The following is a 144,179-nucleotide window of genomic DNA, read 5'->3' on the forward strand; positions in this document are numbered from 1 at the left end:
AGGGCACAGTTTTGGGTGCTTTGAGGAACCTCCTCTCATTCATCACATAAATCTCGCACTCCCTCCCCCTTACTCTGCTGCAGCCACTCTGGCCTTGTTTCCATTTCTTGGTGTTGGCATGTTCTTTCTTGCCTCAGAGCCTTTGCAGTTTCATTTCCTTTACATGGAGCCCTCCCTCTCTTGCTTACATAACTCCTAGTCATCTTTTAAATCTCAGTTCAAGAGTCAATTTTTTGGAGAAGGCTAATATGATCTCTCAGCCTAGGGCAGGCCCCAATCATATCCTCTCACAGCCCCTGTAATGAAGACATTACTTGTGTAAATAGTTGTTTAACATCTGTCTTTCCCACTTGAATGTGAATTCCAAGAGGGCTTGATAAATATATATTTGTAGAAAGACAGAATAAGTGAACTTTCCCAATAAGCTCCTGAGGACTTTGACGTGCCAAGCAGATAGTAGGTACTCAATAAATATTTGTGGAATTGACATGAAATTGAAGGCAGAAGCCATGCCTATGAATCTCTGGATTCACTATGTGGCTTAGCACATAGTAGGATTTCAGTAAATGTCTGTTACCTAAGTGTTTTGAATAACCTCATCAGAGTTGACCCAAATAATGGAGAATTGGCTGGAATGCAGTTCTGACCTGTGCCTTATGGACATTCCTCAACGTCAGCTGAAGAGTTGCTCTGTTGTCTTTGTCAAGCTAGGCCTTTCATCAGCTGACTTCATATTCCGTAGTCCAGGAGGAGCATGACTGTGGGAGGGGGGCATAGATAATGTGACCTTAGATCCAAAGAATGATTTCTAATAACTTGTCCCTTTGTTCCCTTTAGTACACTTGTACCTCTATCAGCCCAACCAATCCAATTCTTCGTTCCCCAAACAGGGTCCACCATATGCGCCTTCAACCTAACTTGCAGGGAGACTTGTTTTGTTAGTCACAATCAGTTGCAGGTGCAAAGACTGAGGGCACAACTAACTGTATCTGGAATCACCTCCTCACATAAGAAATTAAACACTTGCACACTCAGAATTAGGTTCAAGTGGCTAATTGCACCCGGAAGTAGGTAATTGCAGGTGCAATTAGCTGCAAGTGCAATTTTTCACCCGAGACTAATTGCTCCCAAAGTAAGGAGATAGGGATTGGAAATTCAGCACTGAATGGATGTGTGGTTATTACAACCACCTGTGATTTTAATAGTTCTCCCCCTCTCGACTTAGAGTGTGGTGGCCTCCCTTTGGTCTTTATGAACAGGTTGCTTAACCCCTTCTGTATATTCGTTCTGTGGCATTCTCTTCTCTGGTTGGGTCTTCTTTCCTTGCCTAGACTCTCTTTCTTCAGGAGTTCTGGCATCCTTGGCTTTTTAAAAGACATATGTCCCTCCACCGTTCATCTGCACCTAAAACCTCTCAGAATATAAGAAATGGTCGGTAACTTGGACAGCTCAGTGGGTGGTAACTTCCAATCGGATCTTGAACACAGCTCTTTGGGGATTGTCATTTGAACATGAGGGATGAAAACTCTTCTCCCCACCCCAGGTGGGGAGAGATGGACCATCCATCAAAGTACCCAGAAACCTCTGTTCACTACCGGGTTCCACTTGACACATCTTTTCCCACTGGCTTTTCTCCTATATCAGTACGAGTCCAACCAGGAAAACAGAAACTGCCATCATTTTTTAAAAATGATTATAAAATTAAAGCATAATTGGAAAAAAATTCAATAAATTTTAATTTAAATTGAATACAGTAACACTAAGGAAACCAAAACTGTTAATATCACCCCAGAAAGCCCTTTGATCATATGAGCATTATTTAGGTAAGGAGTTGATCACCCTAGTTATTTTAACAGAGAGGATTTAATACAGGTGATTAATTAAACTGGTGTTAGCAGACCTAAAGGACAAAAAGTATCTCAGAGATAATAGCTGCAGGAAGCAGCTACCACCCAAGGCCTGAGGAAACAGGGGCCAGAAGCTGGGGTGATTAGCAACTAGAAGCTTGGAGAAGAGAACACACGAAGCTGGGACCCAGCACTCTGAGGAGAGGCACTGCCAGCTGGTTCTGGTGCCTCAGGAGCTTGGAGGAGAGACCTGCAGTGCTCTGAGTAGGGCTGCTGCCCAGCGGGGGTAACTGTGGGTAACCAGCTAAACACATTTATAAGGTGGAAAAAAATGCTACAGGGTGTGCCACAGAGCCTGGGGCTTGTGGTCTTGGGTTGAATCAGACCAGAATGGAGCTTGTTTTGATATAAGGAGGGGAAGTAGCAGCTGCAGAAAAGAATTTCTGAAGAAGTCACGAAGGAAGTGACGTCGTACAGGGTATGTGCTTTCTTGCATGCCTTCTTTTCTCTATGTCCAGCATTTTCCTTCACATGGCTTTATCCATGTTATCATGGAGAAAATGTGTGTGTGTGAGATAGAGAGAGAGACAGGGACAGAGAGAGACAGAGAGACAGAGACAGAGAGAGAGAGGGAAAGAGAGCAGGAATATGACTGACAGAGTGACTGTAAGCTGGTGGTGGTCTTAAGATGGTGGTCTTAGCAGATGTCCACAGCCAACCCTGCCCAGCCATCTGTAGCAGATCCCATGTCTTCACAGCTCACCTGGCAGGTCAATACCCTCTTTCCTTTCTGCTGCGAGAGCTCAGGGCCCCGGTGTGCAGGGACTGGCCACCAAGCTGGGGTGAGGACGCGGGAGAGATGACAGCTGAGGCGACAGGAGGAGGACGAGGCCATTGGCTTGGCCGGGGGCCCTGGCCCCCGGCAGACCTGCCTCCAAGGCTGGGCTGTGGGGTTGTGAGGTCTGGGGCTGCCCCGCAGGAAGGCAGTGTTTACCGGCCACAGGGCCAGCTCCTAATGGATTGCTTTGGCCAAGCACTTCCACTTGGAATGGGGAGCAAACTTTCCTTTGTCCTCATCATCCTGCTTGGTGGCAACTTAGGCCTCTGGAGAGGGGACATAAATATTAGGGGAAGTTGGGTCACCTACCAGTTGTTTGGGCTAAGAAAAAAATGTTTGCCTTCTCAGGAAAATGAATAAAACCACATGAAGAAAAAAGCTGGAAATAAATAGAGAAAAGAAAACAACAGCTTTTAAAAATCTGACTAACCCACAACAGTCACTGGAGGCATTTGAGGGTTTTTCCCACCCCTCCCCTATGCAAATCATGGGTTCGTTCCTTCCTTCATTCCATAGGTATTAGTTGAGTGCCTGCTATTGCCAGTGCCTGGATATAGGACCCTGACCAAGACAGATAAAAATTCGAGCCCCTAGGGAACTGATATTCTGGGGGGAGGAGGGTCAAGTATCTTGTACCAACAATTTCTTATCTTGTTTTCACTTGTCGCTCTATCTCAGAGCACTTCCCTTGTCACTGAGTCCTCATATCCACCATGCTGACGACTGCTGACTTTTCCAAGTGAAGGGATCCGAGTTTATTTAACCTTTTCTCTGCTGTCAGGTATGAGCTCTCTTTCCCATCTTCACAGTTTTAAATAATGCTGTGATAAATATATTTGTGTAGGCAGATTTTTTTTTTTAAATGTATTTTGAGTAACTTCCTCCCTCGCTGTATCTTGCACAGTATCAGGCAGGACTCTTAGTTACAAACTACAGACCCAAAATCTGGTTAAGTAGGAAAGGAATGTATTGGAAGGCCATCCATCCACTACCTTATAGAATTGACAGAAGGTTGGAGAACAAGCTCCGAAAAGCAGCAGGAACTCGCGGTCGAGGCAGCAAAGGTGCAGCCCAGGTCCACCTCCAGAAACAGTCAGCCAGGACCCTGCAGGTCCTCTCCTCCAGTCACAGCCTCAGTGCCTCCTCTCTCGGCTCTACCAACATCACGGGGAATCTCCATACTCCTTCAAACTTTGTCTCATGCCCTCCCTTGGGATTTCAAGTTCAGGGTGAGAGACTTGGCTGGGCTGGTGGGCCGCCTGCCTGCTCCTCCATTTCTTGGGAGTGAGAGGAGGGAATAGCCATCCTTCCTGGGCTGTCCTGCTGGAAGACGGGTTTCTGCCCCGCTTCCCCAGGCAGGGAGAGTGTTGGATCCTGGATAGGAAAAAGGGAAAATATCCACGACAAACACATTTTTTTTACTTATTATATGTCTGTTTATTATATGTGGGGGGCTGGAGCGGTGCGGCATAGTTAAAATTTTAGGGGAGGGGAGAGGGAGGGTACTCAGCAGTGCTGGGGTACCGTCCAGGGGTGTTCAGCACCCCCACCAGCCCTGGGACACTCAGCACTGGGGACTGGGGAAACGTGGGTGAAATTCACAGTGATTAGCTCCATTTCATGGATAAGGAAACCAGGGTTGGAAAGGATCTGTGACTTATACTGGATCACATAACCAGGAAAGCTGAGCCAGCCAAGACTTGAGTATCAGTCTTCTGAAACACCGGAGGGTTAGAGGGTTACTTGGACTTGTCCTGCTACCCAGCACCGCGCTGGTGACTGGTATGAGGGGTGCTGGGGCAGTCCAGGCAAAGGCCCTTTCAGCAATGAGGCCTTTGTAACAAGTCTGTCTTTGTTTTGGCCACCAGACTTCCCTGGAGTAATTAAGGCCTGTAGTCCTTAGATATAAGGCTGGCTGACACTGCTTGACAGGAATACAGCCATCTGAGCTTAGGTGCCAATGCTGTGTTTGAAACGCATGAGCCATGGCAGCCCTTCTCCCAAACACCTGGGCACGAGTCCCTGAGGACAGCCCTGCCTCTCCTGCCTGTCCTGTTGGTAGGACCACACCCGCTGGTTCTATGGGATGGGGTGCTAGTCGCCCTCTCGTGGGCAGTGCCAGGCTAGAAGGCTGGCCTGCAGACCCCGCTACTGTGGCTGCATCTTTGGGATCTGCGGATGGCCTTCAGGCCCGCTGCTGCCTGGAGGAGAAAGGTCACAGCTTTCTGAGGGTCCTTGGGTATCAGGCAATGCACACCTGCGTTCATTCTGCCAGTGCACAGTGCCATCCTGGGGTGGTGAGTAACTGCTCTCCTTTTTGTCTAGGGAGATATTCTCCCCTCCATTCCCACGGGGTCTCGGGAGCCAGCGTTAAAATCAGTTTGTGTTTTTATCCATCCTTTGCGAGTCTGTATCTTTATGTTAAAGGTCCCTCATTCACAGGAGAAAAGATAAAATTGACTCTCCCAGAACTAGGAAATTAGCTTTTCGTAAGACTTGTACTGCTGGGGACCATGAGGGTCACTGGACAGAAACTCTGTCTCTGCCCTCAAAGCACTTTTGATGCCTTTCGGGTCAGCTACCACTTGGAGGGGGAGTGAGAGAAGGTGCTTTCATTAAAGACAGCACCTGAGTCGTGGCCTTGCACAGTGGTTGTGCCTCTGCTGGAAGCCTTTGCTCTCCCCATCCCTAAACACACCGGTGTACGGCTCATCTGCCTGGCAAATCAAAGACTGTCAGGGTTTAGACAGAATTGGAATTTTGGCACTGGTAGAGTTAACGTTTATGGATTCAACTATTTGTGTGTGCCCTCAAGGGCTCATGACATGAAGTGACTTTTAATTGTGCTGAAGCACACATTTCCATCACACTGGGGTGGGTGAGTCACTTCACTACTGAGAACCCAGCACCCGTGTTTCAACAGAGCTTCGGGTTCTCGGTTCCTCTTCACCAAAGGCAATGAGTGAGGGGATCTCTATGCTTCAGTGATAGCTGAGAGCCAGGGGAGTCATGAGGGTCTCAGGCTGAGCTCGTGGGCATAGCTGGTGAAGGCCCTGGGGTCTCAGGCTCACCCTTCAGCACTTCCCCTCACGCCCCATGTCCCTCTGGGAGCCCTCAAGCCTGGGACCCGTCCGGCTCTTTCAGGCTTACCCTGCCCAGGTGCCTCCGGGGCAGTGGCACCTCCGCTGGTGGTGGGAGCAGTCTTCCTGGCTGGCGCACCCAGTGCGGGGATGTGATGTCTGCTGAGAATTTAAAACCAATAATAAAATCGACTGTAAGTCAGTCTGCTTTTTATTATCCCCATGCTGGCAATTCTAAACAACGTCAGTGATAAAATACTCCTTCCCCACGTCTTTTGTTGGTCCATGTTCTAAACAATCGCTGTGGTGACTGTTGAATTTTAATTGTATACATTTATATATATGTGTATATATATAGTACATATACTTCAAATTAGCACATTTTATTATTTATCCTTTAATAAATATTATATCCCACATGAAAGTTAATTGGGAGCATTCCCAATAAGAACAGTGGGAGATGGTTTGAGCTGGCTTTGGGCACAGTTCGTGTCTCCAGCCCCCGTGGTACTAGGTATTCCTGCATTTAAACAACAGACAAATGATGACAGCACAGTGATGGCAAAGCCAAGGAACAAAACCTGAGTTAATTCAATCCTGTTCTTCTTTGTGACTACTTGGCATTTTAATTTGTGTTTAAAATTTAGTAAATGCAAATTTTCATTCATTCACAAAGTATTTGACTGAATTCAAATAATATTTTTAAAATAGAAATTTATTCTTCTTAAAGGATTATTTTAAACTAATGAACTAATAAGAATAATAATAATTACTGATGATTATGATTATCACTGAAAATGATTTTGCCACATAGAGGAGGGTGTTAAAAAAATGATCCACTTTGGGTGTTAGACACGCTAGGTCCACCACTGTCTGTGCTAATTCAGATGACAGAAATCACTCTAGCTAGTTGAAACGGGGAATTAATAATCAGGTCTTAAGTGGCCTACAAACACTTTGAAGGATTGGACAAGCAGGCTCTCATCAGAGCTCCCAGAAAGAATTCCAGCTGGCAGAATTACTCTACTCTGTGAGGTATGGCTGGGGAAGGCTGCGCTCCCACCTGCCCACAGCAGAGCCCCCAGCCTCTGCCGAGATCAGGGCCAACCAAGTAAAGACCTTGGCTCTCATCCCATCTAACTGGGCTCTAAATTGAGGTCTGGTGCCGGTGCATCTGATTGGCAGAACCTAATCCCATCTAGACCCCAACTTGCAAAGGGGGACGAGAAACTTAGTTTTTTTTTAAGGTGGCCGCAGTATAGGATGATCCCCTGGAGAAGCTTGCAATGGAGGTTGAGCAAGCCAGTGCACAGCATCCTCCACGTCTACCCATTTGGGTCTCTGCAGGTCACCTTCTTTCGGTCTCTGGAGGGGTAAGGACCTGTCCTGTTTGCCAGCCAGGTCCTGTTCCATGCTGGCTGCTGGGTAAATGGTGGGCTCAGTGGTCCAGCATTTCCACCTGAGGCTTTTTGTGTGGCGCCTCTCTCCTCCCTCTGCAGGGACCTTCTCTGCGTGGGCTCTTCGACGTGGCTCTCCTGGCAGGTGCACTGATCTTCTCTTCATTAACTCACAGACATCTACTGGGTACGAGTGGCTCCCACACACCCACAGCTCTCCATGATGCCACCCCTAAACTCCACCCCTCTGAAGTACACGTGTTTTATCATCATTATTATTCTTTTATAATCACTTTCAGGTATTCTTCTCAATACACATTTGCAGATTAAACGCAACATTTGTCCTCGAGGCGTTTTCACTATCATTCTCAGAACAGTAAAAATACTCTAATTTGCATCTACATTTGGGCCCTGAAACCTCAGCTCTCCTGTCCCTTGTGGGAGCAGTGGGTGTTTGTGGGTGATGTTTGACTGAGGAGCAGGTTCCACGATGACTGCCTGGAGGGTGACACTGCAGAGAGTGGCAGGATGAGACCTTGCATGAGAGTGCCAGGTGAGGCCCAGCCTCGCACAGGAGGCTTGAACCCGGTGTCCATCCTGTAGCCCCAGAGGCATGGCCTGCGAGGCAGTCACAAACGCTGAGGGACACTCTGCTCACAAGACTGGGAGGAATGAGCCTGCGGCAATCTGCGACTGAAGAGGCTAGGTTTCCTTCTGTTGCCACCTCTTAATACCTGTGACCGTAGACCGTAACCTCTCAGGGAAGGGATGTTACTTATGACAATAGTGTTTCTTACTTCTGGTGAAGTGAGACTGGCAAAGGAAGTGGCACAGAGGGAAGCAGGAAGCAGGATTGGTGGCATTGTGAGTATTTCCTTCTGAATCCCCTCTGGAGGAAATTCCTGAGACAGCACAGATGATCGGCATGGCAGGTTGGATCTGTGCATTACCCCTCCCTGCCCCAGCCACCATCAGGACACACAGAAACGTGCCCACAGTCCCGAGCTCCAATGTGGAGTGCACACAAGGAAAGGAAGTGGCCCTGCAATGTCTTGGTTTCCTTTCCCTGCCCACTGACTCACATAGTTCACACCCGTCTTCAGAAGCCTTTCCTCTTTCTTCCCTGCAGCTTCCTAGTAGCCTGAACTCCATTTTACTTCTAATAATGGGGACGGAGTATTTGACCTATTACTGTTACCTTCACTGAGCACAGGAAGTCTCATTTCCCCACTTCTTATTATTTTATTTTTTAAAACAAAAATTGTATATATTTAAGGTGTACAATATGATGATTCTGTATACATAGTGAAGTGATTACTACAGTTGTTATGGAACATGGATTTTTTTTCCCAGAATATCCATGTTCTCTTCAAAGCATGGTTTCCCAGTGTTTTGCAAGGACATGACATGCCACATGTTCAGTTTTATATATAAAACATATATGTTCAATTCATGTATATATGTATTTGTATATATACACATACCTGTATATATGTGTGTGTGTGTGCACGCACTTCCGTTTACCAGAGTGACAAGGCATCTTGCTGATGCCTCCAACCAACTAAGAAGTCTCTCCAAAGGAAGACATAGCCAAGATCAGGCTCTTATCCAAAGATACAACTAATTCCAACCAGCACATTAAGATTCTAAAGTTGGGAGCACATTGTGAAATGTGAATCGATGTGACACTGTCAAACAAAATGATCTGTGGGCTTGGGAGGTTGGCGCTTGTAGGAAGAGGCCGAAGTGTGCATCTTAATCTTGATTCCCTTTGGGAATATTTCCTCCATTGTGTTCCTGACTCTGATTATGTTCTTGTGCAATCAAAGTAGCTCTAGTCTCTTGGGCTGGACAATTCTTTTTCTTTCTTTATTTTCTTAAACATAGGACAAGTTGTTGTTGTTGTTTTGTTTTCCTTTATTTTTTGATCAGCAATAGCTGTTTGGTTTTTGCCCTGGAAGTCAACATGTGTGCAAATAATCCCATCCCATTGGGAGGAAAAGGATTGGATTTAAAGTCCTGCTTGGTGTGTAAATTATTTAATGCACAGGGATCTCAAATGTTCAACCAGAAAACCAAAGTTCAGCATTCAGAGTTCGACCTCAAAACAGCACGAACAATCCAGTAGGTAAGCACAGATTTCTTCCTTTCTATCCATATCTCAGGATATTATGAAGCCTTTAGCCTTAAGAAAAGTTCAGTTGGAATTTGTATTTACCATCGAGCTTATCTTTTGCTTGGTTTTAAATGTATAGTAAGACTGGGTAAGCTGGGTACTAACAGAGGTTCTGAATTCTAATATAGGGCTTGTCTCCCCATCTCTTTTTCCCTGTAAGTACTACATGATTTGGAAACAACCCTACTGCATATTGTCATAGCTATTTTTTTGGATCTTGAACCAAAGCATAGTGTTTAGAGGATCCATCCATCCCCATATCTGGACTTCACGCAGACCCTCCCTGAGCTCTCTTTCAATTTCTTTAGCTATGTACTTCAGTGACCTGCAAACAAACAAATCGTTTTCCTGATGGTGATAAGGCAGTAATAGACTTGACTTCATTGCCTAGTGCCCTTCAGATATGCTTTCTACACAACTCCCCAGCAGAACAAATAGAGTTACAGAATTTGGTTACTGGTACACAATGAAATAATAGCTAAATAACATAGTTACATGGTTATAATATAGTTAAATCATGCAGCAAGTTGCACACCATAGAAAATGCAGTTAGGCAGAGAGAATGAAATTAAGGGTTAGAGGTAAAAGAGAGGATGTATCTTTAGATGTGATTTGAAATGAAAAGCAGACACCCTCTAAAGGACATAGAAAGATGTCACCAGATGATGCCTGCGGAAGTGGCTTCTCTTGTCAACTAAGGCAAGACGGGGGAAGGACAGTGGGAAGGGCATGTTCAACTGGCTATATATCTTATCTCATGTAGCCCTTCCTTTCCCCTTCCACTGCGGTCATCCTGATTTAGTCCTTTTACCACTTTCCTGGTGTTTACAATCACTAAGTAGCTGATCTTCCAGTTCTCTAATTTATCCCACAAAGTGTTGCCAAATCAATTGTCCTTTAACACCATTCTGATTATATCATTCTTCTGTCCCCAGTCCTCCAGGGCTTCTTATTACTTGCCGAAGTAGAGTAGGTACCAATTTCTTAGCTTGGTGTTCAAAGCTTTGACATGCTGTTTGTTCTAGCCCTGCAATTCAAAGTGTGTACCAGCACATCAGCATCACTGGGGAACTTGCTAAAGATGCAGCACCTCAGGCCTCACCTCAGACATATTGAATAGGAACCCGTATTTTAACAAGATCCTCAGGTGGTTCACATGCACAGAAAGTTCGAGAAGCACTGTTCTAGCCAAACTAAGATACTCACAAATATACTCCCTACTTTCCCATTTTTGTCTTTTGTCTATGGAATTACCTCCACTTTTACTCCATCTTTGCCTATCCATACATGGGATCCTATTATGATCATCTCAAATGTTATCTCCTCCATGGAACCTGTCTCAGTTATCCCATGGACCAGGCAGATCAACCTTCAGAATGCCTGCCAAGCCCTTTGTAACTGGACTGCCCCTTCTGAAGGGACAGCTTTATTTATACCCCATAATATGGTCCTTTTGTCCATAGAGAATTGGTCATGGTTGGGTAACCAGCAGTAGAGCAGTCCATCTAGAGGATGGCCAGTAACCCAGAGTGTGGCCACATGAAATGCGAGTAGGCACGATTAAATTCTTTCTCTCCTTTTTAGAAATTTGAATAAGGCAGTTAGTAGTGATTGCTAAAACTAAACACCAAGAGATAGAGTCAAGGTCATGAGCAGTCATGTGCAAACCACGGTTATGAGGAAACAGAAACTTGGAGTAAGCCAAGTCAGTAGAGACAGGAGAATGGAGCAGACATACAGACGTGGTAGAGATGCCATAAGAGAAAGAGAGAGATGGAGAGAATAATGGGTCCCTAGACCTGCCCAAGTTCCTGATGGCTTCCCGGTACCAGGTCTTGTGTTCTTATAATAACACCTAACCCCATGACTTGAGAAGACTTACGCAACTTGAAACTGAAATAGCTACTTTGGACCCTCCAAATGGAGCTGCTGGCTCCATCCCTCAGCTTCTCTTCGAGACTGTGTTCCTCATTCTTGTTGGCTGTTTCCCAGCTTTGCACTATAACACCTGCGATGCTATAAACAGCAGCTATTAGCAACTTGTGATAAGATTGTGCCATCTCATTTTTGAGCATCTAGCAAGGTGCATACTGAAAGTAACAGTAAGATTGACTAAAATTGAATTCCAGGGAAGCAAAAGCGTTATAGTGAAGAGATCTAAGAAGGAAGGCAATAGGATTTATCATTAATAAGGGCAACTGAACTGTAGGGTAGCCAACATTTAGTTGAAGTCTTTGGGACATTGTACCAACCAAGCCAAAGAGCCACAAGCCAGCATGTATTTTTAATACAAGCTGTTTAGTGTCATAGCAGCAAAATTAGTAATTCCCATCTCTCAGGAATCTAATCTCAGCTGATGCTATTTTATCCGTAAAGTAATTTCTCGTAGTGAGCTGGATGTACCAAACACGTTTCCAGCTGGTCAGCAATCTTCCCCCTTAACCTTTAATCTGCTCCAGGCTGTTCTTACAGATTACAGGACAAATGATGTTCAGAGAATGATGATTCTCTGCAGATTGAAGGAGGCAGCTTCATTGTTTATATTTGGAGGGTTGCCTCCCACTGAGGGTCAGTGTGGATCTCTTATGTATGTGCATAGTGGTATATGCAAAGGAGCTATGTGTGCCAAGAGAAATGGTTCTGTGTGTGTGTTTCTTTTAGTGTGGGAGATCAAGCTGAATCTGAAAAGTGTCATTATGGTTGTTTGGAAGGAAGGCAGAGGGGGGCCCTGATTTTACAAGTAGATGGGGATTTCTTTCCCCTCTCTCAACTCCCTCTTGGAGAACATCACCCTCCAAATCTGGAGGTTTCATCTGCTTTTAAGCTGGAAGCTTCTTCTTTAATGGCTTTGTGACTCACAGGGCCTGGGTGATGGTTGCTTTTTCTGTGTATAGAGCTATAATCCTTCTCAATTATCAAAGACATAAATTACTATTATTTCCTTACCAGATCGAACATCTCACTTAAATACATGAAAGAAAAATTGTTGGTTGTCTGGTGAATTTTCCTCTTGGAAAAACTGCCTATTCTTAATCTACAAGTTCAATGAAAGTTCAAAAGTTTATCAGTGCAAACTATATTGTAATAATTCATCAACCAGCTTCTACCTCTACATTAGAAGGCTCTAGGTTGAGATGCTTTTGTCTTCTCTCACATAAAAGTAATCAACAAGCACATTTCCTGGGCATGTTGCAAATACCTATTGATCATCATCAGAGCACAGATGGTATGAGAGAGCTTGGCTGACATGCAGGCCCTCATGTCAATCACAGGAACAAATTGATTTTGACTGCCCAGCCATGATTCTCCTACCCCAGCAGAATTCCATTCAGTGCTGTTGTTCGAAGAATTTTGAGCAGACAGCATTTCTGAAGGAGTGTCATAGTCCAAAGTTATTGTGGAGGTAAACTTGATTACTGAGAAAATGGTGACTTTAATGTACTTCATAGTTACCTTTACCACAAGAAGGTCAGTACCTTTCTCTGGTGTTGAAAGAGCTCTCATCAATTTAAAATTTATCCTGATTTATGTCTGCTAATTAGGGAAAAGGAAAATCCCCATTTGCATTTTTCCATGACAGTATGAAGTGTCATTAATACTCTTCTTCAACTGGAATTTGTTTTCTTACTCACTTTTTTAATTAATAATTTTCTTTGACAAAATTAAAGAGCTTACACTTATGCCATCAATCTTTCCCTTATGACTTGGGTGTGCTGGAGAATAGTATAGGAAGAGAGGGTTAATACCCCCAAATACTGTTATAAGCATTAAAATCCTCTGCAAGAGCCAGATAAGAAAGGACCTTCTTCGATACTATCCATTACTGTCCATTACTTTACTGCTTCATACATCAAGGCTGCCAGGACAAGTTCAAATAGGAAATGGGTCTGATTCTTTCAGGGAAGGGTTTGGAATATGAATGAAGAATGACTTGAGGACCAAGCTGTTCTGTCCTTTTCCCAGTCCCCAGCTCTAGGCTGGCATGTTTTCCACATGGTCCTTCTTTCTTGTCATTTAGCCATCCTAAACCTTTTCTCTTGAATTGCTCCCCGTCTATGCTGTCTCACTGATGGCGGAGGGGGACAACTAGATGACTATGCTTTTATGTTACTTTTCGTTAAACATCTAAGCCTATTCTCCAGGCATACTTGATTGTATTGAGTGGATATTTGACTCAAGGGGAACCAATCCATAGACTGGTCTGATCCAACCAGACACCTTCTCTCCAGAATTCAAGTTAAAAGGTACACAGTCTGTAACCAGACGATGGATGCGTGGAATCAAAGGCATATGGACCATTTAGGAATCAAAGGCCATGGGGACCTGGGGCAGCCATTTTCAGCCGTATATACTCTGATGAGTCAGCAGAGAAAGCTTGTCTATTAAGACAAGCCAGAGATCAAAGCTGACACAGAGAAGAGAGACCTCAGGCCCCTATCAGGGACAGAGGGGGTAACCCTGGCTCTGGGGTTTGCAGTGTCAGACTTGTCAAACTTCTTGTGACCCAGATCCCCTACCTCTTGTCCTGGAATGCCCTTATGCTTGCCTGTTGTGCTTCTGAATAGGTCCTTGTTTTTCTTAAACTGGCTTGAATGAGTTTCTGTTCTTTTTTTTTTTTTTTTTTTGGTGAGGAAGATTAGCCCTGAGCTAACATCCGTTGCCAATCCTCCTCTTTTGCTGAGGAAGATTGGCCCTGGGCTAACATCCGTGCCCATCTTCCTCTACTTTATTTGTGGGATGCCTGCCACAGCATGGCTTGACAAGCGGTGTGTGGGTGTGCGAAACTGCAAACCCCAGGCGCCAGAGTGGAGTGCGCATGCTTAACCACTATGCCACTGGGCCGGCCCCGAGTTTCTGTTCTTTACAACCAAATATACTCTGACCAGAAAGTATCCCGTTAGAGACATTCAGAAGGGGAATTTCAGTCTCCTTTGCTTACCTAGTCCAATGCTTGCTAACTCTAGAAAATCCTGGTGCTCTCTTTCGTCTAGCTAAGTGCAGTTCCACAAGAAAGGATGTGCCAGGAGAGAAGATGTTATCCTCTAAACATTCAAATCTCTTAGAGATTCACCTTCAAAGCCCACCACACACATCCTCTGCCTCTTGCTCTGACAGTTGCTCCTGCTCTTGGGCATTGACCATTTATTTATATCATTCTCCTTTATTCATTGCTCCTTATGGTAGATTAGAGTTGGCCACACCTTTGTAGTGATTTTTCCCATTGAGAGATGGAGTCTAATTCCCATTCCCTTGAATATGGGCTGGACTTTGTGACCTGCTTGACCAAATAGAATGTGGTGGAAATGATGTCTGGGTCTTCCAAGGTTAGGTCATAAAAAGCCTTGCAACTTCTGACTGTGCCCCTGGGAGCACTCTCTTGGAACCCTACATTGCCTTCTAAGAAGTCCTATTATTCTGAGGCTGCCACGCTGTGAGAAGCTCAAGCCATGATGAAGAAGATGGTAGGGAGAGAGAGACAGGCAGGCCAAACTTATGCATGAAGACACCATCTTGGAAATTGATCCTCTAGTCCCAACTGATGCCATGTATATCAGAGATAAACCACCCAGCTGAGCCCTTCCTGAATTATGGAGACACAAAAATTGTGAGCAAAATAAAATGTTTGTTTTAGACTGCTAAGTTTTGAGGTAATTTGTTACACACCAACGGGTAACCAGAATATTCTGAGTCATCTCAGGGCTACTCCAACCTCCTTGCCTTTCCTTATGTTTTTTCCTAGCCCAAGGACACCCTCATCCTTCCCCCCATCTCTATATCCTTTGGTTATCAGGACAAGTATCTCCCTTTTGGAGAGGCCTTCTCTGATTATTCATCTTTTCTGTAGCAAGTTTGGCCAAAGCCCCTCTTAGAACCCTTTGCTTATGCAGTCCTATATGCCTCTTTGATGCTCTGTGCCTCCGTCATGTCCTAACTCCCCAAGGGCAGAGCCTACTCCTTGCTCCTTTTTTGATCCCTCTGCCCCTCAACAGAGTCCTGGACAGAAGGCATTCAACACATGTTGAGATTCCTAAATGTTCTCATCTTGACAATGTATAGCCCTAATCACCTTAAACCAAATTTATATTGGTCCTAATCCAAGGTACGTCTTCCATTACACACTTCCGATTAGGTGTTGAGATTTAGAGGTACTTCCTACCGTCTATTCCCAGACTGCATGTAGACTTTAAATTTTTGGTGTGGTTGCGAGAAAACCTCACGGCCAACGAAAGAAAGCCCATGTAGCACAAATAACGAGCAGAATCAAGTGACATACTGTAAATTTGTTTGCTTGTCAACACACGTCTGTATCATTTATGGGAGGTCAGGTCAAACTCGACATTTATAGTTCTGTTCTAGCCAGGGTGAGTATCTTTTAACCACATCACCTCTTTCTAAAACCTATTTTGTTTGGATTTCTCCCAGACCACCAAAATGAACTTTCCCATGTTCCCAGGACAGTTTTCCATTTCCATGTACCCTTTGTTTCCCTTTTACATGCAACATTCTTCTTCGCAGTGTTCAGAAAACTCATTAGCGTCCAACCTCCTCAATTAGGCAGAGTAAACATGCACTACTCTGAATTGCCCCCACTGCAGTGGGTATACACAGAATTCAAGCAAAGTGTTGGCCTAGCACCCAAGGATTTGACCACTGAAGTTTACTTCTCTTTAATCAAATTCAGGTCACATCTTCCTGTAGTTTTCTATGTAAGTAATTAAGCCCTATCTTCAATTTTCAAAGGATCACTGTTTCCTTTTCTGCATAAGTCTATTTCCTCTTTAATTCATGGCGTGTGCTTGTGTATTATTGTATGTGTACCTAAATCAACAACATGATAGCAGGAGCAATAAATCGACACACAGAAATCGTTTTTAATTGTGCAAAAGAAAAAGAAAGGGCACGTTTAAAATGTTATGCTTCTTTAAAGAGTTTTGTTTTAAAAAACCCTGTGAAGTTCTTGCACTTCTTCCTAGAAATTGCAACTGTATAAATGCTAACTTTTCTCAGCGCTCAGGCACACGGGATATGAGGAAACGTCAGCCGTATTCTATTTATGTTCATAGGTCGTGACTAAGATAAATAGATTTTCGAGAAATATCGATGTGGGTGTACTCCAAGTGGGAGGAATCTCATGTTCCAGTCTCCCTGATGAACACCTAGAATATTAGAGACTCTGGGAAGTTTGTGCTTAACTCCTTTTAAAGCAGAATGTGACTCAGGTCACGGTGTGATAAATCTCTGACACGACAGTGTGAAGGAACAGGGATCTGAACAGAGAGGAGCAAAACAAGCTGAAGTGAAAAGTTCAAATGCATGAGTGATATTCGTACAAGTAAGAGGCAACTGAGGGTTATTAAAGAGTAGCTTTCACAGAGGAGGTGGCTAATCACCCACATTTCAAACAGGAGGCATTTGTGCTTTCTCTCTCTCTCTCTCTCCTATTGTTAGTTATAACACTGCGCATGCGCCACACACACTGCTTATTTATACTTAATATCCAACTGTTGAAAAATATTTACTCTTCTTCATCAGAAAGCTGAATTGTGGCATATATCTTCAGTTCCTTAGCAACAAACTGTCATGTCACCCTTGTGAAATTCTGGTCAGCTGAGAGGAAAGGGAACACTGAATTATGATGGAGAAAATCCTTATTTTAATCACACATGTGTATGAGCACTGGAAAGACAATATGAAAAGGCAGGTCAAGGAAGCTGCGTTTGAACAAGCGTTTTTGATTAAGGTTTGTGTCAGCCCAGAAGTCCCCTTTAAGTTCCTTTTTATTGAGTAATTTCCCTTTGATCCTCGAGTAACTAAAAGAAAACCCAGCGCTTGACATTAACCTGGGACTTAGAGCCCTGTTGTAGGATTCCTTGCCTGACTGCCATCAGGGGCTCCACCAAAGGAGAGTCCAGCCCAGTGCAGTGTGAGCTGTTCACTCTATTTCCCAGCTCTGCTTTTCCTTTCCCTCTCTTGTGGGTGGGTGTGCAGGGCACCCAGCTGAAGCAGTCATTCTACATGTGCTTATTTCTTTGCTTGTTTTTGACTTCAAAGATGCTAGTCCAGAGACACTGATGACAATGTAAGAAGAGGTCGATTATCTCAAGAAAGTGGCCCTGGAGAAAGGGCAGAGATCACCAGACACTGGGGATGTTGAGAATTCCATCTCATCTTCTTTCCTTGTTCTATTTGTTAGAATTATGCAAAAGTAATTTTTTATTTTTGGCTTTGTGGATACAACCAAATCATTGAACAACATTAAAATCAAACCAAATGGGAACAAAATAAATAGGAAAAAATTGCAGAATCTTTTTAAAAAGAGAGAGAAAGACCCAAGGAAGCAAAGATTATTTAAACAATTCTGAGCATGTTTTCAAAAACCATATCAGTGCAATTTACCAGAATTCCCAGTTTTCGTATTTAAATGTCTGATCAGTCATTCAATTCCAATACAGACATGATGTTTGAAGGCCACTTTGTAATGGTTTTACCCTGGTTCAGATTATTTGCAATCCAGGGGGAAAATGTGCATTCTGTGCAAAAGCAAATAGAAAACATATCTGAGTACAAATCAAAAGAATGATTACTGCACTCTACGCTGTGTACCCATTAGCGGGTCCCCAAGGCTCTCGTTCTGTTTGTCTTGGCACTTTTTCTTTAGCTGCATTTGGTTGGACTGGGTGGGAAAAACAACCACTACCACCCACAAAACCCTCAGCAGAGAATGAGGGCAGTGGAAATGGATAACCTGCAAAGATGTGACATCCTTCAAGGGCTTGGCGCTCCAAACTTCACTGTGGGGGAAGCTGCCTAGGGAGATGTCCTGGGGCTCCCACAGACGTCTTTGCTGCGTGTGTGTCAGGAAGTGCCTGACCGTCTGTGGGAGGGGTTCTCATTTCAGTCTCTAGCAAGCTCCCACTCAGTGGGTAATGAAAAATGGCATTTGCACAAAGTGGAGAGAAAAGGCATTGTTTCTATAACACATTACGCTTTGCATGGCTCAGGAGACAACATTTCATATCCTATAAAAAGAATTATCTATATAACTTACTGTGCATGGCAGAAAAGTTGCAATGTGTCCTTAAAAGAGCTGTCTCCACACTGTAAGAAACACCTTGTCTCTCCCACTCCCCACTGACAGAATAGCCTGTGTTTATAGGCAAATCAACTCAACCCCTTAATGATGACCTAGAATAAACATCTGACATACACTAGCTTTCAAGCTCTCCTGTGTTTAGGCATGAATTGTTCATTTCTAGGCGTTTTGTATCCAGTCTGAAGGAAAGACAAATGATACAAGGGATGATTTACATTATCAACGGAGGCAGAGGTTATGCCTGTGTTTATCTGATCCTCTTTTATTGTATAACACACAGTGAGATAACCAGCCTGGTGCACAAAGACCATTCAGTTTGAGCCACCCACCCACATCATTTCCATGTTGACTTTAATTTTAAAATATATTAAAAAGACAGGCCCTTGAATTGCTAGGCTCCTTTGGTTGAGACAGGCCTGTAGGAAAAGGATGGGTTTCTCGGTTACTGTCAGGCTTCTTCTCCATCAAGCCTGCAAGGTATTGCAACTGGGAAATTTCTCTCTAATTGCACTAGGAGAATTTGTACTCAACTTTATGAGGAGGATGTGGCTGCCCAGCTCAGGTTGACTGCATTCTCAGAGCACTGGAAATTTGGAACAAATTCATCGAGCATCAGAAAACACCATAGAGAGTGTGCATGAGCCTGAAGAATAGGTAAGCTTGCTTTTCCTTTCAGTAAGTTTATAAGAAAAATCAAGTCATCTCATGAACTATCTGTCTGGCCTGGAAAAGAACTTCATGAAGGCAACCACAGGCCTCCAGGACAACCTGTACCACGTTTGAACATGATGCCCCAAGACTGAATTCACTAAGTATCCCCTTAGTAGACAAACTACTAATTCTCATGTAGTAGGAATTGATCTCTCAAGGAAGAAATGCTTCTTAGCTGTCTGGAATGTGTCTAGTCCTGGATGTGCCAATCATCAAAGTTGCCTCAACCTCAAGTGGAGACAAGCCCTGTGGAGCTCATGGACATGGGGTGGTGATAAAGGCGGTAGTGGTGGAAGATAAGCTCATGGAGATGGAACGGTGGTAGATAAGATGGCCCCGTACATCAGGTCCCAAACCCTTCTCCGAATCAGACTCAAAGCATGTGGGGGATGGAAGTTCTGGGTCAGATGGAAGAAACACACACCACCTGGTTGTTCTGACTGACTGCAGCTATAAAACCTGGACAGAAAGGATGAGGACTCTGAAAAGTAAATAGTAGCAGTTCAACTGGGGGAGAAAACCAGAATTTGGAGTACCACTGAACTGGAAGTGAGTTGACCATTTTTTCCCTCTGATATCCCCCATCCTGAACTCAGTGCAGCCTAAAAACTAGAAGTGGGCTCCAGGGAGCAGACTAGGAGAGCTCCAGGAGAAGCTGGTTCAAGGAGTGGGAAAAGAGACTCCTAACTGTCAGAAAGAGTGCAAAGATCCATCATTTCTTTTTTCTTTTCTCTGTTCCCTCGCACCCCAGTCCCTAAGCAATCCCTTAATGGCAGCAATGGGAGCGAGGAAGCAATAAAGATCAGAAATCAATGAAATTGAAAACAAGGAAGAAAATAAAATCAGCCAAAAGTTGTTTCTTTGCAAATATCATTAAAATTGATAGGCCTCTAGCAAGATGAAATGTGTGTGTGAGAGAGAGAAAAAAACGAAAGAAAGAGAGAAAGATTAAGATAGAGGACACAAATTACCAATACCAAGAATGAAAGAGAAGATATTGCTATAAATCCCACAGACAAAAAAAAAAAAAAAATCAGGGAATACTATAAACAACTCTATGCACATAAATTCAACAACTTAGAAGAACTATATCATTTTCCTTGAAAAGACCAAACTACCAAAACTCTCCAAGATGAAATAGATAACCTGAATAGTTCTATAACTATTAAAGAAACTGGACTTGCACCTGAGAATCTCCTGAGAAAGAAATCTCCAGGCTCAGAAGATTTCACTAGTTAATTCTCCCAAACATTTATAGAAGAAATTAGACCAATTCTACACAATCTCTGCCAGAACATGGAAGAGGATGGAACACTTCCCAACTCATCTTATGAGCCCAGCATTAACCCGATACCAAACAGATCCTATTGTTTGATTGATTTCTGCTCTTATTTTTGTTACTTCCTTTTTCTCTGCTTGCTTTGGTTTATTTTGGTCTTCTTTTTCTAGTTTCTTAAGGTGGAAGCTTAGGTTATTGATTTGAATCCTTTCTTCTTTTCTAGCATTATAAATGCTCTAAGTAAGCATTTAATGCTATGTTTCCCTCTAAACACTTCTTTAATCTATGTCTCACAAGATAATACAAAAAAAGAAAATTATAGATCAATATCCCTCATGAACAGAGACACAAAAAACTCTTCAACAAAGTATTGGCAAGTCAAATCCAGCAGAAAAGTATATTTTACCATGATCAAGTGTAATCCACCATATTAACAGTCTAAAGAAGCAAAATCACATGCTCATTTCCTTTGCTGCAGAAAAAGCATGAGACAAAATTCAACATCCATTCATAATAAAAACTCTCATAAAATTAGATATTCATGGGGACTTCCTCAAACTAATAAATGGCATCTATCAAAAACCTGTAGCTAACATACTTAATGATGAAAGATTGTATGTTTTACTCCTAAAATCAGGAATAAGGCAATGGGGCCACTCTCATCACTCCTGTTCAGCATTGTACTGGGAGTTCTACCAAGGGCAATAAGGCAAGAAGAAGAAATGAGTCATACTGATTGGAAAAGAAGAAATAAAACTGTCCCTAGTCACAGGTGACATATTTGTGTATGAAGAAAATTTCAAGGAATTTACAAAAAATTCCTAGTACCAATAGGTGAGTTTAACAAGGTTGCAAGATACAAGGTAAACACACAAAAATTAATTATTTTTATGTACTAGTAATGTACAATTAGATACCAAAATTAAAAAAAAAAACCCTACAACTTACAATGGCTCTGAAAAGTGAGAATATTTAGCTATAAATATACTGAAACATGCATAGGATCTGTTTGCCAAAAACTACAAAATGGTGAGGAAAGAAATCAACAAAAACCTAAAAATGGAGAGACACCCTGTTCATGAGTTGAAAAAAATGTTGTAGAGAGGTCAGTTAACTCAAATTGATCTATAGATTTAACGCAATTCCAATCAAAATCCTATCAGGATTTTTTGTAGGTGTAGACAAGCTGATTCCAAAATTTATATGAGGAGGCAAAGGAACTAGAATAGTTAAAACAATTTTGAAACAGAAGAATAAGGTCAGAGGAATCACTCTATTCAATAATAAGACATAAAATAGCTAGAATAATCAAGACAGTATGGTATTGGCAAAAGGACAGGCATATAGATCAATAAAACAGAATACAGCCCAGAAATAGACCCCAAAATATACGGCCAACTGACTTTTGACAAAGGTGCAAAAACAATTCAGTGGAGAAGGGATAATCTTTTCAACAAATGGTATTAAAACAATTGAGAATCCATGAGCAAAAAATTGAAGCCTGGCCCAAACCTCACACCTTATTTAAAAATTAACTCAAAATGGATCATAGATTTAAATGTAGTATGTAAAATTATGAAACTTTTAGGTAAAAAATAAGAGAAAATCTTCATGTGTGTGCTTACACAAAGAGTTCTTAGACATGACACCAAAAGCATGATTTATAAAAGAGAAAAACCAGTAAAAGGACTTAACCAAAATTAAAAACTTTTTCTCTGTGAAAGACACTATTAGGAGAATGAAAAGTCAGTACACACATTGGGAAAATATGTTTTTTAAATTACATATCTGAACGAGGACTTATATCCAGAATAATGTGAAGATCTCTCAAAATCAGCAGGAAGGAAACAAACCATTAAAAAGCGGGCAAAAGTCTTAAATGCTTCACCAGAGAGGATATAAGAATGGCAAAGAAGCACATAAATAGATGCTCAACATCATTAGTTATAAGGGAAATGCAAATTAAAATCACAATTGGATACCGTTTACACATCTATCAGAATAGCTGAAATAAAAGAAAAATGCTTCCAACATAAAGTGCTGGTGAAGAGGCCGAGCAAAGGAAACTCTCCTGCGTTGCAGGCGGAAATGCAAAATGGAACCACCATGCTAGAAAAAAGTTTGACCGTTTCTTATAGCGTTAAACACACACTACCATACCACCCAGCAATCCTAGTCCTGGGTATCTACACTGGAGAGATGAAAAATGATGTTCTCACAGAAATCTGTACAGGAATGTCTATGGCGGCTCTCTTCATAATTGCCCACACCTGGAAATAATCCAGATGTCCTTCAGCAGGTAAATGGATGAAGAAGCTGTGGCGCATCCATACAATGGAATACTGACTCAGCGGAAAAAACAACAATCTGGATGAATCTCAAAGGCATTCTGAGTAAAAGAATCAAGTCTCAAAAGATTATATACTATATTATTCAATTTATATGGTCGTTTCAAAAGGACAAAACTATACTAATAGAGAACAGAGCTAAGGGATATCATGAGGGAGAGTTTTGGACGATGGAATTGTTCTGTATCCTGATGGTGGTGGTGGTTATATGTGTCTATACAAGTACAAAAATTCATAGATCTGCACACACACACGCACGCACGCAAACACACACAGAGTCAATTTTACTGTATAATGATTAAAGAACATAATGGAGAGAGCAAAACTCTGAAGTTCCCCCACAGGTCCTCCTCAACCCTGATCTCCTTAGAGGGCCCAAGGCCTTCCCTTCCTCCCTTTGCTCCCTTGTTCCCAGTCTCATGGTGCCCCTCTGCCTCCTCTAAGTCTCGGCCCTTGAGAGGCTGCGGCCCCTCAGCTGGGCCTACCCCTGCCTGAGGCTGTGGCTTTGCTCCACACTCTTCTTAGTGGAGAGCAACCATCGAAATCCACTGAGTTTTGATCTGGTTCCCTCAAAACACAGCAACGAAAACAGAAGCAATCCTTGACTTCTCTTTTTTTTTTGCCGCCTCTGTATCCAGTTCATCAGCGAGTACTGCCAGTTCTGCTCTCAAAGCAGACCCAGAATCAGTTACTGCTGCCATGGCGGTCCAGACCATCGCCATCTTAGGCCGTCGCCATCTTTTAGGCTGGAACTGCTGCAGCCACGTCTCATCCCATCTCCCTGCTCTACTTCTTCCCCGCTGTTGTCTCTTCTCAACACAGCAATCGAAGTAATCCTACGAGAACAAGTATTTGTCATTTCTCTACTTAAAATCCTCCAAAGTTTTTCCAGTGCATTTAGAACAGAACGCCTTACTCTGGCCTCCAAAGGCCTCTTGAAGTGGCCCTTGCTGGCTTCCCCCGCCTAGTCTCCTCCCGTTCTTCCTCCTGTAGTATGTGCCAGCCACTCTGACCTTCTTGCTCTCTCTGGAATACGTCAAGCGTGTTCCCACTTCTGTGCTATTTTCTCTGCCTGGAACTGGCTTCTCCCAGAAAGCTGCATGATTGCTGCTTCAGATAGTTCAAGACTCAGCCCTGAAGTCACTTCCTCAGAGAGAACTTCTCTCACCACTTGTTTTAAACAGTCTCCCCACCCTTCCAGTGTCTCTCCGTCCCCTTACCCTGATTTATTTTCTCCCATTTATTTATTTTCAACCACCTTGTGCAAGGCTTTATTACAGATGCTGACTTCCCATTGCAACATAGCGTCCAAACTCCTTACTGACACCATAACCCTCTACTCCCGAGGGGCAATCTCCCCTTGCTGTCCCCTCCAGCTATACTGACTTTCCTGTGTTCCTGGAACAGGACAACATGCTTCTACTTCAGGATATTTGCACTTGCTATGCCAGCTCCCTGGAATACTCTGCCTCCATATAGCTTCCTAGTGTGCTCTCTGCTCAAATGTCACTTAATCAGAAACTTTCTTTAACTGCTGTATATAAAATAGCAAGCCCTTCGTCATTCCGTATTCCTGTCACTTGATTTATTTTTCATAGCATTTATAATGACCTGATTTGTGTTTATATACATATTTATTTGTTTTGTGTTACCTGTCCCATCACTAGGCTGTCGGCCTGGTAGGAGCGGGGACTTGGTCTTGTTCACTATTGTCTTACTTTGTGAGTCTCAGCTTCGCTCACACCAATGTCAGTTTGAGGATGGTTGGGTGCAGGGAGGCACTGGGAGGATGGGGGCAGGGGAGCGGCCTGGCAGCTCAGCTGTTGTTCCTTATCTGTCTATGTCCCCTGGGGGTAAGCTCTATATGGGCAGTGGCCAAGGGGCAGTGCCCTGTGCATAGCAGGCGCCCAGGAATAGTTGTAGAATGAATAAATCAATGAATGAATGATAGAGGCCTTTGGATATTTAAAAAGGATATTGTAGTTTTTAAGAGGAGCTTTGCATGTTCAAAATCCAAACGCAGAGTAATGGTATGAATTGGGGGTAGGAGGGTACCTACTTTGGAGGCTCTTTCTGACATCCTTACATTGGCCCTCGACTGGTAAACACATTGTGAGGGCCTTCTGTTGTTCTTGTGATAATGATAACACGTTTTAACATGGCCTCTACCCGCCCCCCCCAGCCATGCCCGCTCCCCCTTGCCCTGGGCCTCAGCCACACAACTCTTTCAATTCCTCCAAAACCTGTATTCTCTCCCCACCCAGGACCTTTGCACATGCTGCTTCCTCTGTCTGGACCACTCTCTAGGCCCCCACCCTTCCCACAGCTAACTCTCCTTCTCCCTTCCTGTCTTCACTCAAGCCTCACTTCCCTAACACCCACACCAAGTGGGGCCCCAGGATGTGCTCACTCACACACCACTGACCACAGTTGTGATTTGACATGTTTGTATGATTATTTAGTGCAGGCTCCCATGAGGGCGGAACAGTGGCTTCCTTTGCCCCACTGTTATATCTCCTGGAACCTGGCACTGCCTGGCACGGAATAGGCTTTTAATAAAGATATGTTTAATGAAAACATTAATTAATTAATTAATGAAACAAAAGCTACTAACTTTTCTGCAGAGCCCAAATTTCAGGATAAGGCAGTGAACGCAATTGTTAAAACAAAAGGCAAAGTAACACATTAAGCTCTTAACTCCTTGGTTCTGTTAGAATCTGAAAGATGCGGTGGTGTATGGGGGATGGAACATAGGACAGGCTTTCTAGGGGCTGAGAAAGGACAGATTAGCTTCAGAGCTGCTGAGACCTGCCACTCCAACCTGAGCAGGCTTCCTCACTGTTGGAAAGTATAATAGGACCAAACCTTCGATCCAATAATACAGCTGGTGCTCAAATTTTTTTTTTTTTGCAACAGTATGTGGAATTTTCTTTGTGCCTTTCTACTAAAACTCAAAGGATAGGAATAAGAATAGAAGAGATCATTGAAATCAGCTCAATATAAAGTGACCTTCAAGCAGTCAGCTGTGTCCCATTGTGAGCTGCCTGGCCTCGTGTGTGTATCGGGGGAGAAGGGGTTTCTAGAGGCCAAGGCACCACTCCTTGTTGGGATGGTGTGGAGGTGAGTCAACCCTCAGGTAGGGGACGAGGGGCACTGGTCTGGTGACTTTTAATGAGCCTTTCCACTCGGACACTCCCAGCATTTCTGCCCATGCAGTCTGAAGTAAAACCTTCAGTATTCTCCCTTACCTAGCCTTTGTTGGAAAGACCAAATCAGTGTTTGCCAATCCTGCTGCACATTGGAATCACACGGGGAGATTTAAAAATTCTGAGACGTAGGCCCCAATTTAATTCGTTTAATGTAACAATTAAATTAGAATATCTGGGGTAGGGTCCAGGTATCGGTATTTTCTAGAAGCTCCCTAGATAATTCTGAAGTGCAGCCAAGGTTGACGACCACTGTAAGACCTGTCGCACAATAGGCTGATTTCCTTTCTCTTTCTTTCCTGTTGCTCATTCTGTTTCTCAGATGGGCTAAATGCTAATGCATGAGTGGTAGGCAGACTTCTGTGATGGCCGCCATGGTCCTGCCTTCTGGTATTCCTGCCTTTGTGTAACCCTACCCGTTGAGTGTGGGCCGGACTTGAACTTAGCTCAGCCTAACCATCCAGAGGAAAATGGTCAACACAGGTGGAAGGGTGGGGATGATGAAATGAAAAGTCCTACTTCATCCACAAACTTGGGTGATGGATCTGTGGTTATCAATGACGTTTGTATCCTCAGGTCTCCCTCCTCACTCTGCCCCCAACTTTAACCCCAACCCAGTGGGGATGGTTGAGAGGTTATCAGCCCCTTGGTGCTGTAAACATCCATGATAGAACCTTTCTTCAAGGATTCTGGTCCTACCCTCCTCCTTCTTTTCATCTTCTCCTTACTTTGGCTGCCTGGTCTGAACTGGGAGCTGGCATCATGGCCTCTTTCTCAGCTAGTAAAAATCCTCCTCTCAAAGTAGGGCCAGTCAGAACAACACTCTGCACAGGGCAGCCATAAGAAGCTGCTTATCTAAATCATTATTGCATTCATTACTATGGTGTAAACTCAAGCACCAGGGCCAAGGTCTCATTGGATGCCCTGCTCTGGCAGCGGGCTGTTCTGACAGAGCCAGTGTGTCGTCTCTGAGAGGGGAGATCAGACCAAGGCTTCCTGACCACTGGGATTCTTGGCATTTCTTTAGGGAAATTTGGAATGCTAGGCCAATCGCTTCCCACTCCCTTAAATATTCCCCAAGAGTCAGAGGAGCTGCTCTGGGAATTCTACTCGATGTCCCCAATTCCCCCGCCCCTAGAGCTGCCAGCAGCCCTTTTGTTGGTCTGGCTCTCCACTTAGATCATTGAAGCGATTTCAGATCCAACTGGGCAACACTCAGCGTTTCATTTATGTCTTGGCAAGGTTACCATGTTATTACTTAACTGTGCTGCTGCTACTCAATAAGTGGGAACTGATTGAAATAACCACAGGAGTTGCTGGATTCCCCTAATTTTAGCACAGAGTTAAAGCTCACTCCCACAGTTGGAAGTTAAAATAGGCTGGCAGCCCACAGAAATGCCCACCCACCACACCTAATTGTTACACCACTGATGCCTGTCATGGAAGGAGACATGGAAGTTTGCAGAAGCAAGGTTAGAAGCAAGGTTCTTCTCTTCAGTAGATGCCTGAGGTCATTTTGGCCAGGTTGATGTCTTTCAGACCCTGTTACCTGTGGAAATCTGCATGACTGCTTAGGTACTCCTCTTTTCTTCTCTAATTTGTTTAGCAGGCCGTCCAAGCACAGAACACACGCTAGGGGAACGGAAGAGAACAGAAACTTCTGTTTCGGGGCACCTCTTTAAATGACTCATTCCTGGAGTCCAGATGTGTGGAGGGCGATGACCCTGAGCAATCGAGGTAATTTGGAAAGCAGAAAAATGATGTTTAATACAAGCTAACTTGGCTTCTCTCGGTGTCACAGCAATCACCCACCACCCAAACGCTGCAATTTGAGAAAAAATTTGGAGTAAATGGCCTCTGTGTAACTCCCCCAGCCCTATCCAATTTTTTTGGTTTCTTACTGTTGAAAACTGTTGTATTAGTTTTAAAGGATTTTGAAGGAATTCTATGAGAAGCTATTTCTTATAGTGTGCCTGCTTAATATTTCTCATCACTGTGCAATTTTGTGTTTTCTTGCTCCTATTTTAAGTCATTGTCTGTCCTTAATATCTTAGCACAGCATAGTTGATCAACTGTCAAGGGCAAAGTAGAGGAACAAAATGGGGGAATTTTTAGAGGAAGAGAAAATCTTCATCCACGAGGTGTTTCCTGACAGGACCCTGGGCAGCTCCCAGAGTTCTGTCAAGTCTTCTTGGCCAGTGTTGATCATCCACTCCTACTCTCTCCACTGCCACAGCCACCACCCTCTCCTAGGCCTCACCACCTCCCAGCTGGACTGTCAGGAGCCTCCTGACACCCATTTTGGTCATTAGTGTCATGTTAATCATCTTTAAAGAAATCTTTCTCCATGCCACTCTCCTGCCCCTAAATGTTCAGTGACTTTCTATTGCATGTAGGATCAAGTCTAAATCTTAGGTTTTCAATGAACTACCTGGTTCCTAGTGACATGTCACCCTTAGGTGCCATTGCCCGTCTGTGAAAACTCCTTCCTAGTAGATTCACCATTTCCATAACACACCTGTTCAAACTTACCTCCTCACCTCTGTCAACTTGTACTCCGTGAATGCCATGTCTTTCCTCTTCGTGTCCACCTTGCTCATCCCCATCCAACTTTCTTACCTGTCTAAGGCTCAGCTCACCTCTCTGCTCCTGTATGGAGTCTTTCCTAATCATTCTCGACACACAGTGATTCCCCATTTTGGGATTTCCACAGGCATTTTTTGTACAGTTATCATGCTGGTACTTACTTTTTTCAACTAGACTCCTTGAGTGTCCTACCCTTTGTAACTATTTACTAATTGATTATTTTTTTCAGAACAATATTTTGAGTATCCAAAATGGGTAGGAGAATATGGATCCAATAAAAGACAAGGGAGATACGAACAAAGGAATGGACAGTTTTGTCTACAACGAATACTTTCAATGTTAGCTGGCTGCTCTCTAAAATCTATTGAAATTCCCATTGTGAGAATTACCGTGTGACAAATTGCTGCTGCTGTGGTATTGGGGCCATTTGCACAGTTCTTGCCTTTCAGGAACCTATCACGGTAAGAAAGAAACTTGGGCTGATTCATTTTTTCTAAAACAGCAAGGAAATCAAGTCCACGACCACACTTGTTCACAGTTACTGAGTCAGGCCAAGTTCTGACTAAACGGTGAAAATGAAAATTAATCAGGGACTTCCATGGGTCTCACATATGGCAATTTTGAGTCTTTTTTTTTCACTATCATAATTGTTTTTCTTACTGATTTTCTTTGGTTGAATACACACCTGTAAAAAAATGGGGGCAGTAGTGGTGATGGAAATGAATAAATCCATGGAAACAGTGGAACATCTACACATAAAATTAGGAAGGAAGGAAACAAAGGCAATTTCAGTGTCCCTGTGCAGACCAGGCTCACCTTTCCTTGCCAAGGCCCGGGATCAGGTTGTCTGACTAGGTGGCAGGTGCTTCCTTGACTCACACGGAAAACAAGCCCTGGGCCTCTTGTGCTGTTGAGGCGCGTTACATCTGGTATGTAAACACCATGCTCTGCTCCCTCTTTCTGCCCTTCCCACGAGAGAGAAACATGATCGAGTCACTGAGAAAAGAGTCAGAGAGAAGTCTTTGGGCCTTTTCTTAATTCATAGAATTTAAAGTAAAGACCTTCTTTACATTATAAAGTAGGGTTATGTCCCCTTTGTTGAAGATTTGTGGAAAAACCAAACCGCAACAGAAAAGAAGCCATCATATAGAATATCATGCCCCAGAACATCGTTTACCTTGTAGAACATAAGCACTTTAATGCATAGAAATCTTTTCTTTTCACACTAGTTAACAAATAGCATTATTTGTTAATTAATGACTTGAGTTAAGCATGACTCAAGTCAGATTTTAAAACCTTGTCTGGCACCTTTCATTAAGAATTGAAAACTATGTATGACTCTCGCTCCAGGAAACCGTGTTCTGACATTTTAATAATATTGCCTTAATAAGATCTGAGAATATCTAGGAACTTAGATTCATAGAAGGTAAATCAAGAATTCATCCAAAATGGAGTGCCTTCTTCTGAGTGATGGGATGGTTTTTATGTGAGATGTCAACGTAGCTTCTACACTTGACATAAAAGTTCCCACTCAAAAAAACACTAAACTACTGCTCAATTTTTTTAATCAAGCAGAGTTATCTAAAGTGCTTTTTAGAAGAGACTATCGGGAAAGAACCGGAAAGTAGTCATTATGACTAATCAGCTATAGGAGTTGGAGGAACCAATATTGGCGGAGGGCCGTCAGAGCCCCAGGGATCACTCAGACAACTAGAATTCCTTCCATTGTTTGAAATGGTCCTCTGGAAGGGACACAATGAGTTAACGTGCACCACAACAGATCGAATGTACTGCCAGCTGGTAGTTTACTTTTGTACAGGAAGGCTGCTTTTCTTACACACAATTCTTTGTTGTGCTAAAGAGAAATAAATATATAAAGCCTAAAAGTAAGTCTTCAGTTCTTTATCTCTGGCAAATTTGTCAGTACAATGTGCCTCGAGGATATATCCACCATGCTTGCCTTGCAGGGTTGTTGTGAAAGAATCAGATCATACTATAATAACCACCCCATACACTTTACAGTTTCTAAAGAACTTACATATACATTTTCTTGGTTGAACCTCACAACATCAATGGGAGGCAGGGAAGGCAGATATTATTATCTCTTGAGAAGAGGTGACCCTGCTGCTGTGGCATATGTGCGGCTTTTGTTTTAGGAAGACTGAGTTTATTGTGTTGTATTTTCAAGTATTTTATATTGTACAACATTTATTGCAGCAGTATTTATAATAAGGAATAATTGACACCTACCTGAATATTCGTTAATAGAAGACTGATGAAACTATGATATAGGCCTGGATGGAATACTATACAGCCATTAGGAATTTTGACTTAGAGATATTAGAAGTAAATCCATTAGTGTTGAAGTATATTTATTGATGAAAAAAATTATTCATAATATATTTAAGCTAGTAAACAATGTTAGATGATCCCTTTGTGGTAAGAAAAAATGTGATGGTAAAATAGTGCTTATCTCTGTGTGTTGAGAATATGTGAGATTTGTTTCTTTCTCATGCTAATCTATCACTTCCAATTTTAGTGTTAATCAACATTAAAAATGTACTACTCAACATTTTCAACCAGATTAACTTTTTATAACAATAATTAATAGAACAGATGCAGCTCTACCTCTGGGCCTCGTGGGTGAAGTGATCCTCACGTGTATAGGTGAATCAGCCATGGTCCTGGCAGGGGCCTGAGTTCAACCAGATGGTAGAAATGCAGAGCACGAATTAAGACACACTTTATGGTGGTGTGAAATGGGGTAGGGGAGCAAACAAAGATGACAAGGCACCCAGACACCACGAACGACGGGGAGCCACAAGCTCCCCTGGGCCAAAGAAACAAAAGGAGGAAATAGTCACCAGAGCCCAGGGGCAGGTGTTGTGGAGAAGGGCTCCTCAGTGGAAACTGCAGTGGTGAAGGGTCACAGCTCTGTCATACACCAGTGAAGCCGGGAAGAAATCCTCTGACCTCTTTCCTCCTGCCTTCTCACTTCCTGCTGCTTCTTCCCGTTGACCAACGCCAACCAGAAGCCCGCTGGCAAGGGAGTCGGTGTGAACAGTCCATAGAGGCTAGCCTCCTGGTGCACAGAACAGGCAGAGAAGGGCAGGAAATGGGTCTGAAGATGGGAGATATGCAGCAAACACAGGGGGAAGAACCCCGGTGTCAGTCCCCTGGAGAAAAGGGGTGTCTCTTAGTCAGGAAACTGAAACAGAGAGGAAGAGCCTGTTGGGGCAATCTGGGGTGAGGAATTTGATTTTTCTGCCTGTGCTCAGAGCTTCAAATGCATGGGGATGGGATCACAGATCACCTGGCCCAAAGTGAGCACAGAAATTCTTTGTGGAATGTTATACAGAGATAAAATTGTGTGTTCTTGGATACCAATAACATCCTCCCTGCTGCCTGGGGGGAGAAGGCGACTGTCAGGGAGAGGAAGAGCCCGTCATCCCAAATCTTCCTAGCTGTTTCCTGCTGTCCCATGTCTAGTCCTTTGTCCTCTTCCACTTCAGTGTCCTCATCACCAGCCCAAGTGAGAGTGGAACCAGAGTCATAGTGGCAGCTCACATTTATCCAGCACTTCCCAGGTGGCCGGCACCACGTGCTCAGAGCACTCAACATGATTAACTCATTTAAGTCTCTCAACATTGTTTACCACCCTACTGAGCAGCTAAGAGTGTGGATAATGGAGCCAGACTATTGGGGTTTGAATGCTGCCTCCACCATTTCCTGGCTGTGTGACTCAGTTTTTTCATCTGTAAAATGGGGACATTAATAATGTCTACCTCCTGGGAACATGATGAGGAGTATGTCAATAAATATGAGTAAAGGGTTCTGAACCGGGCTTGGCACATAGCAAGCAGTCAATAAATGTTAGTTGTTATTGTCCTCAGTTCCCACACAAGGCAACTGAGGCCCAGAGATGTGAAGGTAGTTGCCTCAAGGCACAGAGCTGATAAGCAGCAGAGTTGGGACTCTAACCAGGAAGTGGGGTCCCAGTTTTATACAAAAGAGCCCACTCTTTTCCTCCCTGCTACTTTGAAGCAGAGGGGGTGGGATCACCTCCTTGGGTTTGAAGTGGATCCACTCTCTCTGCCTGCCTGAGATGCAAAACAAGTCCCTCACATTCTGGAACACCCTCCCCATTGTGCAGGTGATGATCTGCAGAAAACCCGTCCATCCTTCAAATCTCACTTCCTCCAGGGTCACCTCCTGCAGGTGGGTAGACCCCCAGCAGTAGGCAGCTGGCAGACAGGGGCAGGTCAGTAGCTGCTTCTCAGTCTCATATTTCTTGAGATCAGAAAGAATGGAGAGCAGAGTTGCGGGAATTTCGGGGCCTGGGTCAGACAGGTGGGTCCTCAGTTTCCAAAACGTGCACCATGGAGAGCAAGTGTATGCTCCAGCTCAGCTGCCTGCTCTGGACCAAAGGAAAGGAAGGGGAGACTCCCTCCTTGCACGGAGGATGTCCAGCATATTGCTGTCATCAGTTAATCTACTCACCTGAGAAGGGTCAGCAGCAGTCACCTGGGCAAGGTAGTGAGGAAAAGCTGGCTGAAATGACCAGATAACTGACAGAGCTCAGGCTGCACTTCATGAATTCTTTAAGCCTGGGCCACAGCATGATCTTTCCTGCTCTTTATTTCATTTCTTGGAAACTAGCTTACTGCATCTCTGTCTTGGCTTCCTCTTAGACAGTGGCTTTATAACTAGATTTTTTTCAGTCTCATCTTTCATTTTACAGTGAAATATGATCAGTTACCACCTACAACAGAACGGGCTCAAAGCTGTGCCACCAGCAAGTCAGAAGGCCTCAATGTAACATCCATGGCTTGTTGAAAACACAATAATCAAGTGGCCATTCGACAAATCTTTTTTTCCTTTTTTCTTTGTCCTGGTGTTCAATGTACATTGAAGTAATAATGAATGCAACAATATGTCCTCAATTTTACAGATGCTTAGTAACCAAAGTCAAAATAGATTGCCTAGTGTTCATGAAAAACAGAAACTCCTCCAAAAACCTTGCACACAAGTGAGAAGTATATAATTTAAGTTTGCACAATGTCAATTCAGGTGCTATGTTTTCTCACTTTACTCATCTTCATCAAGTCACTTTCAGGAAAGAGGTCATTTAGTCAATTACAGCAGTTCTTTACTTGAAACGGAGCTGGGCCACGGGTGCTGCCTAGCAGTGCCCGGGCTGGAGCCTGGCATCTGGGCTGCTGAGAGTAGGAGGTGATGGAGAGGTGGTTGTGGACTTAGTTTTCTCATCTGGCAAATGGAGGGGTTGGCTTAGCCTTAGATAATTTCTAAAGTTCCTTCCAACTACAAAACTATGTTTTTATCAGTAGTTCTGGACCTAGAACTTTAAAATACGTGCTGAGCTGTGTTCTGAGTCTTTAATTAGTCAAGAAAATGCTCTTAGCTTTGAACCAAATGTGAGGACATCAAGAGCTGAATAGCAGAGGTGGGAGTGGGGTGGAAGCTGAACCTTTGCTGGCCCGTAGGATGATTTTCTGGTCATAGCAAATGTGCCCTCCTTGCAGGGAAGTGCCTTTCAGGCACATTGCTTAGTGAGACAACAGTCCCTTCTGGGAATTAGGAACAGGCGCCCTTTCCTCTGGGCAGATGTGGCCTGTGCCAGGGGGCTCTGCTTGATGAAAGAAGCCCTACCCACTCCTAAGCCAAGCCTCCTGTGCAGGGCACCACCTGTGCAGCCTACCTGAAGACCAGTGTGATGGACCTCACATCCATTAATAGAATCTACAATGCCTCAGCAGGAACCTGATTTTTTGTGTTCTCCAAAATTTTTTACCTATGAACAACCAAGCAAGCAAGCAAACAAACAAAAAACACCTTGGTGCCATGTGAGTAGAGATTGCTTGAATCACAACGCATGGACCTCTCACTTCATAGAAACAACGTGTTTTCTGAATAGGTCTGGGATAACATCTTAGCCTGGCTTCTCTCAGATGGCAGAGCCTGACAAAGGAGGGTGATGCAAGTGGTTTATTTGGGAAACACAGCCCCAGGAATGGGAGACTAAGAGATGTCAAACAAGATGGAGGGAAAGCCAACGCCAAGGTGCTTTGTTGAGCTGGTCCCTATGGTGGTCGAATGGGGCTCCATCCTGCTTGGACCTTTGAGGACTGGCCTCTCAAGGAATGGAAGACAGGATCATTTCCTGGCTCCTGGCACCAACTGGTCAAGGGTTGCCCCTGTGGTGTTAACTCCTCAAACATCCAGGCGTGCACATATGTCAGAATGGTTAAGTCAACGGTGGCACTGGCAGAGGTGCTGAGTCAAAGAAGGCAAACTCAGATCCATTTCTGGTAAGGCTAAATCACTAATCCCTCTGGGATAGAGGGTGTATGATGGAAAAAGCCTATCAAGTGACTGGCTGGTGTCCTTCAGGGATGTGTGCCATATGGAGTGCTTTGTGTCAGTCTCTCTGGTGACAGGCACACTTTCAGTACAGCAGTTGCTAGTCTGGTCTTGGTGAGATGGCACTCATGCTTTGGGGCCATGCAGATCCTCTATCCTTGTCCCATGTCCCCTCTGTCATGCAAGTCCTGGAGTAGCTAGGGAGAGAGGCTGGCTGGCATCCTCAGGACATCCTGTCCATGTTCAGTGCTGTACCTGCAGGGGAGGTGCTCTGGTGGGTCTGGATGTGAGACAGAAATCCGTGCACTATGTGTCCATCTACATGATTGTCTCCACACTTTATCTCCTTGTCTCCAAACTTCAAGTTTGCTCCTTTGAGGCTTCTGACCCAACCAGCAAGCCATTCGCCACTGCCTACGGGTCCAGATATACCATTAACTCAGACCGCTTCTCCCTCCCCACAAAGTGAATGAGCAAGTGCATTGTTCACAGCTCTGCTCGCTGGGAGGAGTGACCTTCACTATCCTTCAGGGCCACCCCGAACAGGGCTGTAGGCTGGTGGAGGTCAATTTTTTGCTAGTACCTATTTGTCAAGGCAACCCATCTATGAACTAGGTCCAACTTTTTTTTCCTTGGTTGATTGTAGTAAACTATAAGGACTTAAGTGTGAACTGAGCAAAAGAGGTAGATAACACAGGAATCTGCGGCAGATGGAAGTTACTTCTGCCCTCTGTATCCTTTCTGGCCCAGTCCCAAATGCACTGTTTCCATTGCATGACGCATTACTGCTGTGCCTGCCCAAGGTTGTCTATCTGACAATACCCAGCTCATAATGGGCAGTTCTGGCCGCATGGTCACTTGATGTCCTATAGTCAGGATCCATCTCTATCAGGGCTCAGGAGCTGTTTTTCAAATTGTTTATGGTTTTCTGCTGCAGAAGGAAAGTCTCTAGGACTCTAGGATCTGTGCTGCAGCTCTCTCTATTGGGCTTGGCAGAGACTACACACACAACATCTTTATTTGCAATAAATAGCACCATTAGATCTACTGGTTTTATGGCCTGAGTGATAGGACAACTTGTACCACAGCCCAGATCTGATGCAGATCTTGCTCTGACACTCAAAACTGGCAGCCTTCCAAGTCACCCAATAAATGGGTCAGAGCAGTATTTCCAAGAGTAGTAAATGCTGCCTCCGATTTCTAAAGATTTTTAGTGGTTTTAAAACATCACCTCAAAATTTTTTGATACTTGCCATCAAGAGATTGAGTCCATGTCCCCTCTTCTGGAATCTGGCTGGGGTTTACTTCTTCAACCAATAGAAGGTGGCAGAGGATATACTATATGACTTCTGAGGCTGGATCATAAAAGGCCATGTAGCTTCTCCCTTGTTCATTGGGACATTTGCCCTCTCAACAATCCTGAAGAAGTCCAAGCCACATGGTAAGGCCACGTGTTGGTGTTTTTGCAGACAGCCCTCATTGAGTCTAGCCTGTGAGTCACCCAGCCCAGCCACTAGAAATACAGGTGAAGATGACTGCATTAGATTCCAGTCCAACTTGAGTCACCCCAGTCACTTGAGTTTCCCCACTAAGGCTCCAGCCAGGCTTTCTCAACTGAAGTTCCTCATCTAAGCCATAGAAGAAAGAAAATGGTGTGTGTGACGATTTTCTCAGTTCTCCCAAGTAAGGTACATAATTAGTACCATTCTAGATACAGAGGAGAGAAATTAATTCATTACACACAAATAGATGCCTTAGGGCATTAGGACTTAATTCTATCATGGAACCACAGTTTAGAAAAGCTGGCAGAAATCGAGAAGTAGAGACAAGACATTCCTGGTGTGTCCTGTCCAAACTCCTGAGCCACAGAATCCATAAGCATGATAACATGGTTGCTGTTTTACATCACTAAGTTTTGGAGTGGTTATGCTGAAACAGAAACTGGAATAAGGTGCAAGATCTAATATTTTGTGCTTTACCTCCAAGATGTTGTACCAGCACCACCCAGATCATTGGACTCCTAAAAATGTCACTGATGGGGCAGGTTGGAGAATATTTATAGCGTTTCATTCCCACCATCTCACATACAAGTTGCTATTTCCATTTACTGGGTTAAATTTGCCTGATGTCATCCGTGTAGTGTTCTAGCATGCCTATGGAATATCAAGGCAATTAAGGTCTGCAGACTATTTTGTGACATTGCGCAAGAGGCTTCACATAGCCTTAAGCAGGGCTATGAGTGTGTGCTGATGTCCTTCCCACTTAAAGGAGACCTGCTTTTGATCCTGTTTATTGATGAGGGGTTGAAAAGAACATATTCACCAGATCAATAGCAACATACAGAGTGCCAGAGGCTGTGTTTTAGTAAAGATATCATATCTAACTCAGCAACCAAGATTGGGGCCACCCCTTGGTTAAACTTATGGTAATCCACTGTCATCCAGTATGATCTGTCAGTTTATCTTTTCAAGGCCCATATAGGTGAATGGAGAACATCATCCTCACATACTTTGTCTTTGATGGTGACACCAATTCTCTTTCAGGATGCAGTGCGACTTGGGTTTACTCTTTTGGCTGGTTGGGTTGGGGTTGGATAGTAGGATAGGCTTCCACTTGGCCTTCCTACTCTAGTGGCTCTTACTCCAGAGGTCAGGGAACCGGTGGGAGGATTCTGCCAGCTATTTTGTTTATTCATCCAAATTATGCACTTGGGGAATGGGGAAATAACCACAAGGTGCGTCTACGGACCTGTTGGATCTACTTTGTGCCAGCTCTCAATTTTTTTTTCCAATTCTATAAGTCAAGCACCACCCTGGTTGGCTGTTTATCCGTCTCATCACTGGGAACACTCTGGCCTTTTAGCCACTGCCACAGATGCCTGAGGGCCAAAGCATCTTCCAACATAGTTTCCCATTACATTAGTCACACCTACCTTCTACTGTCACTTCAGAATTGCCACCCGGCCTCTGACATTCCAGAATCCTATCATCCTGATGGATGCTAAGGAGCCCAGACCCATGGCAGCATCTCCTCCTATTAACTCTGGTTCATAGGGGATAGCCACGATTGGAGTTTCTCAAAAGATGCCAGTGCTTTCTTCATCAGTGCATTTGTTATTGCTTTAGTCAAAGGAATGTGCTCTGGGACTTCTTGGGGAATATAGACAGATGAAGAGTTCTCTGATCTCACTAATAAATCCATTTTAACATTTCCATCCCCCTTTGACCCTTCCTTTTTAGTCTGCCAAGGTCATTCTAGCAACTCTGCCGTATTTACTATAATCCATTGTATTCAAGCTTCAAAGAGTCATGCCAGCAAAGTGTTGTGACTGGATTCTGATGGTTTTGCCTGGATATTAAATCCTGAGTCAGGAAAGAATGCTCCATATCAATGAATTCTTTCCATCCATCTTTATATTCAGGCCTCTCTTGTCCAACCCTCTCAAAATGCACTTCCATGTTTGTTTTGCTGATTTCTTCTAGTGACGATTTGCCAGGACTTGCAAGTGTTTTAAAATATAAGGAGCAAGCATTGTATTTCCTGGATCAGGCTGTGCTGAGACTTGACTCCAGCTATTGGTAATGAGAGGAGGGCAAGGTCAGATCTTGAGGAGGACAAGCGTTGTCTTGTGAAGCACCTGCCTCAGATGAGGCTGTGGCAGTGTTTCCACATTAGGTGAGGCTGTTTTACTCTGGAAAGCGGGTGATAGTTTTTTGAGTCCAGAGTGGATGACAAGATCTATTTTTTCCCATCTGTTATTTGTTCCCGATTTCCTCTATTTCTGCCTTCTTTTAGGTTGACTATTTTTTAGGATTCCATTTTATCTTCTTTATTGTCTTCTTAGCTAAACTCTTTGTTGTGTTATACTGTACTTCACACATAGCTTAAGGACCCTATAATAAGATACATCCATTTCTTCCCTCCAAGGCTTTGTGCTATTTTTGTCATGCATTTCCTTTCCATACACATAAACCTCACTTTCCATTTGTTTTGTTAAAGTCAATTATCTTTAAGAGATATTTAAGTAATTTTTAAAAATCTTATATACTTACCTATGTTACAACCATTTCCAGTGTTCTTCATTTCTTTGCATAGATCCAGATTTCCATCTGGCATCATTTTTCCTTCTGCTTGAAGGGCTTCCTTTAACATTTCTTAGAGTGTAGATCTGCTGGTGATAAATTCTTTCTTCTTTTGTATGTCTAAAAAGTCTTTATTTTGTCTTCATTTCTGAAAGGTATTTTCATTGGGTATAGAATTCTAGGTTGACTGTTTAATCTTTAAAGATATTGCTCACTGTCATCTCACTTGCATTGTTTCTGTTGAGAAAGTGTTGCCATTCTTTTGTCATTGTTTTTCCTCTAGACATAATGTGTGTTTTTTCCTTTAACTGCTTTTTAGATGTTCTCTTTCTCTTTCGTTTGAACAATTTGTGTATGATGTTCCTTGGTTTAGTTTTCCTTATGTTTCCTATGTTGGGCTTTGATTCTTTTTCCATTTCTCCACCTAATCTCCTTGTAGTCCTCAGTTACATGAATTTTGGACCACTTGAAGTTGTTCCCAAGATCAGGGAGGCTCCATTTTTTTCATTCTTTTTTCTCTCTATGTTTAATTGGGCATAGTGTCTACTGCTATTTCTTAAAGTTTTTTTCTACAACATACAATTTGCTGTTAATTCCATCCATTCTGTAAATTTTTATCTCAGAAATTGTAGTTTTCATCACTACAAGTTCAATTTGGGTCTTTTAAATATCGCCCATGTTTGTACTTCACTAGTTGATCATTTGCAATACAGTTTTAATAATTGAATGTCCTTGTCTGTTAATTCTAACATCTGTGTCTGTTCTGGGTTGGTTTTGATTGGTTGTTATTTCTCCTCATGATTGGTTGTATTTCCCTGCCTCCTTGCATAACTGGTAATTTTTTACTGGATGCCATACTTTATGAATTTTACTTTGTTGGCTACTGGCTATTTTTGTATTCCTATAAATATTCTTGATCTTTGTTCTGGGATGCAGTTAAATTGCTTGTAAACAGTTTGCTTCTTTTGGGTCTTGTTTTTAAGATTTGCTAGGTGGAACCAGAACTGTGTTTAGTCTAGCTTGAATTATTTTTCATTACTGAGAAAAGAGCCTTCTGAGTATTCTACCCAATGCCCCATGAATTATGAAGTTTTCAGTCTGGCTGGTGGAAACAGGCACTATTCATGCTCCTGCTTCCCCTAATTTTTTTGGGTGGTAACTTCCTCATTGGGTAGTGTTCTCACATGCATTCCTTGATCAGTACTCTGCTGAATATGCAAGGGGGACCCTCTGTAGATGTCTGGTGTTCTTACTCTGTGCAGCTGTCTCCTCTTTGGTAGCCTGTCCTGCAAACTCTAGTTGTCTTGGTCTCCAGGAATCATCCCTGTCTTCTCTCTGGGAGTCCACTGGACCCTTGTGCCAGGATCCCCCTTCCCTGCATGGGACCTGAAAATTCTCTCAAGGCAGTAAGCTTTTGCTGGACTTATTTTGTAGAAGAAGTTGTTTGTTTCCCATCTCTTAGGAATCATTATTTTTTGTTGCCTGATATCCAGTGTCTTAAAAACTGTTGTTGCATATATTTTATTCATTATTTTGGTAGGTCCAGTCAGGAGGGGAAGTCTGGTCTCTATTACACATCTTAGCCAGTAGTGGAGTATCTCTGTCTTTAAAATATCCAACACTACATTTGACCTTTCATTTGAACATTCGCAAAGATCTTGAATGCAGAAACCAAGCTGAATTTATCTTTGGAACCCTAGATGACTGACACAGGACTTTGCATATGGTAGGTACTTGGTAAATGTTGGTAAACTGAATTGCAATAGGACAAACAGGTGAAATTTTCCCAAAGGGATATTTTTTGCCTTATGCAAAAAAGAAATATCTAACTAAGAGTTCAATAACGGAAACTCTTAAAAGAAGTGGTGATCTTTTTATTATGGGAAGTGTTCAAGCAGTGTGAGGGTACTCATTTGCTGGGAATCAGCATTTCTGTGTCATTCAGAGAAAACCTCAGTCTGATGCTCGTTTTCCATTAACACCTCTCAATCTTGTTCTTTGCCCAGTGTGAGATATTATAAAAATAATTATTAAGGACTCTCTCTGGATTATTAATTAATTATTAATGACTCTCTCTCTAGATTAATTATAAAAAGAGTATTTCCCTCTAAACTTTTCTACAGCTACAAACTCTATTTTCTACAGAATGTCAGATAACAAGGAAGCCTGGATATTATTGTCTCCAATTGGCTGATTGAGAAATGGAAATGCACGGGGTTTCGGGGACTTGTTTTAAGTTACACAGTCGACTATAGAACGAAGCCAAGAACATAGTTCCCTAAATGCAAGACAGTATCCTTTCCCTGTGGCAGTGCTGCCTCAGGATACCAAAGGAGGTTTAAAAAGTCCAATTCTTATTTTTTTAATGTGGGTTTTAAAAAGTAGGCAGGAACAGAGATAGTGGAACAACTGTAGGATTCAGATAACATGGCATGTGTTTCCACCGTAGAAAGTAAGGCTGAAATTGGAGTTGTTCTGCAGCAGAGGCTAAACAATAAGAAAATGGAGTAGGGATTCCCCAAGGCCCTGATGACCTGCAGATTCTAGGCAAACATTGAATTAAATCGGATAAGCAGGGGTTCAGGTGAGCTAGACAGTTTTCAAAGTAAATAAAACACGTCCAGTAACACAACCTCATTTCAGATAACAGAGTTTCTGGATAAAGGAGTTTTAGATAATCAGGGCTTTGCAGCATACACAAACACAAGGGACACAGAGAGGAGGAACTAACTGAGAAGATTCAAGTAACAAGGAAGCTGGCATCTACAACCACATTCTATTTAGCTTTGGATGATTAAATTTCCAGAATTCACCGAGGTAGGGTAGAGGATAGAATAGAGGGTAGAGGATACCCACAGGATAGAAAATGTTGGGTAGTTAAATAATCCCTCTAGCCTACGGCACTGAATGTCAAAATAGTATTGCAATTTATGAATGCCTTAGGAAGGCAGGACAGAGTAAAGGCTGTAAAGGATAAGACTGGAGCATCCTGCTTGTTATGGAGGAGCAGAGAGAGAGGGAAGGAGGGTGAAGGGAGCAAGGGGCTGAAGGGCTTTATGGGGTGTAAGAATTAGCATCTAGGCTCAATTGCACTCCCATATCACAACGGGAATGGGAAGGAGAACTAATCAAGGACTAAACAAGCCTGGATTATTGAGGAGGACTAACAGACCTGGTTAATATCAGTGGGCTCCATCCACTGCTACCACCACCACCACCATCATCACTACCACCACCTCTCCTCCTCTGTCTCCAAGATCCAAAGCTCCATCACCTTCTAGCTGGGAACTCCATGATTGAGACCTAACAGCAGAGGCAGTGACCTGGAAATGGGGAGCAAAGGGGATAAAATGATCAATGAGCCCTGGAGAAGGAGAAGTAGAGATGGTCCCTCTAAGAGGGAAAAGGGGAAGTCCTGGGTCAAACTGGAAAGGCGAAGGTAGTGGATGGGGGCAGAGACTCCATTTCTGACTTCTTTTATGACCTCTGTAATGTGGTATTTCTCTCACAGGTTGAAGGCATCAGGAACATGAGATAATTTTTGTAAGAAAAGTATTCCTTTTTTTCCATATCCTGAATAAGTTTAGAGAAAGCCAAAGTTTGGAACCAGTTTTCCTTTAACATCTCTCCCACACTGCTTAATCTTTCCTACCCCCTTTCCCTAACAAAGAGTGAAGAGGTCTCAGTTTAAGAGCACCCTCGGCAATGGAGTTAGCTGGAATTCAATCACAATGCCCTGTTTTCATAGTATTTATTTCTATTGATGGCAAATGATCTGGTTTTAAATTTATAGTAGCTTACATTGAAGGAAGTAAATTATATTAAAAATTTAAAAGTTAATACCTTAGAGACAGGCACCTCCACACCCTAAGGATTCCTGGTATAAGGGGGAACGTTTATCGATCCTGACTGACTCTATTCATAGAAGACTCGCCCTAAACTGTTCGGGGAAAATTGAGAACAAGAGAGTGCTCCAGAGGGATAAGTTTGGGAGGGTCGGGGTGGAGGGGGTCCAGATGGGGACGCGTGTGTGTAACCTGATAATTGTTTCGCGCCATAGCAATTCGCGCCGTAAAATGTAACTGTTTAAATGTTTTAAATTAGCCAATCATGTAAGACCGCGCCAACCTTTTCCCGCTTTATGCTTCCGAATCCTATAAAAGAGCTTGCCCCTTAAGGTTCGGGGTCGACTCCTCTGTCTCCTGCGAGAGATACGTGTCGACCCGGGGCTCCGCTTAATAAACCTCTTGCGTTTGCATCAAGCTCGGTCTCCTGTGTCTGTGGGTCCGCGCCTTCCCGAGACTGGAGTTGGATTTCCTTTTTGGAATCCTACAACATTTTCTTTAAAATGAAATTTGAAAAGCTGATTTATTGCATTGAAATTCAAGCTGAGTGATTTGAAACTAATTACCAAACAAAATTCATCATTGATCTAAATGTCAAGGAGATGACAGGATGGTCTGGTGGAACTAAACCCTAGTCTAAGAATCTGGACTCCAAGTGTGGTTTTGGGTCATAGTGATTTCATTGTCATTTTTATCAATTGAAGACGGATAGCTGCTAGCCAGAACCGAGCATGAGATGTCCAGTTTTAACACACTAAGTTACTAAAGTTCTCGTCAAAGGCAAAGAAATAAGATGTTTTAGTGAGTCTGTGCCACCCTAACACACATATAAGTTCAGAAATAGTGAAGGGTCCTGTGAAGACCCTCATCCTTAAACGGATTTTTAGATGTCAACAACTGGAGTAGATTATTTCTAAGGAATCTTCTGGTTCTAAAATGCTGTGCCAAGTATTCAATCCAAAGGACAGCCAAGGCAATGATCTGATAAGGAAGAATCGTGGTAGATTATTGCATTACAATCTCATTTTCTTTATCTCTACCTACCTATCAAGTAGGCAGCCTAGAATGAATCTGCTTGAAACAGAGGTCAGGTGCCAAACATAACCATCTCTCTTGTCACCTACATCCCTCCATCCTAAGAAAAATTTTCTCATCAAAAGTTTTACAATTGTTTTGAGGGTCAAAGCCATTGAAGCCTTAACTAGATGGGCAAGGGGAACAAGCTGCTTGGCTTTTGTTGGCCTACTTTTGGCCCCGAAGGGAGAGACTGTACCTCCCACCTCTGTGAAGCTTCTCCCAGTTGGCCTGCCCAAAGAATTTCCTATCTGTAGGATTCCCCTGAGACCATCACTTCTCCACATTCCAGGGAAAATGACAGGGGTTTAGAGATTGACAGCTTGGGTTCAAATTTCAACTCCCCTAGGGATCCTCCATTTTATTTAAATTTTTACGTTTATGGAGCATAATAACTCAGTGAGGTTCAAGTTCAGGGCAGTTGCTGTTACTGCAAAACCTTTGTGAGAATTAGAAAAGCACACACCCTTTTCCCTAATCCAAGCATACACACAGACACACACACGCACACACTCTGAGTCCTCAGGGAAAATGCAGTCTCCAAGGCAGGGGCATGGCAAGCAGAACTGGGAGAAGATTTAGCACCACCTGCCCTTTCCCTGGGTGCTTTTATGGAGGGCTCAACCTAAAAAAAAAACCCTAAAAATCCTGGAAGCTCCCCAGATAGCCAGAGTTGAGAATCACTGAGTTAAAAGAACAGTCTTTGGAATCAGACAAATCTGGGTGAAATCCTGGCTCTACTCTTCACCCTGTGGTTTCCCTTGTCTGAGCCTCAGATTTCCTATTTGTAGAAGAAGCAAGGTCATGCAGCCCCTTCCAGGTTATGTGAGGATTAAATGAGAAGTGGTATGCTCTCTATGGTATCTCTGGGGACCTCTCTTCATGCCTAGCTTGGCATGGTGCCTGGTCCCTAATGTGGATTCAGTAGATGTGACTCCTGTGACTGTGGGGTCAGGAAGCAGAAGGACCTAACGGGGTCATGGGCCAGCTCCGGGGCTGAGGGCTCTACCTCCATCACCTTGTGTACTCCTGGCCCAAAGTGTGGCCGTCTCTCACAGATGCAGAAACCCAGGCCCAGGGAGTAAATCATCTTCCCAAGGGCATCAAGAGGGAGAGCTGGGATTGGAGTCCTGTTCTGTCTTTCTGCAAATACCACAAATCAAATTTATTGTGTATTATTCTGGAATAATTGATACAGAAGCATTGGTACCAGGGAGAAGAGCCCTTGTCTATCCTGCTTTGAACTCCTGGCCTGAACCACACAGTGAAGGACAATGAGGAGCTCACAGCCAGCCAGGGCAGCTCAGAGCCTCTCAGGCGAGAGCTTAGTGGTGGGTGGTGGGCAAGGAGGGCAGTGTAGGGAGAGGAGATGGGCAAGAGGCCAGGAGCAGAGTGGGGAAGGGAGCAGAGAATCCTTTTGCACGGCTGGGGCAATGAGATGACATGTGCCACCAGCACAGTAGCTGGGAGACAGTAAGTGTTCAGTAAATGTTATGTTACCTATTTCCTCTTTTAGAGCTGGCTCCTGCCCCAAGATAAGGGCAGGAGTCCATCCTCTTTGGTGGGACACATCTGTTGACTTGTCTGCCCATCCTTCCCCTTACTGGGAATTGCTCCACATCCACATGGTCACATGAACAGCTATGTTCATACAATGTCCCTTTTGGTCTTTGGGGGATTCAGGAGGGGTTTCTATTGGACAAAAACAACCACTCTGACCTGGGAGATTTTGACTTTGTTTTTCATGTGAGTTTGCTTTTACGAAACCAGGTAATCTGCTACGCCAGATACGCCTGCATTTGGACGCTGCACTGGGGCCCCGGGCATCCCAAACCACTGCCTGGGAATGCCGATCTCTCCTAACGAATTAGAAATCAGCGCTGGCAGCTTTCCTGCTAAGTAAAAAAATTACATAATTCCTTCTGCACCACTGCATTAGGCACATATTTTTTTTCTTTTCCTGAATGTACCGTAAATCCCAAGTGGTTTAAGCCATGGCGCCTCTCTTCAAACACACCATGAAATCACTACCAAATTTAAATAAAAAATAAATTCCGTGTTGTGCTAAGAGATTCTCCTGCCAAAAACTCTCACACAATTAACACACTAGCAGAATGTGTTGCTAATTTCATGCCACTGGAGTCTTTTCTACTTCAGAATATAGAAACAAAATCGGGTCAGGGCTCCAATAATAACAGGATTTTGTTAAAATATACAGCCCTGCGTGGCAGATATGTTGTAGGCCTGGCCGAAAAGAAGAATCACAGTGATGCATGAAATAGCTTACTCCTGCAAAGAGAGCTAGAAGAATTTGTCTCCACCTTCCCTGAACTAGGAGAGAGAGACCGAGAGAGAGAGTTCGGCACTGCCCGGTTCTGTGGGAAAAAGCGCCGTTATCAGTGCCTGTCCATCCACATACTTGTACAAGGGAGGCAAATGCCAGGCAAAGACCCAGGGACACGAAGCCAGGAAATCCTGGAGCTCCGATTCCCCTTGTTTCTCTCTGACTCCCTCTCTGTAGCCTCGGCTCCCACCTCTTAGTCTCCTTCCACAGGGCCTGGTCTTTTCCATAACAAAAACAGCGATAATGAAAATATTTTGGCAGCGTTCAGGGCCTTTCACATGGTGACCCTGACTTCCAAATCAATTTTCTTTATTCTTAACCTGACCTTGGCATCCATTCTCCCTGGCGTTCAATATTCCTTACAAAATCCTGAACTCCCCGAGACCTTCCCTCCTCCCCCAAATAACCAAGGCAGGCCACACTGGGGAAGCTCCAGAGAGGAGAGAAAGAGAGAGGCTTCTTGACAAAGAAAAATAAGAAGGGGATCCAGAAGCCCGACGTGTTCTGTAGGAGTCTCATTTGCACCAAATGCCATTAGCCCCGTTATTTACTCAGACAACAGTGGAGGCAGCCGTGCTCCCCTGCTTGCGTCGGGTGCTTGGATGACACCATGCATCATGGGCTGGCACAGCGCTTAGCTTAAATAGTGATATGTAAGGTAGAGCCTGTTACATTTAATCCATCACCCATGGGCTCGCCGAGTGCAGAGACTGGAAAAATTGCACACAATTCTCCATTGCTGCCTGCATTAATACTAGGAAGGGAGTGAACTGAAAAGAGAAAGTGCCAATTTCAGTACACATGTTAAAAAGAGAAGCAAAAAACAAAAGGAAAAGAAAGCATCTCCCAGGCTGGGATGGGGGGCCAGTTTTTAAAGGAGAAGACTGCTTTTCAGAATTCTTGTGCATTTACTATGAGAATAAGTACTCAGAGAGATAAGAGTTCGGGGTCATCATACATTTAGGAGGAGAAGTAGGCTGGCAGGGGCTATTTTTCTGCAAATTAGTTTTCTCTCAAGGGTAACGGTGGGGGAGGAGCAGAGGAAAATGAGTTGGAGCCATTGAATAATCGCGTATTGTTAGGCTAGTGGTGGGACCTCTGAACTGATGCTCCAAGAAGTCTTACAAGGCCTTCCTTTTCTATGGGCCTGGGTGGGAAGCCTCTCACAGCTGTTGACAAGTGTCCTGTAGGGGCAGCGATGGGGACAGCAGTGTGGCCCCACAAACAATGGACTGCAGAGCATCGGCTCCACCTGGCAAGAAAGGCACGGTCTGCTGGTCATTACTGCCGAGCACAGGACTGGACAGGTGACCGGGCAGGACGGTGGGAAGAGGCAACAAAATTTGTGCTGGTCACAAATTGCTGAGGCAAGGGGCAAGGCGGAAAAACACAACAATGTAGCAGGAAAAGATCCACCAGCTTTCCTGGGGGATGTTTATAAAGTGAAAATAAATAGTTCATCCCAAAGTGTTTGTGTCTCACTGTTTTTTGCAGGTCTGGATTCTGATTGAATGCTCAGCATCACGTTTGTTTTTCAGATGTTTTCCCATTCTCACTTTGGCATTTAAAAATGTTACGTCGTCTAAACCGGGGCTTCTTGGTTTCCCCTGAAGTGCCCCTAATGGCAGAGGAGCTAAAAGTCCAAGTTCAGGAACTCTAGAGGTAGGCTGAAAGCACCCTCCAGAAGGGAGAGACTTCTGTGAAGTCTTGCATTTGTTTATCTTTAAAAGAGTACCCAAAACCCATATATTGTGCAGTAGTCGGAAAGATTTAACTTTAAAAATAGCATTTTAAATGCCTTTATTTCCTCAATTCTAAGATATCATTCTAAGATGCAGCTCCATCTATCTCAGAAAAAAAGAAAGAGGACAACCACCAATTTAATGCAGGCTTTGAGTGTGAGGCAACCATCCAGATTTCCAAAGCTTGAAGCATGAATTAGAAAAATCTATGTCATAAAATCAAGGAAATAGAGTAATTATAATCAAGGAAAATGGAAACTTGAGGAAGTAACAACCAGTTTAATCTGTGGCTCCAGACACACTGGGGCATAGTCCAGTTTGCAAAGTTTACGGAGGAGATGGCTATTGTAAAGTGATGAAAAAGAGACTTCCCTGCCTGTAACCACCTTGTAATAAAACGCGGTGTCCGTTCACTCTGTGCTGTCAGAGAGCAGTGCAGCACTGGGCACACGGCAGGTGCTCACTAAATATCTGTTGAATGGAAAGTTGTTGATAGCACTTTGCAGTCGTTCTGCCCTCTGGGTAGCCTGTGGCAGGGTGTTGAGTGTGGGAAGTGACATCTATTCAAGCGGTATGACAGGCCACCCTTCCTGGGAGGGCAAAGCAGGCTGGAGTAGCATGTGGTAGGTATCATCAGACCTCTGTCAGAGCCTAGGCACTGGGCTCAGGTCCCATCTCTGCCACTGAGTAGTTTCTTGATCTTAGGATCTACCTTCTCTGGCAAAAGGAAGCATTTGGTGGCATAGTGTTCAGCATCACAGCAACACACAGCCACCACAGTATGACAAGTGGCAGATGGATGGTGAGGTTCCCTGACCAGGAAACGAACCCAGCCCGCAGCAGTGAGAGCACCAAATCTTAGCCACTAGACCACCAGGGCTGGCTTTAACAATTCTTCAATTTGTATATTTGGATTTGTTTTAAGGGAATTTTATTTCTCATCAGCCCATGTGGGATGATGCTATTCAAGGGCTGAAGCAAGGGCAGAATGGAGAAGAGAAGTCAGCTCTTCTCTTGGGCCCAGCGGGGTCCCTGCCTAAGAGGCTGCCCACTTTGGTGCCATTGGCCTTGTCCTGGGAAGAAAAATCTCAGAACTGAAGACATACTGCAAAGTGTGGTGAAAAACACTGCCATTACCTTCTCATGAATTCACCGTAGATTAGGTAATTCACAGAGCAGATCACTGTAATTCACAGTTTACTTCTCCCCCCCACCTCAGTAGTCATTTTCTAGTGCATAGCTAACTTTGCACAGATAATCAAAGTCTGGTCAAAGGGAGCAGATTCTTCTTAAGTCAGTGTTATGTGGTATCGACTCAACTTTTTGTTGCTGTTAAGACTGCTTATTTGTTAAAATGACCCAGATTATAGAGTCAGATCAGCAGGCGCAGGAAATGAAAAGAAATAAATGATGGTTTCGAGCTAAAACACCAGGCAGAAATGCACACTTTTATTTTGTTCAGTGAAAAGTAAAATTGGTGCTTCTTAAAATGAAAATGTAGTGTTTCTCACTTGAAATTCCAAACTTACAAAAATAGAGAGTAATGTTTTTAATTCTAAAAGGATTTTACTTTCTATAGTGATTCATTCTATGGTTCCAACTTCCTAGAAGAATTTAAAATACTGTTTAATCCCTCTCCCCCACAAAAATTCATATGTCACTTTTTAAAACCAAATATATAAAATTTAATATATTTCAGTATAAATAAAACACAGAACACCTATATTCTTGACTTAAGATCTCTTTCCTAAAGTATGAAAACTTTGAAATTCTATCATATTTACTACTCGTGTGTTCATTCAAAAAAATATTACTCAAGCCCTAATACTTAGCAAACATAGTGCTAGTCCTGAGGATATATCCTCATCTGCTGACAGGCTTCCACTCTCTCTGTGTCCCAGGTGCTGGGTGAAATTATGGGTCTGATCCACTGGAGAAAGGGGTAATTATATTAGGATGACAAGTAATGCCCTTCAAGAAGGACATTGAAGTTGAAGCTACAGTAAACAGCCAAAATAAACTTTGTCAGAGGTCGAGGAACATTGCTCATGGAGGTTGGCCCAAAGCAGTGCTTCTCAAAGCCAGGTCCTTGGACCAGTAGCATTGGCATCGTCTGTGAGCTTGTTGGAAATGCAGACTCCTGGGCCCTGGCCCTGACCCACTGAATCAGAATCTCTGGGGATGAGGTTCAAGAAATTGTGTTTTAACAATACTCCAGGTGCTTTTTATGCACTTTAAAGTCTGAGAACCACTGCCCTGAAGTTAATTAGGCTTCACCCAGGCAAAGCCCCTTAAGAGTCTTCCTTCAAATCCTAACAGTATCGCCTATTGAGTTCTGTCACGTGCCCATGAGATCTCTGATAATCTTCAAAATCACACAAGCATCTCCCAACCAAGTCATTTATACAAAGTTCCAACGCAGGGAGAAAAATAGCAAATTCTCAGTGCCAATCAAAAGGGAAAATATTTGGACAGGTAATTTTAGGAACCAGCTATGGATCACTATGTACAATAATGAAGTTGAGCAATTAGGTTTGGAAAGCCACAGCACAGGAAATAATTAACCCACAAAGTAATCATCTTGTAAGTCCCAAAGCTAATGATTAAAATAAACCTGAAACAAATGATTGTTTAACTTTTAAGCTGTGCTTGTTTTAGCCACAGTGTACTTCAGGTGTGAGCTCCCGGGAATTCTTCCTGCCTGCCGAGATTGGCTTTAGGACAAGGGCGCATGTCCATTCTTCTGCCTCTCCTTCCCTGGGGAAGGTTGCTTGAGTATCACAAAATACCACTGCCGTGTGGGTCGAGACGGTTGGCTGGGCTGCTCAGCCCTGCTCGGCACTGGGGTGCACCAAACCCCGGAATTTAGTCTGCAGCTGTGGTAGGCTTCAGCCATATTGAATCCTATACAACCTTGGAGGCTGAGATGCACGCTTCATTTTTATGCAGCTTGCTTTGCACTTTCATTGGTGGTTTATTATTGCAAAGCATGGCGCTCCCCTCCCCCACTCGCCTCTCCACCCAAAGAAGTGAATTAATAACTAGAAAATGAGACAGAAATAAGATCTAGAAGGTCCCGAGCTTCTGAATGTCACTGTGAGCAAACAGCAGTGGAGAGAAAAGGTTCCTTTCCATCTTTATGTGCAGTGCTGTCTGTGCATTGACTTGTTTCCTGACACATGAGCCATGGCTTGAAAGGAATTCAGGCCCCAGCAAATTTTGCATTGCGTTTCAATGTGGCCTCTGGGATTGAATAAGGGCAAATCTATTATACTGTTGCCATGGAGACCCTGGCACAACTGCTGATAAAGAGTGTCTGATGTTTGGTGGGCCTCGTAGCATGGTACATACCATTTAAAGAATGGCGTGTGTGAGTGTGTGTGTGTGTCTGTGTGTGTGTGTGTTTAGCGTGCATGTGTGAATCTGTAAGAGAGCAAGTGTGCCTGTGTGTGTGGGAGGAGGGACTGGGGGAGGCGGAGTGGAGATCAGGGTGCAGTGGGGAAGGAAGGAAGGAAGGAAGAGAGGCTGGTTTGGTGTATCGTGAAGGAATGTTCTGTATTTTCACCAAGAATTTGTAAATACTTTCTTGTCTCTAAAAAATTAATTCTGCCTTCTAAGAATCTACACATTAAACAGATGGGGGCAGCAGAAGATACACAGACTCTCCCCTTGATCCAGCAAAATTAGTCTTTAATTCATCCGAAAGAGAATTAGGCTAATACAATAAAAGTGAAAATGCGCTCTTTTGCATCCTTTGATGAATGCTGCCTCCATTCAGCTGCCTGTCTGAGGATCAATAGCAGGCCTGCAAGGATCTCCCTCATTTGCTAAAGCAGACTAGCAAGATGATGGATTTTAATCATTAAAATGATTTTATAACTGGGAAACAAAGAAGGCCGATTGTCCTTTCACATGCATAATCTCAGTTTGGCTGTTATCGATTTTGCCAGTCCTAAATTCACTTCCTGTCTTGCAGGCAAATCCCGCTCTCCCCAAATTCCATCTCACACATCCATTTCTGGCTCTCAGTGATCAATATGGGCAACTTGCATTTTTTTATTGGTGCCCTTTTCTCCATCAGCCCCAGACCCGGAGAGGGCGGGCACATTAAGCCCAAGCCGAGCCTCCTGGTTGGCGTGGTTGGAGGCGAGCCGTCTCGGGCGCATCACCTACAGTAAGCAAGCTTCAGAGCGCGCGCCTCTAACAATGGGGGGTCGGGCGATCTGCGACAGTTGATAGGATTATTCTTATTACAGAAGCAAAAAGCTTCTGCTCTCCTTTCTGCTGCTTTGCAGACCTCATCAGGCCTCTCTGTGATTTCCGCATAGTTAATTTGTCAGTTTATAAATTACCACATTATGTTAACGTTGAATGCTTCAAAACACAAATATATGCACAGAGGGCTTGAATATTTGAAGTGTTTTAGTACTATGGGGAAATAATTTTGTTGTCAAGCTGTGGCAGATATAGAACTGCTAGGGGATACATGGCCATTTCATCAGGACTGTGTCGATGATGGCCTGTGAACATCCAACGGGGAAAATCATCTTTTATCACTATTGTGTACCGCGCCGGTCCAGATGGAGGATAAAACATGCATGAGTTGCCCGCAGCTCTGAAAATAATTATACTCATTTGCCAGAAATGTAGAAAGTGCATCCAACCAAGTTACCACCCATCATAGTGACACTCCGTTTGCATACTGATGAAGTTTAACGCCAGAGACAATGGGGTGGGTATCAATAGCAAAGGGGGGGCTGGGCACCACCAGTGCCGAAGGATTAATAGCGCCATCATTTTATATTATGCAGCATTTCACTTATGCTGCATATCAAAAGACTACTGCCTCTGAGGTTCACCTCGCTGTTTATAAGATTACAGTTTGCTTTAAGACTCCACACATTAGCAGGGACTCTTTTCAGATTTCACTAATGAATGCAAAAATATCTGTGTCCGATAAAGCGCCTAGAATGTAATTACGGGTAAATATGTTTGGATGCCATTAGATGGGCTTGCATGTGTGCATATGTGTTTGTGAGTGCGGGTGGGTATATACATACCCACATGCACACTCGTGGCTTTGGAAGACTGCAACGGAATATGAGAAGATAATATGTGCATGCTAAGTCCTGGTACTACTGCAGAGTAATTGATGAATGGGTTTTTAAAATGTAGAAAGAGAATGAATACAAGTAGGACCCAGGAGAATAATTCTTTATATTGCAATCAGCTCAGCTTATATGTACTCGCTTTAATCGTGGAAATCAGCAATAAAAAACACAGACTTGGTTATTTAATCTTTAGTGAGTAAAAGAGAATGTCTTATAATGACCCTCTAAAATATTACAAAATATTAAATTATTTTGATATGCTTCTCATTTTTAGACAACTATAAAATAATCAGTGCAGCCATTACCAGAAGATTAACAGATTTCTTTAAATTTTTGAATCCAGCAAACATACATATATGAACTGAGAAGAGGCACTTTTCTCATGGAACCCTGAATTCTCATAGGTGTTCCACAGTTTGAAAATAGCCCAATCATGATGTTGTCACAATGCTTATTTTTAAGTAATGATTTTAATTAAATCTTCTAAGAAGGAAACAATTTTGTACCTCTCTTATAGGGCCTGTACTCTGATGATTACACAAACACAGTTTTCCATTTTACTCTGGTGTCACGGGGGCAAAGATAACAATTTCCATCTCATCACGGGAGAGAAACACTATACTTCACTTTGCACAAGGTTTCAGTGTAAACAGAGGAAAGATTTTACACTATAAAATTACAATAAAATAACCAAGGAAAAAGTAGAATTTCAACAGAAGTGGTTCAAAGGCAAGAACATAATGCAGGATACCACATAATACTTTTATATGGCAACAAATATAGATTTTTCCAACTAACTGGGGCAGATTGGGCCAGTAATTTTTTTACGGGCTTTCCAGTTCTACTTGCCTTAGAATGGCCTTTGAAACATGGAGGGAACAGGGAATCTTCACAGCTCAACGAGTGGTTGAGAGAGAATGAGGTAAGCAAGCTAGGACCCAGAAGGACTTGCACATGAGTAGGTGTCAGGATGTACTCTCAGTATATTGAGCACAGAAAGGCAGATTTACAGAAACGGTGCTTCTACCTTCCCTTTCCTATGATATTCTATTGGTTATAATGAGAATACCGTTGGGATAATGCTAACCATCTTAAAACAGTCCTGAAACTGTCAAGATCCAAATTTTTCAGGGAAGTCCCAGGAATGCTCAGTGGGTCAAAAACTTGTGAGAGAAACAGGTGATACATTTATTTAAAGTTTAATGAGAAATTAGACCAATTTTCTGGTTTCCAGAACTGTCGTTATTGATCAGTTTTTACATGCCTGAAGTTCTTCCAATGGTCTTCCCATGCAGCATTTCACTGATGCTGTATATCAAGAGACTACTGCCTCTGAGGTTCACCTCGCTGTTTATAAGATTATAGTTTGCTTTAAGACTCCACACGTTAGCGTAGATTCTTTTCAGATTCCACAAATAAATGCAAAAATATCTGTGTTTGATAAAGCACCTAGAATGTAACTATGGGTAAATATGTCTCAGGTCTCAAAGGAAAAAAAATGAACAAAGAGACAGACAGATGCACACATGCACAAACATGAGACTTTGTCAAGAAGGTAGGCATGATAGGAATGAACATTTAGAGAATGCTTTACTACATGGCGGATGTGTATATATATCATATATATGATATATACCTTATCTTAAAGATATATGTATCATTAATTCTTATAAAAATTAAAGAGAGATAAATTAGAGTGATTTGAACACAATTCTGTCTGACGTCTAAGCCCACACTGATTGTATCATACCAATGTGTGCCAGGCCTTCAAGAGTATATAAAAAATACCTAAAGAGCTAAGTACCATGAGATGGGGCAGGTAAGGCCTCTGTGCTAATGAGGGAATGAAGTAAAAAAGAAATAAAAGACAGTATCTATCAATAAGTGATCTTGATAATAATAACAATTAAATATTTGAATGCTGAAGGTGTTCCCAGGGAAAAAGTAATTGGTGCCTTTTGGTGACAAAACACTTTGGGGGATAAATAAATCAGGAAATAATTTTTCCTGCATACTACAGGTGAAGCACCAAATGGTCTTGTTGAATGCAAACAGTTCTTTCTTTCTTTACTCTATTGACAGTCTTCATTGTGTCAGAGCAGATGTTAAAAACAAAAAAAGGAGCTCTTTTTCTGCCTCTCCCTCTTTTCTTTCTGAGCAATTCAGTCCTAAAGTCTTTAAGTGATGCAGAGAAAAGTTGGCATCTATTCCAAAAGAAGCGGGGAAGCCACAGTGGCCCAGAATGGGTGTCAGAGCCTGAGTGGACTGAGGCTGATATAGAGAAGGGTGGCCTGACATAGGGTATCAGAGTCTGACCAAAGTAACAAGGGTGGCCATGTAGGGAATTGGCCCAGTATAGGGAGTTAGAGCCCAAATGGAGTGAGGAGGGCATCCATGGTGGGCAGGAAAGTGTGGCATAGTGAGTCAGAATCTAAGCAGAATGAAGTAGGCATCTCTGTGTGAGGTGACCCAGCATGGGGAGGGGTCAGAGCCCACCTAGAGTTTCAGGTTGCCTATGTAGAGAGGTGACTAGGCATGGGGTGACAGAGTACACATAGGGAGAGAATGGTGGTGGAAATAAGAGATTGGTCACATACAGGACTATTGATCAAATAAGTAAATATATTAAGCATAATGAGAGCCAGATTATTCATCATTGGAGAAGGGAGATACAAATGTGGAAAGTAAGAAAACTAGAACAAATTTTGTGGTATTGGTTTGGAACAGGAGATACCAGCGTGGCTCATATTTTCAATGTATATAAATAGATATAGAAATAAATATATATGTAACATACACTCCTTGGCTCTGTCCACTGTGAGGACATGGGAACAGCAACAATCCAATAGTGATGAGTACATCTAGTGCCCAGATCTTGGCTTCTAATACATTCTCCACTAAAAGGAGCCAGGACTCTTTTTTTATTTTTTTTTAATTTTTTGTTTATTGCAGTAACATTGGTTAATAACATTGTATAAGTTTCAGGTGTACATCATTATACTTCTATTTCTGCATAGATTACATCATGTTCACCAGAAAAATACTAACTACAACCCATCACCACACACTTGTGCCTAATTATCCCTTTAGCCCTCCTCCCTCCCCCCTTACCCTCTGGTAACCACCAATCTGATCTCTGTCTCTATGTGTTTGTATGTTGTTGTTATTATCTACTACTTAATGAGGGAAATCATACGGTATTTGACCTTCTCCCTCTGACTTATTTCACTTTGCATAATACCCTCAATGTCCATCCATTTGTCACAAATGTCTGGATTTCATCATTTCTTATGGCTGAGTAGTATTCCATTGTGTATATATACCAAATCTTCTTTATCCATTCGTCCCTTGATGGGCACTTAGGTTGCTTCCAAGTCTTGGCTATTGTGAATAATGCTGCAATGAACACAGGGGTGCATGTTTCTTTACACATTGGTGTTTTCAAGTTCTTTGGATAAATACCCAGCAGTGGAATAGCTGGATCATATGGTAGTTCTATCCTTAATTTTTTGAGGAAGCTCCATACTGTTTTCCATAGTGGCTGCACCAGTTTACACTCCCACCAGCAGTGTGTGAGAGTTCCCTTCTCTCCACATCCTCCCCAACACGTGTTGTTTCCTGTCTTGTTAATTATAGCCATTCTGACGGGCGTGAGGTGATATCTCCTTGTAGTTTTGATTTGCATTTCCCTGATAGTTAATGATTTTGAACATCTTTTCATGTGTCTGTTGGCCATCTGTATATCTTCTTTGGAGAAATGTCTGTTCAGGTCTTTTGCCCATTTTTTAGTTGGGTTGTTAGTTTTTTTGTTGTTGAGATGCATGGGTTCTTTATATATTGGAGATTAACCCCTTATCCGATGTATGGTTTGCAAATGTCTTCTCCCAATTGTTAGGTTGCCTTTTCGTTTTGTTGATGGTTTCCTTTGCTGTGCAGAAGCTTTTTAGTTTAACGTACTCCCATTTGTTTATTTTTTCTATTGTTTCTCTTGCCCAGTCAGACATGGTGCTTGAAAAGATGTTGCTAAGACCGATGTTGAAGAGCGTACTGCCTATGTTTTCTTCTAGAAGTTTCATAGTTTCAGGTCTTACATTCAAGCCATTTGGAGTTAATTTTTGTGTATGGTGTAAGGTAAGGGTCTACTTTCATTTTTTTTTTGCATGTGGCTATCCAGTTTTCCCAACACCATTTGTTGAAGAGACTTTCTTTTGCCCATTGTATGTTCTTGGCTCCTTTGTCAAAGATTAGCTGTCCATAGATGTGTGGGTTTATTTCGGGACTTTCGATTCTATTCCACTGATCTGTGTGTCTGTTTTTGTGCCAGTACCATGCTGTTTTGGTTACTATAGCTTTGTAGTATATTTTGAAATCAGGGAGTGTGATACCTCCAGCTTTGTTCTTTTTTCTCAGGATTCCTTTAGCTATTCGGGGTCTTTTGTTGTTCCATATAAATTTTAGGATTCTTTGTTCTATTTCTGTGAAAAATGTTGTTGGAACTTTGATAGGGATTGCATTGAATCTATAGATGGCTTTAGGAAGTATGGACATCTTAACTATGTTAATTTTTCCAATCCAAGAGCATGGAATATCTTTCCATTTCTTTGTGTCTTCTTCAATTTCTTTCAGAAATGTTTTATAGTTTTCAGTGTACAGATCTTTCACCTCTTTGGTTAAGTTTATTCCTAGGTATTTTATTCTTTTTGTTGCAATTGTAAATGGGATGGTATTCTTAATTTCTCTTTCTGCTACTTCGTTGTTAGTGTATAGAAATGCAACTGATTTTTGTATGTTGATTTTGTATCCTGCAACTTTACCATATTCGTTTATTACTTTAAAAGTTTTTTGATGGGTTCTTTAGGGTTTTGTATATATAAAATCATGTCATCTGCAAATAGTGATAGTTTCACTTCTTCCTTTCCAATTTGGATCCCTTTTATTTCTTTTTCTTGCCTGATTGCTCTGGCTAAGACTTCCAATACTATGTTAAATAAGAGTGGTGACAGTGGGCATCCTTGTCTTGTTACTGTTCTTAGAGGATAGCTTTCAGTCTTTCACCATTGAGGATGATATTAGCTGTGGGTTTCTCATATATGGCCTTCATTATGTTGAGGTACTTTCCTTCTATACCCATTTTATTCAGAATTTTTATCATAAATGGATGCTGTATCTTGTCAAATGCTTTCTCTGCATCTATTGAGATGATCATCTGATTTTTCTTCATTTTATTAATGTGGTGTATTACGTTGATTGATTTGCGAATGTTGAACCATCCCTGCATACCTGGAATGAATCCCACTTGATCATGGTGTATAATCTTTTTAACGTATTGTTGTAGGCGATTTGCTAGTATTTTGTTGAGGATTTTTGCATCGATGTTCATCAGTGATATTGGCCTGTAATTTTCTTTTTTTGTGTTGTCCTTGTCTGATTTTGGTATCAGGGTAATGTCGGCTTCGTAGAATGAGTTAGGGAGCTTCCCTCCTCCTCAATTTTTTGGAAGAGTTTGAGAAGGATAGGTATTAAGTCTTCTTTGAATGTTTGGTAGAATTCACCAGGGAAGCCGTCTGGTCCTGGACTTTTATTTTTGGGGAGGTTTTTGATGACTGTTTCGATCTCCTTACTGGTGATTGGTCTATTCAAATTCTCTATTTCTTCTTGATCCAGTTTTGGAAGGTTGTATGATTCTAAGAATTTATCCATTTCTTCCAGGTTGTCGAATTGGTTGGCATATAACTTTTCATAGTATTCTCTTATAATCTTTTGTATTTCTGAGGTGTCTGTTGTAACCTCTCCTCTTTCATTTCTGATTTTACTTATTTGTGCCTTCTCTCTTTTTTTCTTGGTGAGTCTAGCTAAAGGTTTGCCAATTTTCTTTATCTTTTCAAAGAACCAGCTCTTGGTTTTATTAATTTTTTCTATTGTTTTTTTTTGGTCTCTATTTCATTTATTTCTGCTCTGATTTTTATTATTTCCCTTCTTCTACTGATTTGGGGCTTTGTTTGTTCTTCTTTTTCCAGTTCCTTTAGGTACATTGTTAGATTGTTTATTTGAGATTTTTCTTGTTTGTTGAGATAGGCCTGTATTGCTATAAACTTCCCTCTTAGAACCACTTTTGCTGTATCCCATAAATTCTGGCATGTCGTATTTTCATTTTCATTTGTCTCCACGTATTTTTTGATTTCTCCTTTGATTTCTTCGTTGAGCCAATCATTGTTCAGTAGCATTTTGTTTAATCTCCATGTATTTGTGGCTTGTCTGATTTTCTTCCTATAGTTGATTTCTAGCTTCATACCGTTGTGGTCAGAAAAGATGCTTGGTATTATTTCAATCTTCTTAAATTTATGGAGACTTGTTTTGTGTCCTAATATGTGATCAATCCTGGAGAATGTTCCATGTGCATTTGAAAAGAACGTGTATTCTTCGGTTTTTGGATGGAATGCTCTGTATATATCTACTAGGTCCATCTGTTCTAGTGTGTCATTTAAGGCCAATGTTTCCTTATTGATCTTCTGTTTGGATGATCTATCCATTGGTGTAAGTGGAGTGTTAAAGTCCCCTACTATTATTGTGTTACTGTCTATTTCTCTTTTTATGTCTGTTAATAATTGCTTTATATATTTAGGTGCACCTACATCGGGTGTGTAGATATTTACAAGTGTTATATCCTCTTGTTGGATTGTTCCCTTGATCATTATGTAATGCCCTTCTTTGTCTCTTTTTACAGTTTTTGTTTTAAAGTCTATTTTGTCTGATATGAGTATTGCTACCCCAGCTTTCTTTTCATTTCCATTTGCATGGAGCTTCTTTTTCTATGCCTTCACTTTCAGTTTGTGGGTGTCTTTAGGTCTTTAGGTCTGAAGTGTGTCTCTTGTATGCAGCATATATATGGGTCTTGTTGTTTTATCCAATCAGCCACCATATGCCTTTTAATTGGAGCATTTAGTCCATTGATGTTTAAAGTAGCTATTGATAAGTAGGTGCTTACTGCCATTTTTTAACTTTTTTTTTATCAGTGTTTTAGTAGTCCTTCTCTGTTCCTTTCTCCTTCTATACAGAATTGATGGTCTCTTTAGTTTGATGTCTGTCTGAAAACTCTTTAACTCCCCTCCTCCCTCATTTTATGTTTTTGATATCATATCTAACCTCTTTTTTTGCATTTGTATCCATTACCCTCTTATCATGGAAATAGATAATTTTTCCTATTTGTGGTCTTCTTTTTTCCCCTTAAATCAGTCCCTTTAACATTTCTTGTAGCACTGGTTTCTTGGTGACAAACTCCTTTAATTTTTGCTTGTCTGGGAAATTTTTGCTCTCTCCTTCCATTTTGAATGATAACCTTGCTGGGTAGAGTATTCTTGGCTGTAAGTTTTTTCCTTTTAGCACTTTAAATATATCGTGCCACTCTCTTCTAGCCTGTAAGGTTTCTGCTGAGAAGTCAGCTGATAGCCTTGTGGGGTTTCTTTTATATGTAACTTGTCTTTCTCTTGCGGCTTTTAGGATTCTCTCTTTATCTTTAATTCTGGACATTTTGATTATGATGTGTCTTGGTGTGGGCCTCTTTGGGTTTATCTTGTTTGGGGCTCTCTGTGCTTCCTGTACCTGGATGTCTGTTTCCTTCCTTAGGTTAGGAAAGTTTTCATCTATTATTTCTTGAAATAGATTCTCTGCCCCTTTGTCTCACTCTTCTCCTTCCGGGACATCTATAACACGGATGTTAGTGCGCTTGGTGTTGTCCCAGAGGTCCCTTAGACTGTCCTCACTCTTTTTAATTCTTTTCTCTTTTACTTGTTCAGCTTGGGTAATTTCTTCTAGTCTTTCATCCAGCTCACAGATCCGTTCTTCTGTATCCTCTACTCTGCTTTTGAGTCCCTCTAGTGAATTTTTCATTTCCAGTATTGTATTCTTCATTTCTGATTGGTTCTTTTTTATATCTTCCATTTCTTTGTTGACATTCTCACTGAGTTCATCTATTCTTCTCCCCAGATCAGTGAGCATCCTTAACACTCTTTGTTTCAACTCTCTGTCGGGTAGGTTGCTCATTTCTGTTTCATTTAGTTCCTTTTCTGGGGTTTTGTCCTATTCCCTTACTTGAATGTATTCCTTTGCCTCCTCATTTTGCCTCTTTCCCTGTGCTTGTGTCTACATATTAGGTAGGTTGGTTACGTGTCCTGCTCTTGGATAGGTGACCTTATATAAGTGATACCTTAGGAGGCTTCCAGTGTGCTTCCCTCAGTTCTCAATGTTCCAGGGGTGACCCCTATGTGGGCTATGTCTGCCCTTCTGTTGTGGCCCGTTTGCTTTCTCTGTAGGCGCCCAGGGAGGCCAAGTTATGCTCCTGGCCAGCTGTTGTAATGCTCAGCTGCTTGCAGTTGTTGTGGGCCCTTCATTCTCTTTATCAGGTGTGGGGAACCCCAGCACAGTTGGCTGCAAGTTCTAATACCACATTTGCGTTGCAGTATTTCTTTTAAGTGAGTAGGCCCCCAGCGTGGCAGGTTGTTAGGCTCAGAGGCTTACAATTGCTATAAGCCTCCAGCCACTAGGTCTCTTGTCAGCTCTCTGAGGATTGCAACTGGGTGGGGCTGGCCTCAGGCATAGGACCACCCAATTGTTTCAGGCTTTGGAAGGTGGGGCAAACCCCCTATGTGGGTCTTTGAGAAGCACAAGTCTTCTGCAGCTGACAAGCCCTGCCACCCACCGGTCCACACACACAGTCAACACAGTCCTGCCCCGTGTGTGTGCCCCGACCTCCCAAAGTGGACCCAGTCTCTCTACGGTGGGAGCCCCACACACTCCTTCACCACCCCACACTCTCCACCGGCTCCTTGTGCATGCCCTGCCCCCTGAAGTCGGCTCAGTTGCCAGGCTGCAGAGAATCCAGACACCAATCTATGCAGGCCCACAAGTTGCCTGAAGGCTTGTTGTTGGATGGGGCCAGTATCTAGGGTGGGCTGCCTGCCCTGGCTGAGCTGGATTAAATTGGTGCTCTAGTAGGTGGGGCAGCCCTGGGCTAGCAGGCCCTAGGGAGAACTCCAATGGCGTCTGTGTCAGCACACCCACACCAGGCCACAACAATGGCTGCTGCCAATGTCCCAGTCCCTGGAGAGGTCTCACCTCTCACTGCAATGCACTCAGAGCCTATCAGGTGAGTCTCTTTTCACCAAAGCACTGTGCACCTTTCTTTCTGGTGATTTTCGGTTGCTTTCTGAAACGGATGAGTTTGCGTGTGGGCCCTTTAAGAGCCGGTTTTCATTTCTTTGTGAACCAGCTTTTCTGGGGGTACTCCCCAATGTTTTAGTAGCAGGCAAAGTCAGATATTATGCCACTCATCTCGATTGTGCTGGGTCCACAAAGTGCCTACAGTGGGGGTGCTCCCGGCTCAGGGCCCCGCTCCTCCAGGGAGGCTGCATACCTTTGGGCTGCTCCTGGGCGGTCCTGAAGCTGGCGGCTTGTGAAGGCAACGTTTTTTCTCTCCAGAAGAGAGTTTCTGCCTCTTCCACCTCAATTAGGATTGTCCCTTGTTGCAAGAGTTCCTCTTATCCAGCTTTCAGTTCCCTCTCGGGGGTAATTTTTCCACGAGTAGTTGTAAATTGGCTGTGTCCACAGGAGGAGGTGAGTTCAGAGTCTCCTTATGCCGCCATCTTGACTTCTCTCCAGCCAGGACTCTTTGGAGAAACGGATGATTCCAGGGGTTGGGCAGGGAAAATACAAGATGAGTCCGAAACTTCTTGTGCCAAAAGCAAGGAAGTGCTCAAAGAATGATGGGGATATATCAAGCCAGTTGGAGGAGGATGCTCCTGGCAAACTTAGTGGCAATTTAAGCATTAAAGTAATTATATTAATAAATTATAACCCATGAACAAAACAGGATATTATGAGTTCTTATGGAGATAGAGAATGAATGAATGAATTGCAAGTTGGATGAGGAACAGCGTATTTACACAGTTTCAAAGTATCTTCTCACAAAATACTTATGAAGTATGAGTGAAAAAACAGTAGCTTTAGAGTGGAAGTCTTTCAGATGCCACCTGAATCAAGTGACACAAGTAAATATCATCAGTAGTGAGACACATAAAAACTGCAATATCTGATAAAATGCATTGAAAGAAACACAACATCACTTCATCACTTGTATGATATTCCCAAATAAAAGAATGTGGAAACATTGGCTAAGTTCATAACGAGGAACATTCTACAACATAACTGGCCTGTAATCTTCAAAACTGTCAAGGTCATGAAAGTCAAGAAAAGATCGTGGACCTATCCCAGATTAAAGATGACTGAAGAGACTCGACAATTATTGCAATCTATGATTCAGAACTGGATTCTTTTACTATAAAGGACATTATTGGAACAACTGTCAAACCTTGAGTGGGATCTGAGGATTAGATGGTAGTAATGTACTAATGCGAATTTTCTGGTTTTGATGGTTACATTGTGGTTATATAGGAGAATGTCGTTGTTTGTAAGAAACATTTCTTAATCCCTAGAACCTGTGAGTATGTTATCTTACCTGGCAAAAGACACTTTGCAGATGTGATTAAGTTCATATATCCTATGAAGCAGAGCATGCGAACTTAACCGCTACACCACTGGGCCAGCCCCAAGTTAATATTTTGAGATGGGAGATTATAAGAAATTATTCATGTGAATCCTTATAAGGGAGAGAGAGAACCTTATAAGTGAAAGTGGGAAGCAAGAGAGTCACACTCAGAGAAGGAGATGTGACGATAGAAGCAGAGGTTGGAGTGATGTGATTTCTGGAAGGGGGATATGAACCAAGGCATGTAGGCAGCCTCTAGAAGCTGGAAAAGACGAGGAATGGATTCTCCCCTGAGCCTCCAGAAGGAACGCAGCCCCGCTGACACCTTGATTTTAATCCCATAAGACCCATTTTGGAATTACTGTTCTTATGCCAGAACTGTAAGAGAATAAATCTGTATTCTTTCAAGCCACTAAATTTGTGATAATTTGTTACAGCAGCAATAGGGAACTAATGCAATACATGTGAAGCACTTAGCACAGTATCTGGCATATAATAAGCACAAACATTTATTTATTCTTCTTCTTGTTAGTCATTCTTTCCAAAGCACTGAACTTAGTTTTCATAGGATCAAGAATTCTGTTTTTGTACTTAGGTTTTGTTGGTTTCTATAACGCTTGATAACATGACGTATCTACAGTACAGGTGGTGTAAACAGGTTTGTGAATAAACAAAATGCACTTTGTGAGTGTGCTGCCTGTTCTACATTTGTCCCTCCAGTTCTGCCCTGCTCTGGTCTCTGGAGGCTGACCACATGGACTGTATCATGGGCATGCTTGTCTCTGGCTTCAGTGGCTTCTACAGAGACATTGGGCAGGAGATCGAAGAGAGGGAGAAGAGTAAAGTCAGGGTATTTGTCCCCCCTGCTCCTGCCTTGTTGGCCAGTCAGTCAGCAGTGGCTGCCTTCCTCTTCTAAAGGCCAGGGCACCTGTTGGGTGGCCTCTTCTGTGGCTTTCTTGGTCTCTGGTAACCTCTCCTTGCTCTTGTTCCTTCAGGCTTAGGGGTGGTAACAGCTCTCAGCTGTTGCTAGTCCCTGGTGCTTCCTCATCCTTTATTGATGGTGTCTCTGCAAATTCACTGAACTCTCCTCCATTACCCGCATTGTGAGTACCATCCTGTGTGGATCATGACTGACATGGTAAATACCCATACATTCCTGTGGCAGGGAACACAAATGCCCAGAAATGCTATAAGGTCCCGAGTGCCTTAGTAGCCGTAAGTGGCTAGCAGAACTTGGCCCCAGAGAAAGAATGGAAAGCATTGCTCTAGCAGGTAAGCCTGGTCAATATCCTTCAGCCAAAGCCCACCAGGAACACACCTGTATTTGAACAAGGTGGCTTTAGTACTTGTGGCAGTGAAGGAGAAAGCACACTATGGGGACCTCTGGGGGCATCTCAGCAAGAGAATGTTAGAAAGGACTTCTTATAGGATGTGGGCTTGTTTTGGCGATTTGGGGGAGGGTTTACAGAAGCAGGGCTTGGTCTGGCTTGGATGCTGCGAGGAATCAGGAGTAATTCTGATTGTGTATCTCTACAAGTCTTATCTATAAGGAGGCCAGAATAGACCAAGGATAAAGCTGTCACTGGTAAAGTAGCATCAGTCATGCATATTAGCTGGGAGAGGGGGATCTTTGGTATTTTGTGGTTTGGACATTGCTCTTGTTTTTGTCTGTGTTCAGATATGATCTCAGAGTGGTCTTGTTTTTGTCTTGATCCATCATAGCCACAGAGTGCCCTTGTCTGATGTTGATGTTCTGTGAAATTGTTATTTTCACCAAGAGAACACCAGGGCCTAGCAGTCAGTGCTAGGACAGCTTCTAGCAACACCAAGGCTCATCTGGAAGTCGGAGGATGCTTTTCTTTTTCTAAGCCTGTTTCATGGAGGTTCAAGTATGATCTGCATTAGAATCACCCACAGAGCTTGTTAAAATGCAGATTCCAGCCCTGCCCCCAGACCTACTGAATGATGTCTAGGGGGAGGGCTGGAAGTCTGTATTCCTAATCAGGATGCTGCATCATTCTGATGCACACCAGAATTTGAAGGCCACTGGTCTAAAAAGAGAGATGTCACAAACCCAGGTTCACAAACCTAGATTTGTGACAACCATTCACAGTGTGAGACATCAAGCACTAAGCTGTACATTTAAATTTTCATTAGTGTCAGGATCCAGCACCTTGAAGTTGTAGAATTTTATCTCAGTGGAAGCAACCTTTGAATTTACAAGGTCATCTGTGCTTCTACCTTGTGCGCCAGTTATAGAAAAATCTCAACTAAGGAGGTCAACCTGTATGTGACAGAAGAGAATGGGCTGGGTACCTATTACCATAAATCAATAAAAGGTAGACATCAGTAGAAAGGCTGCTGCCAAACAGAGGAAAAAACCCAACAACGATGAAGCAATGCTTCCAAAGTCAGTGAGAACATTCATAAAGGTAAACCAAAATTCCAGAGGCAGAGCTTTTCAAAGATGCATGACTGAAATCTCATTTAATGAGGCAAACTATATATCAGAAATGAGATGTTTTAACTGCAAAATATCTAGTTGGATCACTGCAGATAAAAACACAAAAATCTTCTGCAAAGGAACATTCTCAAGAAAGAATACAAAGAAAGCAGAAATGAAGAAGTTAATTTATTCTAAAACCACAACTAGAATATTTGGCGTTTTCAAGTGTCAGAGAAGGAGCACCAAAAGTGTAAGACAGAGCCTAATAATGAACTTGATGTTGAACCTGATTTTGAGGCACTGGTGAGACTTGGCTCCTTAGAGTGACAGGAAGAAAGAGACTTGAGGCTCAGACATCACCACCAAATCTAACTTAGGATACTTTTTTTTTTCCCATTGAATTTTTCTGCTCTTCAGTGGAAGAACTGAGCTCGCCACAATCAAATAACCCCACCAAAGCTTTCCTCACAAGAAGTTATGTAATGAATCTTTTTAGCCTGAATAATGCTTTTTGCCTTAAAAGTCTATTTGGTTGCAATCTCTACAGGCAGAGTCTGCATCTATAGCTCATTACCATTATTCTGATGATAATGTTATCTCTCATCAATTACTTGGGAGCAAGGTCAAATTTAGCAGCCAAATCTTCCCTTTCGTGGAGCCATCAAGAGCCTATCTATCACCTCCTTTCCCAAGATCAATTCGCCTTATAGAAAGCCTCATGCTCATGTTCTTTCTCTCTCTCACTCTCTCCTCCTTCCATCCTCCCTCCCCTCCCTCTCCACCTCCTCATCCTGTCACAGTATTACCAGTTACAAAATCTTGCCTGATTTAAGCCCTGATTAATTTATTTCTTTTCACTTTCATTTGAGAATGGACAAGCAAGAATGGGTGAGAAAGTCATGGAGACTTAAGGAAGGGGAAGAATCTGCATGTAAGAGACAAAAGATTGTTTGACTTTGTAAATAGATATTTGGTATGTGGTATGTGGTTCTCCTGGAATTTTAGTCCATAGGGAGGACCTTTTTGATTGAGACTATGATTGTATAAGGTGTGCCACTGAGATTTATTTTAATTAAGGAAAAGAAAAATTTCCCAGCCAAACAAAACAAAATAAAAAGACAAAACAACTAATATAAAAATATTCCTCTCTATTTCCAGAATTTGGCTCTGTTACAGAGCTGTCAGCCAGTCTAAAGTTCTCAAAAGTTGTTTCAGTTTCATAAGAGACTCACCTGGAAAGTGTACCTTGATGCATGAATCTTTGACAATTGGCTCAGGTTTTAGATTTCTTTATGAAAGTTCAGCTCAATTCCGTAATTCATTTACTCAATTTACTTCCTAGAATCAGTAAGCAAAAATTCAACTTCATAAACACAGCTGTACTTGGCAAACAAATTTAACAAGAAAAAAAGGATCTGTTTAATCACTTTCCAGAGTGTATTTATAAATTAACCTTGCTTCTGAGTAGTTACGATTAAATTGATCCAACAATCACTCTCTTAAATTTGATCTTTTTTCTTGAGGTACTAAGCCTTGTGAAAATGCAAAACTCCTAGGAGATGTAGCACTTTAGGTGGGCTGCCACCAAGCCCCGAATTTCTTTGTATACTTTGAATCTATGTTGTTAAGTACATATAAATTCAGAACTGTAAATCTTCCTGGTAAATTTTTTTTTATAATGACCCTCTCTATCCATAAAAATGTGTTTTGCCTTAAAGGCTAATTTGTTTGACACAATATAGCCACAATGACTTTCTCTTGCTAATAATGTGTCTAATAAATCTTTTCTCATCCTTTAACTTTCAGTCTTTCTGTGCCATTATGTTTAGGTGTCTCTTTCATACAAATAATTTTTAAATCCAATCTGAACATCTTTGCCTTTTAATTGTTGAGTTTAATCCATTTATATTTATTGTGATTATGCACATTTGGTTTTATTTTCACCATATTATTTTCTGCTTTCAACCAACCATACTTTCACTTTGCTTGTTTCCCATCCTACACCTTCCTTTTTAAGTGGTCATGTTATATTTATTCATATTATATATGTATTGGAACTTTACATTCTATCCACCAGGTTTCTTAACTACTCTTTTCTATTTTCTGTCTCTTTAGCTTACTATCACTCACAACAAACCACTTGTGGAATTTGTTTTTCCTGTCCTTGCAACTTTCAGCTCTGTGGTAGAAGTCCTGATTCCCAGAGAGTGACGGCTTCCACCAGGGGATACAGTAAAAGTCCCACTTTATTTCAAACTATGGCTGCCACTGGGTCACTTAGGGTTCCTCATGTCGAGAGACCAGTAAGCAAAAGAAGGACACACTACACTTGCAGAAGTAATTTACACTGATCATCAGGAGGAGGTACAGCTGCTATTACATAATGTAGAAAGGGAAGAATATACTTCACATTCAATACACAGTTGGAGCATCTCTTGATACTCTGCTGCCCAATTTGGATGGTTAATAGACAAGTCCAGTAGACACAACTTCAGAAGGGTATGGTGACCAGAAGCATAGACCCTCAGAGTTTCCACCAGTTAAATTACTAAGACCATGAGAAGCACTAGCCAAGGGTGAAGAGAATCTGGAATGGGTAGTAAAGAAATGAAATATGAAAACTGGCTGTGCTCTTAAAAGTAGTTGCAGCAGCAGGAAATGCTAGCTTTCTCCACTAACTTTCCTTATATAAGACTCCTTAGGAATTGAGAACAATCACAAAGCTGATGATGCTCTTCCCAGATGGAATAAAGTTACCACAAAATGCAAATGGAAATGGAACTGAGCAGTCCAAATGTGGGCTGTAGTGGATGCTGACCCATGCTGCTCAGAGTCCCCACCCCCCCATCTCTGATTTCAGGCCTGAGACACTGGTCTCTTTGTTGCTGGGTTCATTGGCTGCTGATGGCTCACTTCTGGGTCTCCCTGGGAATTGTCTTCAGCCAAAGGGAGCCATCTTTCCCAAGTTTATGACCTCTTCCCAGGGGCAACTTGCATCCAGTGACTGGTTGATGTTGGGATATAAAGGCCCAGTCTTATTGTCTCGATTTGGGATATTCTTAAGGGCCACCCCAACTCCAGAGATCCTCATGGGATCAGCTGAGGCTTCTGTTGAAACTGTATCACTGTATCTCCTTCTGCCTAATCCTTCTTTCACTCCCTCAAAGGTGTTCCTTAGAGTATTCTCCAATAAAGTTCCTGCATGCAAATCTCCATCTCAGAATCTGTTTCCAGGAGATTCTACTCAAGCATGATCTTTTTCAGATAAAACTTCTATAATTATAGGTTACTGGGAACCTATCCTTCTGTTTTTTTACGTACATCTTGGATTATAAACTCATCTTCAATGGAAACCTTCCTATGAAAATCCTGTGTGGTCCAGGCTGTGGAAGTGTCACTCCTTAGAGATTTTCTTTACACTTCTGCCAGATACTCCAGGGATATCACTGTCCCAGGACTAATTTTTATGTAAATTTCTAATCTTGACAGTTCCCAAACCATGACTGAAGTGTACATTCTAACTGCAATACAGCATTAAGCAAAAGCCCGAGATTTTAATTTTTCTGAGAATAAATTTTTTCTTTTTCCATAGCCCAGAACAATAAACTTTATCATCTCCTTGTTAAAGTGGGCAGATCTTTTTTCTAGGCCCCTTATTACTGAGGCTATATCCCTTTGAGCATCCCAGCTTCATGAAGGTGTATTAGTTCTCATTCAGCGTCTCGTAGGGCCCACGGCCTCATATCCTGGCCTGATTGTGTGTTAAAACCCAAACTACTAGCTATTACTGAATTTGATAACCACCCATGGGGAAGCTTCAGGATCAGATCCTAAGCTTATAGCTCTTAATTTCAGGCACCTTGAGATTTCCATTTATTTCTTGCAAGTTGATATGCATGAATATGATTTTTAACATATTGCCAGAATCTGAAACTATCACTAAGTAGCTGAATGTTTCCTGGAACTAGGTTTTAGTAAGAAATGGAAATCGTGAGGGCATTGACCTTGGAGCTAAAGTGGAGGAAATGACATAACTGAGAAGGAAATGAAAAACTCAAACTATCTTTTTCATGCCTGCTTGGCTAGGCATTAATGTGGTAAAAATGATCCAGAATTCTAGTGGACTTCAAGTATCTCCCTTATGGAACTGTGTGTTCCTTGAGGGCAGGAAATGTGTCTTGTTTGCTGTTGTGTCCATAGCATCTAGTTTATGCTCAGCACATATTAGATTTTCATTAGATGCTTGTTGACTAAATGAATGAGTCAGTAATAAAGCAGTGCTGTGCAAAATGATCAGATATTGAAAAGTAAGAAGCAAGATTATAGCATAACATTACATCAACACTGGTCTAAGGAGAATAATAAAAAGTAATAGAAAAAAATGTGAACTGAGTTATCATATTCATTCTTTCTGATGTTCCTCCAACAAATATTTATTGAGTGTCCATTACTGAATCTGGCACTGGGCTAGGCATGGAGAATGTGATGTTGAGCAAAAAGAAGGATGTGGTCCCTGGCCATGTAGAGATCCAGGAGAGGCAAACTTTAAATGAAAATGCTAATAAGGAAAAAGTAAGCATAAAGAACAGGGTGACCAAATGTTCTATTAGCCAAGGAAAATCTCTGTTTCTACCTATTGTCTCCATGTAATTATTAATAGTACCCCAATTCACTCTCAAAAGTGTTCCCATTTGGATGGTGATCCTGGCTCTGATGGAGAGGTACGTGGTGTTAGCAAAGCATGCAGCAGGGAGAACCACCTACTCAGGGAGTAGAGGAAAGGCTTCCTTGGGAAAGGCAAGACTGACCAGAAAAATGGAGGATGGAACGCACATGGTATGTGATCATGTAGGGGTGCGAGTGGGGAGAGCTTACCAGGCAGATAGAACAGTATGTGCAAAGCAAGGCACATCAAGGAACCAATGGAAGGCCTGTCTATGAGTATCAAGAGCAAGAGGCAGCCTAAAAGGGTAGATGGCACCAGGCCTGCAGGCCTTGTGGGCATCTTATGAATTTTGGAATTTTGTTTTTTATCTTTTAATCAAGGATGGAGGTGGGGAAAGTGGGGGATTTAGCATTTTGAAAAGATTCCCTGTGGCTGCAATGTGGAGAACAGATTTGAGAAATTTCAGAAAGCTAGTTAGGAGGCTATTGCCCTAGTCCACTTAAGACATGATAGTAGCTTGAAATAAAATGGTGATGGAGATGAAAAGAAGTGAATGGATTTGAGATGAATCCAGAAGGCAAAATGAACAGAACTTGGAGATGGATTGGCTATGGAGAGAGGACAATAGAGAAATATCTAGAATAGATTTCTGGCTTATGCATCTGGCTGGATAGCTATGCAATTCACCGAGCTAGGAATGCAGCTAGTATTAAGATGTGGTATATCTATCTATCTATCCATCCATGCATTTTGAGAGTTCCCTCTTTAGGGAACCAACACTCATTGACACCTGGTATATAGAGGCATTATGGGTAATAACAAAGATGTTTATTATGAAATTTAATAAGGAATATAAATACACACATATCTATTTCACCAGTTATCCTACTTTCAGCTGCAAGTAATAGAAAACTCAAGTCAAAATTGCTTAACAGTGAGAACATGTATAAGTCCTAAAATGGGGAGCTCCATCTTGGCTGATTCAGTGGCCCTAATGATATCAAGGATGTTCTTTTCATCTTTCTACTCTGCTGTCGTTACTCAGTTAACTTTTCCTCGACTAGTACCTTTTCTGGTTGCAAGATTGTTATCCCAGTTCGAAGCACACACAGCTATGACAATGTCAGCAGCAGAATGACTATTTTTCCCCATGCATCTCTTTTTCAAAGCCAGGAAACCTTCTCTAGAATCTCTGCAATAGATTCCTACTCACATCTTAATGCATAGAATGGTGTTATATGTTTACTCCACAGCAAGGATTGGCAAGAGGAATGGGATTGCCATGACTTCTCCAGAGAGGCACATGGCAGGTAGAAGAGGATGACTTGCCAAGCAAATTTGGGGTTATGTTTATAAGAAAAAAGGGTGAAAGGTCTGTGGAGTAGGCAACCAAGGGTGTCTGCCATATCTATAGAGCAGGGTTGTATTAGTATTGTCTTAGGAGTGGTTCAGAGTAGTTGAGGAGATTAAAGCAGAAAAAATCACCATGAAGGTTGGAAGAGAAGAAATGTTTCCAAGGTTGGGAAAGATTACTAGATTTATGTCACTCTGAAGGCAGAACCTGAGGTCTGAGATTACAACAGCACTTAAAAGAATACTAACATAAATCCATCTTCACCCATTAATTTCCCCAATTTCAGGCATCCTCGCGGCTTTCCTGAATTCCTCCCAAGTCATATAAACACGGTTTTTTATTGTTTCTGAGCTTCACTTAACTAAAAGAAGAAAAGTTGAATAGTGTTTTGCATAAAATACTAGAAATATTTGTTGCTTAGCTCTGGCTCAATCCAAGCCTGACCTGTTTCTGTCATTACCGTTGGAATAGTTCTCCAGCTCTCACCAGATTTTGAGTTGTCAGGATCATAATTTATCCATCTTATTGTCAGATTCACAGCTAGTTTGCCTGACTCTAGGGGAATCTAAATGACTATTACTACACATGGTGTGCAACTCATACTTCAAATGCATTTAATTCCAAATAACCTCCCCCTGCCACACGCCATATCCAAAGTCTTAGCGAACTACTATTGCGGTACCATTTTCCCATTGTAGAAAACTCCACCACCCACCAAAGATCAGTTTTCCTCTAGTTTCCTCTAAATGCTCACTGAAGTGACTGGCAACATTTGTGGATCACAGGTACTACATCCTCTCCTGAGTCCCTGGGCCCAGAACTCTCCTATGAATGAGAAGTTTCCATCATTCCTTCCATCCTCACCTCCCTAGCCAACTACTCTCAAATCATGCCTGTTCTTCAAAAGAGTCTTGATTTCCCAGTGTGGTATATAAGCTTTTTATTTTACACAAGGCCAATCTTGAAGCTTCTCACTTTAAAGACACCTCCCTGGGTTTGCTTTACAGGGCCAACCAGAAGTTATTTTGCATGTTTATTAATTCAACCCCTTCAGCTTTTCCCCCTTACAATGGGTCCTTTTCAAGGTTTTAACTGTAAGCATTAAATTACCCTCCTGACGTATCCCTTTCCTCCTCCTCCCAGGAATGCTTGGAAAGGAATCCAATTGTGGGCAGATGTTAGGTCTTTCTCAAAAGCATTTTGTGTCAAATAACAAGCATCCAGTTGTAGTTCAAATAAAATACTAATAGTGATTTACGTGTTAAGCAAGAGTGGTAATTACTGGCTTTGAAAGCATATCATAATGACTCTTTACAGTTGTTCTTATACCCTATTATTCTTCCTTTCTTTTTCTCTCATCAGTGTGCTTAATTACATTGCCCCAGGAAAACACACTGGAAGAAAATACAGCAAAATACAAGAGATGGTGAAACACTGGCCACCAAAGCAGCCAGATGAGATTTGGTAGGTAACGTGGGGTCATAGGGCAGCAGCACCGGGACGTTTGGGCCTCCTTCTCCCACTTTCCGTTTCCCACCCTCAAAACAATACCTGTAACTACCAGTGAGTCAGTTCATCAAAATATATTTATCAAATATTTACTACTGGTTGAGGAGGGACTATCTAAGAGATTCATAATTTATTAATACCTCTAGACGCCCTCACATTTGTTATTAGGTACAACCAGATCAGCAGAGAACTAACTCGACCACAAAATTTTGTGCTTTTCCCCCAGACCCCATGGAATTGATTTTCCTGGATTTGACTGTGGTATTTTATCACTTCTTTTATCCTTCAGTGAAGGACATGATGAGAAACAGAGTTATGAGACTTCTGGCTCTACTGGCTGCTAGGATATTGTTGAGGCCATTGTTTATTACGTCATGCAGACTATTTATTATGAGGACTCACTGGGAAAAATTCTATTAAATTTCATTATTGGAAGTAGTCACACTTCTCCTGAGCAACTTTCTTTTCTTCTTTTTTTAAATCTTATGATCCCTGTGAATCATGCACTGATCATGTTTCCCTTTTTCCTTTGGCTACTAGAAAGCTCAGGTCATCTGAGCTCATCTCTAACTAGCATCCACACATACTTTGAGAAGTGTTTGTGTGTGTGTGTGTGTGTGTGTGTGTGTACTGGGCTCACTCTTTACTCCATCCTATTTTTCCCTATACTCACTTTACATTGTCCCAATAGCTTCACTTATTTATTTTTTCACATAATAGAAATTTATTTCTTGCTCACATAATCGTTGAATGCAGGTATTTTGTGGGTGGCCTTCTGTGTGGTCATCTGGGGACACACAATCCTTTCATTTTACTGATCTACCATCCTCTAGTGCCTCCCAGCCCCCGCATGGAGTCAGCACATGTGTGAAGAGAGAATAAAGGATCACGCAGGAGGTTTCATGGTCTAGACCTGGGAGTGCTGTATTATCACTGCTGTTTATGTTCCAGGATTCCAGCATGTGGTCACACAGCCACACGGAGAGTAAGGGAAGCTGAGAAATGTGATCTAGCATTGTGTCTGGGAAGAAAGGAAAATGGGTATGGTGAACGACTAACTAATTTGTCGTGAAACACAAAAACCAATGTATAAAGGAAACACGTCCCTCTGTGTTCCCTGAGATATTGTTGCTAATAGCATTAGAAGAATCGTTCATGTTGGCAGAAATAACCATGAATTGTTCAGGCTTAGAACCGTGCGGTGACCAGGGAATCCTCTCTGTGGGGCATCTTTCCCTCCTGTCTCTTCTTCTCAATTCTTTCTGCCATTGCCTTTGGTCAGGTCTTTTCTGCCTCATGCTCAGCCTGCTGGAACCTCCACTTTCTTGGTCTCTGGAGAGGACTATCTTCTGAACATGTCTTGTGTTTTTTTCTTCTGCAAGTTGGCTAACATATTTTATTGTTACCTAATCCTGTGTAAAAAATCACCCCAAAACTCAGTGGGTTAAAATAGCAATAATGGAGAGGCGGAGTCAAGATGGCGGCGTAGGCAGACTCTGAACTCACCTCCTCCCGTGGACACAGCCAATTTACAACTACTCGTGGAAAAATTACCCCTGAGACAGAACTGAAAACTGGATAAGAGGAACTCCTGCAACAACGGACAATCCTAACTGAGGTGGAAGAGGCAGAGACTCCCTTCTGGAGAGGAAAAATGCCGCCTTCACAAGCCACCAGCTTCACGGCCACCGGGAGCAGCTCACAGGTATGCACACTCCCTGGAGGCGCGGGGTCCTGAGCCGGGAGCGCCCCCGCTGTGGGCATTTTGTGGACCCAGCACAATCGACACCAGTGGCATAATATCTGACTTTGCCTGCTACTAAAGCATTGGGTAGCACCCCCAGAAAACCCGGTTCACAAAGAAACTAAAACTGGCTCTTAAAGGGCCCATGCACAAACTCACCCGTTCCAGAAAGCATCCTAAAATCACCAGAAAGAAAGGTACACAGTGCTTCGGTGACAAGAGACTCACCTAATAGGCCCTGAGTGCATCACGGTGAGGGGTGAGACCTCTCCAGGGACTGGGACATTGGCGGCGGCCATGGTTGTGGCCTGGTGTGAGCGTGCTGACACAGACGCCATTGGAGTTCTCCCTGAGACCTGCTAGCCCAGGGTCTGCTCCACCCGCTAGAGCACCGATTTAATCCAGCTCAGCCAGGGCAGGCAGCCCACCCTAGAGACTGGCCCCACCCAACAACAAGCCCTCAGGCAACGTGTGGGCCTGCATAGATTGGTGACTGGATTCTCTGCAGCCTGGCAACTGAGCTGACTTGAGTGGGGCAGGGTGTGCACAAGGAGCGGGTGGAGAGTGTGGGGTGGTGGCGAAGTGTGTGGGGCTCCCACCGTGGAGAGACTGGGTCTGCTTGGGGAGGTCGGGGCACATACACGGGGCAGGACTGTGTTGACTGTGTGTGTGGACCTGTGGGCGGCAGGGCTTGTCAGCTGCAGAACTTGTGCTTCTCAAAGACCCACATAGGGGGTTTGCCCCACCTTCCAAAGCCTGAAACAATTGGGTGCTCCTGTGCCTGAGGCCAGCCCCACCCAGCTGCAATCCTCAGAGAGCTGACAAGAGACCTAATAGGCTAGAGGTTTACAGCAATTGTAAGGCCCTGAGACTAACAACCTGCCACACTGGGGGCCTACTCACTTAAAAGAAATACTGCAACACAAATGTGGTATTAGAACTTGCAGCCAACTGTGCTGGGGCTCCCCACACCTGATAAAGAGACTGAAGGGCCCACAACAACTACAAGCAGCTGAGCATTACAACAGCTGGCCAGGAGCATAACTCAGCCTCCCTGGGCGCCTATAGGGAGAGCTAATAGGCCACAATAGAAGGACACACGTAGCCCACATAAGGGCCACCCCTGGAACATTGAGAATTGAGGGAAGCACACTGGAAGCCTCCTAAGGCATCACTTACATAAGGTCACCTATCCAAGAGCAGGAGACGTAGCTGACCTACCTAATACGTAGACACAAGCACAGGGAAAGAGGCAAAATGAGGAGGCAAAAGAATACATTCCAAGTAAGGGAACAGGACAAAACCCCAGAAAAGGAACTAAGTGAAACAGAAATGAGCAACCTACCCGACAGAGAGTTCAAACTAAGAGTGTTAAGGATGCTCACTGATCTGGGGAGAAGAATAGATGAACTCAGTGAGAATGTCAACAAAGAAATGGAAGATATAAAAAAGAACCAATCAGAAATGAAGAATACAATACTGTAAATGAAAAATTCATTAGAGGGACTCAAAAGCAGAGTAGAGGATACAGAAGAACGGATCTGTGAGCTGGAAGAAAGACTAGAAGAAATTACCCAAGGTGAACAGGTAAAAGAGAAAAGAATTAAAAAGAGTGAGGACAGTCTAAGGGACCTCTGGGACAACATCAAGCACACTAACATCCGTGTTATAGGTGTCACGGAAGGAGAAGAGTGAGACAAGGGGGCAGAGAATCTATTTCAAGAAATAATAGATGAAAACTCCCCTAACCTAAGGAAGGAAACAGACATCCAGGTACAGGAGGCACAGAAAGCCCCAAACAAGATAAACCCAAAGAGGCCCACACCAAGACACATCATAATCAAAATGTCCAGAATTAAAGATAAAGAGAGAATCCTAAAAGCCGCAAGAGAATGTCAAGTTACATACAAAGGAAACCCCATAAGGCTATCAGCTGACTTCTCAGCAGAAACCTTACAGGCTAGAAGAGAATGGCACGATATATTTAAAGTACTAAAAGGAAAAAACTTACAGCCAAGAATACTCTACCCAGCAAGGTTATCGTTCAAAATGGAAGGAGAGATCAAAATTTTCCCAGATAAGCAAAAATTAAAGGAGTTTGTCACCAAGAAACCAGTGTTACAAGAAATGTTAAAGGGACTGATTTAAGGGGAAAAGAGAAGACCACAAATAGGAAAAATTATCTATTTCCACGATTAGAACGTAATGGATACAAATGCACAAAAAAGAGGTTAGATATGATATAAAAAACATAAAAGGAGGGAGGAGGGTAGTTAAAGAGTACAGCTTTCAGACAGAGGTCAAACTAAAGTGACCATCAATTCTGTATAGAAGAAGTAAGGAACAGAGAAGGACTACTAAAACACTGAGGGAAAAAAAAAAAATAAAGTTAAAAAATGGCAGTAAGTAAATACTTATCAATAGCTACTTTAAACGTCAATGGACTAAATGCTCCAATTAAAAGGCATAGGGTGGCTGACTGGATAAAAAAACAAGACCCATATATATGCTGCATACAAGAGACACACTTCAGACCTAAAGACACTCACAAACTGAAAGTGAAGGCATGGAAAAAGATACTCCACGCAAATGGCAATGAAAAGAAAGCTGGGGTAGCAGTACTCATATCAGACAAAATAGACTTTAAAACAAAAACTGTAAAAAGAGACAAAGAAGGGCATTACATAATGATCAAGGGAACAATCCAACAAGAGGATATAACACTTGTAAATATCTACACACCCAATGTAGGTGCACCTAAATATATAAAGCAATTATTAACAGACATAAAAAGAGAAATAGACAGTAACACAATAATAGTAGGGGACTTTAACACTCCACTTACACCAACGGATAGATCATCCAAACAGAAGATCAATAAGGAAACATTGGCCTTAAACGACACACTAGAACAGATGGACCTAGTAGATATATACAGAGCATTCCATCCAAAAACCGAAGAATACACGTTCTTTTCAAACGCACATGGAACATTCTCCAGGATTGATCACATATTAGGCCACAAAACAAGTCTCCATAAATTTAAGAAGATTGAAATAATACCAAGCATCTTTTCTGACCACAACGGTATGAAACTAGAAATCAACTATAGGAAGAAAATCAGAAAAGCCACAAATACATGGAGATTAAACAAAATGCAACTGAACAACGACTGGGTTAACGAAGAAATCAAAGAAGAAATCAAAAACTACGTGGAGACAAATGAAAATGAAAATACGACATGCCAGAATTTATGGGATACAGCAAAAGCGGTTCTAAGAGGGAAGTTTATAGCAATACAGGCCTATCTCAACAAACAAGAAAAATCTCAAATAAACAATCTAACAATGCACCTAAAGGAACTGGAAAAAGAAGAACAAACAAAGCCCAAAATCAATAGAAGAAGGGAAATAATAAAAATCAGAGCAGAAATAAATGAAATGGAGACCAAAAAAACAATAGAAAAAATTAATAAAACCAAGAGCTGGTTCTTTGAAAAGATCAACAAAATAGACAAACCTTTAGCTAGACTCACCAAAAAAAAAAAAGAGAAGACACAAAAAAGTAAAATCAGAAATGAAAGAGGAGAGGTTACAACAGACACCTCAGAAATACAAAAGATTATAAGAGAATACTATGAAAAACTATATGCCAACCAATTCGACAATCTGGAAGAAATGGATAAATTCTTAGAATCATACAACCTTCCAAAACTGGATCAAGAAGAAGTAGAGAATTTGAATAGACCAATCACCAGTAAGGAGATCGAAACAGTAATCAAAAACCTCCCCAAAAATAAAAGTCCAGGACCAGACGGCTTCCCTGGTGAATTCTACCAAACATTCAAAGAAGACTTAATACCTATCCTTCTCAAACTCTTCCAAAAAATTGAGGAGGGGGGGAAGCTCCCTAACTCATTCTACGAAGCTGACATTACCCTGATACCAAAACCAGACAAGGACAACACAAAAAAAAGAAAATTACAGGCCAATATCACTGATGAACATCGATGCAAAAATCCTCAACAAAATACTAGCAAATCGCCTACAACAATACGTTAAAAAGATTATACACCATGATCAAGTGGGATTTATTCCAGGTATGCAGGGATGGTTTAACATTCGCAAATCAATCAACGTAATACACCACATTAATAAAATGAAGAACAAAAATCACATGATCATCTCAATAGATGCAGAGAAAGCATTTGACAAGATACAGCATCCATTTATGATAAAAACTCTGAATAAAATAGGGATAGAAGGAAAGTACCTCAACATAATAAAGACCATATATGAGAAACCCACAGCTAATATTATCCTCAATGGTGAAAAACTGAAAGCTATCCCTCTAAGAACAGGAACCAGACAAGGATGCCCACTGTCACCACTCCTATTTAACATAGTATTGGAAGTCCTAGCCAGAGCAATCAGGCAAGAGAAAGAAATAAAAGGGATCCAAATTGGAAAGGAAGAAGTGAAACTGTCACTATTTGCAGATGACATGAGTTTATATATAGAAAACCCTAAAGAATCCACCAGAAAACTTTTAGAAGTAATAAACGAATATGGTAAAGTTGCAGGATACAAAATCAACATACAAAAATCAGTTGCATTTCTGTACACTAACAACGAAGTAGCAGAAAGAGAAATTAAGAATACCATCCCATTTACAATTGCAACAAAAAGAATTAAATACCTAGGAATAAACTTAACCAAAGAGGTGAAAGATCTGTACAATCGAAACCTATAAAACCTTTCTGAAAGAAATTGAAGAAGACACAAAGAAATGGAAAGATATTCCGTGCTCTTGGATTGGAAGAATTAACATAGTTAAGATGTCCATACTTCCTAAAGCCATCTATAGATTCAATGCAATCCCTATCAAAGTTCCAACAACATTTTTCACAGAAATAGAACAAAGAATTCTAAAATTTATATGGAACAACAAAAGACCCGAATAGCTAAAGGAATCCTGAGAAAAAGAACAAAGCTGGAGGTATCACACTCCCTGACTTCAAAATATACTACAAAGCTATAGTAACCAAAACAGCATGGTACTGGCACAAAAACAGACACACAGATCAGTGGAATAGAATCGAAAGCCCAGAAATAAACCCACACATCTATGGACAGCTAATCTTTGACAAAGGAGCCAAGAACATAAAATGGGGAAAAGAAAGTCTCTTCAACAAATGGTGTTGGGAAAACTGGATAGCCATATGCAAAAAAATGAAAGTAGATCCTTACCTTACACCATACACAAAAATTAACTCCAAATGGATTAAAGACTTGAATGTAAGACCTGAAACTGTGAAAGTTCTAGAAGAAAACATAGGCAGTACGCTCTTCGACATCGGTCTTAGCAACATCTTTTCAAACACCACATCTGACCGGGCAAGAGAAACAATAGAAAAAATAAACAAATGGGACTACATCAAAATAAAAAGCTTCTGCACAGCAAAGGAAACCATCAACAAAACGAAAAGACAACCTAACAATTGGGAGAAGATATTTGCAAACCATACATCTGATAAGGGCTTAATCTCCAAAATATATAAAGAACTCATGCATCTCAACAACAAAAAAACTACCAACCCAATTAAAAAATGGGCAAAAGACCTGAACAGACATTTCTCCAAAGAAGATATACAGATGGCCAACAGACACATGAAAAGATGTTCAAAATCACTAATTATCAGGGAAATGCAAATCAAAACTACAATGAGATATCACCTCACGCCCGTCAGAATGGCTATAATTAACAAGACAGGAAACAACATGTGTTGGAGAGGATGTGGAGAGAAGGGAACTCTCATACACTGCTGGTGGGAGTGCAAACTGGTGCAGCCACTATGGAAAACAGTATGGAGATTCCCCAAATATCAACGATAGAACTACCATATGATCCAGCTATTCCACTGTTGGGTATTTATCCAAAGAACTTGAAAACACCAATTTGCAAAGGTACATGCACCCCTGTGTTCATTGCAGCCTTATTCACGATAGCCAAGACTTGGAAGCAACCTAAGTGCCCATCAAGGGACGAATGGATAAAGAAGCTGTGGTATATATACACAATGGAATACTACTCAGCCATAAGAAACGACGAAATCCAGCCATTTGTGACAACATGGATGGACATTGAGGGTATTATGCAAAGTGAAATAAGTCAGAGGGAGAAGGTCAAATACCGTATGATTTCCTTCATTAAGTAGTAGATAGTGACAACAATGGACGGATACATAGGGACAGAAATTGGATTGGTGGTTGCCAGAGGGGAGGGGGGAGGGAGGTGGGTGAAAGGGATAATTCGGTGCATGTGTGTGGTGATGGGTTGTAATTAGTATTTTGGTGGTGAACATGATGTGGTCCATGCAGAAATAGAAGTACAATGATGTACACCTGAAATTTTTACAATGTTATAAACCAATGTTACTGCAATAAACAAAAAATTAAAGAAAAAAATAAAATAAAATAGCAATAATTATTCATACCTCTCATGGTTTCTGTGGGTCGGGAACTTGGGGAGCAGCTTAGCTGGGTGGTTTTGGCTTGGGGTTTCTCAGAGGTTGCCCTGAGATATCTACTGGGGTTCGCACTCATCTGAAAACTGGATTGGGGCTTGAGGATCCACTCCCAAGATGGCTCACTCACATGGATGGTGAGTTGGTGCTGGCTGTTGGCAAGATGTCTCAGTTCCTCTCCACATGGGCCTCTGTTCAGGGCTGCATAAGTGACCTCATGACATGGTGGCTGGCTTCTCCCAGAATGAGCATTTAAGAGATAAAGTACAAGCCTCAATGCCCTTTATGACCTGGCCTCAGAAGTCCCACACTGTCCGCTCTGCCGTATCCTGTTGTTCACCCAGAACAGCCCTGACTCAATGTAAGAAATGATAAATAAATGGCAAGCAATAGGATATATTGGAACATATGAGGAAGCCATTTGGTGTAAAACTAATTTGGCCTGACTTTGTTTTTCCAAAGAAGCCTGTGGCCTTTGGACATTCGTTGTATATCTGCTTTAAGCAATTTACATGTCCCAAAGACAAGAATGAATGCTCTTAAGATAAGGATGCAACTTCCCCCACACTGGCATTTCCTTAAGGGTAAGCATTTCTCCCTAGGCTAGGATTTGATTGCTGTGCTCATCCTGTCATCACCCAACTCGAGACAACAGACCTGCTACCAGCCACGCCCATGGAGACAGCAGACCTGATACTTGCTGTGTCCATCAATCGCTGTGCCGACAGGGCCATCTTGCAACTATTATAAAAGGGACATTGCAATCATATGTGATACATGCTCTTTGATGGTATATAACCACTCCATACACCCCACTTCTTTGGAGTGCTCCATTTCTATGTGAAAGGACTCTCCCGGGCTATATGGTCCTCAAAGTTGGCTCATAATAAACTCACCCCAATTTTGATTTATAGATCTGTTATGGATTATTTGCCTCGACATAAGAGAGTATACAAGGCCATGGATATTAGGAGGCAAAAATCACTGAGGGCTGTTTGCGAGGCTGGCCACCACACATACTTTGCGTTTGGAATATGTCCCTCTCTCAATCTCAATTTTTCAAAATTCTCTCCCAATATCAATACTTAGATCAAAGCCCATCCTTTTGGTGAAGTCTGCCCTGATCACTCAACGACTAGCACTCCCATTGTAACTCTTCTTGTTCTTACTATACATATAGCCTTTATCATTTAGAACCTTGTTTTGAAGATCTACACATATGTCTTTTCTTTCAGATGGAATTTAAGCAATTGGAGACATACTCCCTGTCATATAGTAGGCACTCAATAAATATTTTTTGGATGGATGAATGAAGTATTGAATGCAGAGTACAAGCCAGAAGACCTGGGTCTCTACCTGTGGACTTTCCCCCTGCTGCTTGACCTTCGCCAATCACTTTACCTCTCAGTCAGAGTTTCTTCCTACATAAAATAAAGATAATAATACCCACCCTGCCTTTCCTTACAAAGGCACTTTGATATTTGAAAGAGGTAGCACTCACAAAAGTGTTTTCAGGTGTATAAAGAACACGGGCATGGTGAGGTTGGTGACCTGGCTCACCACTGATGGCTGAGATGTATAGTGTTGTCACAGGTGGAGGTCAGTAAATACCTCTGACTTCCTCCTCAAGAAATAATTAGCACCTACATCAACCTGTCAGCATACAAATGCCCTTCATTCCAACAGCCTCTGTCAGCATATAATAGTTCATGGCTGGGAGAGGCCCTCAGTGAAGAGAACTGCCTGGACCAGGGAGCTGGGTGCCATCACAGTCACACCCTGGAAATGTCATAGCTCAAAGGCAAGGTTTGTTTCTCAAGTAGAATTCTCAGGCGTCTTCTTCCTTTATGTGCTCTGGCTTTTCCATTTTTCTGTTATAGACGATTGTCTAGGTATAATTTTTTCCATCCCACCCTTTAAAAAATACTATTTTAAAAATTAACATAAAGTAAATTCATCTGATTTTTTTGTTGAACAGTTCCATGATTTTTAATACATATGTAGATTTATGTAACCACCACCACCACAATCAGGATACAGAGCAGTTCCATCCAACAAATTCCCTTGTGCTTTCTCTTTGTAGTCACAGCTCTCCCCCAACCCAAACCAATGGCAACCACTGAGTTGTTCTCCATGACTATAGTTTTGTCTTTTTGAGAATATCATACAAATGGAATCATATAGCATGTAGGCCTTAGGGATTGGTTCTTCTCACTTGCCGTGTCTTTTAGATTCACCTAAGTTTGTTCCCTTTTATTACTAAGTAATATTCCTTTGTAAGGATGTATCTCTTTTGTTTATCCATTTACCTGTTGAAGCACATTTAAAATGGAATTGCAGGCTCATCTGATAAATATATGTTTAGCTTTGTAAGAAACTGCCAAACTGTTTCCCAGAGTGGCTGTACCATTTTAGATTCCCACCAGCAATATATGAGAGATCCATTTGTTTCTTGTCCTCACCAGCACTTGGTATTATATTTTTTTAAGCCATTCTCATAGACAAATAGTGGTATTTCATGACTTTAATTTCCATTTCCCTCAAGGGTGAAGTATCTGTTCAAGTCTTTGCCCACTTTTTAATTTTGCTGTTTGTTTTCTTACTGTAGAATTTTGAGAAGTATTTACGTATTCTGGATACATGTCCTGTCTCAGATACGTGATTTGCAAATATTTTCATCAGTCTGCAGCTTGCATTTTCATTTTCTTAACAGTGTCTTTTGCAGAGCAGAAGTTTTCTTTTCTTTCTTTCTTTTTTTTTTTTGAGAGGAAGATTGGCCCTAAGCTAACATCTGTTGCCAATCTTCCTCTTTTTGCTTGAGGAAGATGGTCCTTGAGCTAACATCTGTGCCAATCTTCCTTTACTTTGTATATGGGACACTGCCACAGCATGGCTTGATAAGTGGCATGTAGGTCCATGCCGGGATCTGAACCAGTGAACCCTGGGCCACCAAAGTGGAGTGCATGTACTCCACTATGCCACTGGGCTGGCCCCAGAGCAGAAGTTTTTAATTTTGATGAAGTTCAATTTACTAATTTTTAATTTTATAGATTATGCTTTTGGTGAGATGTTGAAAAACACTTTGGCTAATGACAGGTCATGGAAATTTTCTCCTGTAGTTTCTTCTAAAATTTTTATTTTTAAAATATTTACATTTAGCTCTATGATCCATTTTGAGTTAATTCTTGAGTAATGTATGAGGATATGAGGTTTATTTAGAGGTTCTTTTTTATTTTTTGTGTATGGTTTCCCAATAGTTCCAATACCATTTGTCGAAATGATCATCCTCCATTGAACTATCATTGTATTTGTCAAACATCAATTGATCATATTTATGTGGATCTACTACTGGACTCTCTATTCTGTTCCATTGACTTGTGTGTCTATTCTTTCATGAATTTCAGACTGTCTTGATTTCTGTAGCTTCATAGTAAGTTTTAAAAACAGGCACTATGTTTCCCTCATCTTAATTCTTATTTTTCAAAATTATTTTGGCTTTCCTGGCTCCACTGACTTTCCATAAAAACTTTACAATTAGCTTGTCTATATCTACAAAAATCCTACTTGGATTTTCATTGGAATTGCATAAAATCTATCAATCTATTTGGGGAGAATTTTTATTATTATGAATCTTCCAAATCATGAACATTGTATATCTTTCTAATTATTTAGGTTTCTTTGCTTTCTTGCATCAGAATTTTGTAGTTTTTCAGCATACAGATTCTGCATTATACATGCATGATTCATGAAATATCAGAGGGGAAAATATGGTGCCTCAAATTCTGGCATTCTTTCCCAACATGCTTGCTAATATTTACTTTTTAGAGTCCTCAGTGCATTCTTCCCAGGTTTTATAACTGGGAGAAACAGAGTGGAATGTGCTTACTCCATCTTATCTAGAACTGGAACCATTAGACGTAAATCTCCCTCTTCCTATTCCTTCAGATTTCTGGTTTCTGTACTCTATGAGGGTTAGAAGCAAGGCTTATCGTCTTTGCATCCCCCTCTGAGCCTAGCATAGTGCCTTGAATGAGATTTTGTGAGTCAAGTATTCGATCAGGGCCTATTGTGGGGCTTGTGTCTGCTCCGCAATGTTTGGAGCCTCAGCAGGAGTGGCTCCAATGGCTGGATGTGTCTGAGACAGCTTGGCTGTGGTCATATAACTGGATCCTAAGTCCTGGCCATTGGCTAGATTCCTCTGCTCTGTGGGGTTCTGCCTGGGCTGTAGTATCTGAAATGGCTTCTTCACTCATGTGACTGGTGCCTAAACTAGGATGGCTAGAGCAGCTAAGGGATGGCTGGCAGTTTGCTCTCCATATGATTAATTTGGGCTTCCTCATAGCATGGAAGTCTCAGAGTAGCCAAACTTCTTATATAGTAACTGGAGTCCCCAAAGAAGCTCACTACTTATTTTTAATTTTATTCTACTTTGTGGTACATGTGCATTTTTGTAAGCTACCTTTAATTCATTTTAGAATAAGGTGGGCTATAAATGTGTAAATTAAGTGAAATATAAATTAGGTATCAAGAGAAGATAAAGATGTGTAAATTTGTTTCTTTAAAGAAGTTTTAGAGTCAAGCTGGACAGAAAAACTGTAGTCATTCAAACTTAGCAAACAGTAAGAAGTGGAGAACATTTGTTTCCTAAAGAGCTGTGCAGACAAGAAGTGCTATAATTGTTTGCAGGAAGCAATGAACACTTTGGGCTTCATAAAGGAAGTGGGCTTGAGCTTTTATTCTTAATTTTTAAAGATAGAGAGGATTTCGGGGCTGGCCCCGTGGCTTAGCAGTTAAGTGCGCGCGCTCCGCTACTGGCGGCCCGGGTTCGGATCCCGGACGCGCACCAACGCACCGCTTCTCTGGCCATGCTGAGGCTGCGTCCCACATACAGCAACTAGAAGGATGTGCAACTATGACACACAACTATCTACTGGGGCTTTGGGGAAAAAAAAAAAAGGAGGAGGATTGGCAATAGATGTTAGCTCAGAGCTGGTCTTCCTCAGCAAAAAGAGGAGGATTAGCGCGGATATTAGCTCAGGGCTGATCTTCCTCACAAAAAAAAAAAAAAAAAAAAAAGATAGAGAGGATTTGGACCAGCTGAGAGAACTGGAAGGATCCAAAAAAGAGAAATTTATGAAAAGGTAGACATGTTAGAAAAGCCCGAGGCATATTTTGGGTCCTAGCAGTAGGCCAGTTTGGCTGCAGAGTCTGTCCAGTGGAATTCTGAGTAAGGATATTTTTTCCTTGCGTTAAGTGTCCATTCACCCAACATCTGGTAATTGTCCCTAGGTTTCCTTTTGGGTAACCATTCTCCCACTACTCCAAGCCCAGTAGGGAAGCATAAGTTCCCAATATTTTAGCCTGAGCTAAACAGGGAATTACATTTCCCGGGCTAAAACATTGATTCAAGACATCAGCAAGATGAGGGGCTAGGAGGTCACAATACTTGTCTCCCCGACAAAGAAACATCAAAAAACAGTAAATAGCTACAAACTGAAGAAAATAGCTCAAGAATGGGCACACAAACCCCTCTAAGTTCACACCAAGAGAACTTTTCTTGAAGTTTCTATTGAATGTGAACCTGAAAGAATACAGGAGTCAGGTCTGCTCCTGCCATCTTTCTACCATGCAAGGCCTGAGGCTTTATATCAGTGAACACAGTATAGGGCACAGCCTGGAGATGGAGAGAAACTGAGTGCTGATGACATAATGTGAGTCCTGAATCCGGTCATACCTACAACCTTATTTCAGAATACTGAGAGACAAGACACTACACATATATGAAACAAAAATTTGAACTAGGTATCTGAGAAGAGTAAAAGGAAAACAGTGTATAATTAGAGAAAAGGAAAATCATTGGCTTAGAGGTAAAAACCAAAATTATTCTGCAGGCTTACAAGGACTTTTGTGATGTAGTGCTAACCTATCTTTCGACCTTTGCCTTCCCTGCATCTCTCTCCTCACCCTCAAGTTTACCTATTATGCACACCAATTCCATTCTCTGAATATTCCTTGCTCTTTCATTACTCTATGCTTTTGCCAATGCTGTTCCCTATCTGAAATTGCCCTTTCCTGTCTTTTTGTTCTGGAAAGCCCCCTCTAATCATCACTGAAGGCCCACCTAGGTGAATCTTCCCCTTGCATGCTTATGTAATTCTTTATGTACTTTCTATGATAGCAGTTAGCTCAGTGTTTCCCATCATTTTTGTCTGTCTCTTCCATTATTCAGTGAACTCCTTGAGGGAACAGACTAAGTCTTGTATGCCTAGAATCCCTTCAAAGGATTTAGCACAGTATCTCATACACAGTAAGAGCTTTAATAGATGCTTGTGGAATAGATGGTGAATGAATGAATCAGAAATGGTAGGTAATAAACAAAGAGAGACCTTGCCAAAGTTCCCCAGCTTTTGTCACAACTATTCCTGGAAGCTCTCCCATCTTGGCCCACAGATTACTAGACATTTCTTATTTGCTCACCATAACTTGTTTCTCCTGTGTTTTCCAATCTCCCTTTAGTTAAGTGTTGCCATGGAACTGATTTCATTTCAGTGGGGTGTGGTAGAAGAGATGTGTTCTGCTTCCAGACCTGGACTTCAAAACTTCCATGCTCCATCCTCCATGTTTCCCTTTCTGCTGGCTGGGGAATGCCCAGACCGACCTTGGGAGCCAAAGATTAAAGGCAGCTGAGGCTCTGTCAGCCTGAATCCTTAAATGACTGCATGAAACGGAGCCCTTCTCCCACCCCATCCATTGCCAACCCAGAACACCTGCACTGAACCGTTACATGAGAAACTTCCCTTGTATCAAGCCACTGCAATTTTGGGGTCTGTTTGTTTGTTTTCACAGCTAACATTGCTCTAACTAATATAGGACCCAACAGAACTTTTTCAGTTCAAATTAGATTCTGAATGTGGTGAATATTATATACAGGGCAGAACTATATTCTGGAAAGCCTCTCTATTGTCTCTGGCCTCTTCTCTTATAGAAAACGGTCACTCGTGGTATGAGACAGCTGGGCACAGTTTTGGAGCAGTAGGCTGGGGGTGAGAATGTTACGTTCTATTCCTGGGTCTGTCCCCCACTGGTTTTGGGTTCCCAGCCAAGGAAAATCACAGCGCGGATGCTAAAACAACCCACTCAAGGAGAAGACATAAAAGCAAAAGCAATCACCCCGGCAGAAACTCAGGTGATCTCTGCCGCAGGAGAGAATAATGCTCTCTGCCTCGTCTCTTCCAGGCTTCACTAGTCTCAACGCGTGATGCCTTCCAATCCTACAGACGCTGCTTACTGATTCCAAGCCTGGCCAGCGGAGAGGAGCATTTTGACCTTTCTTTGGTGCAGGCAGATTGCAGATGCACCAATCAAAATGTCTCTGTCCTTGTCAGTGTCAACTTTCTAAGCCCTAGGATGAATATTGAGTTTACTTAGTTAAAAGACAGACAAATAAAAATGCCAGAAGGAGCAGAACTATTGCTGGAACTCACCAATCAATGTTTCTATGCTGCAAAGTTTCCTGGCCTGGAGTACAGTCTATTTTTACAGAGCCTGTCCCAACACATCCTGTGAACAGGCTCCTTGGGTGTCTGTTGCCCACCCGGAGGAGGGATAGCTATTTCTTATCTTCTTCTACCAGACTTTTCCATGTTTGCTTCTGTGGGGAAGGAATCACAGCAATTGTTTCTCAGGACCAAAGTTCTCAAAGAATCAGAGATCCCTAATTCCCCGTACTGGGGATTAGCGCATCCCCCACCCTTCTCATGAGAATCTGCCACCATATTAGACTCCTTTTGTGTCCCTAGAACTGAATGCCCCATTACCTGGCCCAAGGCTCTAAAAAAATTGCCACCACTGACATTTAAGTATCTAGTAGGCATCAGAGTCACTTGGAGAATGTTGTCTAAATGAGTGTAGGCTCATGGAGTTCGCTCCCTGGATTCTGATTCAGTACATATAAGGTGGGGCCCAAGATTCTGCAGTTTTAATTGGCACTCCAGGTGAATCTAATGCTGGTGGATCTGAGACCCCACATGTAGGAACAGCCCTTCCTCTTGGCTGTGAGTGATCTTTTGAAAACACAAATAGGTTCAAAATATACCCTTTAAAAAATTCTTTGGTGGTTTCCCATTGCTGTCAGGATCAGCACCACCAAACTCCTTAGATGGTAATTCAGGGCTCATTAGGAACTGGCCCTGACTTATTTCTCTAGCTTCAGTTCTTACCAGCTGTCCCCCTTGTCTTCTTCTGGAGTTAGGATCTGCTGTACTTTCTTTCACTGCTTTGTGAATGTTACTCTCTGTCTGGAACACTCTTCTCCCTTCTCCCAGTCTTTACCTGGCTAATCTGTAGTCAGACCAAGACCTCCCTTCCCCTTGGGAAATCTGGTTGCTCTTTCCTGACTAAGGAAGTGCCCCACCTCTGTGTGCTTACAGCTCTCTGCCTGCCCCGCTGCCAAGAGCACTTACCACTGTGTGCTGTCTTCACACTTCCCTTGTCTGTGTCCCCCACCAGAGCCAGGACTTCTCATGGCAGGGACCATGTCTTCATCTTCAAGTCCCCAGGGAGTTCAGTTAGGGGACAGAGGACAATGGTGGGCAGAGGTGAGCCTGAAGGGCAGCTGCCCCAGGTCTCAGGTTATAAGGGTCACCAAACATCACTGGAATAACTTGGGAACTGTTTCTTTTCCTCCCAAAATAGACAGAAGTCTTGAAGAGAAGTAATAAAACATTTCTGCTGGTGTAGACCCATCACTGCTGAGTATTTTTGCAACATCATCTTGCTGTTGAAGTCAGTAAGAGTTGGAAAACAGAAAAAGTGGCCTCGTGCTGTTTATAGGAGCACTGGCCTGTTTCAAGACCGTTATGACCCAGATGCTTTTAATTTGGAGGCCATCCAAACATAGCAACATGTGAAAATGCCCCACATCCCACACAGAACCTAAGTCATATCTCATTATATGAGTCGAGTAGAATTGCACTTTGGATAACAAAACACCAAGCTTGAAGGAACCCGGTCTCAGAATGACTGGAGAAGAGCCGCCTGCCATCTTGACCAGCTCCCATCAGGACTATTACCCATGAAACAACATTCTCAGTAAGTTGCTGTAGTTCCCCATTTCTTGTTTCCCGCAGGGAAAGCTCTGTGGAGAAAGCAAGCAGGTAGACCTCACCTAACGGTTTCATGCAGGCACCTAGAAATTGTGTGTGCCCACCATCAATTAATGCCAGGGAAATAACAGGAAATTCTCCAGAGGGAAATGTGAAAAAGGGAGGCACTTGCTTTTGAGCTCTCTGAATAATGAACCCAGGGAAAGCCAATATCTTTCTTTTGCAGGCTGTCTCTACCTTCTCACGAATACCATTAGTGCCCTTGCATCCAGTAGCTTCTAGCCTCCCAGGAAACAACAGAGCCTTGCCATTTCCCCAGCTTCCCAAAAGCCTGCAAAGCAGCCTGCACTGATCCCATTCTCTAAACAGGAAAATGGAGGCTCAGAGGCTGAGTGATTTATTTATTATAAGCAAGCAAAGAAGCCAGCAGGAGATAAGAGCTCGTCTAACTCCCCAGTCAATTTTCAGTTCCCCAGATAACATCGAACCTAAATAAACCTACATCAACACCATATGGTATCAGCAAAGCAGGGGGATGTTGGGCACTCGTATTAAAATGGGCTATAAAGGAAAGATAGTTTGTACATGTGAATAGTCAGGGAGCAATCCATCCTTTTGATAATTCTCATCATTTTTAATTCAGTAACCCAGGATGACATGAGTTTTGATGAACTGGACAACTGTACTAATTCCTATCCGGTCCTTATTTTTAACACAAATTATAATAAATCTCAATTGTTATAAATGTTCAATAGGTAACAACTTAATTAAGCATGCTTAGAATTCTGGCTTATTAAATATTCTTCTTGGCTAGAAATCTTGAGGTCCCTTTAAAGGGCTTACTTTGAGTTTTGAAATAATACATTCTGTGTTCTTTTAGGATAAGTTTCAGAATTTTCTTCAACACCAATAGGAAATGTAGATTTAGTAACTACTTTGCAAACCTCTTAACCTATAACAGCCACCAACTAACCCAATGCACAGCTCCTGAACACAGCAATGCTTCCCACTAGGCCGCCATAAGGGCAAATAGGACTTGTCTGTAGAATTAGGCTTCGCAGTCAGAGTCCCTGCTCTGAGTGTGTGGTATCCTGTGGACTACAAGCAGATTTAGTGTTCCCAAACAGATGGGCCTTCCCTTTATGGGCCACTCTTCAGTCTTCTAGGCAAACTGCAGCTGCGCTAATGTCCCTTTGTGTAAAGGAGTGTTTAAGTTGAACCACTTTCCTTTACCTGATGAGTAGTCAGAGTTTTGAGCCAGGGACAACTGGGATATGCCAACATCTGCAGAAAAGGAAGATTCCTTTCTTTGTGCTCTTTAGGATTGACCATGACAGGCAGAAAAAGCCTCTCTGGATATCAGTGAGTGTCTTTAGTTGCAAACAACCAACCTGTAGCTAGTGGGAGCAGGAAAGGGAGTTTAGTAAAGAATTTGTGGTGGCTGAAGGAATTTGTAGGAGGCCACAGAATCAAGCTAGGAGGGTTTGCAGATAGGAACAGTGTCCAAGCTGCACTGCTAGACTGCTCCATGGGAGAAGATGCCACAGCTCCCCCCGCAAACACAGCCTGGGATGCTATGGCCAGGACCTCTGGCTCTGCTGTCTCCAAAAGCTGGATGAGTCTCTGCCTCCTTCACCAGGATGTACTCTTCATGGCATCGTCTTCTTCACAACATTGTCCTTCAAACGGAAATCTCATGTGGCATATCTGATTAGTGGGAACGAGGTCACATTCATGGAAACTCATGTCTAGCTGAAAAGGAGGCCAAGAAAGCAAGTGTCTGGCCTCTACCCTGGGAAGGTGGAAGATTTCCCAAACTGAAAGGATGTTCAAAAGATAAATGAGGGGCCGGCCCCGTGGCTTAGCGGTTAAGTGCGTGCACTCCGCTGCTGGCGGCCCGGGTTCGGATCCTGGGCGCGCACCGACACACCGCTTCTCTGGCCATGCTGAGGCCGCGTCCCACATACAGCAAGTAGAAGGATGTGCAGCTATGACATACAATTATCTCCTGGGGCTTTGGGGGGAAAATAAATAAATAAAATCTTAAAAAAAAAAAGATAAATGAGGACCCACAATATGGGTCCCCATTAAAATAACCCCAATAAAATATGTCTGCTATGTCTACCATTTGGCTGTCCAACAGCCCTATAAACTTCTTCCATACTAAAATCTAAAACAACCACAATCATAAGAACGAAGTTCTTCTGCCTAACATCAGGCAATTATTCCTCGTACAACTGAAAAACGTGCTCTCCCTCCCCTCAAAAGGGGGACGAGGTAAGGTCTTTTCAATCTCCACATCGAGCTCTAATCTCAGGTCACCAGAGGATGTTCACCTTCTCCAATTCAGTCACAATCCTATGTTGATATTCTGTGCCCCAGAGACTAAAAAGTAAAGTTAATTACCACCCTATCTTTCCCACACACCCTATCAAAGATGGAAGGGAAACAGAAAAAGAGAAAAAAGGAAAAATAGTCAGTACATATATGCAACAAGGAAGAGGAATGAATGGCTGCTGTTGTCATTGTTTCTGCAAGTGGTCATGTGGATGTGGATGGTTTTAATGACATCCGGCCTCCACGACCATGCCATATTCTTTTTGCCTTTAGAACTAGCATGCCAGCAACTTAGGGTTCTTTACCTGACAAAGTGACCCTAGCTTTCATTTTTAAACCATTAGACCTCTTCTTAGTGGTCTTTCTTACGTGTGGTTGCCATTGAATTTTACCATTGGACATGGTAATACAGAGAGGTACCCAAAAGGATCTCCTGGGTTCCAGAAATACTTCTTGTACAAAATGGTGCAAACTACCCTACTTTGCCTTGTTAATCAGAATCAATCACCCCAGTCAATACTGAAAACCCCTTTATTGTCTATTTTTCCAGTGGCATGAAAAGTCCAAAATAGCCTCGTCTTGACAAGAAGGAGTTTTATTTTCTAATTCAATGAAACATTCCATGTTCATGGTGGAACCATTCTTCCCTTAGGCACTAAGACTTTTAAGTTGGCAGAGCCCAGAATTGCAGGGATTGAAAGCAAAATTTTTTCAATGGAGTCACTAGATGTAATATTGAGAAATGCCCTTTTGCTTCCACCCTTTGGTTCCAATCCGATACACTTTGGTTATAAAAGGGAAAATAGTACCATAAATTTATCATGGTTCAGAGAATGTACTACATCCCATACGCACCACCCCAAACTCATAAGGTGTTTCTGCTCAGCTGGCATCATAACTGAGATGTCAATAGACCTTCCCCACCACTCTGCAAGTCCAGTTGCTTCCCGGTTATAGACTATGGGGATTTAGAATTCTCTGATTCATTGGAATCTTCCTATGTGCTCTCACTTTAAGTTCTCAGGGTCCCATTCTTCCCTTTTAAGGCCTAACTCTGAAATAAGAGACTTGAACAGGATATGATTTCAATGGACCTTATAATTTGGCAACCTCATCAGGATCAAACTCAGGCTTTAGCCCTGTACCTGAACGGGACAGTTTAGCACAGTACTAGGAGGTCCCTGTTCCTCTGACCATGCCCTGAGCAGAGAATTGAAGCTCCCTGGTACAATTAGCAGTAACTCTTTATTATTCATGCCATGCATATTGTTTGAATTCCTTGTGCCACTGTATCCCCCAACCCTTGTTTTCACAGGATAGTAATTCCGGGTAACCACAACCACAACTACAACCACAACTGTGGTTGTTTTAGGTAACCACATGTGAATATTTAAAATATTATACCAGTACCCATCTGCTAACAGTGGCAGGGCTTTTCACTGCCTTCTTATCCTAAAGGCTAGAAAGCCAATGCTAGATGACCATTTCTTTGTGTGTTCATGGCCTGAAACCATTCCCGAGATCAGTTTCTATATTGGTCACAGGTCTTAGCTGCAAACAAGAAAATCCACTTTAGCTAATATTTACAGATATGTAATGTATTAAACCATATTAAGCAGTTCACAGACAGCCAGAAGGTCAGGTATAGAGGTGTGAAACCACAAACAACGTCCCAATGACCACAGCCTGCTTCAGTGGAGACCTTCTTGCTACTGCTGCCAGCACAGTCCTTAGCTCACGTGGCGGATGACGGGCACAGGACGCCTCCACTAGGACTTCTGACGTGGCTTTTTCTGAAAGATAACCATCTCTCCACCACTCTTCCCAACACAGAGTCTATTCAACATTTCTTTCTTCATGTCACTCTCTTTTAAAGTTAAATCTCACAAAGGAATGTTTGATCCTAGGTACTGGTCATATAACTGTGCTCTAGTTTGAAGAAGAAATGGGGAAATGTAGGGATGGCAGGATTCACAAGGTGGGAAATTTCCCTAATACGTGAAAGATGTTTAAAGCATGAATAATGTCCATTACTACATATGGCTAGTTCCCATTTTTAATCAGAGTGAGATTGTTTGATTTTGAGTAATATATTACATCGACCTGGCAGTACGTGTGAAATCATGAACAGAGTCAGAGGAGGGACTTCCAGAGATGAACTGATTGAGCCCCAAACTTCTACCTCCTGCATTGGCAGGTACAAAATTATGTATTCCCATTGCATAGGTGAGTCCGAAGGACAACCAGTGCCCAGTACACTGCTATCCAAATGCCCACTGAGATGTCTTCTCACTTTTATGGGATGTTTGACATCCTTAAGTGAGAGATCATGGTTTTCCAATCTTGGAAATGTAGAGCAATCTTGTTTTTTTTTTTTTTTTTTAAATGCTGAGGCTATGCCCATACATAGGACAAGGCTGAAAAAGTAGATAGACACATAGGAATGCTCAAAGACCCCCTATATTTTTTGGAGGGAGCCATGGGAATTTCATGCAACATAGTAAGAAAACAGCAGCTGTAGTGGGCATCTTTTGTTATGTGCTCAGTATCTAGTCCCATTTGTTTGGATAATAGTATTTACTGGAGGAATTCCCTTCCCCCAAATATTAGTCCATGTGGTCCGCTGACTATCTGTCCTTCCCTCCCACAGCCTTGGCTGAATACACAACACGGTTCTGACCAGTCAGCACATTCCACCCCCTACTTTGGGGATGGCCATGTGACCCAAGTCAATGCACTAAAACTCAGTATTTAGTGGGGATACTGTGTGAGAAACTCCCTTTCTCCTAGGCTTGAAGTGCAGGATGTATGTTTGGATCTGCTGGGGTCACCAAGCAGAGAGCTGCCTGAGAATAAAATCAACACAGAGAAAGCCAGAGCTGAGAGACATTGTGGTACTGATGACATGTTTAAAACCCTGGATCCAGTTTGGCTCACTTCCAAGAATTTCAACTGTTTGAGCCACTAAATTTCTTTTATTCGTTTTGATTTTTGACTTACATCACTTTTTGTTAATTTTCTGACACTTGCAACTGAAGGAGTCTTCCTAAAAACACCTAAGCAAGTTCTGCATTTGTGTGGCTTCTGCGGTGACCTTTGGGTGAGTTGTTCAGCGTCTTGGAGTCAAGAAGACGGAGGGCTTTCCTTCTAGGCTCCTTAGTCCAATCCCCCCGACTTGGCATTTCCAGTTCCTCCAACGGGCTGTTAGAAAAACAAGCATGAAGTAAATCATTCTCACTCACAGGTGCACCAACTCAGCTTACATTCCACATAGAAAGTCGACGTACCACTTTATGGAAGTAATAAAATGAAGTCAGGATGTTCCACACCTGGGTGTGTAGACTCTTTTGAAGAAGGCTCCCTTAAGTCCTTGGAATTTCAATCACAGAACAAGAACAAACTATAAGAATTAGTGCATCTTCCAAAAAGAAAATCATACTCCTATTTACCAGTAAGGTGGGGTGACTATATAGTTCCTTCAGCATCTCAGAAAAAGGCTGTACAAAGAACTCAACGTTTACTTTGTCTGCAACATATGTATCCCGTCGTTTCACGATCATCTTTGTGCATGAGGCTATTCTGGTGTAGAAAGGGAAATATCTCTAGTGGAGTGCCAAGGAGTACAGTACAGCTGAATGAAAGGAGCCTGAAAAAAAAGAATACCTACTAAACAATTCCATTTATATAAAATTCTAGAAAATGCACACTAACCTACAGTGACAGAAAACAGATCAGTGGTTGTTGGAGACAAGGGTAGAGGGAGCGAGGGATTGCAAAGAGACACAAGGAAACTTTTGGAAGTAATAGGAATGTTTGGTATTTTGATTTCACATATATATATACACACACACACACACATACACACTCATGCATCATTTAATGATGAGATAAGTTCTGAGAAATGCTTTAAGTAATTTCGTCATTGTGCAAACATCATAAGAGTGTACTTACACAAACCTAGATGGTATAGCCCACTACACACCTAGGCTCTATGGTACTAATCTTATGGGACCACCATCATATACGCAGTCTGTCATTGACCTAATTGTCATGTGGCACATGACTGTATATATATCCTAATACATCAAATTTTACACTTTAAATGGTAAAGTTTATTGTATGTAAAATCTATCTCAAGAAAGTAGCAAAAAGAAAAGAGTATAGTATCAAACTAAGTAAATGAAGCATGAAATGAAGAGCAAATCGAGCTGTGAGGTATGTAGGAATTTAGCAGAAGCCTTCACCGTCCCAAGTGAGGCCCTCATACCTAGGGAAGCTTATCACAAAGTTAGACAATGTTGACAAGCATAAGATATCTTACAAAACCTGTAGGCCCCAAGTTTCTCCTACACCTGGGCATGATGGTACCTGAAATTCCCACCAGTATTGTCCCTCTTGCAGAGCCCCTGGAGACAGGGGCATTTAAACTCAGTGTATGTATCATGTTACCTCATTAGCTAATGCCTTACTTTATTTACAGCAGTGGCTCCCAACCTTTCCTTCCAGGAACCCTAAATTACACACCAGGGAGATTCTGTGACTCTAAGGTTTAAAAGTAGCTCGTATGTTTTCACGTGATGAGTCTTGCGTGTCAGGATGATTACCAGAACTCCCAAATAGCTCTTAACCCTTGGGCTGCACCTACTCTTTGCCCAGTCCTTCTATGGCCAACGCCTCACTCCGTCCCCTCGCCCACTCAGACAGAAACAGAGACGGCATCATGTTGCTTGTGATCATTGAGCTGAATTTTCCTTCCAGTTGTCTCATGCCTATTCCTCCTCAAAAAAATCCCTGACTCTGCTTTGGTTTTCTGGCTATAAGATTAATAAGTCACTCAAAGAGTTCTTTATGATTTTCTGTTTAAATCCTTAGAAATACTACTTTCCATGCTGACCTGGGGTTGCAAACCAGTGAGGTTACTAACATGGCAGAGTGATTGTTTAGTGTGTTTACCTACGTGGGTCCACAGCCATTTTGCTGAGAGTTTAGCCTGTAGGCATAAGATACAGGACTGGTAAATTTAAAATGTAGGGAGAATGTGAGTATAAAATCAGAAGCAATAGGGGCTGCCAGATCCTGGTGGGAGTGCTATAGATGGGAGCACAGGGTGTTGGGAGGTCATATGGGGACATTGCCCAATTCCCGGGGCTGTAGGACTTCCTCCTCTGTTCTGTATCTCAGCATTCTGAAATGTGGCAAGAAACTCTGGACACCTCTCTTCCGGGCAGAATATCCTCCCAGGAGCCTAGAATCCTCACATGTCTTGTTTCCACACAGAGGAAGCAATTCAGATTTAAGTTAAGCTTTTAACTTGATTTGCTAATCGCGATTCTTGAAGGGGACAACACGGAGCCCTGCCTTTGCTCTGGTGTCTGCACCCTCGCACAGTCACACACAAGCCTCATTTGTGAAGATGTCTTTGAAATGTATTCACTGAAGATAATTATAGAGGTCTAACACTTCTGCTCTTCAATTAATGCTATAAAATTAATGGTCCTTCATTTTTACATCCTATGCAAATGATGGTGTCATCTCCAACTGTAAGCCTCTCTCCTCACACGCTGCATATGATTAGTGTCCCTTAAAGCTGAATTAGAGCATGTGACCTTCTGGGGTATGGCAGTAGGGAAACCACATACTATTTCCAAGGTTTCATTACGATATGTTCTTAAAAAGCAGAATTTCAGAGTTGACACCAAAACACGATTCAGTGACTGATCTTTTGGGGTTGTGGCCTTAGGAGAGAGCAGACAGGAACCTGAGGACAGCTCATAAATCTCCTGTTTTTAGCCTGAGATTTACCAGGCTCCACAATAAGCACATTTCCAAACAAAGGACAGATAGATTCCTGTAAGATAATGAGGCAGGTATAATGGAAATGCAGTGGTATTCAAATATTGTACCCATTAGAATATCCTTTTGCAAATAGACCCAGGGGAATGCGTGGTCGGGGAGTAGACCTATCTTCTTGACAAGAAGTTCAGAGAACTAACAAAAATGGCTGGCTCAGTGGCTCAGAACGGGAAAAACTAAGATGTTATGATTCTTTTCTCTCAAGGACTGGAGTATCAGGAACTCACGACTTTGTGGCTTCTGATGAGGACGGTGACATCTTGCAGGAATCACTGCGTGCACATACCCATTCCATGAGGTGTACCTCTGCACTGTGGGCAGCTTAGATGAGTCGAAAATACTGCATAGCCAGAGTCAAATCCTCACTCTTGTTTGGACAGTTTTTGTCAAACAACAGGATGCCATCTGGTATTTGAATCCTAGGGAGAGTGTACAAGTTGAGGATGATTGGGGACTAAGGAAAGTGACAGAAGGGACATGAAGGAAGGAAAACATAAAGAACTTTGACCATCCCTTCTCAAGTGGGAGGAGAAAAGGAATTGTAAGCAGATTCAAGACCCCAGGGTGGAACTGTGTCCTGGTTGATAAATTCTGCAGTCTCTGGCATCCAGGATAGCTTGGATTGATGGACATACTCCTGAAGCCAAGTTCAAACAGAGTGTGCCCATTTATCCTTTGTGATCTGCTGAACTGGGTGAGACACAAATATTCAGAGAATTTTTTTCTCCATGGCAAGCGAGAATTCCTTGGCCACAGGAATATTGACTGTGAGTTGCAAAAACCTGGAAGTCTGGAAAAGGCAGGCTTAACCAGTCCGCCTGCAGCCATAGGTTCGCCTGGTGGGTGGTGAGAGTTGCATACGGGAGAGCTGCCGAGCTTTTGCCCTGGCAAGCTTGCATTTGAATGAAATAAAAAAGACTTCTAGTGTGGGAGGCAGCACTTTGCACAACTGTTTTGCTGTTTTCTGAACAGCTGTGGCTGCAGCAGGCAAGCAGCATTCCTGGAGTCCTGCTCTGTGAGAGGAAGGAATTCAGGGAGATGCCCCCAGCACTCTGTTAGCCATGTGGAGGATGAACTTGGGGGCTGGAGCAAACATAGGGGCTGACTTTTGTACTTACAATGAGATAGAGAAAATTGCATTCACCAGAATTCCTCTTAAAGAGAGCCCTGAATATATTTGGATGAAGAAATACATTAGCAAGCCACTAGGGTGGAGGGTGAGACCCAAGAGTATATTCAAGCTAGAAAAGTCATTATTAAACTTCTCTGCATGTGATAAGAGAGGAATTTGTTATAAGCATAAGAGGGAGAGGAGAGGAAAGAAAAGAAAGTGAGGGGGTAAGGGAGGGTGGGGAGGGAGAGAGACCAGCAGGAGGTAAAAGAGGAGAACTCTTCTCCACAGCCCTGGCTCCACCCCCAATTCTTAAATAAAGTGACAAAGCTCACAAAATGCTGGGTGTGAGTGGAGGTCTGTGAAGACCCCTGAAGGAGCTGAGTTTTGGGTCTGGTTGATGTGGGTGGAGTAGAGACAGCAGCCGTGACTGTGAGCATCAGAGGGAGGAGCCCATAAGCATGTTAGCCATGCATGGTCCCAGGAATCACTGTGCACACGAGCTGTTAATGGGTGGTGGAACTCATTCTGAATCAAGTTTGTCTTATTCTCCCAAGGGTGGGGGAGATGGGGGTGTGAGCAGCTGAAATCCAGGTTATATATGGATAACTGCAAAGCAACTGGAATATCTAAAGATGCCTGTTATTAGTGTATTTTGCATGAGACATGTTATCAAAAATAAAAGGAAATACTATAGAATCTAATGTATTTGGAGATAGGGCCTTTGAAGAGGTAATTAAGGTAAAATGAGGTCATAGGAGTGGACCCTAATCCATGTGAGTTACTTGGAGATGGGGCCTTCAAAGGGGTGATTCAGTTAATCTAAGACCATTAGAAAGGGGTCCTAATCCTATATCACTGGTGTCCTTATAAGAAGAAGGAGAGACACCAGGGCTGGGTGTGCACAGAGGAAAGACCATGTGAAGGGGCAGCAAGAGGGAGGCCATCTGTGAGCTAAGGAGAGAGGCCTCAGAGAAAACCAACTTGCCAACACCTTGATCTTGGACTTCTGGCCTCCAGAACTGTGAGAAAATACATTTCTGTTATGTAAGCCACCCAGTCTGTGGTATTCTGTTATGGCGGCTCTAGCAAACTAATACAAACTAATACCGAAGGAAATGAACCAATACTGGATTGACCTGCTGGAATGAATTTCTCCCTTTCTCCCTGGAAGGCTTTTCTCCCTTCTCCCAACAAGCATCTCACTCTATAAGATCCCATCTTCTTTCTCCCCTTCCTTTCCTTGCTCCTGCTACAGTCTCCTTCATATTGCTAAAATTCTGGTCCTGGTGATCTTACATCTGCCAAAGTATGGGGCGGAACACCTCCTAACTCATGGAGATTGGGAATCCTCTGAGGCCACTCTGGTTTTTCCATCTGTCCACTTCCTGACCTGTGTAGACGCAAACAATGAACCCCTGAGGAGGGATGGAAATTAAAAAAAATAATAATAATAACTAAACTACTCGAGGAATTACAATACAGTAGTAGTCTGTAATTCTACTTTTCATCTCTCCTGAAAGAGAAACATAGTCCCAATACTTAAAGCATTTATTATATCTTAAAGGAAAGTTCTTATTTCTGGTTCAGAGACTCAATGTGGCATTTGTAATTATATTCTGAAGACAAAATTGTTAAAAATTTGGGTTTTCATGCTAAAAATGATTTTTAAAAAATATATATAAAAAATATCACTTATTAATTCTCCTGAAATGGTGTGATTTGCCATTTTTTTTGGTCATAGCTCATCTGAAACAACCCGTTTTTTAAGAGAAACCCTGAAATAACACACTGGTGGCTGGGCCTTGGCATAGCTAAACTCTGCAACACATGGTGATTTCTGCAGGAATATTAAACTGAAGTCATAACAAAGGGTAATATTTTAATATAATGGAAAATGATCATTAACTTTTCTCGACAGGAAGGAAATGAATTTTCCTCATTGTACATATTCTGAGAAAAGTAGGTATGAGAAAATTTCAAAGGATATTCTACCCAACCAGAACGGGCTTCAAGTACCATCACGACAATAGCTTTCTAGAGTCTGACGTCAGCAAACTGAACAAATAGAGCTTCTGAGGAAAAGAATGTGGTTCAATGTCTCTCAGAAATATATGTAAGTGAACTTCAGATGTTAGAGGGTGAGTAATCTTACACAGTCAGGTACCTTTCCCAGAGGTCTCTCTCACATCACAGGTAAATTGTTATCACATTCCTCTACCCCACCCGCTCAAAGCGAATATCCTATTAAACTTCCACAAACCCATTTGAACTTAAAATGGTGCCTAGTAATATGAAAAGTGTGCATTTATTAAATGTTCTATGTAAGGCACAAGAACTCCAAAATATTTTTGTAAGATATCTGGGAGTGTGGTACAAATTGTTTTTCAGAAGTCATTAATCTCAAAAGTTCTCTTTGCTACAATCTCGATTTTGTCCTCATCCCTTGTGCCACCATCCCTCAATGATTCTTATCTTGGCCCCCTTCTTGTCACACCCGGTTCTTTTTCATTTTTCTGTCTTTAGTCCTCAGCTGCCCAAATACTACTATCCAGAATAGATACACGCCCTAGAATTCTCCCCGCGACGTTTACATCCAAGTCAAACCAAAAGAGAACAGAGACTAGATTCATTAATTCAGTGATCAAACATTAGTTAAGATAAAAAAAAAAAAAGAAAAGAAAAAAGCAGACCAATTTTTAACCCACGAAGACAAACCAATTGATTTGATCTTTTTTTTTGATCAGTGTTTTCGGAGATCATGGACATGCAGCCACAGTGCTCTGAGGGTCTCTCTGCATCTCACACTGCTCGTCGTCGTATAGGTCCATGGGCGGGTGCGTATTTTCATAGCCGTTCACTATCACGGAAATGGAAATACGGTCCTTGTGCCCCTCCCCCGCCATCATAAAGCAGCTTGTTGTTACGCGAATTAGGATCAGACCACCACCCACTTCCAACCTAACAACTGCTCGCGGAGGAGCCTGCTGTGACTGCGCCAGATATGCGCTCCATCCCTACAATGCCCGCCCCCCACAGCGGCTCCAACGCATGATGACCCCTGTGTGTAGCTGGCAGGACTGTCTGCAACTTGTATCATTAATAAAAACCTTTTCACGCCTCTCCAAGTTGTCATAACTCCCCTCCCCATCGTCCTGCTGCCCAGGGCGGCCCTGGGAAGGGAATTTCTGCCGGACATGCGCCTACAGTAAGCGTTTGTGAAACTTTGGCAAATCTTGCAGTGGCCCGCCCTTCCTCTCCCAGCCCTTTCCCTCCCCGGGGCAGAAAGGACTCAGGGAGAAAGCCGCATTCCTGCCCTCCTGACGCCGGGCTAATGCTAGCTGTGCTGGGCTTCCCTCAGGCCTGGGGGACCCACAGCCTGGCAACAGGCCCCTTCTGTCAGCAACGTTTGAGGGGCATAGGGCTTTTATGATCAACAGAGGAGAAATAACAAGCACATTTTTAAAAATCACAATCTTGCAAATGGCAAAAACCAAACAAACAACAAAACAAACAAAAACACCTCTGGGTTTTTAAGAATGAAAGTTTGACTTTAGTCTTGACTATCAGGATTCTGATGATTTCTGTACCAAGTTAGACCTCATGAAATATATTTAATTTGCTCTATTCCTCACCCTCTCTATATCCCTATATTCTCCCCGACCACCCCGCCTCTCCATCAGGGTCTTGAACCTTTCTAATAAAAGGTAAAACTGGGATGGAGTTGGAGGGGATTGAGAAAGAAGAGAGAAGCCAATTAAAATCAAAATCAAAATGTCTTCCCATCCTTTCCTGGTCCCTTCACTTGACACTTCTCTTGCACAGATGAAACAGGTCTTCATTCACCCCTTTCCTCACTAACAAGGCCAACAGGAAACACTGGCTCTTATCTTTTTTCACTGAGACCTAGTTTTTTATTAAAAAAAAATTTTTTATGAGTGCATTAAATACAGAGAGACACCGAGAAATAGAAAATGCCAAAAAGAAGACTGGAGCACGACAGTGTCGCTGATGGGGCCGGAAGTTAAGGGAGAGGACCTGAAGTAATTAACTCCAGGAAGGCTGAGACCACGTCTTTGAAAGAGCTGGTAAAAAGGACCGTCTCCCGCACCCACTGAGGATGCTCGGTGGTAAGGACAGCAAGAAGGACAAACCCAACATGTTGGCTGCTGCTGTTCATTCAGTCCTCACTTCCCTTCACAGTGCTTCCTGGCAGGCATCCATGGAGCCATATGCTTTGGGGAAGTGGGAATGCTGCATGTTGTGTTTATGGGGAATTGAGTCTTATTGCTTCATAAGATTCCGAGTGGCAGAATTGTTCTGAAAAAGAACATGTCCCAATAGGTGTGTGATGGGAATCTTAGGATGGGATGGGACTTCAGAGAGCCCCTCCTCTAAACTCCTAATTATACAGGAGAAAATGGAGGTCCAGAGAGGCAAAGCAATTTGCCCAAGGTCACACAGAGGTGGTTAGTACTCAGCTAGAGAGTCTGAATTAGAATCTGGGGCTCCAGGATTCTCACATCCTTTAGGCCAACTCACCACTCATGAGCCTCAAGCTTCAGGCTTCATCCTGTGGCTATAAGGGTGACTCCTAGGGTGCTGATACTCATGCTTCCCGTACATGTAGCCATTAAGGGATCAAGAATCTTTTTGCTCTCTTATACCAAGCAGTTAATATCAAAACACAAAGGAAGAAAGAGTATAAAGAAAAGAATATGGGCTTCAGAGTCAAAACAAATTGCAACACTGCCTAGACAATGCTTAAACTCTGTAAACCTCAGTTTCCTAATCTGTAAACTGGGAATCATCATCATCATCATCATCATCATCATCATCATCATCCATATCTTACGAGGTTCTTGTGCAGATAAAAGATAATCCGTGTAGTGCATCAAGCAGAGAGACTGGCGCATACTGGATACCTAATGATAGCTATCTTGATAGGAAAAAATGTCCTCTAAAATCCCAGAGCAAGCCCTGAGCCTGAAAAGCTGGGTCAGTGGGACAGAGGCCTGGAGTATTCACGACACAGGAAGGAGTCATTGTACATTGAGGTCCCTTCATCTGCTCTTATAGCCCAAGCAATCGAAATACTCAGACCAAGGGCACTTGCGTACGGACATATGAGATGATTTCCCAAAAACCACTCAAGAAAATCAGTCTGTGAAGTGGTAGAAAGGAGAAAGGAGAAAAAAGTGGTTTTATAACATTGCAGTGTTGTATTGAAGGAAGTAAAATTGTATTAAAAATTAAAAAGTTACTACCTTAGAGACAGGCACCTCCACGCCCTAAGGATTCCTGGTATAGGAGGGAACGTTTATCGATCCTGACTGACTCTATTCATGAAAGACCCACCCTAAACTGTTCGGGGAAGAATTGAGAACAAGAGAGTGCTCCAGAGGGATAAGTTTGGGAGGGTCGGAGTGGAGGGGGTCCAGATGGGGACGCGTGTGTGTTACCTGATAATCGCTTCGCGCCATAGCAATTCGCACCATAAAATGTAACTGTTTAAATGTTTTAAATTAACCAATCATGTAAGACCGCGCCAACCTTTTCCCGCTTTGTGCTTCCAAACCCTATATAAGAATTTGCCCTTTAAGGTCCGGGGTTGACTCCTCTGTCTCCTGCGAGAGATACGTGTCGACCCGGAGCTCCGCTTAATAAACCTCTTGCGTTTGCATCAAGCTTGGTCTTCTGTGTCTGTGGGTCCGCGCCTTCCCGAGACTGGAGTTGGGGTTTCCTTTTTGGGATCCTACATTTGGGGGCTCGTCCGGGATCTGCGCGGTCACCCCAGACTCCGAAGACCCCTTGGAGGTAAGCCTGAGTGACTGGGTGTGTGAGTGTGTGCAGTGCCGCGAAGCATTGTTTTGGTTTCCGTATCTGGGCAGCCGCCGCTTCGGGCCGTGAAGACCGAGCGGCTGCAGTGGCAGACGTGCTGGGAACTGCAGGCTGCAACCCTGGGGGACGCCCCAAGGGACAAGAGGAGTCAGGAAAGCCTGACCACCCCCCTTCAGGTGGAAAAAGAAACGGCACTCTTTTTCCCAGGGAGGACACGAAAACCCCTCCCGTCTGAAGCCGCCTTCGGTTGGCTTGTAGAGACGCCAACCGGGCAAGATTGTTTATGTTTTGGTGTGTCTTTGGTGTTCGTTGTTCTGTTTTTGTTCGTCACGTGGACCTCATTTGACGGGATGGGATCCTACAGCTGGAGGACCTGCCTTCTCCCTGGACTACTGCAGATGGTGAGATACGGGAACGCCTGACAAAAGCTGGCAAAAAGGTAAGACTTCTTACCACGTCAGCCTCCCAGAATCTCTATCTGCGGAGTCCGGCGGAAGGAAATGGTGAGAATTTTTTCTCTTTCTAAATTTAGATTGGCAGGAGAAAATATTTGGGAAACTAGTTTCTTGGGCTTTTAGTGACTCTTGGTTTAAATTTGGTAGAGTACTCTTGGTTTTTGATCTTGATCCCTTTTCCTCCCAAAGGTAGTCTCTGTTTTTCTCTTTTGTCTGTGTCTTTTGTCATAAAAAGGAAATACCATAGGGTAGGACGCAGGCATAGGCCCTATTAGCCTGTTGTCCGGGCCGGCCCCACAGACTGGTGAGTTTGCGGGCCTCACCAGACCGGCGTCTACAAACTTTGCTGTGGGTTATTATGCACATGAAGTGAAGGTCATTGCCGAGGGCATCTTGGAAGCCAAAAAGGCCGCAAATTTAAGTGGGCGCGGGTCGAGCAGTTAAGAGCCATTAGGGCGCTCGCCACTTTCAGAAGACTCCCGTGACAGGATAAGTTGGGTCACGGAACGGGGTAGATGACACAGGTCCCCCGCCAACTGCAAGAAAATGTCCGTGCAACGACGAGGTACTCTGTAAAGCACACAGTCCCCGACCCCGCGGCACCTCCCCCCCAGGTATTATTCTGGCTCCAAGAGACCTAAGGCGTGGCGTGGTTAAAGCTGTCATTGTGCACATAAGAAAAACAACAACAACAAAAAAACCGGATGGGGTTTTTCCTTCTGTCTTGTTCTGTGTCCTGAGAAAACTTGGCTTTGTGACCAGTGAGAATATTCTACTTGGTCTCCACCATACGGAAGGTGCATTTACCGGGGTGCACCTTGGTGGCCAGTCGCGTACACTGGGGTTCCGAACTGTCTCTGTCCGGCTGGGCCAAGCTCTCAGGGGAGTCTGAATATCTTTGGGAGTGAATTCTGTGGATCATGGGGGCTACATCATCTGCGCCCTCACCAGGGACGCCTCTTGCGTCCATGGGAAAGATTTATTCTAAGCGTGGAAAGTTACCTCCGGGTCTTTCCTTAAAAAGGCTTATTGGTTTGAGTCACTATTGGAATAAATATACAAGTGAAGATCCTACTCGTCAATGGCCAGACGACGGATCCTTTGAATTGGAAAAACTTCTAAATTGGAAAAAAAAAAAAAAAAAATGTTTTGAGAGCTCTCACATAATTGCTTAATTGGTACCTAAGAATTAAGGCTAAAAAAAGGAAGGAAAAAATTTGACTAGTCTTAAGACCTTGACTCAGGTTACAATTGAATTGAGAACATGTAAAAGTGTAAGTGTTGATAAGATTATAAAGGTTGGAATGTTTGAGCTAATTTTATATAAAGAGGTTACATCAACCTTGCCTGAGTATGTTTTAAAATGTCTGACTGGGAATGCTCCCCTGGTCCAAAATTATAAGACCAAGACCTATTGATAAAAATCTTAATGATAACTATGTTTAAAGGTATAAGAAGTGATGAAAACTGCATGAAATTTTGTAGGAAAAAACTGATGTTATTTCTATTACAGAACTGGTTAACAAAAATAGTAATTTAAATGATGGCTAATTTTATCTAAAGTCTTATGAAGTCTTGTAGGCAATCTAAATAATTATTGGGAATAAGTAACTAAATAGTTGTGAAAAAGATGAACGTTGGATGAACTTTACACAATAATTATGTGTTATGGTGGTTACAGCTTCCAAACTCTTTCTGGTAACTTAAAACTTTAGAGTTTTGCTAAATTTTATGATAAAAATTCTCTGAGTATCATCATTTCCAAATAAGATAAGATATTAGACATTGATTGCTAAATGTACATTTGTCTACTTTTGGCTTTTCATTACAGGAAAACTAAAAGGTGTTTTAGGTCTATTGGTAAACATGTGTTTTATTAAAAGATTGTACTATAAAGTAACATATTTCTAGAAGTTATGAAGTGTTCATAAATTTTCCAATCCACAAAATGCTAATGTAAAAAAGTTTATAACTGCTTACTTAGTTTTTACTTAGAAGTCAAAGTCTATAAGGGTTAAAATTTCTAATTAATATATGTGATTGAAGCTACTAAAAAATTAAGAAAAATATGTCTGTGTACAAGAAAAGTAAGATGTATAAAGAAAGAACAAAGAATGGAAATGTTTTGTTTGGTCGATTAAGAAAGATAAATTTGTCCTCAAGTACTAGAAGGGAAAAGAAAGACATGGGACAAATTCTGAACGTAAAAAGAAAGTTATAAGTTTGTGAAAGAGAAATTCTGGAAAAAGAATTTTTACATGGTCAAGTTGGCTAAGATTAAAATAAATTTAATTAAGTAAATGAGTTTTAATATCAAAAGTAAGCTGGTACAAAATTATAATTTGGTCTTATTTCTCTTAAAAGGATAATTTTCTTAAACTTGATAAAGAGGTTACAAAAGATTTTTCTTTACCTTTGAGTAAGTCTACCTAAAAGACAAAAAATCTATGTTTTGTTAAAATAATTTCCTGTGTTCAAAAGACTGAGGTCTCTCTATTAAGGCTTTTCGGACTGTTAATGCTATGTTTGCTTTGACTGTTTATATTTTTGACAAGCTCCCCCAAAATTCATATCTTAAAGTCTTTTTTTTACTTTTTTCTTTGAGAATTTTCAAAGGGCCCTGGTACTTGTCAAAGAAACTTCCTCTGTTCCTATAGAGGGTAAGATACTAAACTTATTAGGCTGATTCAGTATGTTAAATTACATGGAAAGGATTGTCAGACAAGTGATGATAAGTCTGCTTAGGTGCTATTATGTGGGTAAATGTTATTGATATAGGTGTTTTAAAATTGTACAACATTACTGAAATGCTGATCTGTCCTGATTATCAGTCATAATTCTGGTTATTATTATTTTAAAGTGTTGTATGTCACAAAATTAACCAAATTTCTCTGTCAATTGCCATTTTGAGGTCTTGTTCTTTACAGACTTATTTCTTTGCTCTAATGCTTTTGCAAAATGTTTCAACTTCAGAAAAATTCATAGAAAGGACTCTGACATTTACACTGAAGTACAGGCTTCTGATAAACTTTCTGATCATAAAACTGAACTTGATAAGAAATTACAGAAATCTGTTGGAGAGACTGATAACTTCATGAAGCTGCTAACAAAAAGATTGGGATCAAGAATGGATTACACAGGACTGAATGGACTGATTATAATTTTTATGATTTTTCATTTGAAGTATTGCTGAATTTTTAATGTATTGTTTTTTCAGATTTAAGAAAAACTTTTTCTCTTTTCTCCTGAGCTAGCTATGACTTATAGCAATTTGGTAAATAATACTTTTGTAAGTAAAATTGAAATATTTATCTTTTTCTCTCTATCTGATCCCTCGAATTTGGAAACTCTTAGTGAGTATTGTTGTTTTCATGGCAATATAGTTATTTGCATAAGTTCAATAAGAATCTGTTCTCCTTGTAACAGGACACAATTGGAAACACTGGTTATATTACCAAGGTTATGACTGGAACATCATATTTGCGATATAACCATACAGCTTTTGAGGAATGAAGATTGGACTTTATGGAATAAAGCCACGTGGAAATATTGGCCTGGTACCTTGTGTTCCAAGCAGCACTTACCAGGATAAGTAAAGAATGTCACTTATCTGGCAGGTACAAGGAACCTTGAAATATTTTGGGGAAACCTTGGAATAGAGGAATTCACCCAAATTTATAGGTATTGCAGGCAAAGTCTGGTGACAAAATCCTTGGCTTGGTTTTCCTGGCCTCGAGAGGCCTTTAAAGTTCAATGTGAGATTCCTTATAAAAAGTTCCAGCAAAGCAGATTTAAAAGAGCCTATGTGATCAATTGCTATTCTTGCTGTACTTATGTTAATAATTGGGCCAACTCTATTAGAACTAGACTTATTTTGCAAACTAGTTAGTTTTAATTTTGCTATCTTAATAAAAATGAGGGTGATTTTAGAGAAAAAAAATTATATTTCAGTAAAAACTATAGTATACATTTGCAGATATTAGATCCTAGTTTTGTTAATTGTCTTTTGAGGTTTTTATTTTGTATCTGTTGACTAGACTAGATCCTGATTTCTTCCAGTCTCCTGAAATATCTGGCTACAGATCTCCAAACTAACGTTTTTGATTTTTTCCATCATTTTCATTTGGAATCACTGAGAACTGAACCTGCCCTTTTTCCTGAAGCCTTACAAACTGAAGCTGATGGACTTGATACCATAATATAGGCGTAACCTTGAGAGCCCACCTGCATCACCACCTTCCAAAAGGAACTCAGTTGAACTGATCTATCATCAGGACTATGAAATGTGTTCAGTGAGATGAAACAATCTACCAACTCAGCTTCTGGACTATGAAACTTCTTTAAGTTTCAAAAGGACTGTAAAACTTTTAGTTTCAAAGGCGGGACTGTGGGAGATCAAGATTTGGCCACCCTGAAATATATCTCTTTACCTTGATTGTTTTCTCTGAAGGACATTTGACCTCCCGCAGTACCTACTGGGCAAAGATGGCACAGACTGTTTAACTTAGTACGGGGAGCTTACTACGCCTTAAATGGCTCCAACCCTGAAATGACTGAAGCATGCTGGCTATGCCTAGTGGTCAGCCCCCCCTTATTATGAAGGAATTGCCACCATGGGGGTCTATAATAACACCACGGACCACACGACTTGTCTTTGGGGCAAAGAAGGGCGGATAACCCTAACGGATGTATCGGGGACCGGTTCAGGACTATGCTTAGGAAAAATTCCCCCGGGCTACCAGGCTCTATGTAATAAGACTGAAGTCAGCCTTCCGACCACTCCTGGTTATTTTTTGATACCAGGGCCCAATAGGTGATGGGCTTGCTCCACAGGCCTGACCCCCTGCATCTCAACTGGCGTATTCAATTCGTCACAAGATTTTTGCGTGCTTGTGCAGTTGGTGCCTAGAATTTATTATCATACTGCCAATAGTTTCGAGAATGAATTTGACCAGAGATCCAGATTATGGAGAAGAGAACCAGTATCCCTCACCCTGGCTGTACTCCTGGGACTGGGAGTTGCCGCGGGCGTAGGGACTGGCACTACGGCCTTAGTCACAGGAAAAAGGGGATTAACTGCCTTGAGCAATGCTATAGATGAAGACCTCAGGACCTTAGAACAGTCCATCTCTAAATTAGAGGAGTCCCTCACCTCCCTGTCTAGAGTAGTGCTCCAGAATAGAAGAGGATTGGACCTGCTGTTTTTAAGAGAGGGAGGACTTTGTGCGGCCCTTAAAGAAGACTGCTGTTTCTATGCAGATCACACAGGGGTAGTCCGAGATTCAATGCAAAGATTAAAGAAAAGATTAGACATGAGGCAGCAAAGCAGGGAGGCGCAACAAAGCTGGTTTGAATCCTGGTTCACTAAGTCCCCCTGGATGATGACCTTACTATCCTCCCTAGCAGGACCCTTGCTGATTCTTTGTCTACTTTTAGTTTTCGGACCGTGTGTTTTCAATAGAATTATTGCTTTCATAAGAAAAAGGGTCAATGCAGTGCATGCTATGATGCTCCAACGCCATTACCAAGCTCTCCCACGCAATGAGCCACTGATAGTAGACACCGAAAACTAAGTTCTAAGATTAGAACTAGGGACAAAAGAAGAAGTGGGGAATGAAGGAAGTAAAATTGTATTAAAAATTAAAAAGTTACTACCTTAGAGACAGGCACCTCCACGCCCTAAGGATTCCTGGTATAGGAGGGAACGTTTATCGATCCTGACTGACTCTATTCATGAAAGACCCACCCTAAACTGTTCGGGGAAGAATTGAGAACAAGAGAGTGCTCCAGAGGGATAAGTTTGGGAGGGTCGGGGTGGAGGGGGTCCAGATGGGGACGCGTGTGTGTTACCTGATAATCGCTTCGCGCCATAGCAATTCGCGCCATAAAATGTAACTGTTTAAATGTTTTAAATTAGCCAATCATGTAAGACCGCGCCAACCTTTTCCTGCTTTGTGCTTCCAAACCCTATATAAGAATTTGCCCTTTAAGGTCCGGGGTCGACTCCTCTGTCTCCTGCGAGAGATACGTGTCGACCCGGAGCTCCGCTTAATAAACCTCTTGCGTTTGCATCAAGCTCGGTCTTCTGTGTCTGTGGGTCCGCGCCTTCCCGAGACTGGAGTTGGGGTTTCCTTTTTGGGATCCTACAGTATGGATTCCTGGTGAAATAAAAAGAGAGAAATAGGCTTGGGATGAGAAAAGAATTAAGAGGGAAAAAAAAGTTTTGGAAAGAACTGATTTTGAAATCAGAAGAGGGAGATTCAAGTTCTGGCTTTGCCCTAACTGTTGTGTGACTTCAGGAAAGTCACTTAGCTCTTCTGAGGCTCACTCTCCTCAACCATTAAGTGAAAACAAAATTATATGCCATATAGTGTTACCGAGATAATGTATAAAAATTCTTTTAAAGAAATGAAATGTATACATTTACTCATTTTAAATTTTGTAACAAAGATATTATATAAACAGTTTTTCAGTATTGGTCAGGCTTCAGAATTGGCTTTTTTTGTTTGTTTGTTTCTCGCAGAATGAAGTAGGAATTAAAATGAAATTTGTCTCCCGGTTCTGAGATCTGCTGTTAGTTTTCTCTAAGGATCCTGCCTTTGAGTGACAGGCTCCTTTACACATGCTCTGTCTGAACCACCTGACTTCCGGTTGCCTCATCTGGGAGACCCAGCCCCCAGGAGGTGGGCAGTAGGCGGAAGCGAGGGAGGGTCAGTTCAAGTGAGAAACCCTGGAGCTTCAGCTGGGGTCACTGAGTAAGGGCTTATCTCCACTGGTCCTTACTCTAAGCTACAGTAAAGACGCGGCACCCGCACGGGAATTGGAGAAGGAAGGTTGGAGAGGAGAGAAGAATATTTTCTGAAAATACAGCACCTCCTTTTGAACCCTGAGAGCAGAAGATCTTTGTTTTGAATTATGCTTGCCATCCTGGAATGTGCCCCCACTGCCACCAGATGAAGGCAGGCAGCCTCGTTGGAAAGGTAGCCTGTCTCTGATGTGTTTACATGCACAGGCACACACACACACAAACACACAAGCCAGCCCACAGATCCCACAGCCTACCTTACTTACTGGTTCACTGTGTCTGGAGCAATTCCTGCTCACCCTCCTGAAGCCCTGGGAAGGCATGAGCTCCGCCTCCACAAGCAGCCTCTCTTAAGAGTGATTTTCATTTTGGAGCTGGTGTAATAAAGAGGGTCAACTTGCCAACATGGTAACAGACATTTCTTTATTAGAATTATTTGAAGTTGCCCCCTTGGTGATCCTATCACCCAGAGACTCAAAGACAGGAAAAAAAGACAAGTAATTAAAATACATAAAGCAGAAGAGGCAATTACTGGCATACGTCATGATCAATAAAATGACAATTCAAAAAGGCAAGCTTCCACCCGCACCCTGAGGCTAGCACACCAAGGCTCTGTCACATTTGAGAGAGGCAAAAATTCCTTAGGCAAGTGCCACAAGGACCTGCCAGGCTCCCACCTCCTCGCAGAAGGAATGCGGGCACTTTCAGCCAGGCACTGCCATTGTTCTCAATGGCTGTGTGGGTACCTGGGGCAGGAGGTCATCTTAAAGGCATACTCTCAACCCTTTCTTTCCCAAACACATAAACATGGTGCTCGCAAGGCTGATAGACTCCCAAGGAGATAAGCAGATTTCTATTTTAAAAAAATAAAGAATTTGGGTAAAGTTAATCTCTATGATAATTAATAGCTGCCAAGATTAATGGTACATTAATTGTTGCTCTCCTACTGGCTTAAGTCACGGAGGACAGGCCGAAGGCTACCCACCACCCCTTAGGAACCCACTCAAGAAAGAATATTCTAGTGCGAGTGAGAAAGAGGGTAGTTACATAGGGACAGTCTTGAATCTGTCCAACTTGTAAAAATAAAGTTTATCCTTTAAGAAAGTATACTTAAGCTACTAGAAACGAGTTTCTTGCCACAGACTTCAAAACTGGCTGAAACCTCCCTGTGTGACCCGCTGTGGAAGTTAAGGGCCTCTTTTCCCAGGGAGCTCCTTAGGGGCTTCTCAGCCCACGCCCGGCACTTGGAGTCATTGTGGAAGCAGAGGGAGCCTCTGGCCTGAGGGGGCAGCCCGAGACTGTCAGCTCTCCGGCCATTAATGCTGAGTGTCCCCTGTGGGCCTAGCCTTGTGCTGGTTGGTGTGGAGAGAGGAGTACAAATGGAAACAAGTGGCCTGATTTTTGTCTTCAAAGTGCTGATTAATCTATTGGGATGGGCAAGACAAACACACACGAAAGACCATGCCCAGGTTGGGTAAGGACTGTTCCCAAGGCTGCCTCATCTTGTGTCGTATTGTTCACTTCTGTATCCCAGAATCGAGCGAATCTCCAGCACTTCAGCAGATTCCCAACCTATGCTTGTTGTATGAAAGACAAAATCAGATGAAAACAAAACATCAATAGTGCAGTGCACGTGGGGTCCAACTGTGAGACAAGACAAAGGCGTCAGTTAGGTGGCTGCTGGTAGCTTGAGTGAGGTTAATGTGGCAGCAGAATAAGGGGGCTAGGGGATGGCATTCTTTAGTGGAAAAAAGGCCTGGGGGCAGAAATGGATGAATTTGAAAGGGAGGAGAACACAAAGACTGCTTGAGCAGATGGCCCCTGGCTAAGAGCACAGGGGTCTCCAATTTTAGATATGCCATATTTCTGGAGACTATGTGAGAAAGCAGAGCACCTTCTGGCCAGTTCCTGACCGACCGTGTGCCCACTGCTCTCTTTGCCCATGTGTAACGTTGGCCAAAGGGAAGGAAGGAAGGTAGAGGTCTTTGTGGGGTGAAACTGAACGCCTGGGATGTATGTCGTGACTTTTAATGCGGAGGGAAAGATGTTGCCTGAGGTGAGCACCAGGCATCTCAGTGGGTGGAAGGTAGGCCGGCACGGCCTTTGGGAATGTCTGCATTGGGAGAGGGGCTGCGTCTGCAGGAGCAGGAGCATCCTGGGTGGCTGAACGCCTGGCATAAACCTAACACATCCCTTTAGGGCCCTTAAGCTGAAATAAGAAAGAAAATATTAAGAAACGTGTTTATTCAGAAAAAAATAAAAGCAGAGGCTTAATTTGGGCAAATGTATAAATGCTGTGCAATGCCAACATCTCCACTGCTACCCCAGAACTTTACAGGGTCTGATGTCCTTACCTTTATTTTGAGTTTACTCTCTTTCTTAGGGGAGGTTCTGGATTTGGAGTGGAGTGACCAGATGCCAGACATGTTCCAACACTGTAAGCTCCCCAGATGCTGGCCAGAGAAGCAAGTGAGAATCACCCAGGGCCTGGAAGGGGACCCTCATAGCAGCATAAAGATGCATTTTCTACTATTTAAATGAGACCCATTTCTCAGCCAGCTCACACATGAATCCTGCAAGTTTGTTCTTCCTGATTTTCAGATGCCTGAACCTGTGGCTAAAAGAAAATGGGTCAAATCCCATCCTAACAAATCTCAGGGGATGTTCTAATTCTTTGGTAGTCCTTCACGTTGCTTACATTGGGTTTTTGCGTAAAGGAAGTAGGGCTTGGAAAACATCTGGTTGTACAGATTTTTGGAGGCAATTCGATGCAATTTGTTGGTAATAGGATTTGAATCTGAATGTCTGTGTTATTTCAATGGATTTAATGAAGTTTTGTTTGTTGTTGAGATATATGTAGTATGGCCCCTCATCCTGTCTTTGCTGGACTCCAGGTGGGAGTGATCAGGCAGGCTGATAATAATAGTATACTTTATAAGGAGGCATTACTTTGTCAGGGAGTTCAAATATGATCTCATTAATATCTTACCTTGGGGAAAGCTGAAGGGAGAGATGAGTTGTTCTAAAAAAAAAAAAATCCGCGTGTGAAAGCAGCTATGAAATAAGGACCAGCCTCACCAAGGCTACCTGTGGTGGTTAGCTTTCAAAAAGGGCTCCTTCAGTGAATCATGCCTCTCGTCATTCATACTTTGTGTACTCCTGTTTTCTTGAATCTGGCAGGTTCTATGACTTGCTTTTGACCAATGAAATATGGCAGAAGTGACACTGTGTGACTTCTGAAGCTTGCGTATAAGAAGTCTTGCATCTTCTTACTGGGTCTCTTGGGACACTCACCCTTAGAACCCAGCTCCACATATAGTGAGAGAGAAGCCCAGGCCCCATGAAGAAGACACACACTGGCGATCCAGTGGACGGCCCCAGCTGAGCTCCCAGCCAGTATCAACTGCCAACCTTGTGAGTGAGCTGTCCTGGACTTTCAGCCCAATTTAGCCTTCAGACAACTTGAACCCCAGCTCCCATCTGACCGCAACAGGATGAGATGATCTAAATGAATACCACCCACTGAGACTTGTTCACCTACTGAACTGTCAGACAAAAAATAAATTATTTTAAGCCACTAAGCTTTGGGATGGTTGATTACATAGCCATAGCTAACCAGAACACTGCTCTTAATATTTGAGTAGATACTGCTCAGTGAAAATTTAACTTAGTCCTCTTAGAACAGCTGTTGAAGCCCAGGCGTCCCTAGACAAGCTTTCACTGGTGCGTTATGGAGAGGTCCTCTGTGCCATTCCTCTTAGCCCTGGATTTCCCTCCTCACTTGCTTCAGAAAAGGCAAATCTCCTGTCCATGGGAAGGAACTGTGGTGGGGGGGGGGGGGGTGGTGGGAAGGCAGTGAAAGTAAAGTGCGAAATAAGAAGCAACTTTCTCAGGTAAATTCCTAGTGGGCCAGGAGTTGCAAATTCAGATGCCCACAAGGGCTGGGCAGACAAGGTGATAGAATGGCGAGGGTATGAGACACTAGGGAGTGGTGGAGACTGTGTTGAACTAGCGAGCACATGACTGTGTACAGGGAGCAGATGGTACAGCCCAAGGTCACCACTGTGGCCACTGTTGCCAGGTCTTCTAATTTTTGAAGTGAAGCTAGAAATCCATTTCTTTAATGTAAAATTTTCCTGTTTTTTTAATGTTGGCAATGAATTTTAAATGTTTTTAAACACTGCGTAAACACACCATACCTGGGACTCCAAGGGCTGCTAGTTTGCTGGCTCTACCGTAGATAGTAGGATGAAGCCCAGGCTATGCCCTCCCAAGGAGAAGAATCACACTTCATCTGTGCAGTGTACTATGCTGTACAAAATGCTTTCACTTCCACATCTGACTTGAACGTGTCAACCAGGGGAGGTATTTAGGCCAGGCATCTTTTTTCTAAGAAAACAGACTCAGGGAGGTTTTGGGCCTTGCCTGAGTCAACACTGCTCTGGCAGAGGCCAGCCTCCTGCTGCTCGGTCCACAGCTCACACCATTTCTGCTCTCTCTGGACAGAGGGACAGGGGGCAGTTGAGCCCTGAAAATGTATTGAACCTGGGACAGTAGAATCAACTCTGGACAGCTGAAAGGTAGAGAGGCAGAGAGTTGAACAAGGTGGGAAGCTGCTTTGGAGACCCTCTGAAGTTCTCTGACTCTTACATGCCATAATTGGGACTGATAGCCCTGACTTTCTCCAGGGAAATGAGTTGAATGTTGGTGTCACCAAGCTTGGCCCCTCCTTGCGTGTGATCACTGAATCTGAATAGCCATGAACTCAAGTTCAGGGTTTTCCAGGGAACCTGGAGAGAAAAGAGAAAACGGCATCCATTGAATCCATTCCCTCCCTCAGGCAAAGGAGGCAATTTCATCCCGTTCCTTATGGCTCCCATCCCATCTCTCCCCAGGATGAAGCAGGCTGGAGGAGGCCTCTGAAAGCCACCCATTTGTTATGGCCAACATGTCTGGATGGATAGAATGGAATAGGCTTCTTCATTCAAACAAAATGCCCAAGACATAACCCAGAAGTTTCTAGATTCTACATTCCTAATGCGACAAGAAGGCTACCCAGGGGCCAGACTGTGACGTCAGTTTCCAAAGCCTTTGGGGAGGGCTGGTCACCTGGTCACTGCTCCTCCCGTGACCCACGGCCTCCTTCAAGAGGCCTCAGCTCTTGTAGGATCCATTGGATGCAATGCTACAAACAGAAGGAAAAGCAGCACAGAAAATACCATGTGTGTAAAAATAGAGATTTCAAATTCTCATACCTTACTCTTCCATTCTCAACCAATAGTTCTCTCCTGGGCAACGGAAGGAGCACACTTGCACTCCCCTACCTCACTCCCTGCCCTACTCCACCTACTGCCCAAGCTTCTCCTCCATCTTCTTCCCTCACCAGGGAAATTACTTGGCTTTAACATAAGTAGAAAAAACATGGGAAAGCTTTTCTGAGGGTCTCAGGTCGCCTGGGCGTGCCTGGGGCTTAGCACATCCAGCCACCACACACTCAGACCCCATGGAGGCCACAAAGCCATGGCCCTGGTGGTTTGTTACTTTCTCATTCTCCCCTTGGCCTCCGGGATCAAAATAGATGAAGAAGGGACAAATGGTGACCTGTCCAGCCTGGCTGTTGGACCCACCTGGCTCCCAGCAGCACTCGCAGGAAGGGAACATCAAATTTATGAAGGACAACATGCCAAATGCTGCCACCTCATCCTCTTGTCTAATCTTTGCTGTAGTCTGTGAGTTGGACCTTGCTGTGCCTGGTTCATGGGGGAGAGGCTATGCAGATTGTCCAGGATTGCACAGATTATAAATGGCCAAGCAAGTACGTGAACCCAGGTCAGTCTGCACTCCAGGCTGTCCTCTTTCCCTGAATTCAGGCCGCCTAGATAGAAATGCATCAGCCCCACTCTTCCCAGGGCCGGCGTCACAGGGCACGACTGTTCAAGTTGTGACTTGCTTGACTCTGAGGGGCAGCATCCTCACCCGTCTGTCCTGATGGCATGCCCTGCAGTCGCAAGGGGCACAATCTGCACACTCTTGGGGGCGGCCCACCTCCCACTGCAGCAAAAATAAATTTTGTTTAAAGAACGAATTCTCTGTTGGAGGTGGGCTGAGATAGAGTGTTTCATCAGCTACCCCAAATTTGGACTTCTAAGAAATATCACAGTATTTTTATTTGGTTTAGCAGCAACTCCCGTTTCCAAGTGGTTGTTCACTGCTCTGCAGCCAGGAGTTTATGGCAGTCTATTTAGAACACCTGCCTCAGAACCGGAAGCAGCCAAGCCTCGCCTTCTGGGAGCTGAACTTGCAGTGTGAGAGACTGCTCAGCTGAATTGGGGAATAAGGAGTCATTCCCTCCAGCCAAAAAAAAAGGAAAAAACCTGTAGGTCTAGATAGGCCTCCTTCAGCTCCTTTCAGCATCCTCTCGAAGCTGGTGGAGGAGCCCCATGTCTCCAGGAGGGAGGGATCCGACTTCTGCCACGTATCTGACACGCCCTGCAGACTAGCCTAGGGAAGGAGAGCTGTTAGCCGCCTGGCCTTGGCATCACACACAGGGAAGGGGGGCAGTGGGAATGCGTAAGGAAGCTGCCATTTCTGAAAAAAGAGTGTGATGTGCCAGGCAGGGTTGTTAATATTCAGGTTGAAAGGGTTTTAGATGCGACTTGGCATCCTTGGCAATAATCTACTTTAATTCAATTTGCCATGAAAAGGTGCCACTTTTGCTTTTTACGTGACACATGAGAAACTGCTCGCTTGCCTTGCTGAGTACCTTGGCTACACTCCTGTGGTCAGAACACACTACACAGAGAACCCCCGGTCAGGTCACCACGCTGGCAGGGTTGGCTGTGACTCTCCTTAATGACACGCTTAAGTCACTGTACTTAGTTCTGTTTCCCTTGGAAGGTATTCCTGCAGGTCCGCTGCCTCATGGGAAATAAATAATATCCAAACCATGATTGTAAATTATCTCTTGCTTTGTTTCACTTTCTCCTGATGCTTGTCAGGCCACGGAGATAAAGACAGCTCCTCCAACACAGCAGTCAGTTATCACAAACCCAGCCGGTCCATCCACATTCAGTTCACCTAACCTTTCCTCATTTCCTGTTTCTCAGTACACAACATTAATCCATACATAGCACACATGGTTCCCAAATAATTGGCAAATATCCTTTCTCAGCGTCGTCAATGGGATCAGATAAACAACTGGAACTTTAGCCACTCCACTCTTCTATCCCATGGAGATTAAGAAAAAATTGCACATCTAAGAACAATATGTGCCAGGGTGGTCTCCTGGCAATTTGCAGCCAATTACAAGTGTACATTGCTTTGCACAATGGATGTGCCACTGAAAAGGTTATATGCAAATCGAATTTTTGTAAATTGAATTATATTTAACATGCACCAGGGGAACTGGCTATTTTAGGGACACCAAAGTTGAATTCATTTTGTGGAGCAGGGAACCCTTTGTAAAGGAAATTACCATCCTCCAATTTGTATACTCCTTGATAAGGTCAGGTATTATTATTTTGGACCTTTTTGAACTACAACATACCTACAGTGTTAAAATGGTAATAATAAGATATTCAGAGCCTTCACCAAATTCTAGAAGTAAGAGGAGAGAGTGAAAACTAACTCTGAGTCTCCTCCTAAAAGAAAGGAAGAGCTGAAAAAAAGGAAGACTTTCCAGCATCGGTTTGCCCGGATACCTATGGGGCTGCCGTTACTTTTAGTCTAAGCCCAGCCGACTCCCCTGAGCCAGGGCTCCCTGGGCCCCTGTTACATTCATTCATCCTAGATCTGCAGGCTCCTACGCTGTAAGTTCTCAAAGTGACAACCAGCCTAACCAGGGCTTTGTGAACCCTTAGGCCCCCTAGTCTTGGGCCCCAAGGCCTATCAGCTTTTTGAGGGCCTGCAAATGTCTGAGAACTGAAAGAACACAAAGGAAAACTGCAAATCAAAGTTAATAAATGTTTAATTAAAGATCTACAAGATGTAACATTTGTCAACTTCGTTAATTGTTAAGTTTGGTATTCATGAAAATTTAATTACCTAAGAATTAGAAAGGAAGAAACAAAACTCATTATTCACAGCTGCTATAATGGTCCACATAAAAAAATTCAAGGGACTATATAGACAAATGGCTGGCTGATGCTGTGGTAACAATTGGTCCTGAAACACCAGTGACTTGACGCAACAGCAGTTACTTCCTTCTCATGCAGTCTGTTGAAGTTCTGAGTGACTCCCCACCATGTAATGGTGCCTGAACCCAGGCTCTGGAATCTCAGCACTAGGTGTTCACATCTGTTTCAGCAGAAGAGAGAGATGAAAAAATCATGCAGGAGCTTTTCACTGCCTCCTCCTGGAAGTGGCTCACATCACTTCCACTCCCATTTCATTGGCCACAACTGGTCACATGTCCCTAACTGCAGGGTATCTGGGAAATGTAGTTTTTTGGTATGCTTTCGGAGAGCTAGTAATGTCTACCATGTAAACTATTAAAATGATGAGAGCTCAGCAAGATCAATATACCCAAATCAATAGCATTCCTATATATCTGTAACAAACAATTAGAAAATATAAATTTAAATGGACGCCAACTTAAAATGCAGCAAAAGCCATTGGAACAAATCTAACGAAAGATATGCAAGATCTTTGTAGAGATAATTATAAAATTTTATTGAAGGATAGAAAAGATATCAGTTTCTCCAAATTAATCTATTGATTAAATGCAATTTTGATTGAAACACAAATGGAGTTTATGGTGGTGGTTAGTAAGCTGATCCTAAAGATCATATGTAATAATAAATAACCCAGAATAACTAAGACAATTTCACAGAAGAAGAAAGGTTATGGGTGGCAGGTGGGGCAGTGGTATTCTCACAGGGATAGATAAGCAGACGAATGCTGCAGAGGAGAAATAGACTCTTGTATATAAGTGAACCTGGTATTTGACAAAGGTAGTGTTTTGAATCAGTGCAAAGAGGGGCATTGGGATAACTGGATACAGAAAAAGCATAGATTGTAAATAATTGTAGATATTTTATTCTAAATTAAATAATTTCAAAACAGTTATAAAAGATCCTTCCAATTTTTTTTACAGCAAAAATAATATCATTAGTATGCAATGTGGGCATATTTGAATATGTTTGATATGATGTGGGATGGGGCCCCAAGCATAAGAAGCGCTTACCAAAGTCATAAACTCTCATTTCTGCAATTGAATTTTCTCTGTTTGATCCCCACTGAGTATCATCAGGAGATTGTTTGAACACCTCCAGAAATGATGATGGGATATCACCAGCACTCCAGACAGCCCACTTCACCTTGGCTTGTGTTTGGATAGGAAGCAAGATGGGGCAGTGGGGGGATCTTACAGTTACTTGCAAGCTGCACCTTCATCCCTGTTGGAGGAGGTTGGGTGACTTGGTGGGGTAGGGCCTATTGAGGACAATTCACATGAAGGACGCAAGAACTCCTTGGAAGGAAACCACTTTAGGGGAGAGAAAGTCAAGGACACCAGACTGATCCAAAGACTAAGTTGTGGGGAGAAGGAGGAAGTGATTTTGAATCTCACCGTGTACTGCTCAGATTGGCTTTCTTACCTTATCTGATTTGCCAGAACAATCCTAAGTCTTTCCTGCTTCTTTCTTTTAATTCCCCACCAGCAGCACATCAGCCTTGTGTACTGAGCAGTTTTCTTCTGCTCTAAGGTGGCACACTTTCTAACCTCATCACCCTTTTAGGGTTTCTCTCGCTCCCTCACTTGTGCTCTGACCACTATCAACCAGCATTCCAGGGCAAGGAGCCAAACTGAAATCAGTGCGGGTAGCCAAATTGTTCTTCTTTCCCAGGAGTGTGGAGGTAACCAGAGACAGAGGCTTTCCCTGGAAGACAGAGGAGAACTCCGGAAAAAAGAAAGGATTCTAGAAACATAACATTTCACTGGCCTCCCGATTTTCTAGAACTGCCTTGTCTGTTCCAACAGCACATGAAGAAATGCAGGCTGTGAAGAGGCCTATTGTCCTCCATGACCATGACATAACCATGTGTCCAGCTTAGTGAGACACTGAGCAACATTGACATGGAAATACTTTCTGAACTCCATTTGAAGATATCAGAAATACTGTCTTAGCTCTTTCAGCAATGGTGTAAGGAAGCAAAAGTCCCATGCAGGCCAAGTGAGTTTATGTGTTCAGAGGAGGCATTGGGAGTAGGGACAACTCAGTAACTTGTGTAGAGTTTCCCAGGGTGGTACTTGAAAGGTACTGATGAGGCATAACAATAAAATATTGTGACTGATTTTTGTCGTTGGCATGACCTCATTGAGACAGCGACCACAGAATTAAACAAAACAGTGAGATTCAATTACATTTTATTTAAATATCTCTTTGACTTGTGGCTTTCATATTGAAGAACTTGAAAAAATTATATAGTGAAGCAGTAAAGAGAGCAGGTGAATCCAAACAGGTGGTAAAGCAAAACGTAGGGTTACAGATTCTAAAAGTCAGGCTGGAATATAAGATAATGATATGATGTTGCCATTGGCAAGCACGGACAAAGCAACCGTAACCTTGAGAGGGACTTTATGTGTCCATCAGTGTCGTAGGCATGATCCAGTTGCCTCCTGGCCTATGGCCTCTTTAATTACTAAGGAACCTAATTCAGCTAAAAATGTAGTCCTAAAAACTGCTTATGATGGTTACTGCAAAATGGTTTGGAATGACGTAATTTTTCCTTAGTGGATATGCATATCTTAACCCCAGGAACATTTAGAATTAAGTATATGTTTTTAAAGAATATGAATCTCATAATATTAATATTTGAGTGTTTATGAGTAATATGCGCTTATTTAGTATTTGGGGAACTTGTAATAATTAACAGAATTTAGCCTAATATAATACTAGGTCGGTGTTAAAATTCCAATTTAAGATGAGTAGATTTGTGATTTTTAAGCTGAAAACTTTTCAGAAAAATGTGTTTGCTAGTTGGACAAAAATGTACTTGAAAATTGAGTCTATGAAATTCTACACTCAGTTAAAATGTTTAAAAGAATTTAATGATTAATTTGTAAATCAGAACAAAAATTAATCAAAGGCACCCTTAAAAGTGAGTGTTAAAATTTGCTTGATTTTGAAATAAAACAATACTTGGAAGTTGAACTTAAAAACCAAATGCTTTTGAAAGTATAACCTTAATAAATTAAGTATTAATTTTGAAAACAGAAGTAACACTCTGAATAATCTTTTCTGAGCATAAAAACTTGCATCAAAGACACTAAAAACTCATGCTGGTTTTTTTTAACGTATCAAAACTTTCACATCAAGTATTATTCTTTAAAATAGTCACCTTGGAGGCCCCACTTAAGTGATGCTTTTGTCACACAAAAGTCTTTTCAAACTCACCTTTTTTTTTTTTTTGTGAGGAAGATCAGCCCTGAGCTAACATCCGTGCTAATCCTCCTCTTTTTTGCTGAAGACCAGCTCTGAGCTAACATCTATTGTCAATCCTCCTCCTTTTTTTTCCCCCCCGAGGCCCCAGTAGATAGTTGTATGTCATCGTGGCACATCCTTCTAGTTGCTGTATGTGGGAGGCGGCCTCAGCACAGCCGGAGAAGCGGTGCGTCAGTGCGCACCCAGGATCCGAACCCGGGCCTCCAGCAATGGAGTGCGTGCACTTAACTGCTAAGCCACAAGGCCGGCCCCTCAAACTCACCTTTTGAGATTATCTTCAGAGCCAATTAAGATTCTTTTTTCCTTTTCCAAATGTATTCAGACATCATAGTTGGAATTAGATGACAAAATTATTTAACACCCAGCTTAATATGTCAACAACCAAAGGTATCGGCAATTTAACATGGATGATCCAAAAGAAAGAACTTCAGATGTTGTGGAAGAGTATTTCTTCTTCCTAGGTACTTCCTGGCATCTCCCTAATCACACTTCTTAGGGAATTGACTTCCCTCCCTCGCCGAAGAGTACAGAGAAAGCTTTTCTATCTGGAACTCACCCCATGCACAGATTAGAACTTCAACTGAAACTAAAAGTTACCAAAAGTTCTACACTGAAGGGATTTGATCCAGAGCCACTAACGGAAGTGAGGATGTGTCTTGGTTAAGTTTGGAGATTTCTCATGTGTTCATGACACTACTGGAGTGCTATTCAAAGCCACTGCAAGAATCAAAAGCAGGTAGCACTGCAGAGATGTCTGCAGAGACAGTAACAAAATGGTCCAGAAGACATCATGACTCAGAGTGCCAAGTCCACTAGGAGGTTAATGAAAATTGCCTTCTGGATGTGTTTGACTATCCATTCCTTTCAGTTTCAAGTAGCCTAAGACCCAGGAGGTTAGAGTAAGATATGGGGGGTGGGGAGAGGAGGCAGATTATTGGAAAAAAATTTGCAAAAGAGAAATCTTTAAATTTGACTTAGGGTCTTAACCATCTCCACAAAATTTAAGCACAAAGAATCCACTCTTATTTATGTATATTTTTTGTAATGGAAAACTCCGTACACATCACATTTCCTTCAGAGTCTGAACACTTGCGAATCATTAGCTACGTACTTCTCCCACCTTTATTTAATTTAATTAGTCAGGAAGTGGATTTTGGAATGGAGACTTCTCCACCTTCAAGAAATAAAACAAAATTTATTTTAAAAAAGGTAGATTCACACCCGATTTTCTTTTGATCCCCATTAAATCAACGACAAAGAACAAAGTGACTCCTTAGTATCTGCTCTGAAGTCGATTGATTTTAATGCATGTCAGGTAATCCTAAAAACAAATTCCACCAACCTTTCTGGGGAATCTCAGACATATACTCAGCACGAATATAAAGAAGCATTTCCGCAAAGAACTGTGTACTTTCCACCCCCACTGTAGGCTACCTTTAGATCAGGACATGGCCAACCTGCTGTTATCTCACTCAAGTCTGTATCCACAGCAATGACCTGAGACAATCAGAGAAGCCTCAGGGGCCTTTCAGAGTCACTCATTTGTTCATTCTTTCACTCATTCATTCAAATCAAATCTTTATTTAACGCTTAATATGCACAAGGTACTATGCTAGGCTCTGGACACCATCTATTCACAGATCTGCAAAGTTTTACAAGTTGTTTTCTTTGTTCAAAGTACCATCAAGGACACAACACCTCTCAGGGGGGACTGTTCTACTTAGCTTTGGAAATTGCAGTGTGGCTCTGCAGGCAAAGCAGATTACTAAAGATTAATAAAGATTACTAGAGTCTAAGGGGGTTCTAAGTTCTCATTTATTCCAGAATGACCCGAGGACCTCAATTTGAATATATGCATAATGGGGGAAATGCTTTCTCTCCTGGGGATAATAATGGCAAATTTCTAGCAAAAATGATGGCTGCAAATATGGGGCAGGGAAGACAGCATGTGTAGTGGAGAGGGGCTGGCTGGAGAGCCCTGGGTTCGAAGCCTGGCTCCAACACCTGTGAGCTGGGATGCAGGGGGAAATCATTCAGCTTCTCTGTGCCTCAGGTGCTCATTCATAAACCAGGGATCACAGTGCCCTCCTCGCAGGTTATTGTGACAAATAAGATATCATGAGAGAAGTGCTCAGCGCATGTCTGGCACGTGGTAGGCCCCCAGATAAGCCCCGAATGGATGCCACAAATGAATAAATGGAAAAGTGGCTCACATAGAAGCTGGAGGATAGGACTGAGCATCAAGAACTCCAAAGAGGAAAAATAAGGTGTCTTTTCCTTTCTATACATTCTGTCTTTTGTCTCTGGCTTGGGCCAAGGTGTGCCAGGAGGGCCATATGTAGAAAGACCCAATGCTGGCACAGTGGTTAAAGGATGCTTTTCTGGATTAAAGGGAACACACGAAAGGAAGGAGAGGAGGTGCTTTCTGAAATTGCTCAATCAAATAGGACGGTCCTATGTCTACAGAAATTCCGGAAATTCAAATATTCTTCATTAAAGATACTTATATTGAAGCAATTGCCCTACTTTTAGTTTGGAAATGATGCTTGCTGTTCACTTGGGCCTCTTTAGGAAAGCAGGCCACTAAGATTTCTTCCAGGAGCCCTGTGAGTTTGTCCAGCCATGTTCTCACCTTACTCCTCCCTGGGCCTTACCCACCTTCCTGCTCCTGGTAACAACTTGGAGTGGGGAGGGGAAGGAGTGGGCCACGAGGTCATGTACCTCAGCCTTAGCCCAGACAAAGATCTTGGAGAGGCAACTGCAACTGTCTTTGAGGAACTTGATCTCTGGGCTCTCCTCCCTCCCTCACCATGATTTTACCTGCTCTGCTCTCCAGATAGTTTGGGAAGGTGCCATAGAAGATGATTTGTATATCTGTAAAGAGTTCAAAAGTCATAGTCATCTTTAAAATGATTCCAAGCTAATTCCTTAATGTATCTTAGCTCCAGTTTACTGATCTGTAAAATGGAATGCAATACCTTGACATCGGATGATGAAATGAGATAATGTAGGAGAAGCACCAGTCACAAATTAGATGCTAAAGAAATGTTAATTTTGATTCTCAGTGTCTCACACGACCTTCTCATCCTCAGTTCATCATGTGGAATGAATTAATGGCCACTGTTTTTCATCAGCACAAGGCAAGCTGGAAAAAGACAGTGTCACCAATGTGTGAGACACGAGAGCATCTATGGCCTTGGGCATGACATGTGGGAGTACTGGGGGAACTGTAGAATCTGGCCTGGGCCAAGCCGTCCTTTGTGGGGCTGCCACTGTGCGTAGACTCCTAAAGGGGGCACTGTTTCCCATCTCTATTGAGAAGATCTCACTTGAATCAGCTGGTTGGGCCATTTCCTGCTGTCCTCTCACTCTTCACTGTCACCGTCCCTTGGGCATGATGCTTCTAGCTGACTCTCTCCATTGAAGGGTGGGTGTGGACTCTCATTATGGTCATTCACTTCCCAACTCTCAGCATGTCCCCAGCCTCAGTGACAGGATGCACGGAGTCTAGATTTACAGTATAAATCTATTAAGAGTCTAGACTTCTTCCAAAAATACATGGAAGAGTTTGGGCCAGCGAGGAAAATACAAGCCTATAAATTTGTACTGCAGCCCTTAAATTGGGGAACCAAGATGCCAGAAACTGGGACCGAGATCAGGTTCCAAAGCCTCAGGCTCCTTGGCCGGGGCGGTGGGGGGGGGGGGGATATGCACATCCCATTTCCCAGTCTGTTTTGTCCTGAGCTGCTTTTTACCCCATCATGTGGACAGGTTCTTGTTCCCACCATCCCCCATGCAGATAAGGACTTGCGAGTTATTAAGAAAAGAAGCTCGATTGTCCACATTGGCTTATCATTACTAACCAGGCAGAGGAAAGCTTCAGCCCACCATTGATGTAGATTACCCGCTTCGTTTCAATATTATTAATTACCCAAGTTAGCGTACAGCATGTCAACATCAAACCCGGACTTTTTTTGAATTAACTGTTTCATTTGCAACTCCCCGGCTGTACCTGCTTTCTTTCATGCCTCTGGGACCAAAACAGAAATACCTCGCCGATATGGTTTTAACTATCATAAAACAAAGTTATTAGAGGGGGGACTGACACAGGTCGCTCCTTTCATGGAAGGGCATCAGGTTGATCTTTTGAGGGGAGATTTCCGTAATAACTTAACATTTGCCAAAGTTCTCCTTTGCATTCTGTGCAAAGTAAACAGAAGGGTTAATTTAGTTCTCTAATCTCTTGTTATAAGCCTAATTATTTTACATGTCTTCATTTCATTAATGAATTGCTGCTTTTTACATGCAGCTCCTTCCCCATTGCTTTTGTTTAAACCTCCTGGTGGGAAGGGATAGATTAATTTTGTTGTGCCTTAATGAAACTGTATGCTACATTAGATTTAACCATTTGGCATGCACTGCCGACATCACCATTATGCATAATGAATTATTTTTTGTAAGTCCCAAACTACTATAGACCTTCAGTGTTCTCCTTCAGATATTGTGACTCTGCTATGGGCGGGCACAGGACAGCAAGCTTGGTCATTGCCCCTGGTGTCTAAGGAAACCACTTTGTGGCTTTTTACTTTCTGTCACCTGCATGGAAGTGCCCAGATTTTCCCTTGCCATGGGGAACCCAGATATCCAGTTGATTTCCAGCGAGCATCTCAAATGAAACTAGCGAGTCCATTTTGAGGTTTGGGGACAAGGCACTGTGCTAGGCACCTTGAGGCAAGGCAGAAAGTTGTTTGGTCTTTGTCTTCATGTCTTAAAACAATAATCATTCTTTGTTGCTCCTGTGCCTGCAGGTCATCTGGGCTCTTCCTGGTCTAGATTGGGCTTGGCTGGTAGCTCTGCTTCAGGCTGCAGTGACCAGGACAGCTCTGTGCCCCGCCCCCCCCCCCCCCCATTTTCCCTCTGGGACCAGTGGACTAGCCAACATAAGTTCTTCTCATGCTGATGGCAGAAGCTCGAGAGGGTAGATGGAAACGTGCAAGGCCTCTTAAGGCCCAGATTTGGAGCTGATATACTATTACGTATACCCATTTATTGTTGGCCAAAGCAAGTCACATAGCCAAGTCCAAAGTCAAGAGGCTGGGAAGTATTCTCCTCTGTGAGGCCAAGGCAAGACTGTAGTTGTAAGAACTGGCAAATAATTAGAGCCAACAATTAGATTGTTTATATGTTTCTAAAGGTTGGCTGGGTTCTGGGTTGTGGCCACTCTTATATTTTCAAAGCTGGAGCCATTTAATCCTACAATCAGGGTTGGCCCCAGCCAAGACTCTGAAACCAGTCTTGTCTCTAGGCAGGGGATCAAAGGATCTTGAGCCTATAATTCTCTGGCTCATCACTGAGTTAGGGCTGATCCAATTAGGCTGAACCAAGTCCTGTCTGAGTCCCAGGTGCTCTGATGACTGCATCTCCTGACCCTGAATTTGGGTTTCTCAGATATCTGCTGCTGGACTTACCCTATCACACTGGCTTATCAGCACATTCCTAAGTCATCTTCTTGGTTACCTAAGTTTCCCAGATGCCCAACCTTTTCTGAATTGACGTTGTGAGTATTTGATCTTAAAACCACCAGTAATTACTCTTTGCCTGGCTTCTCCCACAGGACAGAACCAGAGTTCCAGAACTATTTCCAGATTCAGAACTGGGAAAGCCTCCCCCTTCCCTTGCTACTGGAATTTGACTTTTCTAGGGTTCAGCCTACACTTATGGTCCTGGCCTCCCCCCACCTGGTCTCCCTCACTACTCCCAAGTCCTGGCTCCCAGATTGAAAACCCAGCTAGCAATATGGGCCAGTGAATACCAAAAGTCGAAATAATGTTTCATTCCCTAAGTGGTCTCCGTGAATTTGGAGGGAAGTTGGGCCCCACGAGTTGGGACAGACTGAAGCAATTAGCTTGAAGTCAAGAAGAAGGAGGAGCCAAAGGGGACAGAAACATACAATGAAATGATAGCTCATTTAAAACTGTGTTATAATCAAGGTTAAGTGGCAAACGTCATGGCCACAAGGACAATGAGCTACAAAGTCCACCTGGATGGAGTCTTGATGACAAGTGTGCTGACTCTTCAATGGTACCCTGGACACTTTCCAGGGTGAGAGGCTGCTGTGCTATTCCTTGGACCAGTGTGGCCCTCTCCTAACTCAGGGCATTTGCTTTAGCTGCTCCCTTTACTGAGAAGAATGTTTCCCCCTGATGTTTACATCACTCCCTCCCTCACCTCCTCCAGATCTTTATGCAAACATCACCTTCTCAGTGTTGGCTTTCCTGATCTCCTTACTTACTATTGCTCCTCACCACCCCTCACCCAACAAGGCACACCCTGTCTTCCTTTCCTGCTTGAGTGTTATCAAGAGCATCTATCACCATCTTCCACACTTTATATTTCACTTTTCGTTTTGTTGATTGCCCCCCTCCACTAGAATAGAGGCTCCATGATTGTCTGTTTTGATTTGTCATAGAACATGTAATAGGTGCTCAATAAATATTTGCTGAATGAAGGAAGAAAGGAAGGATGGACAGGAGTGGGAGGCTGGCCAGGGTGGGCTGGAGGACAGAGACAGGCAGAGAGACAAGGCACGTGTGAGTGCGTGAAGACACACAAGGTCACATTGAGGACACTGTGAGGTTAGCCCAGGGGCTCAGAGGCATTGCTGTGCTTCAACTTCCCCTCTCTGCTGGCTCATCCTCAGCCAATAAAGTGTGCTTGAGGTTCTCTAATCCTCGACCTAGAGCTGTCCTTAGCCTCTCTTCTCCCCACTTCCTCCAAGCCTCTTAAAAGAGCAGCCAGCACCCTCCATCTCCACTTGCTCACCTCCTATTCACGTCAAATTAGACCCTGGCCCAGATCTGTCTGCTAAAAGTCTGCCCAAGGGGACCTCAAGCTCACAGTCCCAAACTGAACTTATCGTTTTCCCTGCCTTTGCTCTGCTATCAACCTCCTCATCAACCCTCTTCCTCTCAGGTTTGGTTGTTGACACAGTATCTATTTGGATGCCCAGATAGAATCCCGGGCATCTTCTTTTACCCTCCAGAAATTTCTTGACTTCATCTGCTTCTCTCACTCTCTCCACGACCACTGCTCTTGTTCATGTCCTCATCATCTCTTCATTGGCAAAAGCGTCCTCACCAGCTCCCTTCTTTGAGTTCCCTTCAACTTCATCCACCAACATTTCCCATCGCCTCTGGGACAAAGTCCAGACTTGTCAATGTGGCATTTAGGGCCCTCCGTGTTCTGACTGCCCCGTCTACAGCCTCATCTCTCTTCCCTGCTACTATGCTGGATTCTCCCCTGGGTCTTTGCACAGTCAGTTTCCCTGCCAGGAGTCCCCTTGTTCACTTCTACCCATCCTTTAAGATTCAGCTCAGGTGTCATTATGATTTTGCCCATGTTGCATAGCACATGTTCTATGTGATATATATATTTCGCTTTTTAAAAGCCTTATCTTCAGTCTGATCAATAATGTTCAGGGGATAATGGACTTGATATTTTTTCCTGATACATAATAAATGCATAGTTATTAAAATTACAAGTGGCCATCCACGTACCCCTCAAAGATCATCTTGTATACCCCCATAAATACCTCACCCTTTCAAAACAGTGAGCTAGGCCATCTGGCTGTTTAAAATCACAGAGTTGGAGAGGGCTCTGAGAGGCCAATCATTCTGTCTTTGGCAAGATCACTGCTTAAATGGCATAATATTTAAGTTGTTAACATTTATTGAGTGTCTCCTACATGCTAGACACTACTCCACATGACGTACATGTATTCACTCATTTAATCCTCACAATACCCTATGAGATGGGACTAAAATCATCTTTATCTTACAGAAAAGAACATGGAAGCTCAGAGTGTTAAGTAACTTGCCTGAGATAACACAGCTAATAAGAGTGGACCCCTCTATTGAAACTCAACCATCTGGTGAGAGTCCATGCTTTTACCCTATCCATATAATATCACCTCTAGTTGGTGTTCCTGCCATGAATATGCTATAGATGTCCTCAGCACCAGATTTCACTGCAATGCAGCCTGTTCTCACTGGGAAGCAGGGATGCTTGATGGGAAAGAAGGCAGGATACTTAAAAGAGGTAACCTCTGGAAGTGGGCAACTCAGTAGTCTGTGATTTCTAGTCTTGGTTTAAGAAGTTCGTTGTGGTAGGAGCCAAATTGGTGTCATTTTGACAGAATCCCCAGCTGCTGGCCTTTTCTGCTATCCTGTGCATTTTTTGGTCTCCAGAGATGGCCTGAACTTTCCAGCTCTAAGCAAGAAAGCTTTGGCACCAAATCATCCAATTTCTGCCTGAAACTCATAAACCCAACCCCTTTTGACCATAGCAGAGGCTTCATTTCTCCTACAGAACAGGTTCTTCTACAGCAGGACCTCAAGGCCACGTGCTAGGGCTCCTTCTTCGTGGTATCTACGCTTTACTTGTCCTATGTTTAAAAAAGAAAATCTTAGCTTGAGTCATTTCTGTACCTGAATGTTTGGGAGTTTTGTGAAACCCGTGCATGTCAATTAAACAGCTCATTCCCATCACATGCCTGTCACATTCACTGGGAGCCTGCGTGTCACAGCTTTTGAAATGACGCAGTCCAGATGCTATCGATCAGCTCAGTGTCTCTTGGAGAAACCCATGCTCAGCTACATCCCTGTGGGTGATAAACACGATGGATACTCCTATCTGCTGATAAAGTATTTATATCTACAAACGTATAACTCAAAAGGAATTACCACCAATACTCTTTTAATTGGAAATATCTTTCTTCCTCCTAAGCAGATACGTGCAAATTCCTTTCCTGCAGAAGCCATCCATAGAAAAGGAACATGTGTGTGAAAGACAGGCTGTTTAATCTTTCCCTGTAATCAGCTCCCCGGAGCCCGAATGCTGAGTCTGTAAAAGTTGCAAGCCCAGGCCGCTCTTCCCACTCCTGCTAGAGACCCACTGGGCCTGCCCCCTATTTATTCCTGACTTTGGCAACTGGAAAGCCAGCATTTTCCAGCGTGAGTGAGATTCTCCATCAAAATCAGACACCCTGGAAAAATAGAGCTTAGGCGAAGCGGCTTTTCTGATCCCATTATTGATAAGCTCTTAGAGCTCATCAATGAAAATTAGAACTTGTTAATCCTGTACATTCCCCCCCTTGATTTTTAATTACAGAAGAAAGAAGTAATGGATAACTTCTGGGGCTGCAGAGACACCAAGGCTGTCAAGAGAAAATTAAATTTACAGTCAGAGAGTTTTGTTTTCTCAAGTGTCCTTGTAAAATGCAAAAGAGGCTCCTGGCATCACCAAGGCAATTCAACTGGTTTCCTAAACTGGCAGGGTTTTCCTCGAAGAAGCCCTCCTTCGTTTGCCAAGAGAGTGTATTAATGACAAGGACTGGACCTAAAGGGAACTCATTCAGAAGAAAACTGCATTAAAAGAACATTAAGGGCGATGTTTTAAAGTCTGATTTAAACTCATGAAAGCAAGGAGATTTATTGTGGAAGCCAAATCGCCGAGCTGACGCGCCCTGCCTGGTAATGCATTCCGATTGAAGCACAGGGGATTGAATCCGTTCAGAAACATCTCTCACTGGGGCCCAGGCTCTCCTGCTGGGGGAGAGGAAGACAGCCATAGGGGGAAACGGGCTGGGGCAGCCGCATTTCTGAAAGCAGACAGGCTAACATCCCACAGGGGCCATCCCACCAGGGAAGCAGGAGGATGAGGGCGCTGCCAGCTGAGGTCAGCCTTGACATTAGCAGACAGCTTAGCAGCCTTTGAGCTTCCCAGCACAGGCCCATGGCTGCTGGGGGGCTACCCTCGGGGGAAGCTGGAAGCACAGCAGGATGTCCCAACCCCTCTCTTCTGAATCCTCAACCCCTCCCATGAATTCTCTTTGGCAACCCCTCCTGCAGGGCAACAGACCCACAGCAGAATGGCCACCCCTCCCCCTTAACCCATCTCTCTACTTGGCTTGACTGTACTCTGCTTTGGAGCAATACAGTGCAGGTCTCTTACCTGTGCTGCAGAGCTGGATGCCCGCCAAAGGGCCAGCTGCTTGCCATCTTGCAAGTCATGGATCTGATTTCTAGATTAGAAGCGTTAGTACCAATGTTGGAAAGGCACAATGGAGTCGCCCTGGAAAAATCAAAGAAAACAGCCTCTAGCTTGTGCTCTCTCCTCCCCTCCCAGTACAAGGGTGTTGCCAGGTTACTTGTCACCTCTCCCTATGCCAGCTTTTATGGTTCTTCCGCCATAGTGTCACACTCTATCCTGGGTAGCAGTACCCTGCAGTATAGCTTAGTACTTTTTCACAAGGCATTGGAACCAATTCCATTTCTTGCTTTTCCTGGTGTCCCAGTGCCTGGACAGATATCCATTTCCTGATGTCTGTGCCCCTCTAAATCTTATGGAATCTTTGCCATTTTGTAGGGCTGTCTTTTCAAGGGTTGAATTTGGACAGCGAAGGGACAGGAGGGATGTAGAATGAGGTAATCTGTCAGAATTAGAGGAGCTGAGAGTATCACTGGGCAGAGACACGAAAGCCTTTGGTGAAGCAAAACTAGGGTCTGAGACCAGGAGAGCCCACTGGAGTCGGGGTGCCAGTGTGCCTCGGAGAAAAGGTGGGGCAGGAGGGGCAGGGGTCCAGGCGATTAGCGAGGGCTGTGTGATCCTTTCACCACGTATCCATTTGTTTTTATGTTGAGTGCTTCACAGTATCACCGAGGATGCAGCTATGTAAACAAATAAGCGTAGTAGATGTGATAAATAATACAATAGAGGAATGTACAAATTATAGGCAGAAGCAATTGGGGAGAGAATTCGGGAGGGTTTCCCAGAGTGGTGGCAACTGAGTTGAGTCTTGAAAGGAAAGCAGAAGTTTACCAAGAGGGGAAATGAGTAGGAAGTGGGGGTGAGGTGAGGTGAAGCTCAGAGCACGACCTGGGTGGGGACACATGGCCAGTTTCCTTTGGGGGCGGGGCTGTGAAAGAAGAGATTGGAAATGTCCTCGGAAGCATGATCGCAAAGGCTCTCTATGTCATGCTAAGAAACGTTAACTGTCTCATGCAGCCAATAAGAAGCCACTGAACACATTTTAGGTAGCTTCTAAATTCTCACTAGTCTGAGGTGGCTGAAAACCCACAACAGACCATATTGCTACCCTACTTGGGTTAAAGAGGGAGAGACTGGAGGAGGGGCCCAATTAGTTTAGAGGTTTGGGCCTCTGATGAAAGCTTCTTCCCCAGAAAACTGCTCATATGTTCAACATCTTGCATACGATTTCATGGATCCCCTAAAGCCCACCGATAAACCCCTGCTTATAAACTCTCACTCTAAAGGTATTTGTGGGAAATAATTTGCTCCCTAAGGAGAATTACATACTTCTTAAGAGACGTGTGCTGCGGTATTTAAAGATGATATGTCACAATGCCTGCCACTTGCTTTCAAATGGTTTGACAACAAATTTTTTAAAGTGTGTGTATGTGCATGTTTTGTGGGTTAGAGAGAGAGAGAGGAAGCAATTGAGGCAAAATGTTAACAATTGATCAGTCTAGGGTAAGTTCATCAGTGGTGATGAGTGTTCATCACAATTTCTTTCAACTTGTCTTTTGTACATTTAAAATTTTTAAAAATAAAAACAAAGCAAACCAGAACCCTCGCTCAAGGCAGGAATAGCAGGAATGAATGTAAAGTGGTGAATTTTATTCATTTATATTCCTTCACCATAGACTGTCTAAAGACCTACTATAGTTGTTCAATATTTAGTTGGAACAATCAATAGGACTTAGTGCCTGACGGGAGGTGGACGGGGGAGATGATGGAGGAGGCGCAGTGAAGGAGCCCGAAGTGGCCAGCGGAAGTGACGGGTAGTTCAATTAACAAAGAGACAAGAAGGCAGAAGGGCAGCAGGCTGGAGGAGGGGAGAAGGAGCTCAATTCCGTGGGCGGCATTTTAAAAGGAATGCTGATGAACTTGAATGAGTCTGGAGAGAGCCACGAGAAGTAAGGGGAATGAAAACAATGCTATATGAGAAACAGTGTGGGCCAAGGAGAGGGAGATATTTGGGAGGAAATGAGGGTAGGTGATAAGTCTGGCAGTTGTCTGCAGATAGGAAAAACATAGGAAAAGTTGTGGACTTAGTTTACCTGGCCTAAGTGGCTATTCCAGCCCAACTGGTCCAGTGGTTAAGATCTGGTGCTCTCACTGCTGCGGCCCAGGTTCGTTTCCTGGTCAGGGAACCACACGACCCATCTGGTGGTTGTCGTACTGTGGCAGCTGCGTGTTGCTACGATGCTGAAAGCTATCGTATAGCTTTGCAATACCACTGGTATTGCAAATACCAGCAGGGTCACCCGTGGTGGACAGGTCTCAGCAGAGCTTCCAGACTAAGACAAATCAGGAAGAAGGAGCTGGCCACTCACTTCTGAAAAATGGCCACGAATAGCAGCGGACCATTGTCTGACATAGCATTGGAAGGTGAGAGGATGGCGCAAAAAGACCAGGCAGGGTTTTGCTCTACTGTACAAAGGGTCACTGGTAACTAGGCGTCCACGGTGCTAACAACAACAAAGAGGGCTACACTTGGAAGATGAGTGACAGTTACAGAGATAGATTTGGGCTCTGGGGGTAGAGGGAGCTTTGTCCCCATTGCACTGTTGGACAACTTGCTACAGAAGAAAAGTTTCCTTGCTTGACACAGACCTTCAAATTCTTAGAAAACATAATAGTCTATTTCATGTCCCATTCCATCCAGGCACTGAGGAGAACTACAAGTCACAACAGATACAAAATTCACCTGGCTTATTTGTGGCAAATAGAAAATAGCTATTTCCGAAATTTCATAGTCCCACCCCAACCTCTCCTACCTACCACACATGTCCAGCTAAAGAGGACTGGCCTTCTGGCATGACGCTTGACCTTGGTCTTGAAAGGAAGGTAGGAATCCTCTAGTGAGGAAGACATTCCAAATGAATGAAACAGCAGACTGGAAGCTAAACCATCGTAGTCATCCTCCCCTGCCCTCGAGTTTCAGGGAAATGGGCTTGAGAATTGAAGGAAAACCCAGAAAATAGAATCCTGGTTTCCTCTAGGGTCTCGTCTGCTGTATCCTAAGTCCTGTACCCGCAGTATTCATTTATCTCCCTGGTTTAGGAGATTTGCTGCTGGTTAGGGGCTACAGAGTAAAGCTCAGGACTTCCATTCTGGAAGTGTCTGAACTCAAGTACCTGCAAGATTTGGCAGAAGCCCCCAAGCCTTATTTTGCTTTCAACTGCTTTTCTCTCTGTCCCTCAACTAAGCACAGAAAGAACTACGTAAACAGTGTCCCTCACTTCCCAAAGAACAGCTCTGGCTGGTTCCCTCACTTCCCAAAGGAAGATATGGAAATTGCCTTCAAAAATGCTCAGTAGACAGGTCATCACATCACTGACATGCTCCTCCTCCTCCTCCACGTCTCCATGGCTAACACTGAGGGAGCGCTTTCTATGTGCTGGCGTCTTGTGGGCATCTTATGTGCATCTCATCCTCATAGCAGCCCTATGAGGAAGATATTATAATTAACCCCTTTCTACAGATTAGGAAACTGAGGCTCAGAGTGGTAATTTGCTCAAGGTCAGCCGACCAGGATGTGAGAGGGCAAGCGCTGGGGTCCACATGGGATTGACTCCAGAACCCAAGCTCTTAGAAATCCACATGACAGCTCCAGTGTCTCTTTCTAGAGGGCCTCAGTCTGCATCCTGAAAACCATAATAACAAAAGCTGATGCAGTGCTACTGTGTTTCAGGCTTTGTTTCAAGAACTTGACATGTATCAATTCTATTAACTTCAGAACAGCACTATGAGGTAAACACTATGATTATCTACTTTTCAGAGATAAACAAGGTACAGAGGTTAAGTAACTTGCCTAAGGTCAGAATTTTAACTCAGGTGGTCATAACGCTATGACATCGTGCCCATAAGGAAAGCATGGAGTATACTCATATGACTAGAAGGAAGGATCTTTTCAGGAATGACACACCCCTGGCAAGGACTCAGGACACCTCATCTGGCCACCAACACTGTACTACGTTCAACAGCTGGAGAATATCCAAATGACAGCCATGTATGCATTCCTTTGCAGGCATCCTCGTCCCTGGAATCTCACACATGGCGAGAGAGGAATCATAAGTGTTTCCTGAACTATAGGAAGGGCTTAATTTTCAAGTGTTAATGATGTGAAATTCAGGAGAAACATGCTCATACTGTGAAAATCCTATAAGATATTGTTTCTTTCTTTAAATTAGCACAATTGCTCTCCAAGTTACAAGGAAAAAGTTTCTTGCTACTGGTATTTATTAATAGTTTGATTGTCTCAGCCTAAAGGCAAAGCATTTTGATATTCTTTTATCTTACCGCCATCAGTAAAAAAGAGAATCATTGATTTTTATATAAAGAAAGGAAAAAGGAAAAAGGGGAGAGGGGAAAGTGGGATAGACAGACGGATGGAGGGGACAGAGAAAAGAAAATTTTTTTCTTAGATTGGACTATGACAGCACAGTAATGAGAATATCATCTGCTCACCTAAAATTGGCCTTATTGGTGGCCTTTTGTGAAGTGATTATTTTTGCCTTCGTAGGAAATATTTTGATTTAAGATTTTCCTTTTTGTAACCTTCCTTAAGACTTAGAGTGGTATGTCTCAGGGCGACATAAGAAATTTGTTTACAACCAGTTTGGCCGGGGCCCTGACCGGTCAGAAGAGATGCTCTCCGGTGCAGGGTGTCCGTGAGGACCAACTGGATCTCAGCCACCGGATGTCATTGATCTGCAGCTTTAAAATGAGACCAATGGGAAAATAATATAGCGACATATCATTCCTTTCAAATCATTTTTCCTAGGATTTAAATAATCTAAAACTCAGCCCAGAACCAGGAGAGCTCAGCAAAGAAGACAACTGAGCAGCTGAACGTTATGTAGGAGAAGGTCTACGTCTCAAAGCGCACGTGCTCTGCTGCTCGCGGGAGAGATCTTACAGGGGATTCTACGCCAGTGGTTTTGACTTTAAAACCACCTTTAATATTTGCCTTATTTTCATCAATCAGCAGACTGGAAGCTGCACATGAAAACTACAGGGGAAAGGATTACTGCTGGAGACAGTGTACATTGATAACAGCAAAAAGAGACAAGGAGACAAAAGAGTAGGAAAAAAAAAACCAACAAACAGACACAGGGACTCCAAACACACTAGAATCCGGGGACATTTAGTGCAGGGGCAAATAGCCCTGGACAGCCTGATCACTACCCCAGAGGGCAGCATGTCATCACAATCACACATAGTGATGACTCTGGACCACCAGGAGAAGTTGAATTTGTGTTCTGGGTGAAAAAAAAAAATCAGACAGGGATGAATGCAATGAACAGAAAAACTTTATACACAAACATTAAAATTCCAAGAAAAAAATATTAAGTAATCCTTAAAAGAATAGCTTGTTATGTAGAAATGTCTCTTAGTGTCTGAAATAAATAACGTTACTCTGTTTACTTTATATATGTGCTCTTACATACAAATGTGTGAGAATAGATTGTTCCATAGAACACAGGAAATGGCATCATTGATGAGAATGTTGACAGCTGAGTTTTTACAGGGAATTAACAATTATAAGGTAGTAAGAGGGAAGAAATTGCATTTTCCAAAATTCCAAGGAGGCTGAACAATCCAGTTGGCCAGGCTGAGCTGTTCTTCACTTGAAAAGTGGTGGGAGAGCGTGGGAAGGACTGGGCTACCCCTCCCAGTGCTGAGGCTGCATGGGCATGTGAGTTCCCTGTTGCAAGCCTGCACCTTTAGAAGATGGTGGGGCATGAGGAGGAGCCAGCAGAATGACAGAAAGCTGAGAGGTGCAAGATCCAATCTCTTCTCAAATGTGAATCTCTAATCAACATACCAGATTCACAATATCTGTGAGAGAGGATGGGTTTTTTTCATGTGTAAAAAATAGCTAAAGAGCCATTTTTCTATGTACTGGTTATCTGGGCATTAAATTAACCTGAGACTCTTGGATTTAGAAGAATTTGAAGAAATCGAGAGGAAGTAAGGTCATGAACTTGGTGGAATTGGAAGGAGGAATGATGGGTTCAGAATTTGAGGATTTGAACCAATTTACCTAAATCTCTGAGTTTCAGGGGAGCCCAATAGGATCTGAATCTCTCTCGTGTGTGTGTGTGTGCATGTGTAGGTTTTTTAATGACCAATAGTTATAGAATACCTACTGAGGAATAGGTGCTATGCTAAATGCTTTTACATTCATGATTTCATTTCACAAGGTAGGAATTATTACAGTGAAGAAATTGATGCTCAGAGAGGTTAATTAGCTTGCCCAAAGTCCAAGTCACACAGCCAAAGAGTAGTTATTATAAAACACATTCTTCCTACTAAGCCCTGAGCAAATTTCAATGCACCAGGAAAAGCTGCTGCTTTATTTCCAGACCTATGTTCCCTCAAATAGTCAGGGTGTCTGTCTTCTGGTTGTCAAGTTACGAAACCTTGACAACAATGAAGGAGAATTTTAATGTTCCAAGATTTCAAAACTCTGGAGTTGATGTGGGAAATTGAAGAGGTTTAATGTGGGACAGGGAGGACAGCCGTATCTTGTAGATTTAAGGCGTCTGCTGTGTATGCGTGTTAGGAGTCATTTTCGTCTGCTACCACCACCGCCAGAGATAAAGAATGAATGATACCGAGTTCACAGGACTGATATGCATCAGCTGCAAGATTTATTCCAGCCTCAGAGGAATAAATACAAGGATGTGCTGATAATTACACCTTGATACACGAAAGAGGAGACAAAAATGCTCTCTCAATTTGTCCAGCGCGCCGCGAATAATAAGATGACCCGTGTGTCCATAGGAGGCAAAGTATTTAAAGCTCTCTTGTTATTTTCACTGAAAAACAACTTTGAGAGAAGCGTGTTTGCCGTGTTAACAGGGAATGAGGAGTTTCTCTCACAGTGCATTGCTGTCTTTCCTTTTCTAACCCGCATAAATTCCTGGTATTTAAATGCAGCGGAGACACTCTAGCTTCACTTTGAAATGAGAGAGCCTCACGGAATGTCAAACAGAGCCCTTGTTTCCTGACTTCTGACCTAGCTCAGGGTTTTTTTTTTTTTCCTTTACGACTCAGACTGGCTCTTGGAGGCCTAGAGATAAAAGGCCCTATTAGAAGTGAGAAATATGACTATTATTACCTCCTTTAATAAGGCTTCTTGCCAATTTTTCAAATGACTAGAGTCTGTTTGCTAATTATTACTCCACATTTTCTGCATTCATTTTCTTTCCCTGAAGGATTCTGATTCCAGTGAAGATGAAGAAAAGTGCTAAAAAGTGTGTTTACTGCCATCTATGGGATGTAGCGGGGCTACCATACCCTTTCCACGTAGCTCTCGAGAAGCTCCAGTCACAAAGCCACGCAGAAATATTCGTGCGCAGCAAGCCCAGGCTTTGCACTGAGCCTCCATAGGAAAACACCACTGAAAATTCATGTTTAAAGTTTTCCAGAAATATAAGTTCATATTGCTGCTTTAGAGAGGGAGAGAGCAAATTTTCCTCTATTCAAGGCAATTATATTTATGCGTAAATTAACATGTAAAGTAACATGTGAACCCCACTCATAACTAGGGGTTCTAATTTGTGACAACCCTCAAATGTTCTGGCAGAGAAGGCTAGAACTAGGAATTCATTTGCTGGATGATTCTGAATATTCTGAAGAAGTCCAAGAACCAGGAAAAGATAAAGACTCTTGAATGGCCAAAATAGATGTATAAAATATATGTGCTGTGGCCTATGAACTCGACTCACAAATCAGACTTCCCAGGCTATTATAACAAATTGTATTGTTTTGGTATCAGAAAGTGTTATTACCAGAGGCAGCAAATTACAAAAGGGGGCAGAGGTTTTGAAAGACAGACATTTGAGGAAAACAAAAAGTGATGGCACATATCCTAAAACCTAGGAAGAGAAGAGGAAAATATAAAAAAAATAGATACAAGAGCACGAGAGAGCAAAGTGCTTTGGACAATCACAGTATAGTGTAGCAATCAGTGTTCATATTAATGATCCACTTCTCAAATAATGGTTAAATTTCGTTAGGTCTATTAAGTCATTAACGTGAAAGGACCAAAGGACGTGACTACACATGTCACAGAAAGAGAAATATGAATGGTCTTTCAAATATGAAAAGATAGTCTACCTCATTCAGAATAAGAAAGCTTCAAATTAAAAGTAAATGAGTTAAAGACAAGCCACTGACTGAGAGAAAAGATTTGCAAAACAAATATCAGATAAACTACTTGTAGCCACAATATACAAAAAACTCTTGAAACTCAACAATAAGGAAATGAATGGCCCATTTAAAAGGTAGGCAAACGATCTAATGATCTAATAGACATCCACCAAAGAAGCTATATGGATAACATACGAGGATATGAAAAGATGCTCAATATCATGTGTCATTAGGGAAATGCAAATTAAAACAGCAATGAGATATGAATAGACAGCTATTACAGTAGCTAAAATCCAAAACACTATCACTCAGTACTGGCAAGGATGTGGAGAAACAAGAACTCTCATTCAGTGCTGCTGGGAATGTACAACGGTACAGCCACTTTGGAAAACAGGAGTTAAACATAGCCTTACCATACAGTCCAGCAAACATGTTCCTAGGTATTTATCCACGTGAATTGAAAATTTATGTCTGTGTAAAAAACCTCCACATGAATATTTATAGCAGCTTTACTAATAATTACCCCAAATTGGAAGCAACCAAGATGTCCTTCACTAGGTGAATAGATAAACTGTGGTACATCCAGACAGTAGAATACTATTTAGTGCTAAAAAGAAAGGCGCTATCAAGCCACGAAAAGACATGGAGGAAGCTTAAATGCATAATGCTACATGAAAGAAGCCAGTCTGAAAAGGCTATATAGTGTGTGATTCCAATCATATGACATTCTGGAAAAGACAAAACTATGGAAATATTAAAAAGAGCAGTGGCTGCCAGGGGTTGAGGGTGGAGAGGAGGGATGAATAGTCAGAGCACAGAAGATTTTTAGGGCAGTGAAACTCTTCTGTGTGATACTATAATGGTGGATACACGACATTGTGAATTTATCAAAACCCAACACAAAGAGTGAGCCTAATATAAACTGTAGACTTTGTTAATAATAATGTATCAATATTGGTTCATCAGTGGGGGGCTGGCCTGGTGGCACACGTGGTTAAGTGCGCGCACTCCGCTGTGGTGGCCTGAGGTTCGCCGGTTCGGATCCTGGACGAGCACC

At 42.6% G+C, this 144,179-nt stretch overlaps 1 long non-coding RNA gene across 1 annotated transcript; it reads right to left on the reverse strand.

Annotated features, from left to right (window-relative positions):
- Nucleotides 1-27,296: 27,296 nt before the first annotated feature.
- LOC147914637 (uncharacterized) lies at nucleotides 27,297-90,682 on the reverse strand. Its single transcript, XR_015555117.1, has 3 exons — nucleotides 90,389-90,682; nucleotides 89,411-89,577; nucleotides 27,297-29,558 (listed from the first exon to the last, which is right to left on the reverse strand). It is a non-coding gene; the product is annotated as an uncharacterized LOC147914637 (long non-coding RNA).
- Nucleotides 90,683-144,179: the final 53,497 nt, after the last annotated feature.

Source organism: Ceratotherium simum, chromosome 18 (assembly GCF_057802395.1).
Source record: "Ceratotherium simum simum isolate JZ-2026a chromosome 18, ASM5780239v1, whole genome shotgun sequence".
In the NCBI taxonomy this organism is placed as follows: Eukaryota; Metazoa; Chordata; class Mammalia; order Perissodactyla; family Rhinocerotidae; genus Ceratotherium; species Ceratotherium simum.